At 40.7% G+C, this 124,283-nt stretch overlaps 3 protein-coding genes across 4 annotated transcripts; all 3 read right to left on the bottom strand.

Annotated features, from left to right (window-relative positions):
• Positions 1 to 9,754: 9,754 nt before the first annotated feature.
• IPO8 (importin 8) lies at positions 9,755 to 52,870 on the bottom strand. Its single transcript, XM_088521559.1, has 25 exons — positions 52,539 to 52,870; positions 44,493 to 44,574; positions 42,355 to 42,511; positions 40,789 to 40,947; positions 39,703 to 39,859; positions 38,581 to 38,670; positions 37,703 to 37,797; positions 37,171 to 37,255; positions 34,510 to 34,644; positions 33,642 to 33,741; positions 31,989 to 32,065; positions 30,948 to 31,064; positions 28,684 to 28,773; positions 27,827 to 27,992; positions 27,167 to 27,327; positions 26,630 to 26,755; positions 25,324 to 25,390; positions 24,500 to 24,625; positions 23,922 to 24,019; positions 22,783 to 22,878; positions 21,820 to 22,040; positions 14,356 to 14,561; positions 12,740 to 12,973; positions 11,927 to 12,043; positions 9,755 to 11,238 (listed from the first exon to the last, which is right to left on the bottom strand). The coding sequence occupies exons 1-25, from the start codon at positions 52,620 to 52,622 to the stop codon at positions 11,144 to 11,146; spliced, it is 3,141 nt and encodes a 1,046-aa protein (XP_088377685.1). The 5' UTR covers positions 52,623 to 52,870; the 3' UTR covers positions 9,755 to 11,143.
• Positions 52,871 to 60,350: 7,480 nt separating this feature from the next.
• On the bottom strand, positions 60,351 to 95,165 carry CAPRIN2 (caprin family member 2). 2 transcript variants are annotated; one of them, XM_088521551.1, is made up of 21 exons: positions 95,157 to 95,165; positions 93,822 to 94,081; positions 91,864 to 91,926; positions 88,177 to 88,263; positions 85,718 to 85,956; positions 84,286 to 84,368; positions 82,084 to 82,245; positions 81,545 to 81,588; positions 79,380 to 80,228; positions 78,485 to 78,526; positions 74,392 to 74,523; positions 74,103 to 74,190; positions 73,398 to 73,453; positions 72,676 to 72,786; positions 71,116 to 71,226; positions 70,253 to 70,405; positions 68,295 to 68,478; positions 66,662 to 66,844; positions 65,362 to 65,462; positions 61,964 to 62,030; positions 60,351 to 61,270 (listed from the first exon to the last, which is right to left on the bottom strand). In XM_088521551.1, exons 2-21 carry the CDS (start codon positions 94,065 to 94,067, stop codon positions 60,702 to 60,704), a joined length of 3,570 nt encoding a protein of 1,189 aa, XP_088377677.1. In that variant the 5' UTR covers positions 94,068 to 94,081; positions 95,157 to 95,165; the 3' UTR covers positions 60,351 to 60,701. The 2 variants fall into 2 exon arrangements, with proteins under 2 accessions (XP_088377677.1, XP_010210774.1); XM_010212472.2 differs by lacking the exons at positions 78,485 to 78,526; positions 95,157 to 95,165 and having other exon boundaries at positions 93,822 to 94,101.
• An 18,540-nt stretch (positions 95,166 to 113,705) lies between these two features.
• On the bottom strand, positions 113,706 to 119,761 carry SINHCAF (SIN3-HDAC complex associated factor). The gene is made up of 5 exons (XM_010212473.2): positions 119,618 to 119,761; positions 117,653 to 117,752; positions 116,559 to 116,685; positions 114,936 to 115,086; positions 113,706 to 114,221 (listed from the first exon to the last, which is right to left on the bottom strand). The coding sequence occupies exons 1-5, from the start codon at positions 119,743 to 119,745 to the stop codon at positions 114,059 to 114,061; spliced, it is 669 nt and encodes a 222-aa protein (XP_010210775.1). The 5' UTR covers positions 119,746 to 119,761; the 3' UTR covers positions 113,706 to 114,058.
• Between the last annotated feature and the right edge of the window lie 4,522 nt (positions 119,762 to 124,283).

The following is a 124,283-nucleotide window of genomic DNA, read 5'->3' as shown; positions in this document are numbered from 1 at the left end:
TCCAAGCTCAGATCTTTTCCCCGTCAGAGGTGTTCCCTCTTCTCTTGCATTCAGAGGGAATAACGAGCCACCTGCATCCCTCTGCAAGCAGAAAGGCCCATACACCTGCTGACATGGGAAACGTGGGAAAAACATGAGCCAACACTGCTCATTTTTGTGCTAGTTATCCTTTTGTAGCGCCCCACCAGGGAGCGGCTCCACTGAAGTCAATAGAACGGCCTGCTGTCACTGTGGCCAGATCTGCAGAGAAGCCAGCCCTGTGCATCTGCTCCGAGGAAGGGCACACGGCCACAAGCACGCAGACCCGGGAACGATCACTGCTGAAACACGCTGCTAGGTGCTCACATCCGCTCCAGCCTACAGTCTGATTTTCACCTTTTCAACTGTAGCATTTCTAATAGAGCATTTCTGGCTGCAACCCAGAACTCTCTACTTCAGCTTTTGGACTGCAACGAGGACATGACATACCCTCAGTAATGTTGCTAATGGTGGTTCCAGCAAGCCCTAATCTCCAGGGCTTGAAACTGTGCAGCAGTAGGATGCATGCCTAATGTTCACTGTTTTCCTGCTCATTTCCTTTCAAATGCAAAGGTTAATTCTCCTCTATCAGAAACAGAGCCGCTTCACTCAAGATTATTGCAGTTATCATGCTTTGAACAAGACAAACACCTGCCCTCCTCATCATCCCTGCCCACAGAGCCCAGCCAGGATGCTCTGCAACTGCTCATTACCCGCAGCCACCCATCCTACAGAAAGGGCAGCTGAACTGAAAGACTAGCTAGATAAAGTCCCAAGCAGCTGAAGGACAGGCAGGAGCTCAACAGGAAGCTTTGGCTCTGGACAACACACGTGAAGGGCTTCACCCCATTCAGTTGTTCCTAACCACTTCTTTACACACGTTTGGGTGCTTTGGTGCAGCTGGCAGACTTCCAAGCTGCTCCTGCCGACTGCCTTATCTCAAGGCCCTAGGGCCTTCACAGATTACTTTTCATAGCCCTCACTGATGCACTGGTGACCTGGATGCAGCCTGACAAGCTTCATGAATGTTGTAGAATCATTTACTTGGGTTGGAGCCTCCACAATAAAAGACAAAAAATAAAAGCATGAAAAATGTCACAATGGAGAGTGCAATTTGGGCAACTTACCAGAATGTAGAACAGAAAAAAAAAAAGCTACAGCTCAGAGCTGAGCAAGGCAAGTCTGCCATTTATCTCATCCACACAAAGCAAGTGCATTGAATTACTCCCATGTTTCAAGATCTCTCTTATGCATGAGCGTCAGCAGAAGCGACTGTACATTAGCACCCAGCCAAAGCAAACAGAAAGGGGAGACTTGTCTTCTCTCCTTACTGTCGGTTATGACCCCCCTGCTTCCCTCTCCAGACATCCCACCAGGCTCTATCCACAGCAGCACATTTACTTACCTACCTGACAGCGAGAGTTCCCTTCCCGAAGCTTTCTCCATAGCAGAGAGAAGGAAACAGCCTCTGCCATAGAAGGACAACAGCCTGGGAGGAAGAGCCTCTGACCCAAGCCAGGTGCCCAAAATCAGGTGCTATTTTTTTCCCTCAAATCCCCCATTAGGGCTACACCAGCAAGTGACCACCCTCATCATTAAAGGTCATATACATAATCGGTCTTTTTTTCCACCAGTCTTTAATCAAAAAGGGGATACTATAAAAGTGGAAAGAAAGAGTATTGTAGAAAATTGTATTGTAAAACAGAAACCATTTAGATAAGGATGAAATATTTTCCAGTGCTTTAACATGGCTTTGGAAATTCATCGGATTACAAATTGTTAGTGCCCCTTTAGGCAATCTCCTACAGCAGAATAAATCTTGGACTCAAGCCTCTCATACAAGAGGTGACCTTGGACGAAAGCCACAAAGATGGCAACAAAATAAACTAGCATATGTCCTCTGACATTATGTGTAAGTAGCTGGTGCTTTTTTTATGCAGCAGAACTGGGATTAAAAAGCAACTACAATTCCCTCCTGAAATGTTAAAGAAAATTAACCTTTTTTTTTTCTTCTTTTTTTTTTTTTTTCTACAAGTGGAATAGAGCAAAAATAACATGCTTGAAACTCAGCATTTAGAGTATATGAAATACTGGGTTTTTTTTCTATCATAGTTAACCAAGTAAACATTATGCTTTCTACATCTTCCCCAACCTGCTATACAGTTACAAAATCTTATTCAATCACTGAAACAAATTCATGAATTGTCCTAAACAACTCACACACAAAAGTTTAAGGTCTGTTTCAAAATATTTTATATAATAGTCCATCTACAAGAGGGTACAGAATAGTAAGAAAATTCCATAATTGATATTCTATGTTCTGTGGTGCTACCTATAAAATCTGGCATCGTTGTGCATTTCTTGCTAGTTCAGTATTTCAGAACCACCAACAGTGGCAACCCCCAATAGGAATGTGTATGAGAGGAGAAAGAGGAATCCAGAATCATAATCAAGAGAGAATATTTCTGCCTTTACAAAGAGCAAAAGCTGAAGAGCTGAGGAGATTCCCCCCCACCCTGAAAGACGCTGCATCCTAGAGCTAATAGATAGGAAAGGGAAAGGGTAACAGCATCTTACCAGCGCAGATGGGAGATAAATACAAGCAATCTCCTCCACCCTTCTGTAATCAGCAGCAAGGCGTGATTTGTAACCACTAACAGCTGCTACTTCAGTCACCCACTGGCTGTCGGTTTTCAGTGTATTAGAAGTATCAATCGTTCAGGGATAGAAAACCCCATTCCCAGCAACGACGAGGAAACAACCACAAGAAGCAAGGTAGCTTGAGAATATGCAGAATTCTCATTTATTGAAAGAACAGCCTTTGGCAACTCAGGAAGCTCCACTAGTTCCTCCAGCCTGGTGGATCAAACAGTCCTGGGTTCTGAAATCAGCTGGACTTAAGAGACAGGAAGAGCAGAGTGGGGAAATATTAGCAACCACTTTACCTCGTTCTACATGGAAATTTACTTTTGTAAAATCAGTTATCCTTTTGATTAAGAAAACTATTGGATAAGTGTTATGTAACTGAACATCAGAAATAATACTCTTTCTTGGAGCGATTCCCATGTTTGCATGCAGTGAAATTAATGCTTGGAGAAGTTCTTGTCCGTGGACTCTCGTTTGACCAGGAGATATTTTTGCCCACAATAACACACACAGATCGGTCAGGATTTCTCCAACACAATAATATCAGTTGAGCTAGTCTAGCTGCAAACCCTGAGTTTCTATTCAGCAGAAGTCAACAGTCACGATCCTTGTTGTGCTGAGGAACCAGACGTCATTTAATCTTGCTTAGTGCCGATGGATTCCCAAGTGGTCCTCAAACAGGAGCGAACGGCGGTGGCTGGTCCTGCTCAGGACACACTCGGGTCCATCGTGGTGTCCCGTGATGGCTCCTGTTGCAGTTTGGCTCTGCCCCTGCAGCCTGCAGAGAGGCGCTCCGAGCACGAGCTCCTCGTGACACGGGGTTTGCTTTCCCCGCGCACGCGTAGCCCTTCCAGCGCGCAGCCACAGCTGCCGCTAAAGCAAAACCAGCCATGCCACAGGCGTGGGCAAAGCCCCACGTATCGCTGCAGCCCTTCAAATCCATCGTGGGACTCGCACAACAACCGGCCGGTGCAGAAGGAGGCGCGAGGCAAGGCATGCCGTGCTACGAAGGGCTGCTGGATTTAATAAAACATGGAGACTTTGAAGCCACTGTCATTTATTGCAGTTGCAGCCTCTGCTGTACAAGGTACTGGGAGATAGAAGGCCAACATCTTTAACAATAAACGGGAAAAAATCATTATTCATAAATGGATACGACCTTCCCAGGCTACATATAAATTTTTATCCTGAATTCCACTTATATGATAATGGAGAGTTTTCTGATGCGCACGCAAATCCATGGAGCTTTCGCTTCACCAAATGAAGCAAAAAAATGCTAGGAACTCAAACCGGAGTGACTGAAGTCCCAGAGATTTCATCAAATACATCACTTAAATTAACTATTCTACAGAGCTGATGCCAAGAGAAAGCAAAAACTGATTGTCATGCCTCTTGCTGTAGATTATCTCCCCTCACCTCCTCTTCCCCACCAAATACAAAATTCCCTTTTAAAGGGTTTTGGAGTTCCAATTCAGTTTAAGAACTCAACTCTGGCTAGAAGGTGATCAACATCTTGTCAGAGGGCAGAAGGAGGCTTGAGAACAAGATAGCTGCTGCTGCTGCCAAACACACCCTCTCTACGGAGCCTGTTAGGACTGGCAGCCACAAGCCGCGGCTTCCCAGCCGACCCGGCGCGCTGCTCCCTGCGGAGGGGCTCTGCGCTCCGAGGCTGCCCGCGCGCGCGGAGGTCGCAGCGCAGGCGCTGCTCCCTGCGGAGGGGCTCTGCGCTCCGAGGCTGCCCGCGCGCGCGGAGGTCGCAGCGCAGGCCCTGCTCCACGCGACTGGCTTCGCCTCCGGGCCTGCGGGGCGCCCACCGCCCGGGTCACGCGGCCCAGACGCGTCTCTTGGCCGCAGGGCTCTTCGCACCACGCAGCCCACGCAGGGCGAAATTAACCAGTGTCACCGCTAGACTGATGAAAATCGCAGCTCCGCAGAGGAGCTCGCTGTTACTGAGCAATTTCTGAGCTGCAGTATGTTCTGACAGAACCTCTCTGGAGGGTGTTAACAGTGATCCGCACCAGAACCAAGTAGATTTCTTGGGTGAAATCCTGGCTCGGTTAAAGCCAATGGCAAAACTCCCAAGCCCTCAACAGAGCCAGGATTTTAATCTCTCGTTCCAGCTGCAACCCGCTTCCATAGCTTTGGGCAAACACCTCTAACCTACCTCCCCCGCTCTAAAAACCGGCTGCTAACCAACCCCTGCCGCTAACCAACCAGTGCTGCTAACCACTCAGTGCTGCTAACCACTCAGTGCTGCTAACCAACCCCTGCCGCTAACCAACCCCTGCCGCTAACCAACCCCTGCCGCTAACCAACCCCTGCTCTTAGCGACAGCGTTCAGGATTTGCGGAAGCACCTGAGCCCTGCACAGAAAAGGAAGGATCAGCAAACGGTGCAGCCCAGCAAAGCGGCTCCTTCTGCAACGCGCGGCCAGGGAAACGCTCCATTGATGGAAACACCACACTCGCTGTTTCAGCAAGATTAATCTCTTGTCCCGCGGAGGCTGCGTAAAACGAGCATTTTTATGAATTCCATGCATGGAGGATTGGTCCAGGCTCTCTTGCAATCCCCCTTCACAAGAGCAGTATCTTAATTATTTTCATTATTTTGGAAAGTTGCATTTGTATGATTGTTTATGGTCGCATGTACTTCATACGTCAGTGATACTCTTTCACAGGCAAATCATGCCCGTGAGTAGCAGTTTTCGCAAGTGTGAGATGAGCAAACGCCCACCACGACACAAATGCACACACTAAACTTTGGGCAACGCACACATTTGTTAGAAATTAATTCTGGTGTGTTCTTGCAAACAAGTTTTATGGCTGTACGAAGAGAGGCTATAAAATGAGGTTGGGATCCTTGGTAGGTGGCACGTTACACACATTTTTTTAAAGAAGTATTCCTCATCCCCTATAAATGCGCAACAGATGTAACATTCAACCTAAGCGATAAGATTTATTACTATTTTTAAAACAAATTCAGCACAGCTTAAAGAGAACACTGTACAGAATTAAGTTAGGAAGAGGTTTCTCTTGTCATCAATGTGTGTTTTGCACTTGTTAAATCCTGCCCTCGGAGCCGACTCCGGGTAGTATTTTGGGTCTCTAGCAAAGGTGATGATGCTGCAATCCCATCTGCGAACACGGCACAGAGCAGTCTCCCTCCAGCCACTGCAGACATGGACCCATTTCTCTCTTAATAAGCGAAAGAAACCTGCATGCCCTTTTTCTGAGCCCAATTATTTCAGGAGATTTATGTTAACCATATAACCAACAGTACATGCAGTTCAAAGCAATTTTCACCCACTGTTTGGCAACTAAGGAGTAAAGCATTACAGCTATGATCAAAGAATGGCGTTACATTTATTATTGTTTTATATTTATTTCTTTACCTCATTAATTTTTGTATATTATCTTGTTTCATATTTTCTTCAGAGGCCACAGTTCTTCTGTTTTCTAAAAAAAAAAAAAAAGAAAGAAAGAAAGCAAAAAAACTGCCTATACATAATTTTCTCCTGTCAAAATACTGTTGTTCTTCCTCTTGTTAGGTTCATTACCAAGATCTCCATGTGTGAAAAGCAGTGAGAGAGGACAGGTGAAATTTTACTAACATGAGTATGTTGAAAATATCACAAAATAAGGGACAGTTCTGTAAAAACATCTTAAATGGTAAACACTCCCGTGAAAAATTGGTACGCCTACACATCATGTGGTAATCTGGCATTTTTGAGGACAAGAAACATGAAAATCCAAACACAACTGGACGTAATATTAAAAACACATTTAAAGGAAACAGTCAACAACTTCACCTGTTAAATCATTGTTTAGATTTTGTACTTTGCTGCATGTTGAGTAATCCAGAGCGGTCCATGGGAGCGGCTCCATGGAGTCCTCTCCGTTGGCCTCAGAAGAGCTGCCACTGTGGGAATTCACTTTGGAGAAGCTGATGCACGTGGAAGTTATCTCCTACCAAGCTGCACACACAGCCAAGCACTGAAAACTGTGACCTTCCGTGCAGCCTCTCGGCACCAGTGTGCAGCTTTCGCTCTGTTCTCCCCAAGGAGGATAACAAGGTTTTCACCTCTCATAACAAGTGTCACGTCCAAGACACTGGCATGTGGATGGATGTATTAAAAGTATCTGACTGCATTTGTAGGGAGCCCTGATTAGATCCACAGGCCAGGGACACTTCTACCTGTCTAGTGCACAAACACTGCTTTGCTACTCTGCTTTTACAATGCAGTTTGCTTACAGCAGCCATAGCAGTTGAGATGTCTAAAACAAGCGACTTGGCCTGTTTCTATGTCCCCTTTATAACACGGCTTGTCTAGAACATTTTCAACTCACTGGCAACGTCCACCTCTCGTGTATCCCATCTGTTTAGGGGAAGACTTGACATACACGAGCAGAGCGCTGTGCTCGCGCATCCGTTCCAGAAGTCAGTAACGGTACCTGCTGTGCGCGTCGCTGCGATGAAGAAAACACGATTCTCTGTCCACCTGCAGACACAGGGCTTCTCGGGCTTGGAAAAGTGTTCTTGTTCAGGGGCAGATCCGTGTGGAGCTGAGCACCAGCCTGCCTAACGCTTTCAAGAGGCTGACGGGGGCATGCAGCACGATTAGCCTGCGTACTCCACTGAAATTGCAAAGATTTTTTTTTTTTTAAATTCTGTAACAACTGTACATGTCAAATGAGAGACTTTGTCCTGTGGATAGACATGCAACAGACAGACTGCATAGCTTTATGACCAAAAGCACTTAAAAATCTTTAAGCTTTATCTTTGCAGATATTTTGAATATCCCCTGGAAGGTGTGATAATATAATGGTTGGCAAAGGGAATGAAGGGAGAGAGAAAAATGGGATGAAGGTATTCTGCACGCAAAGGGTAGTTAATTGTTAGTATTGTCTACAATTCCTTTGGCTCACAAAAGTCTCAAGACAGACTCCTGCTTTATAATGACTAAAAATTTTCTACTGCCCTACTTCCTCTCATCTGTAACACATGGTGGAATCCAGAGATTCGGGCTGCTTGTTCTTCATGGACAAATGGCACGTCCTACAGCAGCTCATACCTCCCTAATAGCCCACAGACACCGTTCCCCCGAACGCAAAGAGTATCACCATGTCATCGTGTCCCTTGGGCTCCCAAAGCACATCCATTTCAATGAGACTCTGCTCTGCGGTCTTGTTTGTTTTGTTTTATACTTTTTCCTTAGCTTGATATTTTCTCCTCTTCCTGGGGGAGCTGCCCATTTTGCACTTATACAAGCGAACCACATACTTCAACTTTGAAAGAAAAAAGAGCAGAAAGAAGCAGCCAAAACATGTGGTGATTCTTATCTTCCTTTAAAGAGTGAGAAAACAGCATGTGAAATTCAACACCCAGGATCAGTTAATTTTATCTGAAAAAGAAACTTATCATGTAAGTTACCATTTGCTATGATTACAGCCTATTTCATCTGTAAAGTCCCCACGATGCCCGTATAAGTTATCTTCACCCTCTGGGAATGTGGGCATGGGACAACATTGCTCACTGATCATCAGCCTTTGTTTTATTTTACAATACATTCATGAGTCTCTATTTCCAACGGCAACTGGACCACGCTTCTTTAGCCCTTGCTGGTATTTTAAATTCACCGATTACCTTGGCTTCAAAGTGAGACAGTAATGCACATTTGTGTTACTCTCCCTTTAATGTAGTACAAAGCTGGACACAACTCAGGAAGAAATCCTTAAAATCCATTACCTATTTATGATCATGTACAAATGGATATTTATCATGTTAAAAGAGAACCATATGTTAAAGAGGAGGCTAGAGCCCAATAAATCTTCTTGGATGAAATTCCTTTCAAAAAAGGCATAAAATTATTAATGTTTGCTTTTGCCAGTAGGAACATTTGCTCATGAATCTCTTGGGAAGGGAAGGGCATTTAACCCTTTTACATGCCACCCCCTCAGACATCTCTGACCTCAACTGTAAAATAAGACAACAAAGATTCCCGACTCCACGCTGATGATTAAACTTCTTGTAAGAAACATCTGGATGAAATTTTCTTGGCAGTTGACTGGAAAAGTATACAAGAAGCAGAAATAGGGAGCAGCCATAGTTCAGCTGAGTGCCACAAAGATGTTGCTGTGCAAAAGCAGATTTTTCCTTGAACACATTAACTCCTAAATATCGGTTTGTGACTTTGCAGGCAACCTCGTTAGCAGAAAAAAAAATCTCTTTTCTACTCTGCATGTCAGAGTAGAGTAGAGTGGGAAAAAGGGCTTTGAAAGAAAACTCACCTGACAGTCTCATTAATAAAAGCCTTAAACAGTTCACCTGTCTAATTCTTAAAATACATTGCCAGGTATGTGAGAAGTTGTCAGTCACCTTTCGTTCCAAAATAGCACTGTGAATGACTTTAGAAATTTTGATTTTCCTAAATTTCACAAATTTCTGAGAAATTCACCACAAACGTGATGTAATGCCTTCCTGCCATTCCACTCGGTACTAAATGAGCAGAAGTGACCAGTGCTTCCCCCGGCCTGACTTTCACAGCAGAGGTGTGTGGCCCTGCTCTCTGCTGCTTGAGCTCCAGAGCCTGCCAGCCCAACACGTCTCTGTGTGTTGTTTGGCTTTGAAAACACAGCCCATGGGCTTCTCACTGACCTCTGTATGTGCAACAGCCCTAGAAGAGGGAAACTGTCACCGCTGCTATTGAATAGCAATGAATTTGAGTGAATACTGAATAAATATCATCAAGGAGAAAGCTACACGAACCAGGCCCATTTGCAGCTACCGTGGGGGGAAAAAAAAAAAAAAAAAAAAAAGGGAGCAGCAGAGAAGAGCAATGAGAGAGTCTGATCCAAAGACTCCAGGTTGTTGCAGGCAGGGAGGAACCTTCTGCTCTGTAAGGAGGGTCCCAGGACACGGGGCAAAGAGAGAGATGCTGTGGCCTTGCCCTGAAGCCAGGGACTGGAGAGCTTCAGATTAATCAGACTGAAACACTATTACTCCAATATGTACATTAAAAATGAGAGCTTCAATGCAGAAGTGGCCCAGCAATTAGCAATTCCTTGCAGTAGTTGAAAATTTGATGGAGGAAAAGGCAGGGCTTTGACTTTTCAGTTGAGGCGCTGCTCCAAAGAAATACTTATCCACATGTGGTTAACATTGCTTGGTAAAAGTATCTAAATCACAGAGAAAGTAACAGATAGACACAAAATCTGGATTAAAAAGTCTACAATTCAAGCTTCAAGGTGCTTGCACTTTCTGATGCACTCTTATTTACTTAGTCTACATCACTGAGATCCCAGTAGATCTAGCAAAGGGGCACCTATCCAAATTAAATTTCTCATGTGCTAAGTTTCTCACTACATGAACATATTCACAAAGGTCCAGTAACTTGAATTCATGAGAAACCAGCCCTCGAGATTTAGAAAAAAAAAATCTGCCAGATAATTAAATTACAGCATGGGACAAAGAGCCAAATGGAATGCAGAGCAGAAATTCAATCACAGAAGTATAAGAGTAAGAAGAAAAAAAGCTCTGGAGCTGTTTTTTCTTCCACCAAGATAAATAAAATACTGTAAATATTCTGTACTACATTGTTCGCACTACCACTGGAATGGTAATGAGCAAATAAAAGCAAAAAAGTTTACAGGAGCCCAAATAAAATCCAATATTCAGTAAAAATAGCAGAGATAAACCATTGCCATGTAGGACGTCTACATGCAAAGGCCACACCACTTCTGCAGGCAGGAGGAAACATCGGTGTAGACTCAGGCCATCAACCTGCCAGGCCATGTGTGCCATTGTAACTCAAGTGAGTTGATTCCATGGCTAGGAGAAATAAATTAAAACCATCATATCAAGGGAAAATCTGCATTTTGTTAAGACACTTTCACAGTGCCAGTGTACACTTTACAGCTACTACAGGTGCTTCCCTCTACACGACCAGTCTGCACCGAATAGAGAGGATGAGATAACACTCTGAACCCAGCAATGTGTGTACAACCAATAAAAAATTAAATTATGTAGTAAAAGGCAGATTACAGGAAAACATGGACCCAAGGCTTACAGTGTATCTAGAAATACCCTTACACTTAAAAAATTATAATGCACTCCAAAATTCATTTGTTCAGGCAATCCACATACAACAGAAGGCACTGTTATCCATATGAATCTATCAATTCTGCACTGCAAAAACCTGAGAAGTGCAACTCAATTAGATGCAATCTGGCCCCCTCCCAGTCATTCAGGTTCCTTGAGGACAAATGTTTCCTTTTCAGTCCATCAAATTATAAAAACAGCACAAGAATTTGTACATTACAGTAGCTGGTTAGAAAGAGCATTCCGGTGAGGGAAGCACACTGCTATATTCCCAGAAACCTTCCACAGCATTAAATTACCCTTCCCTATCACTCAGAGGTCATGATGATTTTAATAAAATGTAACGATGAAACCCTTCGCATTGACCTTTGCGGTTTCTCCTTCAGTTGCCACCGGGATTATTTCCAAAGTTAAATGCTGTGATCAGTCCTTTGTTGTCAAATGTGTAGCCGCTTTGTTGTTCTATTGTCTTAGTCTCTAAAATTCAAAGAAGGGAACAGATATGAAAAACAGTCTGTAGAGAACACTTTTACCAGAGAGAACACAGTTCAGCTAAGAATGGAAAGCTGTCGAATCAAAATTTGATTCCCCCTAAGTGCACTGACAGCAATAAATTATACTCAGATTTTCTTTAAATGCATAAACACATGCATCTCTAGAGCAGAGCTGAGAAATTCATCCATTACAAAATAATTGTATGTGACACTATTCTGCATGCTGCTTGATTAAGCTAGAAGTTATATTCAATGATGCGAGCTTTTTAAACTTCCAAAACCTTGCACCGACTGTGAAGTCAACGTTAGCAGTTGAAAGTTACCAAGCTGTTAGACACACAATGCACAATTATCTATAGTAATCTTCATTAAATATCTAGTTGACAGATAGGTATTGCCTTCATTTGCTCTTCATTTCAAATGTCAGATTGTGCAAAACTAGCTTGGACTCTGTTCAAGCAGCAGCATATGTCATGGAGGAGCCAAATAACTAGAGGCAACAGAAATCTCTCTGGGAAACACACACTTCCAGGCAAGGGATAATAGGGGTACAATTTCCTACTCACACTTCTCAGGACTGCGTGTGACTCACATTAATTAGCACGACGACTCATTAGATGCAGTTGCAACACCCCTGAAACACACAGAGTGGCCCAGGAGAAGTGACTCACCTGCAGCACTCCGCCGGTGTTCTGCTAATGTGTAAATCTCCTGGAGCTGTTTCTTCTGATCCTCGCTCAGCGGGGCTGTCAGCGAATGGTACCAGCCGGCATCTCGCCTCTGCACCGCTGTCAGGACAGGAATGCAGGACAAGTGACAACCAGCTTACATGGCAAGTCCATTTCACAAGAACAAAGTAAAACACACAGAATCCTTAGCTGGTTTAAAAACAAAACATGTACTGGAAAAAAAAAAAAAAAACACGCACAAGATACCAAAACAAAACAAAATCCCCATCTCTTTGTTAGAACAGAATCCCTCTGTAACAGAAGCGATTCATTTCATGGAACTTAATTACATGCTCTGCTTCCTGATATAGAGAATTAACAACGCGGCCATTATTCAAGGACAATGATGAAGTTAATCTTTTAATGTAAGATCCACATCAAAAATAAAAGCAGCATTGTTTGTCAACTGCTTTGGAGAAGAAGAAAATACTTTTCCATTATGATTTTAACATTTAAACAGTGACAAATGTTTCTCTATATAGGATTATCTCTAGTGACTGAGACCCACTTATTTAGGCTGTGGTTGAAAACTTCAGAAAAAGAACATAAAGAGAATTAGTCTCAGGTTCTACCTGCTGTCTGCTTTTTGTGGTACTTGTTAGCCAAACAATTTTACGACTAGCATTAGAACATAAAATCACATTTTTCAGTTTCAACAATCTAAATTATTACTCATAACACGGAAAAAGGTTTTCAAAAACGATGACCACAGGCATCTTCAAACTTGCAGCATTCTGCCAACTAGCAGACACCTACCTAAAAGTGCTTGTGCAAAAAATTGATATTCATCAACACCATTTTCAAGATCAAGAGGTGTGCTGAACCCTTCAAGAGCAGTCTCTTCCAAAGCATCTTCATCCCAGTCGTCGTCGTCATCATCATCATCGTCCTCTTCCTCTCCACCACCACCATCACCGCTGCCTCCACCATGGTTCTCTTGCATCGCCTGGCTCACTTCATTTGTATCCTCCTCATCACTTGCTATTTCTTCTGCAAAAGTATCAACGTATGTTGTAAAATACAGTTTAAAAATTATTAAGAAACAACGACTGATGAACGAACAATGAATGAATGTATATTCTTGATTGAAAAAAGAGACCCTCTGTTAATACCCCTCGCCCTCAGGAGAACTGAAGGAATGACGCTGTTAAAACATTCCCTGTGTTCCAGATCAGCCACACTTCTGTTTCTAGCAAGAACAGGGGGAAGGTGAAACTGCCTCTTTCTTTTTATCATGTGTGCACAGTCATTGCACAGTCACAGAATCCTGAAATTTTGAACAAATTTGTCTACAGTAGTATCCCATCACCGTGCTTTTTGAATGATGAACAAGTAAGGACTTGCACATACTTTACAAATTGACAAAAACTAAAGAGAACACTAAATGGATGCCAAATGTCCTGCCTGTGTAGGCAGCATGTTCCTTTATTAGCTTTACTTTATATCCTGTTTAAAAACAACTCCATCATGCAATTACGAAAATTGCTATTTCTCATTTCCCTCAATCCCAAACTTTGAGTTCTTTCAGTGTAAACATGATGGACAGAAGATGACCATATCTGCAACAAGCAGAGGGACTGAACCACAGCACACAGATTTGAAAATTACTGTGCAGTTTCATACCGTATTCCTATGCATTGAGAAGAATTCAGTAATTCCCTTACAGAACAACCATGTGTGAAATGTTAATGGATTATATTATCTGCTTAAACCCAACCTAGTTTTCAGAGCTCAAACCATCTATTTCTTGCTGCAGGTCAAATAGATTCAAAAGCACCTGCCTGCAAAGCTGTCTAAAATGTACTCCCCCCATCTCCTACTCCCACCTATTCTTTGGACCACGTTTTGCCTGTCAGCCACAGCAATAAGAGGAACATGAATCTACGCAAGGAACCTTCAGTTGCTGAAACCCCAGTTTTCTAATCACCGTGTGCCCCTTGCCTTCTGGACAGGGAAGGATTTCTTTCCAAGTTCACTAAAAGAGGTTTTTAAAATGGTTGGCCACCAGGCACAGTTTCTTTCCAGCAATGAAGAATATGGCCTGTACAGTCGTGGCAAACTCGTGCCACCTACGTGAGAAAGCCCTGGGTGTTGATGAATGCAGCACATTCACAAAACAGCATAGCGGACTTGCAAGTTTTATTGTTACTTTGAAACCAAAGCTCTCCTTTCACAGTATTAGCTATTGCATTGAACTAGAGCTTTTGATTGCATCTGGGGAGGAAGAATCAATTCCTAAGGTGATCTTTCAAACATCCAGTAAGCCTAGCTATTTTCAGCAGACTAATGAGTCTTAGAAATGAACTGCAATTTCTTATCCCCTTCAAATTAAATCCAGACAAAATCCACAATGTGAAAACGGGAGATTTTACCATTATCTTCTGCAACGTGTTTCTCATCTTTAGCATGATCCTCATGTTCTGTGAGTTCTCGTGAGGCACAGACTTGTTTTAAGCCCAGGAAGAGGAGGAGGATGGAAGGGACAATCTGTGCAGCCACAGCATCCACTGCAGGTGGTCGATTCTGCAATTCCATTAGGATGCTCAGTCCTATGATACACATCTTTCTGTCATGCAGCCTAGAAGAACACACATTTGTTAGACAGGAAACAGATTTCTGCTGCATAGATATCCCAGAATCTCAGAATGGTTGAGGTTGGAAGGGACCTCTAGAACTCATCTAGTCCAACCCCCTGCTCCAGCAGGGACACCTAGAGCACGTGGCACAGGGTGGCATCCAGGTGGGTTTGGAAGATCTCCAGAGAAGGAGACTCCACAGGCTCTCTGGGCAGCCTCCAGTTCCAGGGCTCTGTCACCTTCACAGTAAAGAAGAATGTAGAAGAAAAAAGGATTGTTGCTCCACTGCTAAACACTACTTCAGCTAAAAGTCCTGGTACTTGCCATGGCAGAAGACATAGAAAATGTCGTGGAGACCACCGGCCCTAAATCCATATTCTAAGTTACTAAATACATTATTTCTGTTGTTCTAAATGCAATTTTCCCACTGGAAAGTATTCTACCTGATACCAATTACATACCTTTTAAGTTGGCCACATTCCTGGGACATTGCAATTCCCAAATGCAAATTTGTAATGCTAAATAAATACTAACGAATATGTAAAGTATTTTGTCTTTAGTTAAACATTTAATATAGATCATCATTGTTCAATAGGATGGAAAATTAATTTGCCTTGGCTTACATAGGAATGCTGTTGCAAGGACTGAAATTAGAGAAAAGACTATCAGTATAGAGTAACAAGGAGGATGAATGCATGGAACTGGAGTGTGCTGTTACGGGATAGCACAGGCCGTGCTGGACTTAAACACCTTTGTGAGCAGCCCATCAGAACAGGCTGAATTATGCAGTTTGTGACACTACTGTGAGCCACTTGGCTCACGCCAGTGAGAGCAGGGAACAGCGTTCACAGCACCAAGAATAACGGGCAACTCAAATAGGGAACTTGCAAATGAGCAGAGCCCAGGAAAGCCAACAAACTAAGCATAGGCTGATGAAGGGAGAGAATTGCATGAAGCAAGCAGAGTGATTGTTATGTGCTAACAGACACTCTGTTTTTACAAATAGTCTGTGGTCCTACTTTAGGCTACTGCAAACACCAGTGTTCACTCTTCTCTAACTCTGTGGTATTTTACTACCAAGGGCTTGAGAGGAGGTTGTTTTGTTGGAACTATTTGATCGGATACTGACAGTTTCCGTGCAACTCCTCTGCAGAAGAACCAGTTCCGGCAAAAATGGCCCTGCAGAAGGGAAGCAAAGCTCCAGAGCTGCCTGCTAGGCACGCTCTTCTCCCCCTGTACCCATGCAGGCACCAGGGGATCTTAGCAAGTGTCGCATCTATGCCCTACCATGGCACTGCTAGTACAGTTGCAGCAAGGTAGGAGCAGGTAAGCACGGGAGCAGCGGAGCCCACGCAGCATTTTTAAATGTTTGCTACTGGTGGACACTGGCCATCCTCCCGACCTGTGGTAGAGTCGGTATGGAAAGAAGAAGAGACAAGTGGGGAGAGAAGAAACTATCAAGATGTGCATGAGAGCCCACACTCTTACAACTGAAGCAGCAATCAAATTTACAGGAGATTAGATAGCTTAAGCCATCGTTCCAAAAATTAATATAGAAATGCAATTTTAAAACACTTACAATTTCATTACCCAAGATCCCATAAGACACGCTTGCTAAACTATAATATTCAAGATATCAGATATTACATCTTCCTGAACTTCACATGTGCTTAAACAAGGCTCAGGATCTGAACAAATTTCACTGTGCTGCCTACTTCGTTAGTCCTGTTAGGGCTTAGTGAAATGTTTCCATTCTCAGAGTAGCTGACAGTAAGAATAAATTATATAAGACCACGCATAGCGTTGTGGCCACAGAAGTCCTTCCAAGAAAAACAATGTCCCGTGCATTAAAAGATATGCTTTGTCACGCTGGGTTTGACTGCTGCCCTCCATTACATGTATTGAAAACACACCCACCTACACGCGGGCCCTACAAGAGGGTCTTCCATCATTGCTAACTACAATATACAAAAACGTTTCCTCTAAAAGAAAGTGGCAAAGAAAGAGAACATATAAATGAAGGAAACTGAATTGTGGAAATAGTATCTGCTTTCCTCTTTGCTACAGAGTGAAAAGAAATTAATTTTAAATGAATTAAGTCAAAGGAATAAAAGCCCTTAGTCACCACAACTCACCTGAACAGAAATGCATCAACTATTTGCTCACCTGTCCCATGCCAACCCTGGGAAGATAAAAAATCTACCTAAAGGTGATGCTACCTATGAACAGAAAATAACATTTCTGGAGCAGCCCACCCTACTGTAAGGACTGTAAGAACTTGCTCTACCTCCTCTCTCTGCCCAGCGGCTTTATGTGAGTCTTACCAAAGCTCTGTGATCCATGCATAAGATTCCCATCCTGAATTTTCACACTGGGAAGCCATGAAATTTCTTCAAGCCCCAAATGTATAATGAAGCATGAGACTAGTTCCTGTCACTTGGCACTACCTTTTATAATACATTTGAATAACCTATAGGCATATAATGCCAATTCCTAAATGCAATACGGTAAATAGTCACGAAATGGTAGTAATTAGAGGTTTAACTTCATATTAAAGGATAGCAAATGAAAGCAGAAGACTCGGGCACCGCTGTTGGAAGGGTCATCACTAGGAATCAGCTCAAATGGCCAACAAACACAGCATATTTGTCATGCTCCATTTTCAAGCACCTAAACAGAGAAGTTGCAAGAATGCAGACACGCCTTTGGAGTATGTGCATTATCAGAAGGCCCAGCAGGACCACGGAAATCGAGGCCACAAGCCATCTTCAGTGAACCTGAGCCAGGGGGAGACTCGTTTCTTCCACCTGTCAGCACAGGCAAGCAGCAGGACAAGCATCCACCTTGGCAGCAGTTCAGCTGTATCATGTACCAGCAAAGGGACAACAAGCAAAAGAAAAAAAATTATGTAATTGCAAATGATGCCTTCAATCCTTCCATTCCCCTGCTGTCAAATAGCACCATTTCAGCACCCTTCTGTCTGCATGAAGGAGCCTCAATACAATTCCCTTCAGAGCTTGGCTTTCAGGATCCCTACTTACCCACCCAGCCAGCAACGTGGCATAGTCCTCCCCAGCAATCGTGGACTCTGCCTGATCCCTCAGTGGCACATTAAACCTGCAGTGCTGAACACGCAAACGCTGAGGCTCATATGGCCAGGCAATGCACAGCTACCAGGCAAGCTCATTTCTAACAGGCTGCGTGTGGTCCTCATAGTTCACAGGACCTTTTGGACCTAATACGCGTGTTTCAATACCAGAGGAAAAGATCCAAGAATCTTTTGTATTTGAAACTGAGTTGAAAGTATTTCAAAAGGGAAATCACTAAGCCTTGCCTTTACTGGTAAGCTGTGCTCCGTTTATGTGAGGATCAAGTTTCTTTCTATTACACCAGTGCACTTCCTAGACAAACTGCAAATAATTAGCCATTTCCTTCAAGTTACAAACTTGGAACCAGTCTTGCTTTCTTGTATAAGTTTGGGATTTTATACCCAACTCCAAAGAAGGGTAGGATTTCCAACTACTTAAACTCCTATCAAGTAAATCTTCTTACTCAGTGTTTTTTTTCTTTCTTCTTTTTTGTTCAAAACAAAATTTACGTTTTCCTCTCGCCCTAGTTTTCACAGAATAATTTCTAACATAGAATAAATCATGCACAAGTTCTGCCCACAATTCAGACTGTCAAGGAAAAGGTGGAAAGCAAAATGAGGAGTAAATGTCTTTACGAGGGGCTTTCCAGTCCCTTATTTGCCCTTATTCAATTTGAAATAAGTGTAGAAAGGAGAGTTAGAGATAAGTACAGTGTGCTTGGACATACAGAAACATCTGCACATGTGTAACGTCCATGATGACACACTGGATTTCTGCACAGTCTTTTCATGAGTTCTGAGTAGTTCTTGCCTGGTTTATTTCTAACATTCCAAATTTCGAAACATTTTTAAATAGTTTCCATGTTTTGAAAAACATGGAAGAATAGATGCTTATCTTACTGAAATGACTTTATTATTATTACATGCATTATCCACATCTCATGCGTGCAGAAGTTCTGCTAAAGAAATATGGAAATATGCCTGTTAGCTCCAACATGAGAACGTTCAGACCAACAGACAGGACTGTCAACTCTCAGTTCCTCTGTCAGGACAGGAGCTGTGGATACTAGGACTTCACAGAAGTAGAAGAAGGAGAAAATGACACAAGATTCATATGGATAAAGTATATTAAAGAGCTTCTCTTACTGGTAAGTCACAGGTGGCCTGCATGGCTGACAAAGACATCGCATTAAGATTCGCCTACTCCATAAAGTTGGAGGTGGATTTACCTGGCTCTTCTCCAATTTCTCTAGGACCTGCAACTGTGTCAACTGCCCTGAATTTCAGCTTAGAACCATCTCTTTCTGTAAAAAAACCTAACTTCAAAATAAGGCAGCCATGCCTGGTGGTTGGAGAGACAAACAATGGCTCAAAGCAGGGTGCCTGTTAGCACCGATGCAAATAGGAGCTCTGCAGCAGAGGGCCCAAGAAAGGCTATTGGGAAGGCAGATTTCTTTTTCAGCTCGGTCTCCTCCAGCTCATTTGGGCCTCACGCTGTTTGGTTGCTGTTCACATGACAACTTTAAAATGAAATGGGTTTCTAGAAGGAGTCTTTTCCTTCTGAGGGAACCGGAGACAGTCAGTTACATCACATCACAGTTCCCGATAAGCAGTACTATGGCAAAAGCCCTGCACCTCAAAGCTGCACACTGAGCAGATGGCTCTGAATGGGCAGTGATGTTTGGATTTGGGCAGTATCACAGACATTTATTTCACTGCTGGCAGCAGCACATCAAAGAGAGAAATTTTAATCTTTGGCTACCGTTCAGCTGGCAGTCTGAGCAAAATGTGGCATGCTGATCACTGCATTTCCTTTTCATAGACTTGTCAACTTTTGTCTCAGCTCCGAAGAAGGATTTAGTTGAACAGCAGTTGTAGAAAGTGATGCTTTTTCCAAAAGCAACACAAAAAGAACTGAAAGTTAGGCTGCAGCTCATGGGAGTACGTAAGGCTGAAGTCTATTCAAGTCTGCAACAATTTTCCTCTCAGGATTTGACTAGCTTCTCAGTGAATGTTCCAGGATGAACTTTTTATGGCTTTCAATCTCTTTCATTTTCAGAATCCTTTTAAAAAGGAATGACAAGTTTACCACCTATAGGGAATTTGTTCTTTCATATTGTCCCTGTATGCTTTAAGCATTCACATTCAGTAGAAAAGTGACAGCACAAAGACCTGAACTCAAGAACTTTGCTTTAGCCACACAAAATTTGTACACAGAAAACCTTATGCTAAAAAGTCATGCCCGTTTCTAAAGTCACTAGATGCAAAAATATTTTGAAAGTTAATGGTGATAGTACCACAAAGTGTGGAAGAGGCAGAAGTAAGGGTGCCACTTTTCAGGCACTGATGCTTTAAAAGAACTAAGGGTCATCCTTCTAAATAACAACAGATGCATTTATGTTAAGATATAAGGATCTACATTTCCTATGCACAGCAGATAGAAGTGGAAAAAAATTCTGGTGATAATATGAACTGTCCATTTATGTTATAGTGAGAGACAGGATTTTTTCCTCCCGCTTTTTAACAATTTTAGTACATTTAGTTCAAACAAAGAATGTCATGGTAATACCTTCAAATTCAAACACGCATGGGGACCTGTCACAGAGCCTACACACACCAAGGCAGTAATTTTGTTCTACCTTCAAGTGATCCTATTGCTAATAAGATAATTTCTACTGCAAGTCTGCACACTACTTTTCCCTTTATCTTAACTTACTTAGCAGAGGGAAGGGAAGAAAATGCACTTTTACACAGTACATTTGGTACACATTTTTTAAACATTACAAAGGACACGCTGAGAGCAAAATCCAAGTCTACTAGTTGGTCACTGATTAACTGGGAGTCACTGATACGTTATAATTTTAAAGAAACAAAGTAATACTACCATGTACCACACAACCTAAAACCAAGAGGCACTAATGCAGCTCTACCAAGACAGTGTGTAATTCTGCTCAGGAAAGATCAACTCGAATAAGAAGGGGTACAGAGAAAAAGCTATCAAAATGACTGAGGAGTGGCAAAACCACCTTACAAGAGGCCCATGAGGGCCTGTTTGACTTGTTCAGAACTCAGAGAAATGGGACTGCGGCAGTGAAAAGGACGGACAAGGACAAGCTAAAGGCTAAGGTGTGCAGCCTCGGGTCAGGAGCTGCCTCTTTGGGCCCTGTGCTCATGCATGGCATGACTCCCAAACCAGACACTTCACCGAGTTATGTTGGCACATACTCTGCACAGAGAAGGCATGTGCACACATCTGCAGCCAGATGTCATGTCTCCGTAGCTCACAGCAGGAAAAGGAGTCAGCTACACCTGACTCTCTGCCCTGCCTGGAAGTGGCTTGGCAGCTCTCCCAGCCAGGCCTGTCATCCCAGCTGAGGGGCAAGCACCAACAGCTGAGAACTGGCCCCCAGGCCCGCACAGCGCCAAGCTCGTGACAGCCCCGCTCCCCTTCCTCCACTGTACAAATGTTCGGTTGCTGCCTAAGCACATGCTCATTCAGGGCAGGCACAAATGCGGGGTTGGGCTGAGAGCACTTCGTGTTGAGGACTGTGCAAAGCAGTCAATACATCAATGGCAGAAGGATAAATACGCAAAAACTGACATGAACAACTGGCAGAGATTAAAGCCAAAGCGTGGGTTTTGCTTTTCACGGAGGGAAAAATACTTTTAACATTAAACGGAGCAGTTAAAAATACTTCAGAAAATACAAAACACAAAATACGTATACACAATAGTTGAGAAAAAAAGGTTAACGTTTCCCTGAAATCATGCTGGTCAGCTCTGAATACTACTCTCATGCTGGATGATCTCTTGGAGAAGCAGTTAGTTCATAACTAAAAAATGAACCAAGAAATTTAGTCAATTTAGAAATTTCTAACTTCTAAAGAAATTACAAAGAACTAAGAATCCTAATGTACAGTATGCATTGTGCTCTCATGTGCTTCCTTGCAGCACAGGAAATTCAGTGTATAACTCAACAAACAAGGAAAACTCAATACACATGGGTTATCTTTAGCTGCATCACAGCAGTTAGACCTTGCTAGGGCAGGTTACTGGTATTTAGACTAACCTAGAAATGAGAACTCTTGCATCAGGATAACTAGGAATACAAGCCAGAAGTGAACAAATAAATCAAAAACACGGACTTTGAAAAATAAAACCACAATACTTGCCCAAGAAAACAGTCTGTGTCATTCATCCACTGGTTTATGAACTGCGCAGTGATGGGCTCAGGGTTGTGTGGAAATCTGATGTTCTCCAAGGTGTGTAGAAGTAGGTCAGGATTGTAGTAAAGTGCAGCTATGGCAACCTGAAGACACATGGTGCGAAGCTCACTTGTCTTAACTCCTCTTGTTAACCGTTCCAGAACGGCCTCCACGAAGAGTGGGATACACTGGGGGTATAATTGTGAAGGAGAAGGTAACAAGAAAAAAAAAAGACTTTTTTCAGATTATATATCCTGCTAAATTATAGAAAAAAATAAAATACACTTAACTAGAGTTAGATGAAGTTCAGGCATACTCTAAGAACGCATTCTATTAATTTCCTATTCATTTCAATGTTTTAAGCCTTGGATTTCATGCTTATAGATGTGATACGTTAATTTAGACTGTTTTCTAGAATATGAGCTGAATTTAGCCTTAATAAAGAATACACCATCTAAAGTCTGTTCTAAGCAACTCCACAAAACTGTGATTATGGTTCTCCCAGCAATCACAATCTAACCACCCTCTACATAGGAAGTTATTCATTTCCAAGTGTACTGGGGAATTCAAAATATTCAAAATGATCAAGCTCATATTTCTTGGAGAAACAATCTCTGTAATTTGATGTGTACAATTGATTTCTCAACAACAACAGACAACAGTTTTAATGTTTGCTTTGCATAAGAGGGAAAATCCTCTTACAAGGAAGCAGGAAAAGACAAGCCTGCACTTCATAATATATCTTTGCATTCCAGTCATACCCACTAATCTCAAAAAAAAAAAATCTCTTCTTGGTTCACATCTTTCTAGCTGCATTTTTTCCATATTTCTACACTCCCTCAAATTCTCTAATTTCAACTGCTTTGCTCAGGAATGATATCTATATCACTACAAACCAGCAAAAAAGAAAACTTGCTTAATGATTATCACCTGGTCAATACCCCGTCCTTTGCACTGAAGAACAATCACTTCCAGGAGTTTGGCAGCATGACACTCTGCATCTTCTCCTGCATCTCCTGTCAATACCTATAAACCAAATGAAAGCAGTTTATCAGTATTTATCAAAATCAGCTTTGAAAGAAAGTGCTCCTTTACCTCCATACATACATACTGAAAACTCTATCTGGCATCTATATATCCATCCACAATATATTTTGGGACGAATTTAAAAAGATAGGGAATCATCCCTACAGCACACAAACAAGAAGAGATGGTTAAAGGTGAACTTAAAAATTCAGAAGAAATATCTATATCTCTTTAGAAATGTTAGTATCTTTTAAATGCCCTTTATCACCTTTTTTATTTTTAAAGAAATGTCACCTAAAAAGAAGGTTAATATTTACTACATTCTGTTTTCATTTTGCGACTTCAGTTCTAACAGACACTGGCAGATTAACAGTCTGGCAAAGAGAAGTGCTTCTCTAGGCTAATTTCTGATTAAAAACGAGAGGCATGCAATCACTCCATGTACATGTGCAATGTGTGAAACTGAATGCTGCTTCTCTGTTCATTTCAACCCCATGGCCAATGTCAACCAAACCTGACAAAGGAGCAGAATTCTCAAACACATTAAATCCTCATAAAGTTTTCAAAATTAAGCAGGTAGCTAGATGCAGAAGACTCCATAACTTCCCAAATCAGAGAAAAGTTGTAGTGTGGTCTCATACTTTATTACACATGAGAGAGCAAAGTATAGAAGAGAAACATTATAAATGTAGGAAGAACTTGAGGTGAGTTTGCACCTTAGTGAGCAATTAGAGGTACAGAATCCAAGGTAATCAGGCCTCCTGAATTCCTCTGTTTACTGAATTAGCTGCTTGGAGAAGAGAGTCAACATTTGCAACAGCACTGCCACTTTCTTCCACAAATGTTTATGCATATAATTCCTATAAAAGTATGTCACTTGAAGTGTGAAAGTGCTCAGTCTACTTGAAATTCAGTTGAGACAAAACTTCATTTTGTTCTGATATGATCAGCCACCAGCTGACAGTATATTCAGGTCGCTCTATCATCCTGCATGACTGTTAAGTACCACTAATAAGCATAGCAGTAACAACCAGAAGACTTACCTTTTTACACATAGTGTAAATGATTTCTAAATTCTTTGGGTTAGACAGTAAAGTATCTGTGTCAATGGTCACATAATTATGCAACAGAGGCATCATATCTGGGCAGGAAGGAGAACAAAAAAAGAAAATATTATAAGCTAATCCTGAAAACTGCTAGCCAATGAGGCCCTAGTCCCATACTATAATTCATTAGCTCAGATTCCTGGACATGGTTGGGAATTCAACCTTTGCAAGTCTGTGCTACCAAAACTCTTTTTAAGGTGCTCTCTGCAAGATGCTTTTTCAAAATAAGAAACAGAATAGGCCTACATTTAATTAGTGAATTTGCAGTTTTATAATAACTTTGTATATACTAGTTTTCTTTGAGTTCAGGACCTTCTACAGTAACTGAGCAAACTGACAGATTTGAACAAGCTTCTCCCAGCTAAATATGCTCTTGCTATACTCCCACACTAAGCAGATGGTCAGGGCATGATCACTGCAAACCAGAACATTAGATGCAAGTGACCCTTAGAAGGTGGGATTTGGAGATGAATTCCCCAACTGGTGAAACAGCAAGAGAGTAGTAGTAGTCATACCTGCAAAGTATTCAAAGCAATCCTGCTGGAAAACCTCATATAAAACACCTAAGAGCTGCCACATTTGGGGTGAAATCATCTGGCACGTCAAGCTGTATGCCAAGGAGAGAATTTCTTCATAAAACTCTGGAGAGGGGAAACAATTTGAAGTAGGGCACTATAAAGGAGAAATTTTACTCACAAACACCATAGAATCTCAAATGCAAAGCCTCAGTCATATACCAAGCAGAAGCCAACATTTCATAGCTAAATCAATATGTAGAAAATTAATATAAATTGGAAAATATTATTTTAGAGAGGCCTTATGTTGGCTATAACTGCAAAGTTACACACTGTTTTTTATTATAAATGGAAAACTATATTACCACCACACTAAAGATGCTACTTTTTAAACATTTCTTGCACAATACTTGTATTATCTCAACTTTTTTTCCTAAAGGCCTTATCACAAAGTGTGCAGCTCTTTAATACAGGAAACTGATAAAACAGCAATATAATTGTGGAGCATAACCATAAAATAGCAATTTGATTGTAGACTTTGTCCTTTTAACAGAATTAGCCAAAATTATAATTAGAGCTGCATCTTCTACTTTAGATCTGACCTCCAGTAGATAGAACTGACCTGACTAGTGTGAAATAGGAAGTCAGGAGAAACAAATCATAACTGAAAATTATTTTTTTTTCTTGTAAAGAAATTGAAAAAAAAAAAAAAAAGCAGACATGAAATTCTTTCTGGACAAGACAACAGGACAGTTTGCAATAGATGATATATTTTCTGTGCAAGGATGTCTAAAATTTTTCTAAAAATTGGTTCTAGAAGATACCTATAACGTGTTTCTGCAAAACAAGGCCAATGATCTGTAAACAAATGCTCTCCAGCTGTTGAGTTATCTGAAATAAAAATATAAAGCAGTTTAGTAAAAAATCTAGAAAGAGTAATTTGGTCAATATATTTTATTAACTCTGTCTAAGTGAGAAATTCCTCAAAGCAAAACTCTAGCACTCTCTAAATGATGCTGTAGTAATCACAAAAGCATTAGGAAATAAGGTCTTGCTAAAGTAAGTACTCAAGTATTCAATAAGCAGTATTACTTCAGAGATTGTCACAACATTTTAATATTTCTTAGTTAATTCTTATTCTACAGATGCTATTGAAAACTCCCTGCTGCCTTTCCTGGATACAAGGCAAAGGTAACAATAACACTATACTCAAAGCATTTGAGACAAGACCTCCATTCAAAACCTTTGGAGAATGATGGGTAAAAAAAGGAATGAAGGAAGAGAGGTTTTCGTCTTAGGTCCATGGAGAGCTTCCCAGAGCAGGCTCAGCAAGGGGAGTCCATGCAGAAATTAGAATACAACTGCGTTGAGAAAATAATTTGTATTTTAATCAAACTATTCTTAAAATTATAAGCTTCATAAAAAGATTTATTTCAGAGTTGCAATGAAAGTTTCTCATTGTAAATCAAGGAAGCAAAACAAGCTTTAGTATTTTATATCAGCTAAGCTCAAAGTTACTGACTCTGACTCCTTAGTCAGTCACCAAATTCCTCACTACCTCCGTCAAACACGGTGGTACGGGCTGAAAGAATCAGTCTCATTAGGAGCCAGGCAGCAATCCTAATTCAATGCTTTCTTAAGCAGCGAAGGGTCAAAAAGGGTGGGTGCCTTCTCTAGTAGCTTCTCTGAACAGGTGAAATAGGTGATTTATATTGAACCACAACTGGGAGATCCACTGCTACCAATTCTATCCCAGAAACTGCTGGGGAAACAGCAAAATATGAGTCACCATTACCCAAAATTACCCTAATACAATAATGTTCCTCTCTAAAATTTTATTTAAAAGTCTGCTGCAATTGTCCAATGAAAAGTTTACCAGAATCATGGTCACGGATTTTACCCCCAGGAGAGAAATTTCCATCAAAGGTGAAGGTTCAGAAATCACAAACGCAAACTGAGCTTAGAATTCAAATTTGTCAGATATTGTTTCTTACTAACTCACCATCCTACCTACAGTACATAAATATTCTTGCCGGTTCAAGGGATGAAACACATACAAGGAACTTGCCTTTTATCATGAATGAAAGGAAGACAGAGTAGCAGGACGAAACATGTATAAAAAAATCTCACCTCCTTGTGGTCTTCCACAACTGTCAAGATAGTGTCAATTGTGTGCAAGATGCCCATGGCCATAACTGTTTTGTCCTCTACTTCTTCATATTCCTCACTCTGAAGTACTTTACCAAATATTTCAGCCTATGAAAGAAAAGCAACCAACTTGACATTCAGGAGCCAACCTACTCTTCTAATTTATCAGGCAAAACCAAGACAGCAAATGAAAAAGCAGTAACGTCTTATCTGTAACAACTGTCAGTGCTGGAAAGTATGATCTTTACTTTTGAAAGCAGAAGTCTGGCTCCGTTAAGTCACTCATAATGTTAAATAATCAGTTTGGCTCGTTAAAATCAATGACGCAGTATCTCTGAAAAACCTATAGGTTTTAAAGATGCTTTATATTGCAAATATATATATATAATGAACACTATGTATGAAATCTTTATAAGATTCTCTTGAAACAATGGGAATTTCAAAAAAAAAAAATCAAAAATGTTTACCAAGCCAGTCATGTGCTTATGATTGATGTGCTACTCTACTATTGTCTCTTACCAGGTGTTGTGTCATGTCAACAGCGATGGTAGCTACCTCCTGACTGTACTCACAGATCATCTTCTGAATTACATTAGTAAGATCATCATTTTCCGTTTCTCTAACGATGTGCAAGAGCTCTTGCATAACTGGCCTTACATACGGCTTCACATACTCTTTGGCTGAAATGACAATCCAAATGAGGTGAGATGAACTATTCATAAAGGGCAAAGATACAGTACCTCTAAATTACCAGGTGCCTGACTATTCTTGAATAAAATCATCTAATCAAAATTAACGCACAAAAAAAGCAATTATCCAAGGCACTTTTGCAGCCCACAGCTAGTAGACTAACAAAGTAGCTATATAAATTGTACCTTCACCACATCCAACAGTGAAAAACAAAAACAGATTATTATTTACTCTGTAAAATAAAATATACTGAAGTCAGAATTCTGAGATGAACAGAGCAGCAAAAGAGATCCAGCAAATTCTGAGATGAACACAGTAGCAAAGGCAAGTGAAGCTGACTAAACATGACAAAATAGTCAGAAAACTATGTCTTTAAGTGATAGAAATGTTTAAATATATCTGCACCAAATGATAGCAACTACAACACAGAAAAGAAAAAAGAAAGAAAAAGAAATCAGTACATATAATCAATGAATCACTTGATCTTACCTTGCTCCTGGTTGCTTATTAATGTTTGAAGAGCTATTGCAGCTTCTACTTTGACAGGCATTTCCTTATCTTCAATCAGGCTCTTCTTTGCCAGCTCTACTGCATTTCTTAAGTTTAGCTCATTGTGGAATTTCAAAGCACTGAATGAATGAAGAACCCAGCAGGACTGCATGGCAGAAAGAAAAGCAAGTTAGGGGCTGCATTTTTAAGCTAATTTTAAAATGATGCTAACCATCGCTGCTCACATACGTTTTTTGCATTCTAAATTATGGTATACGCATGCAACATCAAGTAATACAGTTTCTGCATTCAAGCCATTCTTTCTTTTCCTTCCCCAAATTCCAATATATTCAGTATGCATAATTGATATTCACAGTTTCAGTCCTTCTAGAGAAAATTTGAAAGGAAATTTAAGAAAATTAACAGCTTAGTGTTATGGGCTGATATGGACATTCAGGAATTTTGCCCAAGCAACACTTTAGCTGGTAGACTCTTTAAAGCTGGTAAACTCTGTAAAAACCCTACCCGTTTTTCACAACTGTCAATAGCTCAAGCTATTGGGAGATATTAATGAAAAACATGCATAAAGAGGCCTTTATAGGTCACCAAACCACCACTGCTCAAATCGTCCAGTCTGATCAAAGTGAACAACGACACAACACAGATTTTCTTTTAACTCCTTTAACTGAAAATTCATTTTTAAAATCAAAACACTGAAAGATTATTGTCCAAGCTAGTTGTTTGAAAGTATACTATGTATTTGGATTGTTTTATGTATTTTAGTAACGTTCAGAAAGAAAAACTACAACAGAAAGAATCCCGGTAAATACTGAAATCGATGTGCTTTGTGAACTTACTCTAGCTCTGAGGTACCCCAGGTTAGACATGAACAACGGAAATACATGATTCTGTAACATCAGCTCCATCTGATCCTTGAATACACTCTTCTGTTGATGTAAATAAAAACAATTTTGGAGACTGTTCATCTTACATACTCCATTTAAGCCGCTGATCTATTTTAACCAACTTGTTATTGGAAAATACAGTGGCTTGTAAACCTACTAAAGGTATTCTCTGCCTTAAGAAGAGCTCTACACCTCATACTCTGAGTGGAAAAAACATTGTAAGGATAGGAAATCAAAAGCCAGACAAGTGAAGAACCTGTATATATAACATTGAAATCTATATTACTGTTTATAACATTGTACCTGGAAAATATATATTTTTTGTAACGCAACTGATTCCAGAAGATTTTTTGCTCTTAAAAATGACTGAGGATCGAGTCTAGTGTTCCGTGTCCTCCTACAAAGAAGTGCATACATAGCTGAAGATAAATAGACCATACTAAACGGTCAGCTAAGTTAATCCCCTTGTGACAGAAACCTCCTTGGCTGGAGAAGGATATTCAGTGAAAACTATTCCTCATTATTCCAAACTTGCCAAATCCCAAGAGTTCACAGAAAGCCAGGACCACCAGCATAGAGACTTGGGACTTTTCTAGCATCTACAGCTCCCATATATGAGGAAGGATGTATGCTGGGCACTGTGTAAACAGCTAAGATAGGAAGAGGGTGAAAGGACACATACAATACAAAATATATCTTAAGTGATCACACTTGTGCTTCACTAATCCATACATCAATTTTTCACACATGCATTTCCAAGCCTTCAAGGAGGCAGATGAAAAAAACTGGGGAGAAAAAAAAACAGTACAGAGAAGCCAAAAGAACATTCTGTTCTGCACACAGGTTAAAGATTTGCATGCATTAAACTGAAGCGTCTATGGAGATGCAGGTGGCTAAATCAGAGTCACAGTGTGCACAGGCTAGTTACAATCTCTATCTCACTCAACTCGTCAAGTCAGAAGACACTTGCAACTCATATATTTTATGCAGAAACAGATCACAGAATTTTTCTGTCTGACAAATCAACAGGAAACTCAGAGTAGAGAGAGGGAGTGTTTGGGAATGACTGCTTTTCTATGAAGCGTATTATAACCTCATGTTTCAAGGCTGCAAATTTCAAATAGTTGCAGTATTCTGGAATAAATCTCCCTTTTTCCTCAGGGCAGCAATAAATGGGTTTAAAAACCCCCTTTCAACATGAAAGGCTCCTCACAACAATGTCTTCCTCTTCACTGTCACACCCCAACAAGAGGGAGGGCATTTACATTCCAATGCAATCTACAAACATTTGCAAAAGATATTCCAGGATTTCACATCAGCTGATGGGCAGGTACATTGGTAAAAAGCTAAATGCTGGTCATACTTTCTATGAATCCTAGCTGACACATTTTGTACAGGAAGAAAACTCACATAAAATATTTTTTGTGTGTATTTCCAAAAGGAAGCCTTCAGCACAAGGCTTGTCATTCTAAAAGTGTCAGCTTTTCAGCATTACTTTTGACATGGAGAGAGAGCACACCTTGGACTCCACACTGTACAAAAGCATAAGGGAAACGGTAAAAAGCATCTTCCACCGCACAAGCATGGATTAAATGCATTCTCAAGCACACAAAACAGAAAAATACGCAACACTGTGAAGATACAGTGATAGAAAGAATGGAGGAAGGACAGAAGCTGTCTGCTCCTTCCACTTTTATTTACAAAACTCTCAACTGGCTGACACAATGAGACTTAGAGCCACATATTGTGCAGCAAGAAGGCTGAAAACTAGACAAAACATTCCTGCAATGTGTTAAGCAAACATTTTCCTTGAACCGAAGAAGCAGCCCACAACAGTGTAAGCTGTTGGGTTTTTTGCTAAAAAATCATAAGCAATGTCACTGACAGAATACATGTTTGTTTTCTTAACACCCTTCCACTTTCCTAGTAAAGCAGAAGAGGACCAAGGGACTGTTCCATAGCAAAAAGAAGAGGAGTTTTGGAGAAACTTGGAAGAAAAATGGGAAGATAATAAATAAATAAATGTTAATAGTGTTAAGGAAACCAACTGTCAAGTTCTTACTATACAGTGCAGTCTCTCTACAGATTTCACAAACGCAACAAAGGGCTAAGAATACTTTATAAGCTACCTTTTGTGGGGGGGAGGGAGTGGAAGGGAATTACACCTGATAACAAGACTTACAAAATAAACCTATTTCACTTCCTTATCCACTTACCTTCAGTAAAATATCAGCTAGGGATCCTATAACATGCAAAGCTCCATCCTTTCTTCTTGGATCAATGTTTGGCTCTGTCAGAATCTGGTAGCAATATGCCATCATTTTTGGTAATACCTAAATACGAGATAGAAAACACAAGATTTCCTTTTGTCAATGAGGAATCTAAACCAAATTATTTCAATAACATAGTTTTAGTTAAAAAGATTCATATGATTTTCATAAGTAGAAATTTTAACTGGTCCAAGTAACTGTGAGGTAATATGTGTAGCACCCTTCCACAGTTAAAATTTAAAAGTTTTTTTTTCAAGCTTTTTAGAAGCTGCTTTTTCAGTATCCAGTATTCGTGTATCTCTGTAGAAATTATGACAGGGAGATCAAAAGGCAAGGACTGTTTTAACAACGGAGAAGTAGAAAGCTCAAAGGCTATTCCACTCGACATAAAGACTAGGCTCTTCTCTGAAAACTCATCAAGAATCAGAGCTCTGTGCTTGCTGTGTATCAAAATGGCATGCAGAAAAAAGTTAGCAGCTTTAGCAAACTGACACACATGTTTCAGGGCTAGGCTGACTTCCCTTTGCACATATCATTGTAAGTATTGAAAGAAATACAGAATAGTTATGTCCTCGTCCACAGAGCAGCTGTATGAAATTGGTTTCGTTCTTGCTAATTTCATTGCTGTCAGCACAAATAGCATTTAAATAGCAAGGATTAGGTTCACTTTTCCCCCTGTTCCAGTTAGGGAAGTTGGGAAGAGCCATGACAGGGAGGCTGTTTGTAAACCTGGGAAACCATCACTACATCTGTTCCAGCTCAGTTTGTATCTGGCAGGTCAACTGCTCCGGTGCAAGAGGAATCCTTTTATTTGTTTGCTTGTTTACATTTTAATTCTGGCAAAATTGTTAGCACTCAGTCAAGAAGGCATCTGACTACCTACTAACAGATAATTCTTTCACAAATGCCTTTCTACAGCATCTTCAAACTTAAGGAAAGACAACATTTAAGGAAACTTGAAACCGTTAGGAAGGATTGGTTCCATACCTCTTTTCTCTTCTTTGCTGCAGTATAAAGGAGATTCTGTGCTGCTGTTGTAGTGGATGCATAATCTTCAAATACATCTAACAAATAATAACAACAGAAAAAGTCTCCTCACTGAATATAACATAACAGAGAGCAGAAAAATTCTGATAAACACTTTTGAGTTTTCTGGGACATCAGAAAATCAGGTCACTGTATGTCTTCAAAACCTTTTATGGATGTTTTCGCTTCATGGTTAGAGTTTGGATTTAAGTTTAGATCACCTGCATGAAGCATTTACTTCTTGCCTTCCTAACCTACTGACCACTTATCATTTTTATATTTTTATTTATTCTTTAGTTCTTTTGAGAGTTATGTATTTAAGGGAGGAAAAAAGTTTTTTTTTTTTATTAAAACCATTATAGGAAGAATAACACTGCATTCCAGTGCCATCTGTATATCAGGCTTGATTTTATTACAATCTTATGGGAAACTCTTCATATGTAAAAAAATATTCTGATCTGGGAGAATCTTAAATTTGCTGAAAGTTGAAGCTTTTTACATCTCTTTTCTTACAAGTAAACTCCTTTCATCATACTGAACTATAATTTGGACCTTGAAAAATAATAATCTGTGCTGCCAAACATATTCTAGCCCAAACATCTCTACACAAATTGAATTAAATGAAAAAGGCAAAGATAATCTCCAAATGTGGCTGAAATTACAGAATATCTTCTCCTAAGATTTTGAAGATAAAATGAATTGAAAAAAGAAGAAAACTATTATACTGAAATTCTTGCTCTAGACACAAAAATACTGAACTTCAATCAAATGTGCTTTTATGTTTTTTATCTTTTTTTACCAATTTAACTCTGTATTTGTCTCAGGTTTACATAGAAATAGAACTGTTTGCATAGAAAGAACTAAATTCAGATACTGAAAATCAGCTATCTGTTTACATCTCAGAGATGAACACTATCTTGTGATTCATTATTTTTCTATAATAGCTCTCTAAGCTTTTAAGATTATTCAATGAATGCCTAAATTCTGTTTTTACATATACTAGTCAAAAATCAACTAACTAAAAATTCCCAAATACTACATGTCTCTGTGCTGCTTGACTTACTGCAATCTTCCAGTTCAATTAGCTGTATTTTCAAGTACCTTCTCTTTTCAATGACAGCAAACCTGTAGTATGAGTAATTCACAATACAGTCCAATGAGGTATTCCCAATTTGGGGGGCAAAATATACTGAAAACAAAGCATTTTTCAATAGTGAAAGAGCAAGTCGGGCCTCTTCTGGTCAAAGAGAATGCTGCAGGAGCTTGTGGACAGCTGGCACATCTGTGGCAAGTTAACAACTCCACACTGCAAAACTGATATTGCCAAGTTAGTTGGCGTGTCCCTTGGGCTGCTTTTGGGACTGAACACGTGCTGTGGAAAAGATACTGTCAGAAGATCACCCTTCTTAAGAGCACTGGCCAAACAGGCAAAGCTCCCTCAGTCTGCCTTCTCTTAAATATTAATGAGTGAGATTTAAGAAACATGTTTTCTCCTCCCATTGTTCATGAACACTGGTGAGGATAGAGAAATTGCAGTGGCAAATGCAGGCATCCCATGACTGGGACCACAGTTACAGTGACAGCAGAAACCGAGTGGTAAGTGCAAACATGTACCAAATTTCATGCGGATATATTCATACGGATCCTCTTGCCAGAGTTCTTCATCCTCATCTTTGTAGCACATCAGGGAGAATATGACATCTTCTGTTATAGTCTAGTATTAGAGAAGTTAAATACATGTCAGCACAAAAAAATCAAATTCCAGTACAGCTTCCCTGCACTTTTTCCCTCCCCGAACTTGTTTTTGAATAGTGCTCTTTTATTTTGGCTAACACAGATAATATTTTAATACACATGCCTTACTTTTGCAGCAGACCAAGGCAGCAGGAAGAATGTAAACTGACTTTAGTACAATTCAGTGCCACCCATAAAATACACCTCAGGACATAGTTCACAATCAGCAGAACACACCAGAAAACAGCAGAACACAATGTCTACATATGAAAGGGTTTCAAAGTTGTTCCCGTTAGTATTCATGGGACAAGGGAGTTTACAACATGACAAAAAGTATAAAAATCACTTTTTACTTGTTCTTGTACATACTAATTACAAAACAAGTGCTTAAAATAGGGTTTCATTTCCTTACATTTCATATTTCTTTGGTCACTCTCTTGCACTACAATCAAGCATGAATTTCTAAACACTAACAATAAATAAAGCAAGCCAATCGTTATGATTTTGTTGCAGATTTCATTAAAAACAACTAGAAGAGAATCTTTATTTCAGTTAACAATATTTGTAATAAATGATAGTAAAAACTAACCACAGTGTAATTTGGAAATGTTATTTTTCCCCAGATTGATTCCTGCATGAGAGATTCATGAAACTGTCTTTAACATATCAAAATCCCTTTTTGTTTGCTTGCTTGTTTTTATGCATCCTGTTGACATGCAGTGTTTACAATAGGGTCTTATGCACTGACCTGTATGTGTGGCTTCATCTGCTTCCATGTTACGGAATGAATGACCCCTTGGTTCAGATAATTTAATGTTTGTTGAAGGACACGTGGAGCAACATAGTCTTTTTGTCTGTATTGGTCTAAGATTTTTAAGAGAACCTAAATAAATAAGAAATTTATATTTTTAGAGGAAAATCACAAATTATGTCTTATGCATCCAGATGCAGTAGACCTGCTCTGTGAATATGCAAGAACAGATGCATTAGTTTTACAGCAAAAGTTCAGTGTTAGCAACCACTGCAATACCTGTGATCCAAATGTTAGAGATCATTTTAAACTTTAAGAATCTGGTACTGCAAGCATTTAACTATGTCTTCACCTTTGCTACTCTAAATAATCCGACAGTGTGATCACTTGCTATTGCAAACGAAGATGCACTTAAACATTCACAGACTTGGCTTACATATGCTTCGGCAAAAATAGGAATAGGTAAGGAAGAGGTATAGGCAGAAAATCTCTAAGTTGGCATGCCTATAGTCTGGCTTCTAAATCATTAATGGTGTCTTTATTCATTTGTAAAGCATAGGCCTCTAAAGAAGATGAATGACTGTGGAAGAACTGAGATAAAAATAGAAGGATGAAGCTAAAAGGGAAACTAGGTTAGCACCTAAATCTGTTAATCAGAAGAGATGCCAAACCCTAAACCCAGCTATTTTTGTAATAATCAGATAGTATTAGCTAGCATGCTACCACAAATCCTATTACACAAGGCTTCTTTATTATAAAGGTTTGCTACAGTAAAAAATACCATAGTGCAAAGTCATTAATCTGCATATAATAAATTATATGTGTGTTAATAAAAACAGAGTATTGGCAAGTACATGAATAACAATAAAGAATAATGTATATCAAAATATTCCAAAGTAACCTATTTTCAGAAGGACAATTCTGCTTGAAAATTCTCCCCAGCACTCTTAATATAAACCTTCCTTTGAACATCACACCTTCCCTGGCATCCTGCATCTTCTCTTGGTCTCTTATACCATACGTTCCCTGCACAGGGATTGTCTGTACCTGCTACAGACTCTAGCACAAGGTCAGCACTCAGCAAGTGATAAATAAGTAAAGAAGCCTTCCTAATGATACTCAGCAGCACTGTAGCTCTGCAGAGAAGTGTAATGAATCAGCATTTAAGAGGCAGAAAGGGAAGAAATGGGCACATCACCCACTCCATTTGTCTTGAAAGCTTAACTACTCCTTTGCTATGTTTCCTAACCCTCTAGCAGAGGTAAATTTTAAGTATTTCAAATTAGTATTGCCCATGGGAATCTATTTCACCACTCAGGAGTTAACCACTGCAAAGATCTTAGGAAAAAAAATAAACTGTTTCCCCTTTCTGCTTATTTCATACTTATAGTCTTACCACAATCATTTCCTTCCTTCTTTAGCTCCTATCATTTACAAATATCCACAGAATGATGTACACTGATGGATAAACTGCTCTTTTTTTTGTCAAAATGGATGTAGAAAAGTAATTTTCATATCATCTTGGTATTCTGAATAGTTCAATTCTGCCTTCAGGTTACAACAGTTTGGAATCCTTCACAGAAGACACTGGAAATATAAACTTGTAAGAAGGTTGCAGATGCCATGTCAGGGACATTTCATCTGGAAGAGCGCTGAGGAGCCACATACCCTGAAAATATAAATTATCCAGAGAGCTGTCACTCAAAAACCAGCATTCCCAGGGGTTTGTTGGAGTTTGCAGACCAAAGAAAATCAAGAGCCCAGAATCACAAGCAGAAAAGATTACTGCCTTCTCCCAGCCTCTTAGGAGCCTGTTACGTAAACATGTTACTTGTAACCCAAAAGAGTCCGGATGCCCAAGAGCACCTCTTGAGCCAAAAACCTGGGAACTAGCGCTCCCAGGCATCCAGGTTATAGCTGGCTGAATGAGAAACAGGAGGAGCTGTGCCACAAATGTCTGAGCTTGGGAGCCGACACTTTCAGGGTTTCCAGCACCCAATTCCTATAGCCATTCCACCAAGTCAGGGAGATGCTGGAAGTCTGGAAGCCCCGGTTCCAGGGGGCTGGGAGCTGAGCTGGCAGAAAAACACAGAAAATTCTGAAAGGAACTGCCTCTCTCCGATGCAATCTTATCAAAACTGAATTGTCTCCACAATACAATGTTTATCACAAACGAGCATTTCCCAACAGAAATAATTTTTCTTGCAAACTGTGAATTTATGCTCTATTTTCACAAAACTTGCTTTCTAGGCTTGTATTAACTTCTGTTGTTGTGCTCAAAACACCTTCTAATCTGCTTCTATCTTCCAGAAATAAAACAGTCAGGCCAGAATCCAGTGTTCCTAGGCTGCTTGCAGCCTAAGTACTTACAAGACGTATAGACACCATATGAAGAACTGCTTTCTAAGCACTCAACATTTTATGAGAATTTACTGCATAGTTTTTTTGAATCATGGAAAATTTGTGTTGTTATATCTCAGTTGAGGATAGCACTAAAGAGTTCTAAAGAACTTCTCAATGATCACAGTGAAAATTTGCCCAACTGTCCAGTTTTGTTTCCTGACTGCACTTAGAGTCAGGATATAGATGAGTGCCCTATTGAAAAATAAGTTTATTCAGAAAAAATAGCAAATTCAGAAACAAATTATTTGTTCTTACCTGTTGTATTCCAACAGCATATGTTTTTAAGAAAAACTCAGAGAATTCAAAATATTCTTTAGTTACATTTCCAGGACTTCCATACCTTTAAAAAGAAGAGAATACAGATATTTACACTGTGAGAAGTCTTGCATGTCAAGAAAATACAGCACTTTCCAATACACAGAGGACACTGAGCAGTCTCCCATCCCCAAGAAATCTTTTTTCACAAATATCCTTTTGGGATTACTTTTCAAATCTTTCTATGCCTTTGGACTTGATAATATGAGCATTTGTAGGGGGTTATAGGAAACAACAACAACAAACCCTGTACTTTTCTTGCAAAGCTAGATCACTGCCAGCTTAGAGAGCCAAACCTTTAAAGTAATTTCTCGTACCAGTGGCTGGGATCAGTGTGAGGCAGAGAAAAGCAGCAGGACTACTTTTTTTTGGTGATGATGAGCTCTTAAATAAACTTAGCTCTAACTGCATTCAAAGTACATTAAAGATTTGCAATCCCAAGATAATTTTTAATCTGTTCATTAGCTCATACCGTTCAAAAAGACGAGCTACAATATGCAATGCCCACTTTTTGCATTTCCACCATACCAGCTCTGGCCTGTCATCTTCATCAATTTGCAAAGTCTCCTATAAACAAATACATTTGTTTTTAATTAATTGTGTGCATGCTTGACAGAAATGTTTCAAATATTCCTTACGTGTGTGGAAACCAATACAAATTCATAGCATTGAGTAAAGCTTTGGTTCTATTAACAATTGTACAACTTTCAGGATTTTTTAATTTCTTATTTGGACAATAGAACTCTGTACGTGCAATACCCATACAATGTCTGTATTTTTGATTTTCAAAATGATGGACCTTGAAAAAACTAAAACTCTCACATATACTTAAATAACATATAGTAGCTTCCACTTTTGCTTAAAAATCAAGCATAATACTATTCCCCCAAAGTTACATACCTATAACATATATTAACACAAAAAAAAATTAAAATGGTGTGAAATATACTTCTAAAACTAAAATCCAAATAATAGGTAATGCTATACAGAAAAACTGAATTACTTTTTTTTTGTTGTTCTTCAAAAAAGTAGAGAAGGGGTGGAGAAAAAGACAGAGATAAATGATGTTTGTGATGAGCTTTTTCTTCTCTTTTTGAGAGAAGATGATTAAAATACTCGGAAACTTCTAAAATATCTAGGATTATCACTGCCTAAGGTATTGAAACCATGACAAGTCTGCATGATATTCCTGCATTTGCATCAGAAACAGCACTAAGAGTCTGAAACTCCTAATTTTAAGAATCTAGAGAGATGGCATCTTAAAAAAGAACACTTAAAAAATCTTCACGCTGACTGGTCTTCCTATCCCAGAACCCAAGTATTAAAAGTCTTTAGGGAAACAAATCTTACAGGAGGCACATTTCTATCAATGACAGTACGGAAGATCTCCATCCACTGAGTCATAGTCTGGTTATTCACCAACTGGAGTGGCAATGCATACTGAAATAAGAAAAGAAAACACAGTCATGAAATACCTTTTTTTCTCTCTGATGCCTCTATAGATGTTTTTAATGTAATTACATCCCTAGGAACACTAGGTTTTCAATTATGTTTCAGTTAATTATGTTTTCAATGATTGATTTCAATACTGCTCTAATTGTATCTTCCTTAGCAAAACTGACAGGAATTTCGGAGCAGACACTATTTCTGGGAGTCCTGGGGCCTGAGAATCTACAAATTCTTTTTGTTTCTTCCCCTTATTCTTAATAGTCTAGCTCACTTTTACGGACCTCAGCAGTGTCACATGGCTTCGGGAAACCAGCAACATTCTACTAAATGGACTTTACTTTGCATGACTAGCTAATAAATTTTATTTCTCTACAAAATCCAAAGCAACACAACAATATGCAGCCAAATGTTTAGAAAATAAAATACAACCTTTGGTTTCCTTTAATCCTTCCCCTATATGAAAACAAATTATTTTAGCTTTCTAATCCTCAGTCAGATCTTTCTGGCTGCTCCTTATACATATGATTTATTCTACTTCTTATTCACTAAGAGTATCACCTTCACCAAACTCATCTCTGTAGAAGGTGACTCAATAAATATTTTCTATACCAAATTTTTGGAAGAGAAATGCCACCTACTGAAGAGCAGCCCTACTTGTCAACTATACTTTAATATGCAGTATTGCCACTTTCAAAGGCTAAACAGTGCAAACTAGGTACTCATATATTTTCTATCAGATTATAAGTGACTGCCAGCTTTAAAAAAATAGGAACAACCCTCCAGCAAGTTCACAGGCAGAATGTGCATAAATACCTAGGTTCTTTAAAAATTTATTCTGGAGGATCACATGACCAGTTTTAGCCCAGAAAATCTATAAAGGTCATCTTTTTATAGAAGGTATTCAGTGCATTTTTTTCCCCATCAGCGCTGGTATTCTTATTCAAACACAACCACGTGGACACTGAAGGGGACTGCTGTTCCCAGCAAAGTAAAATTTTGGTTTCCATGTACACAGATGCCAACCTGAACAAGAGCATAGAAGATTTTTAAGATTTGTTTCTGAAGCAGTACAGAGTAATGGGAGTTATCAGGCAGAAGCTGTATCATCTGCTGCTGAATCCGAGGCAAAAATATCTGCATTGCTGCTATGAGAGGATCTCGTTCCTCTGCTTTCTTGTATCTGAAAGACAACAAAAATACCGGTCAAGGTTTACACAGTGGAAGTTCTAGAGCCTACTCCCCACCAACAATTTAATTACTATACCCTAAAAAATCAATATCCAACACTCACTCAATCACTCTCCCCTCCTCCAACTCCCATCTCACAGTTCACGCAATTTGTGTAAATTCTGTAGCCTATAATAGAGAAATTAAAAACAACAAAAATTACCTCATATAACTGCATCTACTAGAAAGAAGGGTTAATGTTCTTTGCTACTGGAATGTAAGTTCATAGTAGCAGGGACTTGTCATTTGTATCAGTGCCACATCCATACTGGAGGATGAGCAAGTAGGAGTGAACATCTTTTGAAAGGGAAAGACAACTACTTTGTTTTATCAAGATTCTCCCTTTGTCCACTTACACTTCTTTTATACAGTTTTTACATATGTTTTTAACACAGATAACTTTAAAAAAATGAGTGAGTGGGCTCATAAACTTCTGTTAATGTATGCTTAGCAGATGTAGACCATGAGGAAAATGGTATAGATAACAGAATGAAATAGGACTATGTGATGAAGTCAGTACTACATTCATGACATGAAAGTAAAAAGTAATCGGCACTGATACATCCAGCATTTGGAGGACCCTCGAACAAAATAAGTTATAAAATTAAATAAATCTTTCACAGGTATTACAAAATTCAAACCTCAAAAAAAATGTCAGTAATCTTACATAAATTCTTACTGGACTCTTTGCTTTCCCAGATGATATAAAGAAGATGAATAGCCTTAATTTATTTGTAGGAAAGGAAGCATGCGACAGTGAATTATTCCCATTCTCCACCTGAATTCCTTGCAGAACTGATGGTGCTCTTAAGAACTTCATTTGCAGGAATCAGCCAAAACCCAAAGTGCTGACTGATAGTACACAGATACACAGCAACTTACTCATAAGTTTTCACGAGCTGATAGAGGCACAGGAGGCTCCCTAGCCAACTTGCACTGTTCTGAGATTGCAAGTAGTAGCCTATCTTGTCTACCACAGCCGTCCAGTGGCCAGGAAAGTCGTGCTTGATGATAGCTCGGAGGCACATGGTCAGCTGGGCTCTTGGGCAAGAGGGAAACAAAAAAAAGACATTGTAAAGTAAATAAGATTCCAATTCTATTGTTTAACTGATACCAAATACTGGTTTAATGGATAAAATACACATTAGATCACAAGTATCACACATTTTGACAGCACTGAAAGCCTTCTGGGAAATGGTAGAGAAAAAGCATGGGGGAAAAAAGTCCCAGAGGATTTACCTTTAAGGAAGAAACGAATTTCAAATCATTTTAGCTACTTTTTCTCTTTTCTTTAATCTCCACACCTACCAGGCAGTACTTAAAAAAAACTTGCTTATAAAACAAAGCCTTTGGAGATTATGTTTCTTGCTGATTTGATGTCTTTCCCCCCTCTATTCTCACAAAGAGACAGTAAAATATCAGTATCACGGCATGATACTAGTTATAATAAAGTTTCTTGGACATTTTTACCCATGTGGTAAATCTACAGGCTATTACACAGTGTTTACAAATCTCTATTTCATTTAGGGTGATTTTCACAGAGTTTTTAACAATCCTTTCAGATATAGATTGTCCCTGGAATGTCATGACATTTTGAGTATAAGGCTGTGAAAAGATGTCTGGACTAACTTGACAAAAACTTCTCAAACCTCTATCATTGTGGGTTCTTTTGAATGAACTTGAATATTTGCAATTATGATACGATGGTATGGGAAACAACATGCCTTTGCTACATTGTGACCAAAATGACACAAGTTTTCTTATATCGTAGCACAATTTTGGCACAGAGCAACGTCTTTTATTTGGGATTCTAACCATCAAAGTTAGAAAGTGTAAGAAAAGCCAAACTGGAAAAGATGTTTTAGTTCATTCTTGTCCCAATACGGAACCATCTATATTCCATGCATTCATGACAGGTGCCTGCAATCTATTCATGAAGACCTCCAGTCTGTAAATCTTAACTATTCCCCCAATAAAAGGAGAGCAGCATTTCTTCATTTTTCTAACATCTTAAAAACATGAATGCTAAGTGTATTTAAAAAAACTGGGAATACATCTGTAAACTGAGAAGAGTATTACTAGGGAAAAAACAAAAACAGATCTTAGACAGTATTTCTCCAAATGGATAAATTCTGCATTACAGATAGTCCTCTATCTGCTGTCAATCAACGAAATAGACAGGAAATCACTAGAGAAAGTTTTAGAAGCTCATTTAATCTGCCCATAAAATGATAAAACACATCAGTGCTCTTAGTCGGGATAATGTATTTCTGAAAAATAATTGCATATGAATATTTTAAAAACGATTATTACTATAATTATTATTATATTTCAAAAACCAGTACACGCTTTATCTCTCAAGAAACTAAGATTCTCACACCAAGTATTTCTAGATCAGTAGGTCTGAAGTCCTGACCTTTAGTCATATTTCTGTATAACACAACATACCTCACAAGGTCAGGAGAACGAATTATTCCTTCTACAATGTTATCACGAATCTGCTGGCGATCATTTTCATGAATGTTGAATGGAAATACTGCTTCTCCAGGAGGTGGTTCACGGTCTGGCCAGTACTGTGTCACCATGTTCTTTAGGTAAATGGCAGCTAAGTATAAGCATCATGGAAATAATAATTTCAATTTAATTCTACAAAATCTCCACAATACTCTGTGCTTAACATGTAGTACAACTGAAAGTAGAAAAATGAAAAGAAAAGATGACTGGAAACCACTATAAGTTAACAATTATAAGCACTAGCACAATTAAGTCTGATGTCTGTAATTTTTCACCATTACAGTCATCAGACTTAAGTGCCTCATGTTAAATAGAATAAGGCAGTACTTCTGTCAACTTCTACTAGAGTATATTCTTCATTACAGTAGTCTTGCATATGGACATAATATTTTACCATTCTAGACAAGCAAACAAAAATCTACTTATCTGCATTTTTACTCACCCTCACAACAACTACTCAGGCTTACTAAGTAAAGTTGTGCAAGGCTCATTTAAACAAATCATAGCACACACAGATAGGACATTTGGCTTGGGGAAATGCCCAGTATGAAACTGGCACAGAGCCTACCTTCTATTCAGACAGAAATGTTTGTTGTAAATTCCCTAAGCTTTATCTCAATATTAGGATTTCCCATAATCCTTTAGAATTGTTCCTGACTATCTCACATGCAACACCATGAAAAAATAAAGTTAATCTTCAACTGAAAGCAAGTAGCATTTATGCCTCAAAATACTAAAATGCCTGTAGATGTTTTTCAGCAAACATTGGAAACATGGTGTAAGATATTAAAGGAACGTTCATAAAAAATGTTATTCCTTTCCTCTTCTGGTTGATTACTGACTAGGGACTTAAATATAAATAAGATAACCTTGGATACAATCATTTTTCTTGGTTATGAAAAATTACAGAGTATGAAAACATATGGTTTGTTTGTAAAATAATCTACAGTCGAAAGAGGAAAAATGTTATTTTTCTACGACATGCCAGAATATTCAGACAAAAGCCAAGTCCAGGAAGACTAGCCCAGGATTTTAATTTACTGAGTCCACAGATCATGATGGTATACAGATTCTGGGCTTTTTACAAAATCCCGGTGAAATCTATTGAATTAGAAATTTAAATGTGTTTTTTTATTTTACATCCCCATTGTGTAAAAATACTGAATTATGTTCTATCCTCTTCCTTGTTTTTTTAAAATGAATGATACTAAAAGGAGATTTTTCTTTATTACTTCATCATTTCATTTTTACTATTTTATGAAAATGGCCTTGTGGATTCTGGATTAAGCATCCAACTTGACCCTGGCATGTTTTAACACCACCATTCAAAGTTGGATTCCCTTTGATAACGTACACGCCAGCATGACAAACAGCCTATGTCAGCATGCCTCAACATACGCAGGGGATTAGTAGGATCTGTGCACACAAAACAGAGCTTCTATGGGAAATGGTTTTCCATAGCATAGGAACAGCTGTGAATGAAGCACTGCTCATCTTCTTCCAAAAGCTGAATATTTTCTGTGTCCATAAAAAATGTGTAGAAATAGTTAAAATAGATTATGAGAATTTTGAGTCTGATCCTTCACTCATGTATGCCTTCAGGTTAACTACATCACACATGCAGTTAGTCTTTCTAGAGGTGCTCAGACTATAAGTTTATGATTACTTTTGATGTGGCCTTCCTTCATATCTACTTTTGTGAGCGGACATCAGAAACATGAAGCATACTTGGGTGCCCTTGAAAACTTTGTTTTCATTTTTTTTAAACTTTCTTTTTCCTAGAGAAAAAAAAAAAAGGATTCAAAGAGAGAAACTTATTCGAACAAGAACTACTTAAAAAAAAATCTTCTATTTGTTTTGTCACTGTTCTGAGAAGAAAGGGAAATACCTTTTATAACTTACCCTTATAATATAGGAAAAAAATATGTAGAGAAGTTGCCCTGCCAAATCTTTAAATTTCCATGGTCAGAGCAAATATGAGGTTGCTTACATCAAAGCAATTAAATACTCTGTTGTAAGAGCAAGAGACTTACGTTACATTAACATAAAATGAAACAAGAATTTTAGCTCACCTGCTTGACGTACTGGAAATTCAACTTGATCCGATACTATGATTTGCAGTAGACTTGGAGCAAAATTGATAATTTTGTAGGACTGAAATACACAAAACAGAGCAAATCACTGTATTTAAAGAAGACTGTATTAGCAACAGCTGAATAAGAAACACAAACTAAGAATTTTGCACACTGTTTTTTTGACTTTCCTCATGAAGTATGAAAGGAAGGTTTTGGCGCTTGGATTTCCCAAATCAGCAGCATTCCAAATAACTACATGCAAAAGTAGAGCATATAATGGCATATAGGTGGAAGCAGTAACATGACAAAGCACTCCGATAGAGATTAACCGTAGTAAACATTTAAATAATTCTGACTATGCATAATGGGGAGCACTACATATTTGTCTCTGAATTATTTAACTTAGCCTAAGTAAATCAAATGGATGTTGACTCATTACATCAATATACAATACTCCTTTGTGAAATGGGTTGTGTTTTAATATAAATACTTGAAAATTATTCTAAGTAGGATCTACATAAACCATGTGCTATTCAGCTATTTGTCAATTAACTAGATGTATACTGCATGGTAATAAAAGAAAAAAAAGGCAGGAGGTGGGGGCAGAAATATAGTGGAATAAACATTTTTAATTAAAACCAAGTGTGGACAGCTAACTTTTCAAAACCCACAACTTCCCTGGGAACTGTTCAAACACCTCATCAACTGCACAAGTGAAGAATTTCAAAGAGCAAGCCCCGCTCAACAAACTTCTGAGCGAAGTAGCCAGGTTTGAAAGATGTGAAAATCTCATAGTCTTGCACTGCTGTCATTCAACAGGGATCCTCCAATGTGAAGAATTGATGATTCAGCACGGTGCAGTTACTGCTAAGCCTTGGCAACATCAGTAGTTACTACCAGGTCAGACCTTTCATCATTTAGATCCATGAGCTTGATGTTCGAAGACAGATGTTTCTTGGGGGCTAGATGACAGAAACTTTCTTTATTTCACCTTTTACAGTATTTCTTTTCAATCAGATTATGTCTGGCAGCTCTTCAGTTATTTCCAGAGCTGCAACTGACAGAATGCTATAACCCTTCTTAATGTCATCCAAAAGCTGTGAAATAGAAATATGTTCTTCTCTTTGCATGCCCAATTCCTTGATCTAGCATTTTCATAGGGAAGTAATATCACATAGCTTTCATGAAGCAGGAGTGGCAGATCAAAAGCACCCTCTCCTGCAATTCCCTTCTCATTAAAAATGAGTTGGTCTCACTGCTAAAATAAAACAAAACTTTTAACTGAAAGCACAAAATCTCCATTTATCTATTGAGGCACTGAAATACCAGCTTCAAAATCAAATGGTTGAAGCATACTGGATTGCAAAGACCACGTTTTAATCGAGTATACTGGAGTCCGAAGACTCACCCTCAATCTTTACGGGGCAAAATCTCTACAGTCTTGGCACGTTTGAGCCCAAGGCTCTGAGATGCACCCTAGCAGGCACTACCACTCCATGCAGCTTCCAGAGATTTAAGGAAAGTGCTGTCCCTTTTCTTCAAAATGATGTCAACATGCTGTTCTTAGACCCAATCTGCACACAGCTTTTACTGCTGTAATTGCATTAATTATGAATGCAACTTTTTTTTCTTTCTTCTGCAATAAACCTACCAGTATCGCATTCACAGTGAACACAGTGCCAGCAGTGCAAATTATTCCTCTTTCTCTATGCAAACACCTTTTACTGAATCTACATTAAAGCCACAGCTACTCCAGGGTGCTTTATTGCTACCACTTGTGCTGGCACAGGACTGCTAGCCCTGAATTCTTTCCAGGATATACACACATATGGTTATTTGGCCTGCACAGTGCATCATCTCAGCAGGGGCCTGCTGTGACAAAAGACACATCACACAGAAGATGAGCAGCATCTCAGAGGAGGGCTGCGGAACAGAATGGATCTGAAACACCAGCATCCCAAGCAAGACTGCATGAGCATGCTATTGAGTTCCCACCAAATCCTTCTATCCCTTCTATCCCTATCTTTACTTTTACATTACGATTTTTAACAATGCCCTAGTTTCCTCATCCATCCTATAGCTCACAATTTCACAAAATACTATTATTAGGAACACAAAAATTGCCAAGATCAGAGTTTGTGTGCCCTTTTCAGAATCAGGACACCTGATGCTCTCATATTTGTGAAGCTGGGGTAGCACAACGCTCACTTCTGCAGCACCAACCCAGGCAGGAAAACTCCCCACTGCTTGCAATTTTCAGAACAGAGGACTTTTCAAAAAGCTGCGTGCAGCAACATTTTTCCCATAGCAGCACATTCTCACTGAGTTAGTTGTCTTGCTAATTGTCAACTTGGGATTTATCCTTCCCCTCCCTTGCTCGAAACCGTTTAACAGGCACCTGCGCAGCAGCAGCTACAGCTGTAGGTACCCTATAAGCAGGTGCAGAACAACTTTCAGTTGGGCATCGTGTAAGTAGGAAAGACAATAAAGAGATCTCAGAGCTGGACCAAGGCAGTTATTTGCATTTCTATAGCTGCACATGACGACATACATAGCATTTACAAATGAGAACAGGAGCATCACTGGTCCCACGAGGATAAGGCAGAAAGCTGCCATTTCCAAGAGCTGTTCACAGGAGCCACAGTGAGGCACCACATGGCTGAAAAAGATCTTCAGCCCAACGCCAGCAGCACCCAGTTTATCCAGCAGCACCCTGCTTTGCATGAGCTGCTGAACAAGGCCATTTGTCTCGCCTTTAGATTTTAACCATTTGGTAAAACTTTCTACGAATGTTCTGATCAGTGGGGGCATGTTTGTTTTGAAGGAAAAGACAAAAAAAAGATGTGAAAAATAAACTCTAAAAAACAATTTTTTAAAGAACAGCAGTTATTTTAAAGCTGTGTGAAGCACATACCAAATACTCTTGTATGAATCACAGATGAAAGCAGTTATATTTTAAAAAATAGCATTTAATTTCCATGGGAACTAAGAGAAAGGGGCACAGCAATGTCTGAAAGTAGCAGGTAAGCTGGAAGAGGCACATGGATAAGCACACTGGGTATAGTTAAAGCAACGCCCGAGGAAATGCCTGTGTCCCCAGGTGTCCTGTCCCATCGTGTTCACTGCCTCAGGATATACACACTGGGGCTCTATGTCTCCCTGCATTCTGCTTGTCCTTTTGCCTTTGGACTAACATGCTTCTCTTCTACTCCTCAGCATCACAGGTGCACTCTTCAGATCTCATCTTTTTGCGCCTATTTTCTCTTCTATTTGATCTCGCATACAACAGATGCCATCCAAGAAAGCCTCAGATGGGTCACTGAAAAACAGCAAGACGAACACTATTATGTGTAAAGGGCACAAGGAGAGATAAGCAAGAAAAATGATAAAAAATGGATCAAACGGCTCCTCAAATGGATGCCAAATTGCCACTACAGCAAATACTTTTTCAAAGACAACATGTCGATGTGGCTCTCAAGATATCATTCATTACATACTACTAAATTTATTTCACTGTTATTCTTGCATCTTGCCCATTGCAGTACCAAAAGCCTAAAGCTAGCAGATATTCAGTAGCCACATTTGTCAGTCATGTTCCCACTGTCACAATAGCAGCCACTGGGGCTGACCGCAGAATGGCACAGGAGGGTGCTTCTTCCTCTGCTGAGTAACAGCAACAAAAAGGGAGTCTTCTATCCAGTTCTGCAAGCCACGTCAAGACCATCTTTCTCTGTCAGCAGTGAACATCTTCTTTTTAACTTCTGAATCCAATATGGCACTTAAAAAAAATGGCTTTTCAGCTCTTGAACTGAAAAAATCAAAGCACTGCATTTTTGTTCATAAAGATAAATGCACAGGGAAAAGAATGTAACCTGAATATCTAGCCAATTAACTGCTTGAAAAGATTATTTTAAGGCTTTCATGTATTTGAGTTGAATGTTCTGCTATCTGTTTTACGAAGCCTTATTTTCTGCTTGCTGAAAATATGTTACTTATAAACTCAGCCTTTTTAAATTTGGGAATATTTTTGCAGCTGCTAATAGAATTCCCTCTTGTTTTTAACATTAGCAACCACAGACAGGTTGTTAAAATAAGCTAGCACTTCAGAAGACACTTCCTTCTTTCCTTGCCTACACACAAACCATTTTCTTTTCGGGGAGGAACAGGGGGAACCACGCAGCATTTCCACACACAATGAAGATAAAGATGCATAAGATACTTATCGAGCTTCCTCCCTCCGCGTGTTCTGCTTCCAAACTCCTCCAATCTCAGATAAACTCTGCTTTTCACCAAATTTCTAAAATGCAAGTCAGTCTCCTCATTAGATTTGTCTCAAGTGGGAATCTGAGATTCCTTCCTCTTGATAATATGAAACATTTATTAACTTTACTACAGTGGCCTTAAGATCTCTGACTACTACGATACTCAGCTCAGCAAAGATGTGGAACAAGTTGAAGGATGTCTAATTTCATTCTGGATTCTTCTGTGTTTGGGCAATCTCATAACATTTTCTTTTCTCCCAGCACTGCCTATCAGTTTCTGTCAAAGCAACTTCTTCTCAATGTTAGCACAAATATCTGTATTTCTGCCATTGTGTTCACACTGTCTCCTTCATCACAGGCCAAAGAGATGTATGAGAGCAGGCTGAGCAAGAGAAGATTAACATACAAAAACTGTAACGGTAATCCTATCTGAACTGGAATTAGTCAGAGAAGACTTCGTATGTCCATATACTTAGACAAAAACCTTCCACTATATTCCAAGAACTGATGCACAGAAGCCGCATTTAACAAAAAAAAAAAAGCCTTTTAAGCAACAAAAAAAAACCTTAAGTCCATAAGTCAGACCAAAGAAGAGTTTGAGCCTAGAAAAAATATCAAAGGTTTTATAGGCAAGGAGGTGTATCAAAATCCGGTATCTTTCTTTAACATGATAATTGAATGATCGAGGAAGTACAGCGTGATTGATCAATATGTTCCTATACTGCAGACCAACTATATTGGGACAGAACAGGAAAAAAAAGAAAGAAAGGGAGATGGAAAGATGCGTAGATTTAGAAAAACAACAGGCTAACAGGGACATGACAGTGGTCATGTGAGAGAGATTACTGATCTGACAGGAAAGTACTAGTGAAGTTTATCAAGATTCATATTTCAGATCAATCCCATACTTGCACCTGTGTTTAGGTCATTGAGAGAAGTGACGTTGTCTAATGACACAAAAGCTGCAGGCACCACTAGCAGGGAAAGATTTGAAAAATCCTGCCAAGAACTGGGTCATCTTTAGAGCTAGAGCAAGAGAAATGGAATGGAATAATAAGACAAAGTACAAGCTCATACACCTGAGGGCTAATAGGTATTCCAGGTAAAAGCTAGAGGTTTGTTAGTGAGGAACATCCACAGCAAAATGGATGTAGAGATATTGGGAGATAACAGATATATAGACCTTCAACATGAAGAACATACATGCTAAAAACACATTTATCAAATGAGGCATCAGTGGCGTTGAACATGAGGCTACCTAGAATGCTATGGCCATTAAAGGACCAGATTTGCACAATAATGACTAATTCAAAGGGAAACACGTGCACAGCAGGGCTGTGATATCATATAATTAGATTTTATAAATCCAATTTTATGTTACAGCAAAGGGCACATAGTTTATTGAAGCTAGGAAGATACAGGCTGGTTGGGTCCAGTTTACTGAGCTAATATGTTAGAGTGGACATCAAGGACCAAAGAAACCTCTTCTAGGTAAGAGGTACAATTGGCACAAATAGACATGAATGGGCCACAAATTAATTTAATTTGGAAAATGACGATCATTTCTAACTAAAGGAGAAAGAAAGTTCACAAACAATCTTCCAGTAAAAATAACACAGGTGAACAAGAGCAATTTTTAAATTGAATCTTCACTCCATTTCTGAATGCAGTGGGATGATAACCCAGAGGATAAACAGCAACTTCATCAGTTTAGTTGGTGCATAAACATACAGAATAGAACAACCGCTATTTTCAGACATGCTGGTGACTTTTAGAGGTAGGGATGTTTTCACTCTAACTCCATTCAGTGGAGTTCAACACTGCAACCTTATTAGGGAGTCAAGACTAGTGCAAGAGCAACACTAAAGGACTCTCTATTTTGGTTCGAGCAATGAGCTGTCTACACAGAGATGAGTACCAGGAGGTTCTCTACAGTGTGGGGGATCCAGGCACAAACTGGATTTAAAGCTGAAAGCAAGTGCACCCTGCATATGGACAAACACAGCTTCACCTCAACACTCTTCACTACGTACCACAAGCAGCATCACTTTAGCTACTCAATAGAATAAGGTGACTCTCCGTTTGTTTGGACAAGCCTTGTACTACCCCTTCAAGCTCTGATTTTTTTCCTTTTATTTTTTGTTTGTTTACTTGTTTTGTTTAGGACAATGTAAAAGTTCGAACAGCGTCTGGATTCCAGTAACTGCAGGAACAGCTACATGTCAACGCTATCATGAGATACGGAAAAGCCTGACACATTGCTTTGAAGTTTTTCTTCAAAAACACTAGAAGACTGCAAGATGCTAAGGGCCCGCATTAGCGACCTTCCTCGCAAAAAGTTTTGTTCCACTCCTCACAAATCCGCATAAAATCCAACACTGCATACTGATGCATTGTTATCACTCAGATATATCACACTCCCCCTAGTAACAGAAAGCACCTACAACAATAGCTATGTCTTAATTTCAAGACATCTTTTATGATCATTAGAGAACCAAAAATGCATCAACTATTTTAAATAAAAACCTCCATTTCAAGCTGTTCTCAATAAACATGCTTGTAATCCTGAACCTAAACCCTGGATTTTCCACAAGGATGGCATTATCCACTATGTGGCTTTAGAATATTGTAGGTATTGTGATCTCAAAACTCTTCCAAACTTTTCTGGAGCTTTATGATATTTATTTGCGATGGTAAAGTGACAACATTAGGAGTGCAACCCAGCAATCTGGACAGCTGCTGCTTTGTTCTGAGCCTGCCAAACACGCGACAGTTTATTGTTGTAGCTTTGGTCCTGTGCAACAGGCTGCTGACAGATTAATTTATTTTTAATTCCCCCCTCAATTCCTAATGCTAAAAATAAATACTGATTTTTTTTTTGTAATGAGACTTTTTAAAAGTAACTATGCCAAATACAGAAAAAAAAAAAAAAAGAGGTTTGCACGTTCATCCAGTTATTCCCTAGGGCATTCTAAATGCCCAACACTTAAATCCATCCATTTAGCCAAGCTAAAGGAAGGATTAGCCAGAGGCAATTCACAGGGAGTCTTAAAGTTGCCTGTGAATTGAAAATTAAGCTAGGGTAGCAAATCTGAAGTAGCACTAACTCAGTCCCTGAGTAATAGAGCGAGTCCAGACCAATCTGTTAACACATCAGTAAAGTCCAAAAATCAAAGTTTTTGTTTGTTTGTGGGTTTCTTGTTTGGTTGGTTTGGGTTTTTTTTTCTCCCTAATATGGTCTATCACCCATTGCATGCAATTGTCAGCGCTAAGGCATTATTGATGCTGTGAAAGGGAACTTGTTACTCTCGAGACTGCGGCCACTGTCTTGATGGGGCGCTAACACTGCGGTACCAGCCGCGGGACCTTGTGATGTGTCACCCAAAGGGAAAAAAAAAGGGGGGGGGGGGGAGGAAGGACGGGAAAAAGGGAAGGAGATGGAAAAAAAAAAAAAAAAGCCCGCGTATCTCGGCGGCACCTCACGATCTGACACAGCAGACCCGCGGCTCTGGGACCTGCCCCGCAGAGCCGCTGACAGCCAGCGCGGCGCGGGGCAGTTAACGGCTTTAACGGCCGCTCCCGGCTGCGCGGGGCAGCGAACGGCTCCAACGGCCGCTCCCTCCCCGCCCCCCACGCGCGCGCGGGCGGGGGGTCGCCGCCCGCCCCTGCGGCCGGGCCGGGCAGCCCCGTTGCCGCCCGGGCGGCCCCGGCGCGGCGCGGAGCGGGGTGGGGGCAGGGCCTGGCGCCGCGCGCCGGCCCCGGATGCCGGGCGGCCGCTCACCTGGTTGAGCTCGTTCTCGGCTGCGATGCGCAGCTTGGGGTCTATGGTGCCCTTGAGCGCCTGGATGATCCTGTTGGGATCCATCGCGCCCCGCTGCCGCCCCGCGCCTGCCTCGCCGGGAGGCGGCGGCGGCAGAGGAGGAGGAAGAGGAGCCGCCGCTGCCCCCCCGTGCCACAATCACAGGCTCCCGTTCCCCACCCCCCCGCTCGTGCTCCACGGCCATTCACCGGTTTGCGACAGCCGGCTATCGGGAAGCGGGCACTGCTTTACGGCCGCGGCGCCGCCTTTTGGCTGCCAAGCGCCCTCGGCGACTGGAGGGCGCCATGTTGTCGTACGGAAAATATATATATATATATATATATATATATAAACCGCAAACGCGGTCTCTGCGGAGGCGTTTCTGCACTCCTTTACCCTCCGTCAGTGTATCCACACTGTGCTAAAAACAAAAGGAAACCGTCTTTTTTTTTCCCTGCTCACTGTGTACCTGTGCTACACGGGTGGCTAAAGCACACAACTTCGCAGGATGTTATTTCAAAATGCGTTTCGTTGCTGCTCAGTTAAGAAGGCAGTAACCTGGAGCAGCAGTGCTTCCCGCAGCCTGAGCTGTCCTGAAGAATATCCCTCACAGCCGTGAGCACGCACCTCATTTTTCCCTACCACTTCCTCTGCGGATTGGAGCTTGAACAAGGTGGACGATGTTTGCCGAAAACATCCTTACTGCAGCCGAAAAACCTCAGCACCTAAATTACAAGAAAAGAGTTAAAACACCTTAGTGCTATAATTATTTCCGATAGAAGGTTTTGTTCCACAACAAGTAGATTCGCCTAAGTTCAAGCAACAATCTCGCTGTAAAAATGCATTGCACCTACCCAGTATTCACAGACTGTGCGCTCCCTTGGGGTTTTCTTCACATTTTGAAGTGGCACAGAAAACTGGTTATGCCAAAAACTTCACTTTTCTGTTCTCCCTTAGTGCAGCTCTTAGAACATGCTGCAAGAAATAGTCATGGGTGTTTCACAGGTATTTATCTTTTCCCATTTCTTCTTAGAAGCAGGGAGAGCATCATCAGTAAATCTTGAAATGATACCAAGGAAAAAACAGCATGAGTGTAAAATGCATGTATTGCAAACTAGTTCTTTGTCATTTTGCTATTTTTGGCTTAAGCAAAGGTTAGCAAATAAAACAAGACCACTGCAGTGAAAAACACCCACTTTAAATATCTTGATTCATTTATCAGACTAAAAACAACTAATTATTTTAAGTTATTTTTAATGTTATATCTATACTTCCAAAATCAGCATGTTAAGATAGTTTAAAAGCACTTTTGTTTAATTCTCTTTCTATGTATAAACCTGTGGTACAAGAAATCAAACATGATAAAATTTATTCCTTAATTTTGTGGAGATGGTAACCTTAAACTTATTAATATAATAGAGAATATGCCCAAAGGCTTTTTAAAATCTTTTTTTTTAATATTTTGCAGATTTTTCTTGGGCTTAGAATTCACATTAAAAGTACACCTTTTAAATACACCACATTCAACACCAAAGATTTTACTTTTAAGACTCATTATTTTTGCGTGCACACAGCAAACCCAAAGCCAATGTCAATAAGTCTCTAGAGCGTCACATCCAGTTCAATTATTCTTATTATTTCCTTTTTAATATATTATCAGTTTTAGAGTTGTGGATAGCGTTATTGCAAGTGTTTTAATCTATCTTTGCAGTGTTTTTGATGTGTGTCTGATATATCTCTGGAAAACATGAAGAGACAGACATGAGACACTATAATACTCTAATAAGGATATGTTCAGCCCTTAATGGAAAGATTTTTAACATCAAAAACTTCAGAATGAAAGTATTAACTTCAAATCAAAACCTCACATGCTTTTTTTTTCTTTTTTTTCTTTTTTTCCTTCCTTTTTTTTTTGGGGGGGGGGAGATTTTGGCTTTATTTACTTAAAAAGCAACAGGCCTGGAACAAATTAGAATGTCTTTTTTTAAAAAATCATATTTTGCTGGTCTGAAAAATTAAGAAGTCTGAGGTCAGAATCTCTACAGATTTCTCTGGCAACTAGTAGATCTATTTCTGCCTAATGTGGCTGCTGAGGTAAGACTCAACATGAAAGGAGCAAGGAAGTTAGAAGAAACCAAGAATAAAATCCAAGTTGCATGGGCATACAATTGTGAGGGAAAGAAAAAGATGAGAATAAAAAAGAGGGGGGATATAAGGGAGCCCAAGGATTTAAAAAACCTCCAAAATTGTTCAGAAGAGCAAATATGGAATTACAGGATGCTCCGGTAAGGGTGAAAAGGGCTTTGCCTTAGTAAGCACAGCAGAACTGTGTGCAGAAGGGAACTGGAGTCACCCAGATGGAAGAACAAAGATGGAAGGAAGGAGACCTGTAATCCTCTTTAGGAAGTACAGATTAGGTTACAAGCAAGTGGTTAGCTAGGCAAAGACTGAGGTGGCCAAGGAGCTAAGGCTAGGACCATCTATCTGGTCCCAACTATACAGGTATATGCAAAGCAGCAGTCATTCTAGGACAGGTTGAAGGATAGTAAGCAGAAACTCCTAACTTCAATTACCATTCCAGATCCTACAGAGAAAGGAGTATTAGATACCCAAATTTCAGCATTCCCCTATTGTCGGTAACTGTATACAACCTCACAAGAAAAAAAATCTTTTAGTGTTTGTCCATACAAAAGATCTGCTAACTATCACCACTGGTGGCTCACCACCAAGCCCAAGCATGCTTTGTGGCCACATGATTGCCTCCTGAATTCATGGAGTGAATTACAGGCCACAACAGCAGGTATCATTGAAACATCAGGTATGGAATGCATTTATGCAGTTCTCTTCTTTAAACCTCTGAGGAAAGTGAACTGCATTGAAGTGGTTAAAGCAATTACAAATCTGGAATTTCCTGAAGCTAGGATTTATTATCACTATGCACATAAATTGATTCAGTGCAACTGCATGAATGCTGTTGGCTTGTTTGTTTTTGCCTGAGCCAGAGAGTTCTAGTTCAATGCAAGCCATGACATAAAGCCAAACTGAAGAGAATGTTCCTCACCTTTAGAAAGATTAAATTTTTATCGCTGCTACCTAGCACGGAGATGCAGAGCTGTAATGTTGAGTGTAATTAATAATTAACTTTTTGCCACTGTCAATGAGATCCAAAATGCTTTAAGTCAGACTAGAAATTCTTCTACCTTAATCTCCCTCTTCCTATGTTCCTCATGTACATGTGAGACTGAAGAGTAGGACCACAGTTACACCACTTCTGCTAGTGGTGTAGGTTAGGCAAATCAAGGGTCAGTATCCAGTCCCAGCAAGAGCCTGGCAGGCCTTAAGAGGACTAGGCACAGGTCAAGTAGGACCTCCACTTTCCAAGTACTCTGCCAGCCTCTATTTTTTTCAGACAAGTAAGATTTTTTAATTTCTTTTCCAAATATTTTCTGTCTCCCCTTAGATCCTGATAGCTTAGGGAGCAAAGTTCCAAGGCTACACAGCAGACAGTAACAGACACCAACCTCACATCTCACATCCAGACTTTGGAATGTTTAACTGCAGCCTTCATCCCGCTTTCGAAAATCAGTAAATATTCTGTAATTGTTCCTGTGTCAGATGCCCTCAGCATCCAGGTTTGTCCAGGTAACGATACTGAACATGGCTGCATGAGAATGACTACCGCACCTTTAGTTTCCAGTTGCTTACGTTTGGGTATGTTGCACATAATCCTTAGGAGTTGATGGACTAAGCACGAACGTCCTCGAGTCGGTGAAATACAGGTACTTTCGGCAATTTAAAATGCAGAGCTACTGCAAGAGTTCTACCCTTGTCTCTAAGAACGGCAATTTTTACTAGTATTAGTATCACGGCTTTAAAGAACTGTCATGCTATCCAGCCAAGCGAGTTCCTTTAGGTAAAGCATCCTCTTGTAAATTGTACCTAAAAAAAAAGATTCTCTTGGAAAAATGATCCTTTGCATAATGTACTCGAACCTAAAAATAATCCTCTGTGTTCAATATAGGGTTGTTTGCTGCACTGAAGTGAACAAATCACAGAAAGCAATATCCTCTGTACTTCTGTACTTAGCACAAAGCCTTCATTCCAATTAACTACAGTACTTATTAATTGAACACCTAAACAGCCCAAAGTACAGTGAACTAGTATTTTCCAGCCAAATCAGTATTTCACAATAGATTTTTTCCAAATACAACAAAACCCAGAGACCTCCAGACAGCAGATAAAAATTTATAAGCTTTTCCTCTTTAATGGTATTGTTTATAGTTGGAAGAAAGATCATGCAAAAATAAGTTAATCAGAGACTTGTCAACAAGTGCTTAGATAAAATTAGGTCATTTTTATCTTGTTACAGTACATCACAAGACCATTTCTGAAATTAGAATACAAAATTCTCCATGTAACTCTAGTACTCACTTTCTTCAAGAGACATGTATAAATTTGACACAGAGCTAGCCAGGATGATCTGCAGCAGGCATATGCCAGACCTACAGATGCAAAGCTTTGATTAGAGTCAGAATTCAGAAGCAGCCTTCCCTACTGGTCATTTTGACAGAGCAGCTATAGATGTTTTCTACTAGGCAAGGAGAGAAGGGTAAATGAACTGAACGGCTACAGCAAAACCGTGAAGTCCTCTGTGGGCACAGTCTAGCGCATGGGATGGGGGTTTCCTTAGTGGCACTAAGTTAGTCATGAGAGTTTTGGTAGGTCATTTGTAGCTCACACCTCCACGGCCTGGGAAAAAGGAAGAGGGGGAGAAAAAAAGTCATAAAACCTCTAGTATGTAGAAAGCTGTAAGAAACCCTTCTATTTTAGAGTGATTCCAGTATTTCACTAAAAAAGGAAACATAGACATTCACTAAATCCAAATCAAAGCCTTGTGGTAGTTCCTTATCTTGAATACTGCAGACTATCCAATTAAACTGGATAGAATTTAGATTGTATCAGATTTCCATAATAAAGATGGCAATAGGAAATGAGCAGTATTGAGATACCACTTTGTAGGTTTTTATCTGATCTGATTATTGCCCTGCCACAGTTAAGCCATGTTACTAGCACAACAATTCAAGGAAGCTGACTAAAAGACTAGAAGAAAAAGTATTTCTGGACAATATTTACATAAAGTTCACAACACACCCAATGCTACTTTAAGTATTTCCAAATTTTGAAACTCACCTTTCAAAATGCTGTTAAATCCTTCTCCCAGAACAGAAAATGGATCTATGCTTTTAGTCTGGAGATACTCAGGTGACTGAAACCATGACAGTTGAAAATAATGGAATATTCCAGAGTACTTTGAGGAGCTTTCAAGTATGTACTTGGAACCTAAAGAGTCAGGGTAAATGCATGACTTCCATTATGTGGCACTACATGAAATCATAATATGTTATATTTTTATGTATTTTGGACATCAGGATACCAATTCTTTATCAGTAGATTTTGGTCAGATATTGAACTGGAAAACCGATTAGTGTTTTCTTTGGTAATGTCAAGTTCTTTAAACAAAGAGCATAGTAAAGAGAAATAGTTCCAGCTAAGGAAGCATAAAAATTCTGTAGTGTAAAATTGATCTTTTCAGCTGAAAGACAACAGATTCAAGTTGTATAGATTTTTTTAAAATGGCAAATATAGTAGAAAAAACAAGAGTTTTATTTTTAAGGTAGCTGGTACTGTAGCTTACTCGCCTGCACAGTTATTGAAGATTTACACGATTTACAGTCAAGCTTGCTCAAGGCATGATGCAACAACTACATTTGTTTCATATCTTCATTCGTCTTGTTGCTAGAGTGTACTCCTTTTGGGAATTTAAATGACCATCTTATACAAATGGACAAACCAGCTTTTTGAATCCAAGATATTTTCCCTATCTTAAAAGAGGCAAGGTAGAGACACACAAGAGCTTTGCTAGATACATCAGTGAGAAATAAGATTAAGTCAAACAAATGATCCCTGTATGGGTCAACAGTCATCAGCAGTTTGGTCAGCAGCTGTCAAGACTGATTAAACTGAAGCAGCACAAAGCAACCTGCAAGTCCTATAGAAACATAGTAACCATGTTAAAGACTGCCCAAGGCCAAGCTTATTAAAGTTTAAAGGTAGAGGTAGTCACTCTCAATTTAAGAAATCCAAAATACTGACACTGGAATGATAAAAGTCATACTAAATGAAAACTGGAGCACACACAGTTGTAAGTGTAAGGGACAGCCTGGTTAGGCATAATATAGCTCACTTGTTGACTAGTGCCTATGCAGATAGCATAGGAGCAAAATAACCAGGTAGTCATCAGTACTTTAAAGTAGATACACATCTGCAACTTGATTTTGAGCAATGCAAGCTGAGCTTCTTTATCTCATCACTGCACTAGCCTTGCACTTAGTATGAGAATCTACCACATCCCTCTATTAATGAGGAGGGAGAGTTGACCTGAAACCTAGGAAAAAGCTTAGGAAAAGACCCTAATTCAGTACTGAATATACTCCAACTCTTGTTTTTTTTTTTATCATCAGTATTTGAAGTCAAAATTAGCATCTTCAAAAATATAAAGTATAGGTTTAATAAATAATGGTTAAATCTCAACCTTTCCTGTGGAGTGGCAAAGGTCCAGGCCCCAAAAGTTTTATCCCAAGCTTCCCATGTCAGAGCTTGCCAAAGGAATCAAAACATGCTTTCAGTGTGATCAACCTCCAAAAAAAGCATCACTGTAAAATCTAAGCTTGGAATAAAAATCAAGAGCTTAATGCCAGTATCTTTAGGAAGTCATGCCAGTAAACCTGCTTTGACATCTGTATGGTAAACAAGGGTAAATTGTTTCAAGTTGTGAAATGTGGGGCATGTTTCCTACCAAGGAGGAGGAGCTTTAATTCCTTGTCACTTTTAGAAGTAGCTAAGCTGCTTTTAACTGTGAGTGGTTCTAGTTTATCTTTGGACATACTGGTCAGACCTTTACCTCAGTAAGCTCTAAGTGTACAGTAATCCTAGCGCAGTGATACATAGCCCTTACACTGGTTAAGTTTTAAGGATAGACAGAGGTAGTGATCTACTGACCTCTTACCACTTCACACACCTTTTAAGCACTGTAAAGCTTTATAAAAAGACAGCTTAAACAAGTACATTCATGGTAAGAACATCTCAGTTATATGGACAGAAAGGTCATGAGATCGCTAAAGACCGATCATAGCCTCTAAGAAAAGGATTTCATGAACACAAATGCTACAGAGTGCAGAAGCACTTGAGCAGAGGCCTTCAACTGCACCTCCATAGTTCTCAGCAGTTGTAATCAGGTTGTAACAACTTGCATGGCTTCTGCTCCTCCATAAGGTTTCATGACATGTGGTTCACAAAAGTCAGTTTTACTAGTGAAATATGTATATAGGAATACTCTAGGGCTTGCTCACACTGTAACTAGTTGGAAGTTTAAGAATTTCAAGTTACACAACTGAAGAGAAATCAACATGATAAATCTAACTCTTGATTAAGTTTCACAGGATGTATATTTAAAATTGGTACTCTTAATGAAGTGTATAGAGTATCCCTAATTTCTTGACTAGCAGATAAAAATGAAGCAGATATTTCTTTCTTCATCAAAATGAATTCAACTTACTTGAAAGCTACAAACAAGAACCAAACAGCAGCCTCACTTCAATTATACCATTTACCCTAAAGTATTGAAACTTATGACTAGGTGCTATAAGGAAATGCATGCATGTCCCACAACAGGAGTTAACTCAGTTTCTTTTGAAATATTATTTTGCAAATAAAGACAACTAGCAAGATTAATACTAAAATGCATATTAACTTGTTTTATTGAGGCACAACAAGGCATTGTGAATAGCCCATACTTGAGGCAATCAATAGTGTAGTAAGCTGGACATTAATACAGTTTAGGGTAAGTGCAAACAATATACATTCACAGCTTTACTAGCAAGGCTACATCACAACTGATAAAGTGCCAAATTAGTGCTGATTCAGTACCCCAACTCCATGATTTCACCTTGCACAACAGAACCATCATTTCCCCCAATAATGGAACCACTTATCTTCTATAAAGTCAGTAGTAAGTGCAAAGCTAGTCCCACCCCCCCCTCCACCAAGGTGTTTGGAGCAGCTTTTTTGTAAACATTGCACTGGATTTCAGTCCTGATAAAGGAGGTATCCCGAAAAGGTAGAATATTTCCAGCTACTTCCATAGATGGCTCCCCGGTGCAGACGCAACCAGATCTGGTCTCCCTGAAACAGCTGCAGGACTGCATGGTTACTGGCTGTTTCGTGATCAGGAGCCCCATCGTTTGCGTATGCTGACACTAGGACCTCTTCATTCTTCATGAGATTCACATACAGGGGAACGTTTACAGCCAGCTTCAGCATGTGGAAGATGAAGACATAAGTACCATTCACTGGACAATTGAACCTACCAAGCTGGATATCGAAAGTTTCTCCAAGGTTGTTCAACAGCAGATCAAACACAATAGGCTGGTCTAGAGTCCCAGGGGCCAAGTTAGATGTTCTAGCAGCAGAGAAGGCAACTCTCATCTGCTGGGGGAGGGGATAGACGTGCACAGGTAGGATGGTGGCAGCTTGGCTTGTCACAGGCATATCCACAGGAGTGATGCTGCGGGAGTCTCCCTGGCCAGAGTCTCCACTGTTAAAGGTCTCATTGTCTCGTTCTGGGCTGCTCACTTGAGAGGAATCACTCCACCCTGCTGTTAGAGATCAGCAGCAATGGTAAATAAGTCTTGTAATAAAAGGATAACCTTAAATCTGCACGCCTATTGAGATAAACAGCAGCTATACAAGGACTGCTTTATGGTCTTGTGGCTGCAGTAAGCTGTCAAAGAAAGTCTGAGAACAAGATTTTGAAGACAATTTACCTTCACAGCACTTGCATTCAAGCAAGAGAGACCATAGTTTGACCAATGACTTCATACATATATGACAGGACAAAACAGTAGCTAGCAACAGTATTTGCTGCTTGCATATATGGCTATAAAAAGTATGTGCTAACTTCTAGCTCGACAAGAAAACAGTCATTTCTGAAGACCAAATAATTACACATGACTGGTCCTTTGAAAAGAAGCCAAAAGCAACATTGGCAATGCCCTATATGTACTTCCTAGCCAGTTTATTCCTGACAAACTCAGGAAGGTACCATTTGTCAGAGAACTAACCTGGAAATCACCAGACTAAGAATAGTGAAGTCAAATTCACTTCTATGATACACTGACACTTTAAGAACAGTCCTCAAACGTGTACCTTGCTCAGTTCACTCTGTATTAAGCTTGAGGTGTTTGGTAGCTGTGATACTACACTGTTCTTGTTACTGTACTAATAGAACTTCAGCATCTGCTGCCCCCAAGCAGAGAGCTGAGCAACTGGGAAGCTGATGTTAACCTTACCTCTGGAATTTGCTCGAGGACCACTGGTTATTCCACCTCGCTTATAGCACTGCTGGTAATTAACATCCTAGAACAAAATATTAACAGATAGCTATGAGCAAATTGCAAACAAATGGTTACCAAATAAACAGTATGTTCTCATTCAAACCCTTAAATAGAAGATGATTAAGTTGAGAATTAGGATGTTAAGCATTTATTTACAGAAAACACTTTACAACTACTCATGATATTGAAGAGCTATCCAGACCCTGGCAGGATCACATCAGTTTAATTGTTCCCTCAGTTCAGCTGTTTTAACATTGCCTTAAATCCCAGGCCTTTTCAAGTTATTATTTTATATAGAAGAATACACTTCAAGATCCTCATCCAGCAGGAAGTAGGCTCTTACCATCTAGCTCTCCCTTTTGCATTATACACACAATTCAAAAGCTTACAGATTAGCCTGAACCTAGAGCCAGGTGTTTAAGTCACCAGCAGAAAGAAGTTTGAACACCCTATAAAAACAGCCCCAACAGAAGCACATTACACTTTGATAAACCCAGCAAGGCAGAAGCTTGAAAACATCAATTTGAAAGATATAGACAGCCAAGACTATGAAATATCTACTACTGCTTCTCAGAACTTGTTACTGCACTTCACAGTACCTTCCTCCCAAAAGGGCACAACTTCATAGATGTGATAGAGCAAGGTCATTCTCAGGACTCTCCCCAGATTAGGTTTTACAAGCTAATACTGGACATTACGAATCATGCAAGTCTGTTGTAAATAACTCTTAAGTTAGCTAATGTTCCCTATGAAACATGCTATATAACTATTCTCATACTGCAGGAAAAGATTTATTCAAGGTGACTTGTCTGCACTGCATTGAAGGGCTTTTCTGGAAACATAATGAAATGTGAGCAAGTATGTAAGCTCCTGTTACAGAATGCTGCATCTTTTCAGCAATAAAGGGAAATGCATTGCACAAATACAGCCCCCTTACCTCTTAAGGTCTAGCACATACCTTTTTAAACAAACAAAAAGATTAGCCAGGATCCCACTAAAGGCTAGCACAACCACAACAGTAGTCCTTTTCTTTTGTAAACTACGAGTACTAATCAACATTAGAAGCACTGTAACATTTTAAGCACAAGTCTCAAAGTGTGGATTTCTACCCAAGTGTAATGAATACTAGAAGTTTAGTGTTCAAACCAATGCAAAAAAGTCTATTCCATCTGCTTAGGTGAAGAGCAAAGACTAGCACATAAGCAGATTCCCACATTTAGAAGAATGAGGGTATGAGAGCACATGGTTAGGAAATTGCCGATCATCCTGCAGTCGGCCAGGGCGTTAGAGTTTCAGCAGGGTTAGGCCCAACAGGCTTTGGTTTGTAACAAAGCACCTGTTGGATGAATGAGAAATTACTGGAACAGATCTAACAGGCTGCCGAAGGGAAAAAACCACGCATGCAAAACTTGTGTTTAAATATTATAAGTTGCGCATCTCATCTAAAGTCTATCTTTAAGGAAAACTTTAAATAGCCAAAACAGCATAATTCTGGTCCAAATCTAGTTGATTCAGCAATAACAATCTACACAAGTAAAACAGAAGTTCAACAGTAGAGGTCAGGAAGACACATCTATTCAAGCAAATTTATCATACATCATACTAAAACTAAGAGTTAACCTGAACAGTTGAAATTTCAGCACTTTTTAAAAATGCACTTCACAGGTTAAGGTAACAAATAGCTTAATAGCTATTCTGATCTACATGAGTAATACACCTTGCAAGACTAATTCATCCAATAGCAACAGAATTACCTTAAAATAGTTTATAGTAGTCCAGAGATTTCCATCTCAAAAGAAAAAAAAAAAAAAAAACACCTGTGTGCCATTCAAAGGTGGAAGCAAAATTCCACATCATCTATACCAAGCAGCAAATCTATTCTTAACAAGTAAGTAGGTTTGATGGGTATATTAGGACTACCATAAACTCTCCGTATTCAGTCCTCTTGACAGTATCTTGGCAACTCAGGCCCAGTCATGCACATTATCAGCACAGCTCAACAGAAGTCCACAGTATTACCATTTGATGCAAAATATCCATTTATTGTCAGAAGCACTAAGTCCCAGTATACACTAGCCAATTAATAGTTTGTCACTGATGCATGGTGTGCAACGCTGATATAGCAGGACGCTGCAAGAGTCCACAAGCCCAGCATCTTCTATAAGTCATCCAAGCAACTCAAAACACTGTAGAGAACTAGTCTAAAATGTTAACAAACTGAAGAGACAAGCTGCATCTGTAGAGCAGATGCATCTGCAGGAGCACAACTAGATATAAGACCTATTCCAAAGATGAGATCCATCAAGGAAAGGGGCTTAGGACTCAAATCTATAAGCAGCAGTTGGAGCAGTGAACTCTGCCACCTCAGAATGCCACAGTTTGAGGCAAGCAAGAATATTCCTTAGGAACTCAAAGGAAGTTCCTGCAGGACTTGATATGTGTTATATGACCAAAGTATTATTGCCAGCCACTTCACTGATGCAACACCATCATTTCACTGTTTCCTGCAGGTACTACAGAACCAAAGTAGGAACCCAGTCTCCCATAGGGAAAAAACACCATATTTGTCAGGAATGAAAATTACCGCCTCAAGTGTTTTGCAAGAGCTCATGAAATTGAGGCCTACAGCTTTTCAAGGACTTGATACTGAAGGTACAGACTTTAGCTTTGCCTTTTGCCATAACCACTTTTAGAATCCCATAAATTCTAAACTACAGAGGATATCATGATATCACATTGGCTTCTTCCAGTTCTTCTCTTCTCATACCCAACTACACCTTCACCCCTTTGAAGCCAAAACATCACCAAAGATTTGCTGGCATAGCCTAAACTCCTATCAGGTAGCTCAGGGTAAGCCAGATAAGCATTATAGGTTTGCTTCAACCCCTGTAATGCCCATTGCTGAGACATTGCCTGTTAACTGATGGGAAATAGCAGTTTAAGCTCTCTTGTTTTAGCTTTTCTTGGAGAAAGATGCACACACATTGCAGAGAAGTATAAAAATCCCATTTAAATGACACCTAAGACTTAGCCAAGGCTTTATGCACAGGAATACATTAAACCACTGAATTCCACTTTCACTATTCAAAAGGTAGTTCAGCAGCTAAGGGGTAGTTATTGAAATACACAAGCAGCAGCAATCAGGTTTAAGTGGTCTTAGATATGACCAATTCAGGAATTAAGCCATATCAGTCACAGTTCTTTCTGCACTAAACTCATTTACCTATTCCAACCAGCTTTTACACTGCTCTTATCTTGCCATCTCTGACAAGATTCCTTAACTTGACTCTCAGCATCTTCTGTACCGTGTTTGTTAAAAAGCCTACCCAAAACAATGTTCCCATTGTACTTACCCTCTGAGAATATGGCATTCCAGGATAGTCTCTACCAGGGAACTGCAGCTGGCCATAATTGCCATTAGTTATTGAAGGTGAGCCTCTGTAAGCATCAAAGCCTGTTCAAATAAAGTAGAATATTTAATATTTTTGAATGATCTAGTTTAGAAGTACAGAACAACCATAACTGTCATCCTGGCAGTTATCTATGTTATGTAGCTCCATATTTATTCCTTCTTTCAGAATTTAAAAACAGGGCCCATCACTACTATAAAGAGTGTGTTTCACTCTGGTGGCTACCCAGAACTATCCACTTGGCATACATTAGAGTTAAAGAATTAGAAGTATTAACATTGAATCTTAACAGTTGCCTGTTTGGTATTAATGGAATATTCCAGAGCAGCTGAAACTTTCCAGATGCAGAAAGAATGGTTTTGACAGAATTAATACATCATCTGGCTATTACAGATGCTTATGTATAGGTGCTTAGGTACCACCATATTCATCCTTTTTACTAGATGTCTACCAAACTGGATCTGAAAGCAACTTTGTACAATTAACTAAAATCTTAACTGCTGATAAATTAGGACTACATAAGCTTCTAGGGGTATATATTCCTAGAAGACATTAAGCAGTGCCAGCCTAATAACAGAAACTACCTCTGCAGGTGCACTGCAGTGGAGTAGGCTGCAGTTAAACAGATAAGGTAATATCTGCTGAAATCAATATCTACTGAAGCTTTCCTATCAGCTAAAACAGCAACTGATTTACCACAACCAAGCATTACTTCTCTTGAAGCTCTTCAGTTGTTATTAATCCTGAAAGGCTCTCAGTTACTAGGAATCTCTTCCCGCATCCCCATTTCTGCCACTACTATTAAAGCCACTAGTGCTGAACAAAGAACATCTTCCTTCAGAAAGAAGCAGACACATGGAAAGGAAATACCTGCCCAGAATTTAGTGAGTCAAGATAAAGGCCAGGAGAAAGGGCAGAAAGGATAAGGAGTTGAGAAGAGCAAACAGATTAACAAGCAAAACAGTCTATATAATTGTGATTTATCAGCCTATCCATGAAAAAATCTGTTTTCGTAACTCAAAGGGTTATGAAGTTGCTCCATCTGTTAATCTCTATACTTTCTGTTTGCGGTTATGAATAAATTAACACAAAGCCCACAAAGGAAAGGCCTTTTCATGTATTAATACAAGAAATAAGGAAACCATATAGAAAGTCTAAATTCAATACCATGTTGTGTTAAGGTATGTCCTATTGTTACTACATTAGAATTTTCTTTCAAGATAGTAGTAAATAAAGCACATACCTTTGTATCCACCAGGGGAACGATAGGAATTGGCCAGTGATCTTCCACCTCTGGCAGACCCTCTAACAGACCCACGACTGTTAAGGTAAGGCTGAGGCGGTCTGGGAATAACATTAGTCTGTGCTGGATAAAAGGCAAGGCTACCATTGCTAACAGGAACAGCTCCATCAGGTTGGTAACTAACTGCTCAAAACAGAAAAGCACAAATTTAGAGTTTATTAAACTGTAGTATATTACTACACCTAGAAGTTAAAGCAGCATTAGGAATGTAAACTGGATAAAGCTGCTCTGAATTTCCCATTCTTAAGCCTGTCATACTCCCCTCTTTGCTTTGTAGATTTGAATGATCCTTACAAAGTGCACTAGAGGCTAAAGAATTTCAGCTGCCACTGAGTCCTTAACATATCTAACAAGCTTTAGTTGCTTAGTTCAAAGCAACTTGTTACAGTATCAAGAAAATAGTAAAGCTAGAATAAAATGAAGCAAGCTTTGGTGAGAAATTCACTGAGAAGCAGTACTGCTCTACCAACAAGATCTGAATGTTTTATTTCATGATCTAGATCTTGATCTTAGATCAAGATCCTTCATCACAAGGAAACAAACTCAGGAGTAATGACCAAACAGCTACCAAAAGCTAGATACAAATTTAGCCCACTCTAAGGGCATATTCCTCCAACAGGTGACTAAGCCATTCAATCTTAATTAAGAGATGCAGCAGCATTCAAAATTGCTTTCCACTCCAGTTGGTTATGTGGTTAGGTCTGAAGAGACATTGTAACCATAAATGCTCTCAGTGTCAGGCTTTATACCAATTCAGAAGCTTAAAAAATCCCAAAGGACAACTAAAGTCCTTTCTGAGATTTAAGCAGAACTACTGCACAACATGATTAAGTCATGGAGATTTTTGTTTAGAAGCTGTAGAAGGCTACTGATCACATCCAGGAGTCTGATGAAGAGGAGCATTAAGATAAACCAGCCCTGCTGGGCTGCTATACTTGTTCTTTGGTACTCTTACTCTTGGAAGATCTCATCAACTTCATACAATATCAACTCACTGGCAAGGTAATTACTATTAAGCAACCTTTACAAGAGAAGCAGAGTATACTGGAACTGACTGGATGCCTTCATGCATTCAGATTCCTGTTTCTCATTTTTCACCCTGGAATCTGTTTCAGACAGACTCAGAAGTCATTGTCAACTACACAAACTCCCCCAGTATCAATATCTGAAATGACAAGCAGGTCTGGTTGTGTTGAATAGTGTAGTTCAGTTCCAAAGTGAGTATTTCATCAACTCTTCAATTTCAAAGTTGTTTGGCTTGAATAAATGTCACTGCATGCTTTCCCCCATGCTCCTGGAAACTGACCTGTATTGGGTAACACAGGCAATCCTGTCTGTACAGCTGATATAGAAGTTGTCATTTATTCAAGTTCACATACCATACTGTCAACTAGGTTGTGGCATGGTCTAACTCTAATGTTAACAGACATTGCTTAAGCAAGTCAGGAATTAAGAATTTCACTGAATTAGAGGAACCACCATAAACTCATGCCATAAGTCAATGAATTAAATAAGGTCATTCAGGTTATAGGATTATTAAATGCTGTTGGAAATACACACAAGAATTTCTCACCTGAAGATAGAGATTCTTGTGAAAGAGATGTCTGTTCTGCAACATGAGAAGACTGCAGCTGGCACTGAGGAGGAGTCTGCGTACTTGCTGTAGAGAAACTCTGATTATATCCTGCAGAATATGAAGAATCCTCTTTAATTTCCTGGTCTTTACGTGGAGGCAGCGGTGCATTCACTTTGAATACCTACAAGAGAAAAATGCTTAACATTGCCAGCTGGAGTCTATCTACAGCTAATACTTATGTTCTGGTTTAAATGCATATGCCTAGAGCAGTTTCTAGAAGACCACCTGTTTCTTAAGATGAACAGAGAACTAGAAAGGGAGGTTTACACTGCATCAATAGTCTTAAAAGTTTATTCATAGTTAATTAACCCAATACCCTAGAGATGTATGTTGGCTGATCATAGCCTCCATAGTCCATCAACAGAAAAGCTACTTGGTAAAAAGTTTTGCTTCCATGCTAAAGCCACTTACATGCTCAATGACTACCTGTCCTACTGCTTTTTATCTAAAGCTAGGACAACTTGTACTGAGATTATATGAGGTTTGGGAAGAAGGTTGGTCTCTATCCATGTATTGGATGCTAGCCTAACTCTGCCATCCACTGAGACATCCTCACCAACAAGTGCAGAAATTAACATGTAATAGTTTGTTTAGAAAAATCACTCTGCCATAAGACTGAAGAATACAGTAGAATCAGGCTGGTATTAGCCACATGTGCACTATTTGTAGCAAGATTTGTATTTAGATCATGACATGCTTATCTGATAAAGCAGGTCCCCAGAAATGCTCTGGTTTCCTTGAATACAGGATGCTGCTCCAGAAACATTATAGAACAAATGACTTAAGCCAGGCATATTTTTAGTCTAGCCTTGTTAGCTAAAGATGCTACAGCACTTAATGGTCTTTGGTATATGCATGCCTAAACACCACAAGGAACACAAACCTCAAGCTGTGACTTAATTAGCATTTAGTTTCTTCTAACTAGTTATTCTAGTAATGACTTTAAAAAATGGATGCAACTTAGAAGAAACTCCCCAACGCTAGTAGTCTTATGCAGAAAGTGTATCCAAATTGCATGCCTGAGGGGAGATCTCCATAGCTATTGTCTTTCTGTAGTTGTAGGAAGAGTAGAAGCATCACGAATAGCTATTTATTACTGACTACTAAATTAGATGAAGTTCTAGACATACATAACAGCTTTTCAAAATATAGAAATTTTAGCTAGAAGAGCCACACACACACCCCCACTCCACCCCCAGGATAGGAAAGGGGGCCATGAACAGCTACTATATGGAGACTCATTCCAACAAGGTCAGAAAGGGCTTGTACCTCAAATTGCTAGATGGCAGGAAAACAGTAGTAATAGTGAATGCCCTGAAGACATACTGATATATGCAAAATGCTGTAGACTTTGTAAAGTCTTCCCTAGAGCTCTACTACTGACTGCTTTATTAGCCAGGATAATGACTTGGATGCTTGCTTATAAAAGACATGCTTCCTATGATTCCAGTAGGATACAAGTGATTTAAACTGCAACAAGATGAGTACAGGCTATAGAAAGCTTTACAGCACTAGAGACATAGAAGAACTTAAGGATCCCACATTTCTCTGAAGTCTATTACTTGATGTTTACATACAAGTACAGCAAATTACCTTGAAGCATACCTACACATTGATTTACTCTGCATCTGACTTCTGCCTGTTAATTCCTTGAGGATACTAAATTATCTTAATATTAGGCATTGAACTAGCCAGGGACCAAAGGAGAATCTCTGTTCTCTGCAATGAGCTGTTCTAAGTTCTGAAGGCAAAAGAGAAACAAAGTACTAAATTGTTTTGATATTAACATCAAAATGACTTAAGTTCTGTACCATATTATGGACAGTCAACATCTAAGTATTAAGACTAAATTATGGACATGCTTATGAATCATTTGTGTCAAGTCACATACTTACAGTCTGCATGGCCTGAAAGGGAGCTGCTGTTATTGTGACAGAGCTGCTACTTGCTGGAGGAGACTGAAAAGTTTGCCCTGATGGTACTGGTGACATGGAGGTGCTTGAAGTAGGCAATGGTGACTGTGGCTCACTTGAGAGGGGAACTGGTGCCTGAGGGAAGAACAAAAAATTGTAATAAAAGGTCACCTGATAGTTATCAGGCAGCAACAGAAGCAGTTAATTTGCTCTAAAGCCTGGACTGTCCAAAGTCAGCAGTTTCTACAGGATGACATTTGGACATAGCAGAGCTACAAAATAGCTTTTGCTTACAGTTTCAAATCTTGCTGTGCATCCTCAGCAATCAGTAATTCTATTGCAGTCTCTGCTGATTAAGTGAAATGTGCCTATGCACTGCTATACATACCACTCACTAATAATTTCACCATAGACACATTAGGGTATTTTCCCCACAACTAATGAACTATGGAGTGCTTTATCCAATTTGTTAGAAGACAATTCATTCTAGGTAAGAAGTGACTTCTGCCTCTTTCTAAAGAAACTCATGACTGCTTTCGGAGTTTTTTGTTTTTCTTCCCTCCAATTTATTAAGTTACAGCTCAGACTAGAAGAGCTCAGTCTTCCAAACACAATATTAACCTGCATTAAGGTTTATCTATGCAAGTGGCAAAAAAAAAAAAATAAGTGTTTGTCTCAGGTATAAGCATATTGCAGGAACCACAGTCCTAAAGAACCAGTATAGATCTCTGTACAATTTAACAACCAATATTATAATAGTAATAGTACAATATCAACTCTACTTGTATTACTCTATCCCGCCATATCATTAATACCTGGCCTGCAAGTTCCTGGGGATGGCTCACCTGGGCAATTTCAATCTTTTTGGGCATCAAGGGCTCAGACATACGAGAGCTTGTCTGATACAGTGGCTGGGAAGTATATTTCTCCGTCTCCTGAGGAAGTGATGTTGGTGCCTGAAAGAAGCCATACATATGCTAGCTGTTACATGAAGCATTGCAGAAAGCCCAGTTCTACTAAGGCTATAACATTACTAGTCTATGACTTGGAGCAGGTAGATTTTTCAGAGATCAAAGCAAACACGGTAGGTTCCAAGAATGCCAGTCAGTTTGGCTAAATGCTTCAAGTAATTGGCTTTAGATTATCTTTCCTACAATACAAGTTTTACAATTGGCCTTTTGAAATCAGATATTCTAATAACTTGAGTGACTCAAGCAGTTTAGTGAAGTCTGACACACTGCCTCACTGATTTAAATCAAAACATGCCCAATATTAAGCTTCTGACAAGTTTAACAAGGTTTCAGAGAGACCTAAATAGGCAATCTCTGCAAAATCTAGATGTTGTTCAACTGGCACCTATAATGGTGGTTTTGCAGAGTTGCTTATATACTTAGAAACCTTAGATAAGCCTTAGGGCTAAAGACTACCAACCTTGTTCTTACCATCACATGGTATTTCAGGCAGACCTGCCTTTACATACTGGGAGGGGGCAGTGTCAGCCTGGAATGCATCCCTTTAGGTCTGTGCAATCTTCCTGCTGCTTGTGGAAGAGTAAGCTATCACACCTAAAAAACTAAGCCACCAGAGAGGGACCAGGCACAAGAAACCTGAATTCCAATATTAAACTGGTAAAAACTGGCATTTAATCAAGAGTCCTATACTACAGCACAGCAAAGTTGAACCCCCACTGACACATTAAGTTTGAAATGATGGAAACTGTCAAGAACTATGTCAAAAAGTAGCGACATAGCATGGTCTTGACAAGTGTAGAGTTGGCTACATGTAGGATTTACTCCTACTCCTTAATATATTGTACAGCCTACTGAGCGTACACACTAACAAAAAACACCAGAAAAATGCATGAACATTTCCTACACAGGACTAGAAATTCTAGTGGGGAAGACCACACTGCTTTCCTGAACATATTTAGCAAGAGTTCTTCAGTCAAACAGTTCTGTCATAGCATAAATTGAAACGGTATCTTCAGCTGTAAAGAAATGCATGCCAGCTGCAGTGTTTCTTTAGCTCAGACTGCTTGAGAGCAGTCTTACACAGCTTAGACAAAATTAATCTTACGACAGTATAAAATACACGCCTCTATGTTGTCATTAGAGGGGATGTTTTGTGCTAACCAAATCAAGCATGTGTGTTCCTCGGGGTACATGTCAACACCACTTTCCACCCTGCAACTTTCATCCCACAGCCTTCCTATTTCACAACCCTCATGTGCTACAGAAGTGCATGAGTGCAACAATTCACCTATTCTGAATCATTATAGGACATACTGTCACTTCTGCTCTGACCTGTGCATTGTCCCAGTATGGTTTAGGGGATGTCTCAGTACAACATTCAGTTTGGGATGGCCATCTCAAACCTGAGTGCCAGCAAACTACAGGCAATTTTACCTGCGGTGTCTGTGGTGTTGCCAAATCTTCGGTTTCAGAGCCGGACAGTGTATGATCAGCAGATGCTAGGGAAGTATTTGAGCCATGCAAAGCCACAGGAGAAGCAGCAGCCTTAGAAGAGAAACCTGAGATAAGACTTTTTGAAATACTGTCTGGAATATCTCCTTGAGACTTGCACTTCAAGTAAGTGAGCAGAGTCTGCAAGTCAGAATGACAAGCTGTGTGTTTTTGCCGGTCTTCACATTTCTTAGGAATTCTTATCACTGGCAAGTAAACCTATTCAAAAGCCAGTGTAGTAAGACATGAGCATCCTTAAACAGCTGTGGCTGAAAGTGAACCTTAAGTTTGAGATTTAAGCTAAAGTGAAACATGAGCAAAATTTAAGTGGGGTGTGCAAAGCAGCACCTTTCCCTGCACATCAACATTAGCTATGACTTGACTACACAGGTTAAATATTAAGACTACTTCAGAACATCTCCATACTGTTTTGCTTCAAGAATTTTGAAAGTTTACTACCTATGAAAAATTACTCATGAAAAAATGCCATCAACATCAAATCAACATCTGAACGATCTTACACTTGCAAGCTACCAAAATTCAAATTATGTTGAAAGATTAATAAGAAGAGACAGTTGAGAAACTAAATCTGTTCCAGTGAGTAATTTCCAATAATTCTCAGGCTACCACTTGACCTCTTCAGGAGAGCCTTAATGTTTACTTACTTGGAGTGGCTGTTGAAGAAAATCACTTTGACTTGGCAGTTTTTGTTCTTTTGAAGCTATAAAAGAATAATCAATTAGCCAAGCTACAAAACATTTGCTCTTAAGTTCAAAAAACTATCTATAATTTCAACATGAACTTTTTGAAAACAAGGATGTATACTATCTTTGGTCTATGCAATGGAGGTGTTCATGCTTTATTCAGCATCATTAAATGTATACATTTGAAAATCAGCTCTTCAAAAAGTGGTAGTTGAGTGACAATTAAGGTAGATACTTTCTAAATAAAACAAGGAGCAACTGAACACTTAACTGGTTATGTCTATTTTACAGCTTTATTAAGTCCTACATGAGCAGTTTCATAGAAAATTTGAACTAGGTAACTGCACTTCATCCTGAGCTCATTTCTTGAGCTACATCTATTTATGCTACATCTGGACATTTGTTACTCGAGCATGGCATGGCCATTCTGCACCTGGGTATCTCAGGTCCATATGCCAGGGGTTATATAAAAACTACATTTCCAGACAAATGAATCAACTTAGACTGTCACCAGCAGGTGAGAGTGTCTTAAGCCATTCTATATCAGACATCAGTATTGCTTATTAAACAAACTGCTTTCCCCCTCTGGCCTAGTACTCTACAGCCCAAGCCAAACTAGGTATTCTCAAAAGCTTACATACAGTTAATACTTATGTTATTACCTACCTACAGGACTACTTGCTGGAGTAACTGAAGCTTGTTGAGATGAACCAATGGCACTTGGTGAAGCTTTATCAAAATCCAGAAGGGACTCCTTAAAAGGAAAAGGATCATCAGCTGGGGAAAATATTAAATTCCAGATACAGATTAAACCTCCTAATTTGAAAAGATGCTATTAAGTACAGGTAGATGCATTTATTCCCTGTGCACAGTGCATGTGTGCTCTCTCAGCACATTTTTTTCTGGTAGGTGTCAAAGATTTGTGCTGTTACATAAGTGGGGAAGTGACACATACTTGCATGAAGTTATAAGTCCCTTGTATCTGAGTCATCAGATCTTGAAGCTTTTCCCTTCTTAGTACTGGATCTTTTGGAAGAGTGGAAGTAGAGCAAAATTCTGCAGCTGGCTGATGCACGGGTTTAGGCACCTAACAATACAAAAACAGTATTAAAAAATACTGGAAGACAGACAAGCTGCATTATCCAACACAGTCCCAGAGCAGGTTAGAGATGTCTGACACCACAAAGAATTTTGTGCACTTACTGACATTTTCCAAATCAAGCTTTCACTTCATAAACAGCTTACTTGGGCCACAACTAGAAACAACCACAGAATTAACTCATTTTATTTTTCCTAATAACCAAGTACCCTAAGGCAGTAAGTTTTCTGCATTTAGTGCTGAATTAAGCACATCCATTCAAAGAAACCCACATTTAAGTTGAGGGCCAGGACAAAACTTAAAGCTGTACTACCCAAGGTTTAATACATGCTTCTTCCCTGCAGGCCCTGAGCTAGTAAGTACAGATTTATTATTATTATTACTACTACGATGGCATTTCCAGAGTTTGAGGAAAGCACACCTAGGATATATTGCAGGCAAGTTACCTAGCATTTCATTCAAGTGCTTGCATTTAGGAGCCAGATACCCTGAATGCACCAGCTCCTCCAAGAAATTACATTAAAGTTTGAGATTTGTCATACCTACAGCTGTGCCCCTCATGTCAGCCTATTGTGTTCACAAGTACAGGCTTCTCTGAATACTTCAGGTGGTCCTTAAGAGCTCATCTCAACTGATTCTCACTTAGTAAGGACAAAATTTCAGAGAACAAGCAGAAAGTCAAGATAGGCTCCTTAAAGAAGCCCTGTTACTTGCAGAGTGACAATAACAAACTGCTTTCTAAATAGTCTTAACATGTATTGAGTAAACTGGGGGGAAGCAGACTTTTTTTAAAAAACTACAACTTAGATGATTCTGTAAAGGCTCATTGCTCTTCTGCTTGTCTCTGCAGCTAGAGGCAAATCAGAAACCCAAGAGCTGCATTATACGATCAGCTGGCCCAAGTGCTGATGCTCACAGGAACAGGTCCTCACACCATGTGGAAAGCAGAGGCACACTGATCCAATAGGAGGTTGTGACTTTAAAACACCGTACTAAGTCACTACAAAATATGGCAAAAGGCTATACATGTCATAGCATTCTGACTATCAAGCTAGATTCCAAGCAAGTTGAAATGCTCTAGCTGGCCAGTTTTAGGCTAACAAGCTCAGAAATGCATCACTCCTGCATTTCTTCAACAGTTATCTGAAACTAGTTGCTGGCATTTGCAGAAATTCCTCTAACATGCACAGGAGGCTGGGAAGGTTTAGGGAATTTCAAAGCATAATCTGGGTACATGCATTAACTCTGAATAAGACCACTTCCAATGTGGCATACATGATAACTACATGTTGAGCTGTGAGAAATTTGGCTCTTTTATTCTAGAGCAAGGGTAATACAAAGCTACACCAAGTATATCCTTTTAATTAGGATTTCTTATCACAGGAGTTTTTTTTACTGACTGTACACAAGTTTATCTTGCTGCAAAGCTTCCTAGAGTAACAAGCAGCAACTAAAGCCTTTAGGGATCCAAACCCAGGACAGAAGTAATATTCTTATTTAATCATAATTTCCTCAGTTAATTATGAGTTAAGTGAATAACAAGTCCATCACTTCAGTAGCCCTCCCTTGTAAACACAAATAATCTGAAAACACTAGTCATCATAAGCCTATTATGCAACCTACTTGATAACAAAGGGTAGTGAAGAAAGATTTAAGTTACCACACACATTCTGCAGTTGGAACTGCTAGCAGAAGAAGCTTGTGCATGTACTATTTTGTTATAGTCATCTCCTTCCCCGGGTACCCTTGGCATTGTGCTGTACACCATTATGCTCATAGCTCTATCCTAACTGGAAAAGGCATCGAGGCTTGTGTGTACCATGCTAGGGCATTAAGCCTGCACTGAAACACTGAGACACACCCTCAAGTGAAGCTTGCTTTGATTGCTTCATACATTAAAGTAAACCAAGCAGAAGTAGCTATAGCACCTTGCCAAATACAAATGTCATTTTGCTACTTCTTCAGCTTAGATGTAACAAACTTAAATTTAAGATAAGCACAAGATAGAGTATGTATAAAAAAGCATTAGTAAGTTGATGAGTACTTCAGGTTTTGTGCCTTCATGCTTTGAAGGAATACATCAAATTCTTCAGAGGTTCTAAACTGAAGTTTCTCTGGCCTATGATCAGATGCTTCAGAAAGTAGTTAGAGACTGGCAGCAGATTCCTTCGTAGAGCTCAGTTGCCTGGTTATCTAGCTCACATTAGATTTAGGTTTGCTGATATCCTGTTTAGCACAAATGCTTCTTGAAGCACTCAAGTTAGTTTTACACTGCACTCTTGCAAGTTCAGTTTTCACCAACTTATTCTTACAATTTAGACCTTGAACTTCCACTTTATGCATTCAGCAAGGGGTATTATTTACATACAGCACATAATAGCTGGGAGTCTCAACTACTTTTCTTTTTTCTCTGGAATATCTGTGTTTTTACTTCTACTGATTAGTAGAAATAAACAAGGCTGGTCAGTGTGCCTTGACCAGTTTTAGAATTTTACTTAGTAAAATTCTAAGTGTTAGATATATATTTTTTTTCAGATACTGAAGGCCTATTCATACATGCCAAACCTCTTCCAACATACACAGCAGCTATCTTGCATGTTAGTAATGCTCCAGTCTAAAACCCACCCTCGCCAGGTTAGTTGGCTGTAGCATGAGATGAGCTCAGGAGGTGACAACTGAGTTGGAATAACAACAGTCAGCACTGTCATGTAGTTAAAACCACCAATCTTCACTTTTACTCAGAGCAATATTCACAGCAGGTGGGGATTAGATAGCCCAATAATAGCAAAGTTTCTCTGTGAAATCAAAACTGAGAAAGCTACAAATTCAGCCACAGCCACATTTGCTTGTCCAAGGCTGCACAAATTAAACATACAGTTAACAGAACTGTGCATCAACTCACTGTTTTCATAGGCCCAACTTAAGTACTGGGCCTTACAGTACACTTAGCTAAATGAGCTTCTTTCGAGACATACTAGAACTGGAAGTTCATTAAGAGATGTCTTGAAAAATTAAGATTTATTCCAGGTAATAAAGGAAAGGCTTGGTGACAGCTCCACAGCACCAAATGGACATGAGCCTTCATCTACCATACCTAGACCCATGCCAAGGTCAGTTTAGAGGTTCTCCCAGGGAGCCAAATGAAGACAGCTACAGAACTTCACTGCCTTCTCTTGACTTGGTTCATGTGAAAGAAGTTTCATGATCCCTCCTAAAGTCAAAGGCTATTAATTATATTTCATATATAGACATATATGCACAGCTCATAATAGAAACTACCCTAGCATTACCCAAAATGGTTTCAAGAAAGCAGTTGTAAGAACTAGCAAGGTTGACAAATACACTACTTAATCTTTAAGTACACTTTTTACATTATAATCTCTCAAAAGCTCCTAAGAAAGATAGCCAGCCAATGTTTGATGTTTTCTGTTCAAGTACATCTCCCCAGGTAGGTCATTTCTGGAGTACTTAGAAAACATGCTGAATTTACTCCATTCTGCTAGGCAACCTTTAAGCAACTTCAGAGTCCAACATTTGATTTAGTTTGATCTGGCTGACTTGCACACATGCGCATGACTATGAAGACTCCCGGGCAGCTTGCAAGTTTCTCCAACTGACAGTAACCCCTTTTCTCCTTGCTGAAAGGCTTTGTTCACCACTTAAGCCATCCATCTTTCCATCCTATGGAAAATAGGAGGCCCATCTCATTAGGAAGTAGCCTGTAATCAAGCTTTATAAATGACCTGAACACCAGAAACTCAAAGTAGGGGCAGGCATAGTTAGGCACCCAACTGGGCGCAGAGTTGCTTAGGGTGAAAGAACCAGGTTTTGCACCAGTGCCACCACCACCAGTAGACACAAGAGTCTAGTCAACTTCAGGCAGAGGTAAAAATAGTCAAGCTGAAACACCTTACTCCCATTTTGTTACCCAGTGCTACATGTTACCCACTCTTTTTATGTCCTGTTCAATCTTCTGTTTGCGCTCCCGCTTCTAGGTACAAGAATATCCGTTTTTCAGTTATATCACATTTACTGACAAGCTTTATGCTTAACCATTTATTATGAATAATATGGAATTTATTGATCTGTTTTCTTACAGAAACAAGATCATGGTGCTCACAGTTCTCATTGTATGCGAGTTCAACTCCCCTAACTCTTGTGTAAATGCTGCTCCTGAGGACATATCTGAACTCTGCTTTGCTTACCATCTTCATGGCATCAGAGTTGCAGCTACCAAGTACAGACAGCTCCCCTTTGCATTTCTTCTGCTTTCCTAACTGTCTGTTCATCTGTAAGCCCTGCAATAGCTACATTTTACATCTCTAAAACATTGCTATTGTTACAATATACCGGATAGCACTATGGCTTATGCATTCATCTGGAAATACATATTTAAGCCCCTTTTACATTGCTGTTGCTTGATCTAGATGTTAGATATCTCTAGAATTAGCAGCTGTTTTAATCAAAAGCCTAAAAAAATTACTGAAGTGCTATTTGTATGCAGTCAGACAAAATATTTGATCCCTGGATGAGTCATACCTGCTTTGTAGTGATGACACTAGACAGAACCAATAGTTGGGATGAGCTAAGTTCATTCTTCTCTGCCTTATGCATAAAGCAGTTATTCAAGGCTCAAAAGAAGTAATACTGCATGATGTATGTGGCAGCAGGAACTGTCTTGCTGTTCAAACTTAATTCAGTTCTGGCAGTTAAGCTTTATTTCCCCAAAGCAAGAGTGAAATGGAGGTCTAAGTATAGGCCTACAAAATGCACCTTAAAGCTTTAGTCAAATACACTAGTGCCAAAAAAACTTACAACAGATAATACTACATATGCCAACTCACTTCTTTGGGTTCCATATCAAACTTCTTTGGCCCCATCTGCTCCTTTGGCCCAACACTTGCAGGTCCCCAGGACTTCGGAGGATTCTGTAATGGCTGGGATGTCACTTGCTGCTGCTGCCTGTCAGCTGCTTCCCAAGCCTCTTGGGTCTGCTGCTTCTTTTGTTCAGGCTCCTCCCTAACACGGGCAGCCCAAGCCTTCACAGGCTCCTGCCTCTTTTGCTCTGGCTCTTCCCTAACATGCACATTCCAGGATTTCACTGGCTCTTGCTTCTTTTGTTCTGGTTCCTCTCTAGTTTGGTTTACCCACGGTTTTGGCGATTCCTGCTTTTTTTCTGGCTCTTCCTTAACCTTGGGTGACCAAGGTTTTGGAGGTTCCTGCTTTCTGGGTTCCTGTTCTTCCTTAACTTTTGCTACCCATGCCTTAGGCGACTCCTGTTTCTTCTGTTCCTGCTCTTCCCTCACCTTAGCTACCCAAGGTCTGGGTGATTCCTGGTTCTCTCGAACACGTGCTACCCAGGCTTTTGGAGTTTCTTGCTTCTTCTGTTCTTCCTCTTCAACACGAGCCTCCCAGGGCTTTGTAGACTCATGTTTTGGTTCCTCCTCTTTAACACGGGTTTCCCAAGGCTTTGGAGACTCTGGTCTTTTTAGTTCCTGCTGCCTAACACGAGATTCCCAAGGCTTTAAGGTCTCTTGTTTCTGCTTCTGCTCCTGTTCTTCAATATCAACAAGCATTTCCCAGGACTTCGGAGGGTCTTGCTTTCTAGCACTCTCAGCTTCCCAAGATTTGGGCTCTTCTGGCTTCTTCTTGACAGAGTACTCTGCTTCAGGCAAATAACGCCTGTTGAGAAACTATATAGACCAAAGAAACTTAATGGCTCCCAAGAAAACATTTTGCTGCTACAATTCAGGTCAGTTAAGATAGGTCACCCAGCTACTGAAAGCTCCTGCCCAAAAGCAGAACCTAGACAGTTTAATCACTGGCCATAGAAACTATGTAGGCAGCCATGGCTTTGACTAGACTGTAGACACCAATTATATTTTCTTGGCATGCCAGAGAAGTATGAATGAGTCTTGAACAGCAAGAGTGAAACATGCTAGAGCTGACTGGACCTGTGATCATTTTTCTCTAACTGATGGTCATAGGCTGTGCCATATGAAGTCCAGTTGCATTTTGTGAAGGTAATTCTTATCTTCAATAACATTTACAGAGCTTTATTACTGTATTAGCAGCTGTTCTGATAAAGTAGCATCACTTCTCCCAGCAGCTCCAGTTGTTTGGAATTCCAGTAACCAAATACAGCCAGCCCTTCTTATTCTTAATAGGAGTTTGAAAACTCAAGTTACCAGATCTGAATTAGTAGAACTGGATCAAACTCCAGCCTGCTTATTCTCATGAAGTTTAGGAGAACTTGAAAGTTTGAGTTTGCTCTTTATGACAAAAGAGTAAATATCTAAATTGTAGGCTGTACAAGGCCTACTGGCTGTGATTTTTCTGACAAGTCACCAGAAAAAAAACTCAAGTCATATGTTACAGTAGATTGCAAAAGCCTGTTCTAAAATACTCCCTCTAGTGGGATATCTGAGAAATAAGAATTCAGCATTAAGCATCAGCACATCTACTTCCTAAAGGATACCCCTCCTCCCTTTAGGTCTAAGCCTAGTAACTTTGGATATTGCCAGTTGAATCTTGTGTACATCAACTCAAGAGTTTGAAGGACTGTTTAAACAGGTCTTGTGCACACAAGATTCTATCTAGGGAGCTCTACTTTTCTGACAAATCAGAAAGATCTACATCTTTCTCAACTCTGCCAATATTAGGTCTATTACAACAAGTTCAGCTTTTAGAGACAGCCTTAGTAAATTTTTCCTCTATACTGTAGTACATTAAGTATGTTCATGTAAGTGCTGATGATTTATTTTTCTGACATGCTCCAGCACAGTGAAGTATTACTCTTTCACATCATAATTCCTCCCGATTTACCCACATACCTCAGAAATCATAGATTTGGGGTTAGAAACAGAAATGCAACCAGATCTTTAATACTTCCTATGTGTGGTAACAAACTGTTGCTCAGACTCCCCTTTGAAGTTTAGGTACTACAGAAGTGCAGATAAATTTCTGATAGGTAACAATGCTAAAGGAAAGGAGTTAGTGAGTTGCTTACCTCTTGCGGCTGTATTTCAGACTTCATAAGCTCCATAAGGGATTCTAGAGAAAGGATGTTAATTTGTTTCAACTGAGCAACTGTAAAGATGCAAATTAAACATAGTACCAAGTCTCCAATTCAATTAAAATAGTAATACTAGCTGCTAAACCAGATATTCTCAAAGCTCAGCTTGTCATTCAAAATGAAATGATTAGACAAGCTTTGTTAGACTAGGTTTTTACACTTGATTTCTGGAATTAGAAATATTCAAGTATCCACAATTCATTATTGCAATATATAATACTTATATCAGGCATTTCTCACAGCTTCAACAGAGGTTTAGTCAAAAAGCACAAACCCATCCTATTACTATCAGCAGTGAGACTGTTTTCTATTATATTAGTCAGAATAGGGTTGCAAGCCTTCCAGGTTTTGGTTACTGTATTGCAAGTGAGCTATAGCAGAGGATTAGATTTAGCAAGAAGCTACGCAAAGTCAATGCTCAATTCAAGCTTATCCCAACATTAAACAGAAATTGAACCCTAAAAATATTCCACCTGGTTCTTTGACAGACTCTCCTTTTGACATCTGCCTTGTCCTCTCAGATTTTCGATTTACTTCTTCCAATTCTTTTACTGGCACAGTGGTGCGAGGAGTCGGAATACTTTCAAAGTAACCAGAGTCTAGCAGTTTGGATAACAGGTCCTTCATGTGTTTATCTGAAGAGTAAAAAACCCATTAATTTAAGATATGAAAACTTCCAAATAAGCATTCAGATTACAGGTCTGACTCCTTATCCCTTTGGATAGGATCTTCCTACTTCAACTTCAAGTTCTCAGGTCTTCAGCAGTCGAATGTTTTAGCAAAGGAAATTGTCAGACTGGTTCATATATTACAGCAAAGGGCATCTTTGCAATGAAGAGGTAAGATTGCAGTTTGTACTTAAAAGCACGCATTAGGTATTAGCAACACAAGACTAAGTTGTTTAGAACTTCCTTCCACTTCCTTAAAAAGGGATTTATCAGCTGTACATTGTACAGACTAGTGCAGGCAAAGCTAGCCAAAGCTGTTAAGGAACTGCTCTGCAGATCTCTTAATAGTAGAGCAGCATGTTAGGCAAAGAAATTAAGAAGGAACAAGGACTGCAAAAACAGGCAGGGGAAAAGATGACATCCTAGACCAAGTTTAACCCTCTGAAGTTTTACTAAAACATCATGTAGAGTGGACACATACAAAGAAGCTTCACCGAGTATTCCTTAATATGAAGATTATGTAGTTTCCTCTTAATGTAAAGGGGGATAGCAGCTGTGAGTACAGAGTAAGACCTCAAGAGTAGTAATACTAGCTACTGTATCAGAGGGGGCTAGAGACAGGGCAGTTGAGACCAGTATGTATATCCAACAGTGAAAGAGCAATCCGTCACAACAGCAGTAATTAAATGAACAAGAAAACTTGTAGCAGCCTCAAAATCTAGGTGCCTTCCAAGGCAATGAAGGCTAGTAAGAAACCCAAGAAAACATAGTGGCTTCTAGCTGGCTCTCAACAGGAAGACAATCACTGCAAGTAGAAGGGAGACACTGGCAAAATCATCCCAGGAGTAGTTCAGATGTTAGCCAGGAAAAAAAAAGAGAAAGGAGAGACACACGAAAACAGAGCCCAAGATAGAGGCAACTGTTTGTACATGTCAACAAAAATAAGACAAAAGCCACCAGCTTGTAGCTTGACAAGGCCAGCTTGCACTTTGTCTATAGCAGTGCAAAAAGAGCAATGTTAACATTGGCTTGTCAGTTTGACTATCCATATGTGGAAGCTGGATAGGGCACATTAGTGCTCTGGGTTAACAGTTTCAACAATGTTATTGTCAGCAACAAATGACAGATTACTACCACATAGCCTCTACAAGACTAGAATAAACAGTACAAGCAAAGTCTGCTTGCAATGGGAAAGACAGCCCAACCAGAGTAAGCAGTTTCTACACTGAAAAGATCTAAACAGGAAGGAAAAGCTCTTGAAGCTAGAGTGAAAATATATTCTCTGGGGATGTCAGTTTACAAGCAGGGCTTTTAATTAAAGAAATCAGAGGCAAGAAAATGTGACAAGTCCTACAAATTTGAACATGCTTGGATAACAAAGACATTTCCAACAGATCAAACCAAGACTGCACTTTGGACTATTACAGCTCACAGAAAGTGCAATTAATACCTCTACCATCATGGTGGCATCTTAGCACTCTGGACAGATACTGGGTAAGAACCTGGAATGCCTACAAGATGAGAAAGTCTTCAGTGCCAGGGACCCTAGCTCTGAGGTCGCTGAAGCTTTGTAATGCACTCAAGTGTACTGAACTACTAAGTATTTCATGAAAACCTTGTTCCAAACTTAATATATTTGCAGAGATAGCCAAAAGCTTTCCCCTCCTGCTTCTGCAACCTACTCATGCATTAGTTTTTGAATTACTGCCATAATTACTCCTGGAAGGATCTAGGCACATGCATGAGAGCTGTTGGCACATTCCTACCAACAAAAAGTGTATCCCTTTCTAAGGCAGAGACCATTACAGCAAAATAGTTACTGCATCTGTACTTAAGGTAGAATTTAGAACAAACAGCTGCTCAACTTTGGAGAGCTGAGTTATACATGACATTTTGAAGTGCTCAATCTAGCAGACTTCTATATCTATGTTAATTTTTTAATGTGTTAAAATAGCATTCACGCTTCAAGTTTTAGAATAAAGTTCCATTTTTCTAAATAATACTTACATGTAGTTCCAACCACAGGTTTCTCACTGCCTTCTAGAAGGTCCCAGAAGTAAAGAGATGATTGTTCCATCTGGTCTTCAACACTAAATCAAATGAGAATTTCACCACATAGAATCATAGCTGAGATTTCTAGTTTTGTAGTATTCCACCACCTCTCTTTTTTTTTTTTTAGATATTGTTTAACTTCCAGCCTTCCAGATTAAGACAATGTGCCTGCAAAGTGATTCCTGACTCCTTTAACCCCTATGAAAAAGGATTCATCTACACTTCTGTAGAACTTGAGTATGATCTAATCTGGCAAGTGTAAATTCTTCTACTGATAATTAAGATAAACAGAGCCTAATGAGGCCGTAAGGCTGACTTCATTCCAAGACAGGAAGACAGCTGTAGCAGATAACCACTTTAGGGAACAGGTACACACAGGGGCTACCATCAACAGCTCCTGTTATTCTGCTGCTTGTTGAGAAACTTTGACATAGGTTCATCACCACTGATATACATTATGAATTTAAATTTTATCATGATGCACTTCATGACCCAAAGGGCATTGTGGATTACACTTTTGATGAAAGTGTAATTGGAATTTTAAGCTAAAAACAGCTCTTTTACTGAGATGAGAAACAGACATTCAGTATCCATTAGTAAGCAGCTCTCCCTTAGTGTTAACTAAGAGCAAAGATTAAGCAAAATGAGCGCATTAGCAATATTAAGTTTAGGAACATAAATCATGCTTGAGTGTGAAAAGACACTTGTCCATAAGATGTCTTAGCTTGCAACTTAATGACAGACTTTTCCTTTTTAAAATTGAATTCTTACTGCACTTATAAAACAGACTAGTCCTACAAAACTTATAAGGGGTAATATTATGAGCATGATACCAAGTAAATGCTTAGCACACACTGTCTCTTGAGACAACCTGTTGGTGACACTGAGTGACATTTAGAGCTAAGGTATCACAACCCTACTCAGTCAAATTCCTTGAATTGCTTTGAAGATGAGTATAACCACCTCCACACAGATACTTCATATTTGTTCATAAACAAATACATCTGTATCATCAGATTAACAGGAAACAGTTCTGTGTTTATTACAGTTAATTTCACAGACAGTGGAGAGCTCAGTGAAACAGCATGCCACCAGCTTTCCTGCTTCATGGTGGCATTAGACCAATTCTTTCCAGAAAAAGACATAGTATTTCAGGGCTTGTGTCTCTACCTTGTACAACTAGGGTCATAATTACTCTGAGCCTTGCAGAGAGTCTGTGGTATGATGTATTCCTGCTACATTCCCAATCTCAGACAGCTGAGAACACTAAAACAGAATTTTAATTAGCGTCCTAAAACTTAATATTTCAAGATATGGTACTGTCAAATAGAGGACAAGCACTGTTGAGTGTAGCATACCAATTAGACAAAGATAACTTTGAACATACCTCAAGTTCTCATTTCTTTCTGGACATGTCAGTTTTGCAAATCTTATGAGGTAGTCTAGTTCTTTAGAAGGCAAGTATATTGCACCATTCACACCACCTTTGAAATCCTTCTGGACATGCTCTTGTGTGAAGTTCTGCAGCACATACTGAACTTGAAGTATCGTACGCAGCTTTTTCTTCTCTGCCTCAAGCTTCAATAGACTCTCTCTTCGTTGAGCCTTTCTCTGGGCTTTCAGCAGCTGTTTTAACACACACATTCAACAATCAAACAATGGCCAAGTAATATTGACCATCCTACATTGATTAAAAATAGCTATTCACCTGGGGAAAGTTACAGAAGTTCCCAATTCTGTCTTGAGATATCCAAGACCTTCGATGTTCCTCCCCTAGCTGAGCTCCTGTACCTGCACTCAACTCCATCTAATGCAGCTTTAGTCAGCCTGAAAGCTGGAGGTTTCACTTGCCTTTACTAGGCCTTTAAGGCATTTAGATCTTGATTCTAGATAGCACTGATCCCTAGCTGCTTTGTTCTAGCTCCTTTCACAAAAAACAGAACTGATAAGTTACTACTAACACGAAGTGATCACCTAGGCTTTGAACATGCTGTTTAGTGATACAGAAGTCTTCAGCTGCCTTCTCACTTCAGTTTGAAGGATGTACTGGAATTCTACAATACTCCCTTCTTTCTGTTGGCACAAGACTGAACCACTTCGTTAAATAAGTGACAAGAGAAGTCTGAACACAGATAATAGCTCCCAGATTTGGCAAGAGGTTTTGTATCACATTAATATAACTATGCAGCAGAAACTACTCTAACAACTTCAGAACTTAAAATGTCTCAGTATGGGGCATTGTTTCATAGCAAGATCTGAAAATTCACAGCTTTTCAGAACATACTGCAAAGAACATTAGGGGCAATTCTCGCATACCCATGTATTTGCCATATTGGCTATTGAACTCACATTGGTAAAAGTGGGGCCAAAGTGTTTTAGCTTTAATTTATAGCCCAAGTTCAAGAACAAGCATGAACTGGTAGAAATTAATGCTAGGTTTGTTTAGTAAACATGTACAGAAAAAACAAGGCCACAATATTGTTTAATTTATGAGCAGCTGCATATGAAAACAGTGTGAAGGAATCCAGTATTTTTAACATTCATACAACATACACAATATTTTATACTTGACATACAGTAACAAAGAGAACCCAAAGCAACAACATGGCTGAAAAGATTCTGCTTATGTGGTGCAATAAACCTCAAAGCAGTACCTGTAATTAGTATTACACACAAAGCCTCTGTAAACAAAATTGTTTGCATCTCAGCCAACACTGAAGAGCCATTTGCCAGCCCTTCGGACTTCTAGAAGTGGGAGAGAAGCAATGCCAGAGCAGTGACTAATCATGTTTAGGATCCCCAGCACTAGCTCAGATCAGATCTTCAAGGACAGCATTTGCTTAATAACCAGGAGATCAGTTTCTTCAATAAATAAAATGTTGCTTGTATAAAAACACTGCATACAGTGCTTTAAACCCTGAATAAAGCCCAATAAAGCTGTATATCTATAATCTACTGTAATTAGAGACAGACAGCCATAGAAAAGTAATTACCAGCAAACTCCTCACATTTTGGTGAAGTGTTGCTGAGAAATGTATTCTTTAAAGAAGCCAAAGTGACTTACTGTTAATCCCAGCACTACCGCTTGCTGAAAAGGGATCATTAAAAGAATCTGGAAGAGACCTCAGCAGGTCATTTAGCACAGCCTCCAGACCAAAGCAGGGCTGGCACTGACTCCCCAACTAGCCATGTTCTGGGATGCTTTCAAGATCTGCCTACATACAGCTTAAATTCCACAGCTTCTCTAAGCTGCCTCTCCCATGCTTAATTATCCTCAGAATAGTTATCCTACCTAGTTTGAACCAGTTTAAAATTTATGGCCATTCTCCTGTCATCTACCCTGGCCTAGCTCTATCCCCTCAATAATCTTTGAGATTTGAAGGCTAACATTACATCTTCTGGCAAACCTTTGCTTATCCACACTTCAGAAGCCAAGTGCCTCCAGGCTCTCTGTGGATGTTTTGGTAGGACATCATCCTGATGTCCAGCACTGGGCTAAGCAAAGTTTATCTACATCTTACACTGGAAGACCAAAATATACTGACCTGGAGTCACTAGCAAACACAGTCAAGTTCTGATGACTTTAGTTTTATATACCTGCATAAGAACTTGTACCTATCACAGAGGCCAGCAATAAACCAAGCTGTCATTCTCTACTGTAATTACTACTCCAAACAGTTTAAACTCATTCTTTCCCTGAGATCCAAGATAGAAACTTCCACATATTTTGCCCACTACTATATGAACACAAGCATTAGAAGAGCACAATCATTTTAAGGAGGGTAAGTTTACCCCACAAACATTGGTTATCTTGTAACAATACAGGGAGCATCATTTTATACTTACATCCTGGCTAAGGCCTGAAAAAGTCTTCTGAAGCTCCTTGGCAAATTCTAAGTTGTGTACTACTTCTTCATATTTCTCCACTGCCTCCTACAAAAGAGGAAGCAGGAATAAAACATAACAGGTTCAATTGTAAGACCATGCTATTTTATAGTTTCAAACAACTAGTTTTCAGACAGATTTTATTCTATTCTAGATTAAGTACCAGTTACAGTTTACATAAGTCATTCATGGTTGCTCAAGATTCAGTACAAAGCCAGCTGCACAAATAACCTAGTATCTAACCTGGATTAGACTCTCTAGGCAGAATCTCCTACAACACTTAGTATATTATTGTCAAAAGAGTTAAGCCTACATATCAGTTAATTTCTTTCCCCTCAGCCCCCCCACCCTTTTGTTTCCAAAGGCTTCAGCATCAACAGTAAAGGAGCTATTTAGTCAGGCACTGATATGCAGGCTTGGAAGAAATACAGGAGAAATGCAATTTCAGCACAGAATGTTCACTTACAGCTAAGCATCAGAGTGCTTTCGGGTAACTAATTTCTACGAACTTTAGAAAGCAGGTCAGGCAGAAATGAGTCATTCTGAGTTTTGCTTCCACAAATGAAGCAATGCATTCTATCTTCTTCATTAAGAGCTTTAACATTTTATTCTCCAATCTTTAAAAAAAAAAAACTAGATTCTTAAAAGCATTTCAATACATTTTTTTTAAAATCTCCCTTTCCCCTCTAAGTCTGTTCATTTTATGTCTCCTTCATAGCTCTGAAGATGCAAAATGCTATAAAACAGATACGATTTGAAGGTATGTGCAACATAAGACATGCCTAGGTAGTAACAAGTTAAATAGTTTCAGATTCACACACATTTTCCACTTCTAGTATAGTTTAAGAGTTAAGAAATTTTTAGGTCTATTTAACAAAACCATTTTAACAAAAGAATGAATATTAATGTTAATGCATATGTTTCAGTACTGCAGTGCAAGTTTAATCTACTGTCCTGATAACACCAAGAACATCCAAATTGACCATCTATTTTTCTTACATAATTGGAAAACAAGTTAGATTTGCTCTGCAGTCTCAATCTGCTTGTTCAGTTACTTTTTTGCTACTTGTAATATACTACACATCTCTAAACTTGAATGTTACTAACAAGTAAGTAACAAGTTTTCGTAAAGCATTCCGTTTAGTTTTAAGTTCTCCTCACACAACTTACCATGCAATTTTAAAGAACTAATGAGCAAGTTCACTTAGTACTTTGGAGAACTTGGCTTTTAAGATTCAGTTGTGTGTCAGATGTGTGGACACTATCAAGAGTTAACAGTAAGTTATTAGGTAGATTGTAATAATTTTACCCTTGACCCTACAGGCTCCAGGGTAAAGCTAAACACCTTAAAACATCAAAAATCAAAAATCCCATCATCACTGTTGAGAGAAGCTACAAGTCAACCCACAGGAAAGCATTGTCATGCAGTCAATACTAATATTTATCAACAAAATGACTCAGTGATAACACTGAAAGCCTGCTCACCTTGCAAAACAACTTAAATATTGACAGGGAAAGGATATTTAACTTGCTGTTGCTCATCTTTGATTTTTTTATTCCCTAACACAAGGTTAGCACACCCAGTTAATTCTACAGGTGTTCATCATAAGCAGTTTAGCTCAAGACCCTGGTGAAACAAGTTGATCTGATGTGTACTTCTCTCCCTTTATGAGAGGCAATAAAGATTACATGAAGTTATCATTGGAGATGGAACTCTGACAAAGCATTACATGCAACTAAGCTTTGCATTAGACAAGCTATTAAATTCTGCTCTAGCTTCAAACACTACAGCCAGCTATCTGTACCCACATTAAGAAGGTGCGTCTGAAAGACATACAAATGCAGTGTTCCCGTATCTTAACTGCTGAAAGGGTAAGTTAGTATTAGTTGACTGCTGAAAACTATTGTAGAAGTACCTATCAAAGGCAATAATTTGAACAACTTGTCCACCATTGTCACTTTAACAAAACTGAATCTTATTTGCCATTTTAGAAGTTTGAGATATTCTAGAAACTGAATTCAAACCCTTAAATCAACCTCAGCTTGCAAGACTGAAAGCCAGTAACTGAGACAGCACACAACTTCCAAAGCTGTAGGTAAATGTCTGCAGCAGCAACCTGCAGACTTTCACTCCCCCTTTAGTCTCCCACTTATTTTTATTTCATTTCCACTGGATAGTCTGAAGGGTCTACTAAAGATATTTGGAGTAGCTTTCAAACTTCCACAAGGCTTCTAGGGGAAGTAGACTGTTCAATAGTGTCATTCCATTAGTGACAGATAAAAAGTGTTGTTTGTAATACCTAGCATCTAATCCCAGCAGACTTGAGTCTATACATTCCCACATTTAGTCGGAAGCCTTTGGGGGAACTAAAAGGTCACGCACTCTGTTTCAAAACATCACATTTTATTTATTCTACTTCCATACTTACAAAGGCAAAGCAACTTACCCTGTTTGGTTCTAAAGTATTAAATAATCATTCACTTCAATATCTACTCTGCTTCCAAGCTATAATTTCCCCTATTACCCCATTTTTGACTAGCTTTCATTTACAAAGAACTCAGTAAGAGAACACTATGTGTTCTCTCATACTGCCACCCACTGAAATAAATGTTTCATTGACTTCTAGCTTTAGAGTTCATCTGCAGTATTAGTACTCACTCAAGTATCAGTGCTCCTTATCACATGATTCATCTTTAAGGCATCCATGAAGTACATTAAAAGACAACTAAGATAACCAAAGTGATAAACCACAGGCCTCATTTAAACTCTTTGGATTATGCAAAATAAAGTTACATAGATATGCTAAAAAATTTAATTGTCATATTATAGTTTGTTCTACAGTCCATTTTAGTCCAAGCTGGGGGAGGGAAGAGGAAAAATAGTGCTTTAGTACCTATTCAGTACCATTTCTGAAGCAGGTATAATCTAGCTTTACGAAGCCTACCACATCTGCTGAGTAGCAATATTACATTGTGGCATTCCAAGTTACAGCTACCATAGGTACAAAAAGGGCATATTATTCTGACAGCATCTAAGAGTAGTAGCTACTCTCAGCCATCTAAAGGCAGCGCTGGAAGGACACAGAAATCCCAAGGGCACCTCATAGCTAAATTACTGTATTAGGGAAGCCTTTAGGTCCTGTACAGTCTAGGCTGGAGTCTCCCACTCTACCAACAGAAAGTGCTGATGGATCCTACTTTAACAGCTACCCATAACAGACAGCATTGCACAGCTAGCAAGGCAGGACATTAAAACACCTCTTGCTGAAGAAAAGAGAATTTGCTACTTTGAGTCTTGAGGGTTGTGTTTACGTATTGCAGTGCCATGCAGATAAACTGCATATGGACATTTCATCAACAAATATGGGTGTGGGAGCACTGGGGCTGGAAGTCCACAGAGCAAGGATGAACAAGACCTTTTACTACTTCATTAAATATGAAGGTTAAAGCAGGAGACAAAGCCTGCATGCACTCACTGTTCAGCTCAACTAACAATAAATTATCCATTTGTTTTGTGAACAATACTGCTGGAAGTCTGAAGCCATGGTTTCTGGGAAGATTTACCAGCATCCCCTTCAGCAACCTGTCTTGACATGCCTGAAGGTCTCAAGTCCATCCCTTCTCCCATGTCAAGCAGTTCAAGCTTACCAATTGGTCTTGATTGAGAGCTTCTCCCTTCTTGAGGCGATCTTTGTAGTCTTCCAATTTGAGCTGGAAAAAAATCCAAAGGCAATTTGTTACACTGATTTCTCTCTAATGTAGAGAACTGGGCACAGGGAGTGAAGTTAAATACTCTTTTGTGTATTTTTGGTAGATTTGCAGGCCGTAGCAGAAGAGAAATTTTATTGTCTCCTCTTACTTTCAGAGGACAGGAACATTGCCAGCTCAAAGGCATGGTAATACTTTGTTTGAGACTCAAGGCTGCCTGCTTCCCTTTAGACCTTTGATCTTCCATTCCTTACTTTCTGCCTTTCTCTCATTTAAAGACAATGCTAGTATATTGACCGTGGATCTTTAACAGCTTCAAAAGTTTCCAGCACTATCCTTGAATAATCCTACTTAACTTTTCACAACATCCTTGCAAAAAGTGCAGCTTCAGTTATGTCAGAATTTCATTCTTTAATTTAGGGGGAAAAAGACTTATTTTAATATATTGAAACAGTCTTTAAAAGCTGAAATGACCCATGCAAAATTAAGCTGTTAAATTCCAAATTTCTTTATATACACAGGAAAAGGAACAGGGAATTCACTGCTATGAAGTCATATACTAGTTTGTATCTACCCATACAGAACCCTGTTTCTAATCTAGCACCAACACAAGGCTAGGACTAGGAATACCCTGCAAGTATCCAGCAAGTCCCAACACTTCTCATTTTCTTGTGAGGCTACACTCTTGCACATAAGAGAATCAGAAATACTACAGAAATTCACAAGGATAAGCTTCCTTCAATATCATTAGCACAGAGTAGCTTAATCACACAAAGAAAGTAAGTTTATCTGACATTATTCAAAAGTAGTTATGTATGCCTGCCATTTGGATGGGAGTCATCAGCAAGACAGCCCTTCTTACATGAGAATTACAATCATCCCTCCTAGATCCAAAAACAAAGTCTCACCTAGTCTCTCCTTTCACTTTAAGGAAAATCAATGGTTTTTCTGACATTTACTAGAATCCACAACATACTGAAGCGGTTTCTTCATTTAAATGCTTCTCCTATACTAGAAATGATAGCACCATGATTTCCTTAGTTTTTACCAAAAATAACATGAAAAACATGCATAGTCCTAACTTTCAGTCACCTGGGATGTACCAAAGTTTTTGGAACGCAAATGCCTCACCAGCTATAGCCACAGTATTTTACGTGCGTAATTATTTTCCTTTTTCCCCCCTCTAATACTATCCTCTCTCCTCACCAAAATCATCTTTAAGCTAAGTCTGAGTTAGAGCTTTTATATTCAAACCTCCCAATCCTTTCTAGGGAGATTGGTCTCTAAAAAAGAAAAGCCAAAAATTCTATGTGAAGTGAAAGGCAATGCTTTGCTTAGTTAATCCAGTTTAGCATTTGCATGGGTCAGAATAAACACTGTTCCTTATCCGCAGTTTTAGATTTCTCTCTACATCCTGATGAGATGCATGCAGTCAATAAAAATATGAAGATTGACAAGACTATAAGTCATTGCCAAGTCAGGTCTAAACTAGCTCTGATCTAATGCAGTCTAAAGTAATACCCTGATCTTAATGAAAAGATGTCAGCTTTGCTAACTACCAGAAGTACACTGCAAAACCAGCAAAGAACTGAGTTACAGAGAACTATTTAGGTATATTCCCAATTTCTTGAAACCATAACACTATCCCAGTGCCAAATGCAAACAGTCTGTTTCAGAAGTTTACAAAACTTGTTTGCTTTACACTTGCTCTAAAAGATAACCCAAACAGCACAAAAAGCCAGTAGCAAGCCTGAACTGCAGCCTGTGCTCAGGTCTTCATATACATTCTAAAAGACTATTTTTCAAGAAGCTATGTAGCTTCATCAAGCACATTTTCATTAAACATTAATTTCACAAAGGACAAGTTAAGCACACCAAAGCAAAGAACAATCAGTTACCTTCTTTTTCTCAATGTTCCTGATCTTGTGTTTGAGGCAGATAAGCCCATTATCAATGTAAGTCTCATACGCCTGGGAAGGAGAGGCTGCCGAATTCAGAGCAGACTGCAGGGGGCTAGAGGGAGGCTGGCTCTCCCCGGCCGGGTTCACCTGCTGCTTGGCCGCCTTCATGCTCTTGTCCTCCCCCTCCTCTGAGCGGCCTGAAGGCGAAGGGCGACGGAAAGGGGCTTGGGAAAGCTGCACCATTGAAATGGAGAGAGCTGCAAAGAAACTGCTGGCGTTTAGTTGGCAGGCTTCGTTTGAGGTTACTCCTTCTCTTAATACATATGAGGAAGGACAGGACATGCTGCCATGGAACAGAGACGGAGGAAAAATTCAGAGCTTTCACTCTTTTGCCCTCCACCTTCCAAAAAAATATCTATAGCAAAAAAAACGTGAAGCAAGAGTCTAACTTTGCATTGTTTAAGCCTCCCCACCCACCCAGACACCAGAAAACCTCTATGTCAGCAGAATCAGCCAGCACAGGGGATGATTCGAGAAACCCAAGTGTCCATATAAAACTAGGCTCATTTCCTGCACGCATCACCCACAGGGGGAGAAAAACTGCAAGCAAGCAACTGCAGACCTGCCGCCGGCCTCACACCCTGCCTTGGGGAGCCGCGAGCTGCAGGGCCCCATTTACACTTTCCTCCCCCCCACACACACTCACTCACTCCATTAGTTTTATCCCTTCGTGACCTTAGCAGCAACCTGAGCATGAAGGTAAGACAAAATAAATTCACTTCGGAAGTGAAGATGGGAAAAAAATGCTTATTAAGGCAAACTGCAGCTGCCGGTTTGGTTCCAAGAGCATCACCCTCCCCAGGGCGGCAGCCTTCACCTCCACGCCAGGCTTCGGAGGGCAAAAGATTTAACCTTGAGCACAGGTTGGTTAAAAAAAAAAGCAAAAAAAAAAAAAAAAGCAGTAGATGCAACTATCATAGCCACCTCCCAACTACCTAAAACGACTCCCCCCTCCCCCCCGCCCTTCCCTCCTCCCTCTTCTCAATCCACGCAATGACACTACATTTCTGCCTGCCCTCCAGCCACGCAGGCCCGTAGCGCGCATTATCCACCTCACGGCGGGGATAAGCGGGAGGATAAGGGGGAGGAAACAACTTAAAAACACAAGACAAATAAACCGACATCCGCCTTTTCCCCGGGCCAGCCCCTCAGCCCGCCGCCCGCCCGCCGGCGAGGAGGCGGCTCCAGCCACTCCAGCATCGTTCACCTCGGCCGCCGCCGCCTCTGCCGCAGCGGCCCCGTAACGGCCGGCCCGGCCCGGCCCGCGCTCACCTCGGTGCCCGCACGCGCTCGGCCCCCCCCACCACCCGCCCCCCGCCTTTTGTAGTGGCCGCGGCGCGCGGGGCGGGGCCTGCCGCCGAGCTCGCCGCCGGACAGCCAATGGGAGTGCCGCCCCGCCGGCAGGCCCCGCCCCGTCGCGCGCGCCCCGCGCGGGGGCCGTTACGCGGGCGCCGGGACCGTTACCGCGCGCGGGGGAGGGGGCGGCGCGGCGTGTGCTGCGTCGCCCCTCAAGGTGACCGGGAGCCTCCGCCGCTGGGATTTGGGAGCTGCCGTGGCCCAGGTGCCCTAGGATGCGGGATTTCCTGCAGGAGCTTCCTGGGAGCCCCAGGCAGCAGCAGGTGCAGGGCAGGTGGGCCTAAGTCTCCAGGCCGCGCTCCGTGTCACCTCGGTGGAAGTCGATCCAGCTGCTGAGCTGCTTCACTGGCACCTCTGGGTGGCCACAGGAAACCTCAGGCATTTTCGTTCATGCCATTTCATTCATTTAAGCCTAGAGGAGGGTTCTGCCACTCTGTGGCAGAGCCCCTTGAGGAGATTTCCAAGGCTGGGTCTTTTTTTGTGTAATAAAAGATGTCTATGTCCCCTAAAAATGCAAGCACTTCGTGTAAGCACTTAATAGCGAGTAATGTGTTTAAAACCACTTGCAAAGCTCGAACCTTAGATTTACTCACCTTCTTAGGGTGCTACCCACAGCAATAAACATTACAGAATATTTTTGCTCTTACAGAAGATCCCGTGCATGCTCGGCTTCCTGCCCTTGACTTCAACAGGACCTGTCATAGTATCTGACAAAGTAAGGCTCGCTTATCTTTCCACTATCAAAAACTTATGCTGAAAGTTTTTCAAATAGATCTCTGTTCTTTGTGTGTTTTTGTACAAAGCTAGAATTGATGGGCTAGATCCTTTCAAAGTAATTATAAAATGAATGATTAATTAATGCATATATTAATAACAAGTCATAATTAATGTTCAGGCACCTGGGACTCTTCTAGAAATCATAATTACGCCTGACAAACTACATTATGGTGCATTTTTACAATTAGGAAATTGTACAAAAGAGGAAAAAGATGAAAGGAGGATTCATAAGAACCCAAATGATATTTAAACCCAAAGGATAATTGACTTTGATTATGAAAACAATAGAGAACACCTATTTGAGACTGACTGTATATTTGGAGTGTTTATGTGTAGCCTCTACACTAACTTGAACAGTATTAATAATGCTGCAAGGTGAAGCACTTCAAAATCAGAAAATGCCAGAATAAGGAGCTGCCTAAATTAATTAGTTTAGCTCTGTTTTGCAGATCCACCATGATACCATCTTTAAGTAGATGATTATGGGTTATTTTTGCCACACAGTCCTAAACTCTTTCAGTAGTCCCAGCTCAGGAATGTGTGTGTTTTATTCCAGGATCTGAAGAGGATTGCTCTCTCACATGAGTTAGAGGAATATTAGTCTAATGTTAGTTATTATTCTCAGAGGAACACTAGCCTGAGCTGCAGGCAGGGTCCTGGAAGAAGCGGAGGGATTAGGAAGCATGTTGCTGCAGGCTGTGCTCTGCTGCAAGGCGTTTTCCCTGTACACACTGGGGCTCGCTGCCTGCTCCTCAGAAGCAGAGGCCAGAGAGTCTGGTTGAAGGACGCTTCGCTCAGTGTCCAGAATGACACAAGGTGTCCCACAGCATGATTTCTAACCACCTTTTGCAAATGTTTCTTAAAGATCCAGTTCCTGTGTCCCAGTGTCTTTCCTCAGCTTGCTCCAGTTCCTCTTTTATTCTCCATGTTCTCCTCAGGACCTTCTTCTTCTACCTCCATGCTCAATCCTGCCCACCAGACCAGTTCACATTCCTGCTTTTCTTGTGCTGCCACTCTCGGGCAGTCCCCTGCCAGTTTCCTCTTCTCCTTCAGTCCTAAACTCACCATAATTCTGGATTCCTTTGGCTGCTTTCCATTTCCTTCACTTCATATTTTGTCTGTCTTCTGCATTTGAATCAGATATTTTGGGTTTTTTGTTCAGTTATTTCCCAGGGGAAGAGCAAAGGGAGACGTAACGATAAGCAGCAATAGTTACTGTGCCTGAGAACAGCTGTTACAAGCTTGGTCCAGTTTTGCCCATGTAGCTTCAGGCCAAAAGGGGTGTATTCAGTTAAAATCTATGTTAACACATACAAAATCTGCAAAGGAATGGAGTTGTGCTCACTGGCAGAAGCATCTTTGGAGAATTTAAAAGCTCAGCTGAAAGAACTGCCCGTGGAATATGTGCCAGCTGACTACCTAAAAGCTGATTTTCTTGGAGACAGGAGCAGGCATGTTGTACAAAAGCAGGTACTCAACAAAGCTGAAGTTCCTGTTCCCAGGATTTGGGTTACTGGAGTTTCAGGAAAATAGTGAAAGTGCAAAAACAACCCAAGGAGCTGTTTTTTGCCTCAGTCTCATTCTTGAAACCTAGTGGGGGCAAACACCAAGATTGGAAGATTTCATTTTGAACTGAAACATCTGTTAAAGTTAAATAAATAAATAAATAGATAGAACACCTGGGAAGTACAGGCAACCTTAACAATAAGAGGGACCAGCTGAGAAGAAGAAAAAATTTGCTCTGGTCCAAGCAGTACAAACAGCAACACCTGCTACTGTTTCTCTGTGCTTACTCAGAACTTATTCAAGCCTCAGCTGCAAAAGATGAATCATTGCAGAATAGGCATTCACACGAGGTTTCTTCTTTTGTGTGTGTGAAAGAAAAAAAGAAAAGAAAAAAATACCCAAGAAACCATGCTCATTTCCAATGGTGAGATTAAAGAGAACATTTGCCCATACACACTTTGTAATAAGGACTGGTAAATGAAAGTGGGTATGTCATTTATGTCCGAAACAGAAATATGTTTTATTTACAATATGAAAAAAAAGTTTGCGTGCTTATAAGCTTTTGAAAGTTGCAGCTCACATGTGTGTGTGTTAGTGCTTTGGTAGCTAAACTGTCTCCAGCATTTACGTGTGGAGAACATTAAGTCTCCAAGGCTTTGAGTGACTTTCGCAGTCTGGTGTAAGGTCCACCTTCCTCTTCAGAATACGGACTGTCCTCCCGTGTTTCTGTGTTTCTACTGCTGGGCATATGAGCAAGAGCCTCAAATGATGCAGAGGAGGTAAGAATTAGAGGACGTCAGGGAAACACTAGAAATTTGATGCAAAAATACTGTTAAAATATTAGCAACCTTGCAAAATTAGCCGCTTAAAAGCTAGAGTGTAGTGGAAATAACATTTCCTGTACAGACAATACTAAATCGAGTCATTTTATGTCTATCTGTTAGCATTTTGATAAATCATTTAAATATATTTAAAGCACTATTTTTCTCCTTAAATCCCTCCCTCTCTCCTCTTTTGTTCTGTGCCCAGGATGGACGTGCCCCAAGAACAAAACTGGATCACGCACTAAGGCAGTTTTCGTGTGCAGGGCTTGTACCTGATTTTTGCAGAATTTAAACTTATGGTGAATGAGCAAGATAACTGCAGGAAAAGCCAAAGTGATTTCATGGTCAATGGAAGCGAGCACTGACTTTTAAACTAGATTTATTCCTACCTCTGCTACAAACTTCCTACATAATGTATAGGCAAATCACTGCCCTAGAAGTTCACGTGGATATAATCTTCATCTCTTGCATGGCCTAGGATTGGCTGCAGTTTTCCTGAACATTCACAGCTTCAACTAACACGAACAGGAGAGATGCTCTAAGCATAATATAGGCCCTCGTACGCAAAATACGCTGGAGAAGGAGGTATTAAGTGTCTCATATTCTGCACTCAGAGTTAGTAACATCTGTGACAATTTCTCAATATTTTGACTTTTACTTATTGAAAAGGGGGATATTCCCCTCTCCACTTTTCACACATATGCTGGTGTTAAAAAAAAAAATAGATACCTCTGTGAACTAAATATGAAATATTGTAGAGCCAAAGAGCATGTAGAAGAGTAACTATATTTCAGGTTAGGAGCAGAGTGGAACAGAATGCCATAAATAAGGAAGTGGGTCATACCATGGACAGTAAATACTAAAATATTTAATAGCCACTCATTTGGTATGCACTATCCAGCCTATGTATTGTTCAAGTCCTACAGAAATACACCATGTTATTAACCTCATAATAAGACTTTATCATTTCTATAGATAGCCACATTTAGGAGCTGAACTGTGAGGAATCTTGATTCTGGTGTTGTCTTAATTTCTCAATGCTTCAGCTGGAAGCAATAATGTTCGAGTAAAATAAAGACAGGAAGTTAAATGGAAGTTAAATGCGTGAGTAAATGCTTGGTTTATTTCCTCACATAAAACTAACTGTTCTTTTTTTTAACATACCTTTATTATTTAGTTTTGTTAGTCTACAAAAATATTTTATTCCTAAATATAGTGGAGAGTTCTGTGACTGAAAGAGTTTAATATGGATACTAGCTTTAAGGCTGCACATATTCACAGTTCTGCATAGGGCCTGACTAAATGATCCTCCCAGCAATTCATTCCCCTGGCAGACTCCAGATAGTCCTTTGCTTCTCTGCTTCCCAAGAAATAACCATAAATTGCTAAGTCTCTTGGCAGTCTTCCCCCTCACAACATTTCTCTGCATCATTTTTCACCAATGTGAAAGACAAAAATGGAAGACCCCAGAGTACAGGGTGAAGAAGGGTGGCCTGTTAGTGCCATCTCTATCCTCTAGTGCTTTATAACAGCCTCAAATCTCTGTTGCTGGTGCCCTGTTCTCAAATTACTCCTCCGTCGCCTGGGGAAAGCCCAGTTCGACAGGGCCTTTTTTTCCCTGTGTAATTTCTCCCCGATCGAGCTCCTTTGCAGCAGCAAGATCCTGTAGCCACTTCACCTCAGAATTTCCCTTGTGCTTCTCTGTTCTTGCCTTGTTTGACTGAATAATAAAAAAAAGTTCATAAATCAGCATATTTAAAAAAATAGATACAGATATGTATCAGAAATAATGCTTACAGTTTATAACAGCTTAAATCATCCCAACAATTTCATAAAACTCTTATCAGAAAATGAGCACAATATGTTTATCTGGGGAACCTGAGAAATTGTGTCTTGATGTTTTTTTCTCTGCTGTTAAAATCAAGTAAATGTGGGATATTGTTTTAGTCACCTGCCTCACCTAACTCCTGTTTTCATCTCCTCAAAGTAGTTATTACAAACAGTAGTTCAAATGCTCCCTCTTAAAACACCTGCATAGAAACTAATCTGTTTTTTGTTTGGTTGTTTTTTTTCTCTCTCTCATTAATCAGCCATGCCAAAAAAACCCACACACTCTCAGGGCAACAGTTTGATCAAGTACTCTGCATTTTAAAGCTGGAGCTGGCAATATGAATGCAGCCAGTCACACAGGTACCAGCACATGGCAGCTGGCACCACAGGGAGCATAAAATATGCTTGATCCTGCAGGTTGTTTTTCCGGTCCCTAATTAAACATGCCTATAAAGCCCTGCTTAACTGCATGCTTTTGAGTAATTCCACTGACTTCATAAGACAATCTATATACTCTGTGGATTTAGTTTTTGTGATAAATTCATATAGAAAAGCATCCTTGTTTGAAGTCGTTTTTCCTGCTCACAATAAATGTGATTTTAACAGGACTGTTCATATTAATGAGAAGTAGTAAATGTTCTGTCCGGATAAAAATCTTGACAGCTTCCCCAGCATAGTGTCTGTGGGCTAATGGAAAGGGACATGAAAGGCCTTTTCCTTAAAGTGTTTATGAATAACTGCTTACTCTCTGTATTATTCATGTAATTCAGATGCATATGTATTACTAGGTTCTAAAAGTTATGAACACTGCTCAGTGCAGTGATCCTGATTAACAGCAACAAAAAAAAAAAGGAATACAAAAGCCCTGGTGTTTCTGCAGCACTTTGAACATGTGAACATGCAGGGATGTACTGTTACAAAAACAAGCAAACAGAGCTATGAATAATGTTGTCAGAAGACACTTGCCTATTATATTGCTATTATATTGCCTATCCATGATATTGTTTCTCTTGTTCTTATACTGCCAACCATTTAGTAGTCGCAGCTCTGCCTTTTTCTTTGCTTGTGACAAAGTTTATTTTCCTGTGTAGGTCAAGTTCATGTTACAGGAAGCTCCCTAAACCAGAGCTACACTAAGCTAGGTAGACGTATCTGCTCTCTGCAGAGAAACAGAATACAGACACCACACTGCTGGCTTTGATTTTATAAAGATATTTGTGGCCGTATTAAATGCCAGCATAGTTTATAACTATTTTTTTATTTGTCTTGCTTCGTTGTCTTTTGAGCTACGTCTCAGCCTGTCTTACCTAACAGCTGCTTTTCTTTTCAAGTGACATAGAGCATCCACAGACCAGACACATTCTCAAGCAGAAAACCGCCCCGCTAAGAGCAGTACGATGCCGCTCAGCTCCTCTTCTGTTCTTTCACCTCTTGTTTGATGTAGCCGAGGCCACAACACACCAGACCTTGATGATTACAAATGTTCCTTCAGGTGGAACCTAAATTAGTAGCATAATTCACCTCCGTTCTCTTTGACAGAACGTGAATAAAATGTTTTTCTGAGGCTTTCTTTTCCCCCACAAACAAGCATTTCACACTGCTAATGAATACATAATTTTATATATATGTATTAAAAATATATATATAAAATAATTATTTACTCTGAAATTCTATATGTAGATTTCATATCACTGAAAAAATAATACATTAAAACATTTCTAACTTTATTTTTTCAGATTTAGCTGATGTTACTGTTAAAGTGAGGAACACTATTTAAGCCCACATGCTCAGCTGAGCATAACTTTTCATGGGAATGTACCTTGAATATTGGTCTCAAGAACCAAAAAAAAAAAGCAAAATAGCATATTTGGATTAGATGCCTTCTCAGCCCTGCAAGCAGCCTGCCCCTCTGAGCGGAAGGGACAGCACACAGAATCATGTTGATGTTGCAGAAAACTGTGAAGCAAACTGTCAAATTGCTGTAAGCATCGCCATGTGTGGACACAGCAGCCTGCTTGAAGGGCTAAGTGTGATACATCAGGCCCCTGCCCTGTTTCCTGAAACAAGAACTGAAACTCAAATATAAGCTAGATTCTGATAACATTTTCCATAATTGCATTTAAACTTTCAGGTTGTATTCACCACAAGGATCTGAAACGAAGTCACTACTATTTTACATTTACACTGCTAATATTCAGGAGAGGAACATGCACTTGAGTGTGTGTGCACTTGTCTACCATTTGCCTGGTAGACTGAGAAGTACGACTGAGTGTCTTCATAAATGTGTTTTACGTGATTACTATGTTGCCAAGCCAGCAAAGCACCCAATTCAAGTGAACAAGAAATTCAATTGACTTCAATCTAATTTTAAACATGCTTAGGTACCTCACTAGTTAATTTCTAGGTTTCTTTAGACATTTTTAACATACATTGCAGAGCCAGTGAGTGGTTTTTAAGCTCAGCTTAATCTTTATCTTTGTTCTGATTGCATAGACAGAGTTTAGGTAATTTTACCCATCACCTTTTGCGGGAATCTGACAGTTGTTCAGCAGTTCCCAAACCGGGAGAGAACACTGCGGGGATAAACAGCAACCTAAGGAGGGAGGACAGTCAAGCTGCTTCCTTCTCTAAATCATCCGTTGACTAGTTCCATCGATGCCTTCCTCTTGCCATCCTCCAAGCAGCCCGTGGGCCCTCTATGGGCTAACGCCTACGTTTTTCATTGATGCTGCTGTGGTTGGTGCCCGGGTGTAAGCGCTTCCCTTCCCCATTAGGAACAGGCAGGGAGTCCCCGTGGGACGCGCCGCGCCGGGAAGGGGCCTGGAGCGCGTTATCCCACGCGCGCCGCAGCAATGACCTCCTTGCGACGCTGCTGGAATAACGTGTGAAATGAATTAAGTGGAAGCGACTTTGTCATTTTGCATGTGGTAATGGAGAGTTTAAAAGCAACGCTTTAAGAAATTACGAAGCTGATTGAAATGATTATACATTTATTTTCTGCCTCATACATCAATAAGAGTTGTGACAGTGTTTTCTAAATAGATAATACAGAACAGTGAACTAACACACATGCTTCAGGACTGCGCGATTTGAAAATGTCTTACTTTGTTGCATCGTCATGAGGCCTATTACTTGCACATTTAATTTCCTTTAAACACTTTTAGCCCAGTGAATGACGGTAATTACTAAATGAATATACTGAAGACTGAATCATTTTTTATTTCTATCTAGATCTTAGGGCAGGTATAAATGATGATGAATGTGTTTATTAAAAAGCCAAGCCTGTTTTATTTATTCTGCTGGGCTTCAACTAATTTGAAAATTTAAATGAATTTACAGCTTACAACAGTAAAGCTGTAAGAGACAGATTGCTGAAAACAGCAATCTCATTTTATCTTGTGTTGTGATTATAAAAGGGCTGTGATAAAAAGCATCCTGCAGTGGTCAGATAATACCGGTATCATATATGGGTCTATAGCCTGATCCATCCTCTAAATAGTTACTCGGCTATGATGTGTTTCCTGATTCAAGTCCTAAATTTGGTATGTTTAGGGCTGTTTTTGTTATAACAAATAAAATACCAGGGAAGATGCAGCAGAAGTCTTAATCAGTTTGTGAGTTTGTGTCCAACTCGCTCACCTTTGTGTCCATCAGGACCCCCACCTCCTTTTCTGCAAAGTCGCTCTCCAGCCAGGTGGCTGCTAGTGCATGGGGTTAACTCCTCCCAGCTGCAGGACCCTGCACTTCTCCTTGCTGAACTCTATGAGCCCAACATAACACAATAGATGTCAGCCCGTTTCTCCAGCCCGTCAAGATCCCTCTGACTGGCAGCACAGCTTCCTGTGTGCCAGGCACTTCCTCCCTGCTCTGTATCACCTACAAACGTGCCGAGGGTGCCCTCGGCCCCGTTAGCCAGCCCATTAATGAGGATGTCGAACAGTACTTGAGCCAGTATCAATCCCTGAGGGAGATATCCCCGAGCCAACACTTCCTCAGCTTGTCTATGAGGATGCTATGGAAGACCACGTCAAAACCCTTACTGAAGTCAAAATGGTAACATCTACTGCTCTCTCCTCATCCACAAAGCCAGTCATCTCACTGTGGAAGGCTGCTAGCTCCACCAAGCACACTTGCCCCCTCGTCGAGTCACGTTGGCTGCTCACGATGGCCTTCTCGTCCTTCATATGCCTGGAAGTAATTCTTTCCAAGGTTATTTACTCCACCTTCCAGGGACTGAGGTAATGCTGACCCATCTGTAGTCACCCAGATCCTCCTCATTGCCCTTGAAGGCAGAGGTGACATTTGCTTTCCTCCAGCCCTCAGGAACCTCTCCCAGTTGCTATGGCCTTTCAAAGATCATTGAGAGAGGCCTCGCAACAGCATAGCGCAGCTGGGGGCATCCTGTCAAGTCCCAGGAACTTGCCCGTGCCCAGGTTGCTTAAATACTCCCTATTATATATTTTTATATCCTATCCTAGCCCTTGAATCACATATATTGTCAGATAACTTGCACAGACCCAAAAGAAGATGCAATCAAGGGAAGAAAACGTCTTGTGAGGAATCGATAAAGCTGCTCAGAAGTTTGAAGGGGGGTTTACCCAGGGCCCTACTATGTACGCATGTATAGAACTTACACTGCTGCTGTTTTGCAACAGTGGACCTTAGAGATAGTAAATCAGCATTACATGTACATTTACAGCCATGTTAAAGCCCATTTATGTTGTCAACAACACAGGGTACTGTGAGGTTAGTGTAAACAGAAATCAGAGAGTTGTATCTTCCTAAAATTTTCGATTAGTTACATATACTTAAGTGATGGGAAAATAAGAAGCACATACGAGCAATTTTCACCTGTTTCCATTTAATCAAAGAAGGGGTGAGACCATACATTTTGAACTCTCTTTTTGCAAAGTCTGACCAATAATTTGGTGGGAACGACAAACCACTCCAAACACACAGGCAGGCAATAAGTTACCCAGTTTAAAACCACATCTCTATTCTCATTTCTGAATATAGGGCTGGGAGGGAATTCCTGGGTCACTGAGTCAAGTCCCCTGCCACCACAGGCAAGCAGAATACGTAATCCCATACATAAACACTCATCTTTTATTTTGGCCAACTCACACGTACATAATCTCCAAGCTATGAAACAAAGAGAAAACTACCTTTTTGCAGATATCACCGCTTTAGCCTAGCTCTTACCCAAGGGATACAGGAAACAATAAAGAACTTGCATGTAAAGAGGAAGACTTGACTTTCATGATTTTATATTTGAAAGTTAAACCTAGTCTAACTATATACCAGACTGCCAGAAGCATCTTCCCTCCCTTCTGAAGTCCCCTGCAGAAATCTCAGCCCCATAGCGTCTCCCTTGCCCCTCAAAGCCTGCAAAAGCCGAATTGTACTTCGGTGCTCAGGTATGCCATCGCTCTTGTTTAGTTTCTTTGTTTTCTTTTTCCCTTCAGGGAATCCACACAGGACACTGCTGTCAGAAATTCCCTACAGGGAAGGAGCCGGGAGAGGCCGGAGACCCTCTCGGTGTCGGGCCGGTTGCTCTCGGCGCGGCCGGCGGCCTCTCGAGGGGCCCGTGCTGGTGCCGCGCGGTCGCCCTGCTGCTCGCAGGCCTCCCCTCCAGGGCCCAGGGCCCGCCGCAGCACAGCGCAGCGCGGAGCCGCGTTCACACAGGCAGGAACAGCACCCGCCGCTTCGTTTGTGAAAAGGATCCGCGGCGACGGGCTCTTCACCCACCCGCCTTCAAAACAGGAGAAAGTGCCTGCCCAGCAGACAGCCTGTGTCACACAGAAAGCCCCATAATACCAGCGAGGCCAGGCTCCTCCGTCCTGTCTGCTGACACGGAAATCTTTTGCCTTCCGAAAGCAAAATCAACAACTGATAGTGACTGGATGTGAACGCGACTGAAAGACAGTTAAACGTCCATGCATTTCCCAGCTCTCCTTTTATTCCCCACTCCCATTTATCTCTGTGGTCTCTCAAGCCTTTCCTAAAAGCCACATCTGCAGCTGTGAACTGCATTATATTAGTGCCATCTCTTACATTCAGAAAACTCATCTGCTTCACATCAAGAAACCCTCCTCTCTTGCGCTTCTTCTGTAAGAGCCATGTCTCCTCAGTCTGCCTTTACTGAAACCCATTTGGACACTGTCTGTTCTTCTTTTTCTGTGTGGCCTTTATCTTGCACATTCAACTTACGTCAGGACTCTCATCTTCTCCCCAAATGGTAAAGCACTGATCATAAAAAGACATTACGATTAGTTATCATCCATACCTCAAAAGCATGCCTGGATCAGAACCACTGGGATAGATGCAAGTGACAGAAACATTACTAGAGGTGGAGAAAAATCAAGAAGATAGAAAAATACAAAAGAAGCAATGTCTAAACCAAGAAGATGATGTTAATGGAACTAGTATGCAATATGATTACATTTTATTCAGCTTCTCTTTCCAGAGTACCTTGACCTCTGTTTATGACTGCTTTAAAATTTAAGTATTAGAAATTATGCATTTTTTTAGCATTAGATATTACGGGAAAAGCAACAAAGTTTCCTAAATTCCTGATTTATTTCATTCCAGCACAAAGGAGGACACTGCACCACACGCACACTATACTAGGGCTGCCCTGCTCATGCCCCTGGAGCTGCATCAGCGGGAGGGCTCTCCGTGGATGCGGCTGGTCCACGCGTGGTGGGTGACGCTGCTTCATGCCGCACAGCGATACCTCCTCCTTCCCTGCAACGCACTTCTGTGGCACAGGGAGCTTCATCATCAGAAAGAGAAGAGGCGGCTGCATTCACTGCTAATTACTTACATGGAATTAATGAGCTCCCCAGGAACGAGCCCTCTGCCACCTTCCCAAGGTAGCCTTTCTGTAAAGGGCTCGCAGCAGTTTGCTCTCTGATTCCTCTTGCCATTAAAGCGATCCCTGCTAGAAGGCATTAATAACTGATCTATGATGTTTCACCTGGACTCAGTCCACTCCACCGTTGTAATTACCTGCTCATTTTGTATCAAAACTCTGCTCTACTTACTACCATGTTATGGCAATTCAGGTGTAACCCATGGCCTAATAAGCTAATAAGCAGCAGCACATAGCTGTGAAATCTCCTTGGAGAGGAACAAATGTTAGTGATTCGTCTAGCTAGGGCATGTCCAAGAATCAGCTGCAAAATTCACAGCCATCTAAGTTGCATCCGTTCTCATATGAAAGAACAGGGCTTCTGTTGACTCTACTGACAAGCTCTGTTTGCTTGAGCAGGATTTAGCTCTTGATCCTTAGTGGCCTCTACAAGAGATACATGCCATGCATGCCTCCACGTCCAACGTTTTTGCTCTGTGAAGATAAAAAATGATAAAAAAAAAATCATCCTTAGTTCCTTTGCTATACAATCTGAAGATGATCATAATTCCCGTCCTTTTAAGATATCGCAAATAGCCCCTATACGAGTTTTTGAGGGAGGCAAACAAAAGACCCTGCCCCCAAACACTGAGCTCCAGCTATGAACGTGCGCGCAAACCCCAGCTCGGCAACGCGTTTTCACCTAGCTGCAAACGCTCTTCTCTTCGTATCAGCGCACTTGTCTCAGGGCTGCTCAATGGAGTCTTTGTGCTAGCTCTGTGCCGCCTGCTATCCCACCTTCATGTTCTTTCCCTACTAAAGAGGCTTTCTGAACATCTCCAAAGCAAAGAGCGGCTGTGTATACTCCACACCCATCAGGTGTGTTCAGCTCCTTATTCAAGGAAAGAAAAATTTAAGATATCAAATACATTGCTGTTTCATTTGTATTTAATTTGAAAACCTATAGAGTGTTCACATTACAAATAATTTTACTCAAAACTACCCTGTATTTTAAAGTACAGAGACCATAAAAAATGCAATTCTAATCAGAATAAATGGGAGGATTTTCAGGACTCTGCTTTAAGCAAAAACTTGATTGACTGAAGTGCTGATAGTCTTAGACCTTAAGTACCTACTATCAGCAAGGAGGTAAATTTTATGACTGTTTTACAATTTGAAAATAAGAATTTATGTGAAAACACTCGAGAGGTCCTTAATGAAAATGTTGCTACAAGGCACTGCTGTAATAATATTAATATTTCTGTGTTCTAAGTTTTAACCTGCCCTCCCAGTTAGGGCAAAGATGCCCAGGTTTGCTACAGCAAGCTTCAGATGATGACTCACCAAAATAATGAAGTTGTTATTATTTTATAATCATGTCTCCTGTCCTCCAACCTTGGAAAAAAATAAGTGTTTCACACTTTTATGCCTTTTATTTAAGATCTCGTACACAGTAAGAGTTTGATTGCGGCAAGGGGAGGAGTGCTAGAGTGCCCCCAGCCTCTTCCACAACTTGCCTACAGGCAAGTGGCCATGCTCCAACTTGTGCCCTGTACAGGGTAACCAACCGCCTGGCAGAGGTACCAGCCCTAGCAGAGTCATGCAGACAGGTGGGAGTGCAAAAATTAGAGAACTCAGGTCTACAGGAGAGGGAATTGTGGGGCCTGGCAGTGTGGGCATGAGAAATATTGCTTGGAGAGTTTCAACGCTGATGGAGCCAGTTAATTCCCTGCAAACACAATTCCCTGATTGTCACCAAGCACAACCTCCTCTACGGACTAAGAGCCCTAGTGCGTGGGGATGGGAGGGCTGAGGGACAGCAGGCAGCGCGAGGCAGCCAGAGCGAGCTCTGGAAGGCCCAGCAGCTCGGGGTCTGCTCACCACCACACCAAGCACCTGAGCACAGATTAGGCAGGGATGCAACGCTGAGCCCGACTCAGTGTCCTGTGGTGTCCGCAATCATGCTGGCTTAAGCACGACCTGTCCTTGACCTGCATGGGGCACTGTCTGAAATCCAAGTGCTTTCTGCTCTGTCTTCTTCCGACTTTAAGCACAGCGAGTGGCTCTTCTCCACAGGTAAGAAGCAGCTGAAATGGGTTAAGTGCTTGGCTGGGACATGCCGACCCGGCAGAGGAAGAGCTGCCTGTACCAACGAGACACTCGGCATCTCTGCTTTTCAGGGTTGGGCACGTCACCTTCCCAGCACATCCCCCTTAATCTAGCCAGCAAGATCAAGCAGCACGGACTGGCTTTCTGTAACTCCCAAGCCTCTCTCTCATCAGTGATTTTCCAGGTTGTCTCCAAACCACTATCAGGCGGTCAAAGCCCCACAATCACAAAATGCTGCTTGGTCACAAGCCTGGGTTTTGCCCAGGCAAAAGGATTTTCATTTCTTTTCTCAGCAATGCTTCACTGAGACTGAAAATAACTAAATACTCATATCCAGAGCGCATCTCAGCATCCAAACCTGCTCCTCACGCCGCCTTGCTCATTTTGCAGCTTGCGGAGGTGAAAAGATGGGAGATAAGAGCGGGGTGATTTATTCTCGTGTTTTATGAGTCGGAATCCCGGCCTGCTGGCCCCGCAAGTGGAATATGCAGTGCTGAATATTGATAAGTGACTCAGCCATCGCCACAGCACGACGAGCAGGAGCGTCGCGACCGAGGCGGCGGCGTGAGGAGGTCGCTGCTGCCTCCGCAGTCAGCGGGCTGTTTCCACGCACGGCAGACGCGGGGCCCGCTCCCTCCAGGTCACCCGCTGAAAATCACCGATTTCCGCTTCTCGCCCCAAAGGGGCCGCGCTGGCCCGCAGGGCGGCGGCGGCGCCCCCTGGTGGCCGCGGGGCGGCGCCGCGCGAGGGGCGGCCGCGCTCGCCCGTTTCCATGGCAGCGCCCGGGCCTGGCGCAGCGCGGGCGCGCGGGGCCCCTCGTAACGCGGCTAGGGCACATGCCCGCCATATATAAATACCTATTCAAATATATATATTCATATATACTTACATTTTCAGCCTTTGGAATAATAGGGTTTTACACACCGCTTTGTTTCTCAGAATATTTTACTTCCTCTTTAGGCCCAGTTGCGTAACTTCTTGCAGCACTCATATAACCCATCCAAACACGTACTTTTCCAGGGAGAAGTACAAGGGAAAATATGGGAAAAAAAGTATGGGAAAGTCCCTTTGCCCAGGGAGCAAATTGTATCAGCTGGACCGATAAAGGCTAATTCCATACCTGATGCCAATTGAAAAGGGACAGATACCTTAACACCTTCTTAAGCCGCACACAGAGATAGGTTTTTGGAAATGCTTACTGCATTTCCAGGTGAGCTTCCCTCTCCTTCACTCTTTTCTCCTCTAAATGACATTAAGCGAAGTGTTTATGCTACATCAGACTGGAAGTACTGCAACTGTTTAGCGGATGGCAATGGATAGCACCATATGCCACAGGCTCTATGGGGTCTAAGGCACCGCATACAAATCAGAGTAAAATTAGCTGCCACACATTACAGTACAAAAACAAACAAATCTCTTTTACTGACAAAACAGAGAGATGAACTCAGGCTTCAGAAATCTACAATCTATTCCTGTCTATTGGTGAGTCCCAGAGAAGTCACCTAAGCAGCAGAACAAACCTCCTTTCTCATGTCTTCGAAGTTGATACAAAGCTGCCTTACAAATACTATTTCAACACTATCAGCGTCACATTACTGTTTTAGTAGGCATCACACTTATTGTCACAGCTGACTCAAGTGACACACAGTGCTCTACCCAGAAATTTGCACCCTAGCCTCATTGCACATTGCCCTAAGATGGCCAGTCCCATCTCCTCATAGGCACACCTTTCATGTCCACAGCTGTACTCCTCCACTAAACCCCCTGCCTCATGTAGAAAGCACTTTGCCCATCGAGAACAGCCCTGGGGTTACCCAGACAGCATCTGCAGCCACAGAAGTGAAGCCAGACTAAAGAGAAAGTTACATGAAAGGGGGTAGAAGCTACAAAGAAAGTCACACTTAAGTTAGATGATGCAAAGAATCTTCTGGCGCACCAACTCACCATGCAAAGATTCTTTTGGTGCACGTACTCACCTCCTGTGACACTAAGCCAAGTGAACTAAATTATGCCCCAAATAGTTTTAAGCACCTACAGCAGATAATATGAATATGCCCAAGAGACCCTGTTGTACTAAAAATCACATGCCACTAAATCTTGCAGTCTATGAAGGGCTTTCACTGAGGTGACTTTGTTACCAACCTTGGGCTACCATCCCACTCAATTTATAGGAAAGCATCAGTATTGCAGCAGGAATAAATCAAGTGTCACTCCACTGAAGTTCAGCACAGCATCTCACAACAAACTATCATGCTAAGGTTGGCAACACTTCCTCCGCTGTCAGGGAATAGCCTGTCTTCTAAACTCAGTGACTTGCTGCCATCTTCTGACAGAAGCCCCTGATCCCACCAGTCTGCTGGGGCTTATCCAGCTAACTATACCTGTCACAGAAAGAAACACTCCAGGCTCCAGCTTCAGCACAGGCGTACCATCCTTGTCCATCAACTTGACTGGATCTGGAGAGCAGTGTTTCCAGATGCTTGCGAAGCACCCGATTTCTAACAGTTACAGCCTCTACTGAATGGCGAGCTAGACAGACAGCTAGTGAGAGAGACCACTAGAAACTCCAGATTTCCTTGTTGCCCATTTCAAGTTGAGAAACACCTTTTAGGCATATGCTGGGCCAAGGGTAAGCTTTGCATTTCTGCCATAAGAAGGCTAGCTGTCACAGTGAGCAACATAACCTTCCCTTGCCCTGCTCCTCCTTTTTTTTTTTTTTCCAAATAATAGATATCTTTCTTCACATAAGTCTTAAACTTTTGTTCAAATAGAAACATGGATCACCTGAGCTGGTTCAAACACTTTGTCAAATTAATGGGATAGAAATGAAATAAACAGAAGAGAAAATGTTTATTTTCTAAATAAGTCTAAATTTATTACCCTAGTAAAAAAGTTTGGATTACAAGTGTCCGAACAGTATAAAAGTACAAAACAGGTTCCATAGATTTCTAATACATTAATACAAAGTGCATGACTACATACAGTTCATCTTGCATTACTACCAGGAATGGAAGAGGTGGGAGGGAGTAGGGGAAGCAGTTGGCAGTTGAAACCTAGCAATAAATAAATAAATACAGAAGAGATGATCCATATCAGAGCACATCCTACCACCAGTACTGCAGCCTTAGGTGCACAGAATTGTTGTTGCTGGAAACACAAATTCAAACAGAAACAGCTAGGACTTGCCCAAGCCCTTATTAGACACGACCAACCTATTAAAGCAGGTACACAAGCAAGTATCCATTTATTTGGTTGCAGATGAAAGAGTTTAGAAAAAGCAAAACAGCACTATGAAGCTGTAAGGCTGTGATGAGTCAAAGCTCTGTTTCCCCTGATGTTCTCTTCAGGGTTGAGTTTTCCACTAGAAGGAAAAAGAGCTTTGGGGGTGGAGGCTCCTCTTAACCTGCATCTTTCCCTACCCATATTTTTATTTGCTAACTATTCCCATTCCAGGAAGTGAGATTACATGGAAATCCAGTCCTAAGCCCTACCCACCGAAATATTATGCTGACAACTCACACAAAAAAAGAAAGCTTGTAGCAGTCCATTGCAGAGTATCCCAGAAGAGCAGTTAAAAAAAAAAAAAAAAAAAAAAAAAAACACCCCAAACCACAAACAAACAAAAAAAGCGGAATTTCCAGAGTACACAAACCTTCATAAAAGGAACACGAAGCACTTGGGAACTAGACCTGCAGCACACTCTCCATGAAAGCTGCTTTTACCCTAAGGGCAAAGCTGAGTATGAAGAAGTGTCACAATGGTTTGCACACAAGTTTGATGGGGAATGTGTGTAGGATATGCCATCTTTTGCAAGCAAAGCTGCCTCTACTCAGTACAGCACCATTCTCGGCAGAACTCTTCATAATTTGCAGCAAGTCCAGTATTCACAAAATTATCGATCCGCTGGTTAACAAAAAACACAGATGCACTGCAGAGGGGAAAGGCCGCAAAAAGGCAATTTTGAATCCAGACCCCAAGCTAGGACCAAGTTACAACCCTGGAGCAGAATCTGTCAGCCTCAACGCCAGCAAGAAGTCTTTTTTCGCAGTCACATTCCAGCTGTGTTGGGCCAACAAATACCAGTTACTCCTTTTGGCCCCCAACTACACCTAACTTGGCCTAGCCTGGTTGTTGTCTTGGTCCACTTCTACTCACCAGTCAGTTACCACAGGAGGTCTAGGGTACCTGCTGCTGGGCTAAAAAGAAGTCGCCTCCCATTTCACTAAGTTCAGTTCCTCAGTAAATCTCCTCCTCCGCTAAGGCAGCCAGGTCTCCTGCCCCTTCTTGAGCGGATTTTACATGGGCAGCCTTCTCATGTAACTATACTTACACTAGGGATGTCTGCAGTTGCCAGTCAGTGTCATGTAGGAGGGATGCAATATTTGTCTGTCTTACAGTGTCAGTAGTATAGGGTGAGATCTCCACACCTTTAAAAAAATAAAGATTTATTTAACTAGAGAGGTGACTTATAACCTTTCTATGTATTAATTCATCTTATTGACTCATATGTCTAAATGAAATATTTTCTTGGGGATTTAAGGAAGGTTATCAACCAAAATGCCTGACAATCACTGCTTCTCTCAATACAAAAACATAAACTACATATACTTTAATATACAAAACGCCATCCTCAAATTCATTTGTGAAGAGAGTGGAAGAGGGAAAAATATTAGAGGGACAACCTTGCAGCAGCATTCAGCTTTGCTAAGTGTTCCATAGCATCTTAAATATTATGTACAGTCTTTCAGAAAGGATACAAACTGGCTTCAGAGTTTGTGGAAGTGTAGCAGTAAAACCCAAAACAGTCCTAGGGAATAGTCTTTTGGCAGCATAGCAGGTGTCCGAAGTGAACAGTCACTTTCTAGTATTTTTCCAGAGAATGAAAGGATCTGTATAACCTTCTGCAGCTCTCCAAGAAGTCACCACTCCTCTTGGGTAGAGATTGATGGAGATTGTGATCCCTCTTGTTCTGGCTTCTCGGCGGCAGACTTTTTATTGCTACAGCAAGGTTTGAAGAGATGAGTGTCTATGAGGACTTCCCCAAAACGGCCTTTGTAAATAATCCCACAGCAAACCTTTTGCCTGGAGGAAACAGCAGGGACAGAGAGGTTTGAGAGTTTAGAATATACAAAGGTTACAGAAAGGTAAAAATCTGTATGATGGATGCATTATTTTGTCGATCACAAACACTCTGGGAGGTTAGGACAGGAGGAAAAAAGCCACTCAGAAAACACATCTGTCTAAATCCACAAGATTTACTTGAAATAAATCTATGCCTACGCAGGACTAATTCCTCCTATTTGTCATCACAGGGCAGTTTCACATACATGACTGAGTGGAACACTTGTAAAAACTGTTTGAGAGAGCACACCAAAGTCACAATTTCAACACACCAATTGGCTAAACAAGGGATAACTCTGTCAGTGTGGAGCAAAAGATAACAAACTGATCAGCTCTGAAAATCTTGTGGTTTTCCTCTCACTTTTTCGGACTACCCTCACAGGTCAGTTCAAACGTTATGTTTTGCTGCCAGGCTGAGAGCACTTGGGTATTTGATAACACATCTACAAAGCACAGTTTTAAGATAAATGATGATGATCAAGAACATTACCTATCACTCCCAAAGCACAATCTTTTTTTCCAAAAAGAGGTGGATACTTAGTTTAATAATCAGTGGCTTAAATAACATCCCTAGCATAAATTAAGTTCAGCAGCACCTTGAAAATTCCTGAGGAAGTGGGATCAAGCACTGTGCAAACAAGGCAGATTGTATTCTGTGCCATCAGCACTTTTTACCTTTTCCAGTACGTGAGATCTAAGAAGGAGAAGACGGGTGTTCTGCTGGACCCAGCACTCATCTCCGTGTCAGAGCCATCATCAGACTGGTTACTGTAGCAGGGAGACTGAGCTGGGGAGGCACTTGAGGTGGTACTGTGGGCATCAGAATCTGCAGGGAGGGAAGCACAAATGCAGGAATCAGGACATACATCTAACTAGTTAGTCATCCTCCTCCTCACTCAAAAAGGGGGTTGGCATTTGGACTAGGACCGGAAAGGAAGGCTTTTCATTGGGGAGGGGGGGGGGAAGCAGGCAGTAACAACATCCCCATTTTGACTTTCCCCTGCCAGTTTCAAGAGATCCCTGGAAGCAGCTCAGGTGGCGGCGTTCAGGAGACAGGCCTGAGCCAGAGGGGCATCCTCATACCCAAAGGACTGGGAAGGAGTTCAGATCCCGACTCCAGTTCCTCTTCTCAAAGGCACCTTGTGCAGGTCACACACTGGACAAAACCCTAGTCCCTCTATGAAATCCCTGCAACACTGCTGCAGATGACCCTGACCTGTACTTTAGACCCATCCCCATCTCCTTTCCTACCTGTCCCATTAAAACCTTGCCAAGCTCTTCTCATTAGTGATTATTCCTCATGCACTGCATTAGGCAGCACTACATTTTTTGCTGAATCAAGACTGTGAGCTACAAACTCGGTGCAGAGTTGCACAGTGCAGGGACTGCTAGCCTCCCTTTCAGTTTTTATCCCTAGCAGATACGGTAACACAATTAAAAAGGATTAATTGCAGCGTGCTGGATGAAGAGACACAAGCTCTCCCGGTCAGGGCCATTTGCAAATTCTCTCAGGTGAGTTTGTGCTCAGTACTGCAAATGCTTTTTCACACTAAAGAAGCCTTTAGTTTTACGGGATCTGCTTCATATTCATTTCCTTCAGGCCAGGTAGGACAGCTGGAAGAGGGGACTAAGCAGCAGTTAGAGGTTGGAAGGCTTGGCTCTAGAGGAGAAAAGCGAAAATGCGGACACGTGTAGAACATGACTGGCAGGTGGCCTTCCTGGGAAGCTATGACTCCAAGGGAAGAAATCACCAAGACTGGCAAGACAGGTGTAAGGAAACTGATCCAGAGGAAACACTAAAATTTTAAGACAAAAAAAGCAATCTAGGCTAAATAGAAGCTTAAGTTGAGAAAAGGTACCAGTCAGTCTTTCAGTGACAGCAGTAGTGGTGTCTTCTTGAGAAGAAACAGCTGAAAAGCCCCTTTGTACGTCAGCAAGACCAGGAAGAACTACTTCAGCTCGAGCTGCAGCGAGGATTTCACCCAAGCGCTTTCCCCAAGGGGCTGCTCAGGAGCAGGACTCCCGCCGTGCCTGCCTGCTCCCAGCAGCCAGGCTGCCCTCCGGGACCTGCCCTCGCCACTGCCCAGCCCAACACAGCCCATCTCCGCGGCCACCGGCTCTTCCTCTTCACCACCCTCTCCCCGGGCCAGCAGGGGATGAAAGGCTGCCCAAACACAGAGCATCTAAACCTATGAGAACACAACTGAATCTAGGCAGTAATTCAGCTTGGCCCGTTTACAACAAGCTATTCCAGGGGAGGCCAAAGTTCATTGCCAAAATCTCTTTGGATCAACTTACTGTGCCGCTTGAATTCCTTTTGCAGTTTGCTGATTTGATTGCTCTTTATTCTACTTCCAGAGAGAGTTTTCATTTTCTTTGGTTTCAGTGTTGTTTTCAGACTGGGTCCAGCTCTGGCATCTACCACCTACAACACAGAAAACCTGTATCTAACACTTCTGATTCATGCTCAGACACTGCACTAGTCAAGGGACTTGAAGTGATTTAGTTGAAGGGGTTCAAGACCAGATCAGTTAAACCGAGGTGCTTCTGTGCATTAACACTGTGTTTCATTTAAATCTGGTTCCTAAGAGGCTGAGTCAAAAGGAAGAGAAAGGAAACTAGTTTTAAAAGCACATTCAGTTAAATTTCTTCCTTCTTCCAAATCGGATAGACTCACTGTAGTGGACAACCATTAGACACACACATGAAAACATCTACCCAACACTTCCCCCCTACCCTCCCACTAAAAATCAACATGCATTTCAACTTTGAAAAAAAGCTAGAGCTAGTAATGACCATAGCTCTGGCTCCTGTTATCATCAAGGTCTCCTGACAAAAGATTATAACATACCCAAAGAACCCTGATAATCTTCCCAGCCTCAGGCCCAAAATGAATTAGATGCATCAAAGCAGAATATGAGAGTGGAGATGGCGGTGAGTTATTAGTCATTTTAATTATCTGACTAAACCAAATTGATTTATATGTTGCTTGAGCAAGTCACCTTGCTTGTTCAAGCTATTAAAAACGAAAAAGAAAAGGGAGAACCACCAATTTTTGGACAGAGGCCAAATCAGGTATGTTTGAGTGACATAAGAGAGCTCTGGACAAAAATATGAGCTTGTGAAAACAAGGAATTACAAGGTAAGTCTGTGACTCCATGCAAGGCTTGCAAGATCACAAGTTGAACATAAAGCAGATGAAGACAGGTGGTAGGAGCCACGCAACAAAGTATTCTGGGCACATTTTAGGGCTGCTCTACGTGTGTCAAGGAATGAAGGGAATAGCAAACCCGAAAACTATGTTAGTGCTCCCTTCTCTAGTGGAACGGACTGTGCCACAGAAAATGAGTTACCTGAGGGATAGGGAAGAAACAGCCAAATAACCAACTCACGTGATTCCAGTTCTTTTTGGATCCTGCTGGCAGTTTTTTCCATCTTTTCACCAAAAGCACACACGCATTGCAAATATCTCCTGAGCGGGCCTCATGGAGCCTGGAAAAAAAAAAAAAAGAAAAAGAAAAATATATATGTATATTTGTTAACAGTTAGTTCCTTAAAGCAAGTAACAAAACCTGAAGGGTTGAAGGGGGAGAAGTTCAAGGCTTCTTTATTCCAGACGTGACCATCTGGGCTGCTCCAACAGTGCCATTTAAATAACGAGCTCTCACTTTCAGAAAACACTCTTTTACTGAGATAAAGAGAGTCAGGAGAGTCTACAGAAGGGCATTACAAAGACCAGCTCCATCCCTCCAGTTATTTTTTGAAACCACAGGCCTAGTGAGCTGGTTGGTTTGACTGAGGACAGAAGAGGAATAATCATATTCCTTGAAAGCACATTTGAGAACGAACCTTGGAGATCTGACAAAAACTTTTTCAGCTCTTAACCTTCTTGCACAGAGCTTCGGGAATGAGTAACCAACACCACCTAACACACTCCCGCATACTTGTAGGAGAAAAGTTTAGCAACAACAGTCTCCGCAATGACAGCAGTTCGGTTCTCTTCTAATAAGCTTTCTTCAAAACTGATTCCTACACCTAACCCTCACTAAAAGAGTCATAAATACTGCAGGATTTTTCAGTCATTTAAATGGGAGGACTTTGCAGCATGTATAGACAAAAGGGACAGGCTCAGATAAGCCAGTGTTTGCTCAGTGTTAAGACTACATTTTTACCTTAGCAAGCATATTTGAGACAGCACAAAACCAAAAGCCCTGCTATACTGCAAGCTTCTGTACTGTAGTTTATATAAAAAGGCAATGGGCCTTTACAGAGTCTTTCTACTGCCAAGGATAGCAGTCAAAACACATGCCAGGGAAAAGTCACCAGCACCAGATTTATGTACAAAAACCCCACATGGTTAATAAATACAAAAGACTATAAAACCATACATCAAAGTAATATTTCAAGATAAAGGGAAAGAGAGAAATAAGGAAGAGATTTACAAACACTGCAAAGTTTTACATATGTGAAGTTAAGCACTCAAGTCAGCAGCAGAACCTATATGCATATGTATTTCTAATATGATGCATGTAAGTTCCAGATGGCTGGGAGATTCTCGGGAGAGTAATTCCAACAAAATTAGGGTATAAAGCAGCATAAGAGTGACAGCTTTGACGGGTTCCTAGGGAAAATACTTGAGTAGAAATCTACAGCATAAATACGAGAAATTACCCGAGACAAATTTCAAAAACAAACAGAAGTAAAAACTTTTAAGGTGTTACAGGAATTTACTTGCTTGAAGATTTCATGACAAACTTAGATATAATTTCAAAGTCTTCAGACAGTAGCTCCAAAAAGCTGAAAGGTCATAGTAGCTGGTGCAAGAAATAATATTGAGAGAGATCTGCTAAAGATGTTTCCAAGCAGCACTCTTTGCAACATTACCTAATTGGAAAGCTACTAACTTAGCACTGGCTTTCTATCACAATGTTTGCCATCAGAAATTAGCATATATCGATATCTCCTTTTTAAGCTAAGGCCCTAATACCTGAACAAAATAACAGCTTTGCATAAAATCCCCTCAAATTGCTAAACATAACCCACTGAGTGTTGTCCATCTCTCCAGAACCTTCAAAGCTACAGAAAACCTCCATGGTTCTGCCCTGCTTTGCATCTGGGGCCGGGATTTACACTTCTTAAGGAACAGGTGCAGCAATACAGGTGCAGCAATAAACCAGCAGCCAAATAGTATAAAATGCAACAAGAGGGTACCAAGTCCCTCCTGGCCTGGCCTGCAGTGGGAGACCTGGAGGAGGCTGAAACCAGCACTCCTTGTCCCCTACCCAGGCCAGTCTCAGGTCCAAAGCTTAGAGGTGGATGCTATGGCTGACCACAGTATTGATTCGAGAGAATCTTACCCAAAACAGTTCTGGAAATCCTTCTCGTAGCGCTTGCTGTCAGTGAAACGAGAACTGGAAGACTTTGCTCTGCAAATACAGCAGCCCTCTATACTCCGGTACATCTTCGGTTTGTGGAAGCCAAACATCTTTTCCTCCCTGCTGTAGCCTGTGAAAACAAGCGAGAACTGGTATTACTTATCGCTTTTAGATACTGAAAGAAAAACCTGTGCAACTCACCAGGCATTCCAAGATTAGTTTACAATTCAGGATTGGAAACTGCAAGATTAGGTCTTAGTTCTACCCTGCCTCGCCTTACAAGAACAAATGCACCTAAAATAGACTTTTTCTTATTAAGAAAAAAAAAAAAAGAAAGAAAATCAACAACATAACAGCTGGAATATCCAGCAACGTGCAGCAGGACTCGTGACAAGGTCATTTACGGCACCCTCCTACTCTCAGGGCTCATCTACAGCAGCGCAATCCAGAGGCAGCTGCCCTGGCTAACGGCAGTCACACACCTGCAGCAAAACAGGAGGCAGCAGGAGCTGCAGGAGCCGGGACCACGCGGTCCCTGTGGGAAGCCTCCCCGGGAAGCTCTGCTGAAGGCGGATGGGAGCTGCAGGAGCCGGGACCACGCTGTCCCTGTGGGAAGCCTCCCCGGGAAGCTCCGCTGAAGGCAGATGCGCCGCAGCCCCGGGCTGTGGGGCAGAGGCACCTGAGGAGCCGCGCAGGGCGGAGCGGCTCCGCGGGCAGCGTGGGAGCGGGAGCGCTCCCGGCCGGCCCGTCTGGGTGAGCACCCAGCCGCATCCCCGCGCTGCGCCGTGTCGTGTCAGCACAGGCTCCAGGCTCGGCGCTCGCCCGCCCGCCCTGCCCGCCCTGCTGTGCTGGGAAGGACACCCAGCGCGCGGCTGGAGACGGGCTCGGGGAGCGGAGCACCACCAGGCCCAACGCCGGCAAGAGGGTCGTCCCTGCTCGCCCGCCAGCTCCACCAACTCGGCTAGCGTGAGCCAAACCTGCGCTCCGAGAGATTCGCCTCTCCTGCTCCTCCCAGAGCGCTTCCACAAGGAGCAGAGCGGGTGCTTTCCTGGCTCCGGGCCTGGACACAAGGCAAGTTTTTACAGGCAAGGCAGAACTTCTAGCTTTTATGTCATAACAGATGCAGGGACCGTTCCAAGAAGGGTTCTTCTCTTTTAAGCAGTGTTGCAAGGTTTACTTAAACAACCCACTGCAGGGAACGAACAGCCACCTTGACTGCTGGGGATCCGCATCAGCCTGCAGCTCCACGAGAACAGGTTTTTCACCCCTGAGAAATTCTGATTCTAAAAACTAGTAGACAGAGCTATGCAAGCAGGTCAAGATTTCCTCCTTTCCCTTAAAGGCCAACTCATTCTTGCAGACACTAGCAAAAAAAACAACAACAACAACAACAACAAAACCCACTACTCTCCTACTCTCCACAAAAAACCAAACACACCAACACACTCTCAGAAAATTTAGTTCAGCTCAGGCAGGATTTTCAGGAGCTTGGCAAATGATGAAGATGCTGTCAAGTCCAGAGAGCAGGAACTCTTGGTCACTCTCAGCACAAGAGACTGCCAGGGGACCTCGGGTTTCTGGTGAAGGTTTGAGGCATAGGGGTCTTGTCCCCAAACCTTCACCAGCAGGAGGGCAAGTGATGAAGTTCTGATTTCTACCAGATGGACAGAGGATGCTAATTTGAAGTCTACAATACGTAACACTGAGCCTTGTCACATCATTACAATAGTAATTTGGAATTTAAACTGAGGTGAGATTGGAAAGATGCTTCCATAAAACAGCCATGAGCAGCACCTTGCTTACTACTACGGATTTCACGTGGGAAAGGATGCTGTACGTTCCTGCAGGACCAAGGCAAGAGCCAAGATGCTGCCTTGGCCTAGTCACAGCCCTCTGCAAAAAGCCAAAATCACGCCCAGCATCAGCCCTCTCCCCCCTCCAAATACCAGAACAAGGCAGCACTGCAAAGCGAAAGCACAGTGCTCACAGGTCCCAAAGAAAAACAAAGTATTGAAAACCTTACAGAATATTGTTGGTCAATACTCCCGCACAAAACCCTTTACAGAACCCATATCCAGCTGAAAATACATTTCAGTCTAGCATGCAGCAGGGGCAAGTGGCCACTGCTCTCTTCTGCTTGAATATCTTTTCATGACTTCTGCTTGAGTATCTTAACCAAATCTCGAGTATGTCAACCGAAGAACCTGCCCACACAGCCTAATCTCATTTGCCTCGACTGCGAAGTGTCTAGGCAGACATGCGGAGCACATTTTCTGTCTTAGCACCCAGCGTGCCTCTTCAAAAGAGAGGTCTCTTGAGGATGTTGCATTTAACAAGCCTTTGGAGATCCGACCACGTGTCCACCTGGGAATTGCCAGCTACCTAACAGTTATTTTAGATTTTGTTTATGATTACTCAAGTTTGTTTATGATTACCCGGTGTTAAGTCTGTGGTCTGTTCTTCAGAAAAATCAGGGACTAACTATGTTCATGAGCAAGGCAAACCTTAAGCAGCAAGAAGAACAGTTTGATTTACTTTCTAATCCAGTCTCAGAAAGCGGAATGCTGATGAGATGATCTCCATCACCAGCTGGTATTTATACCATAGGAGAACAAGATGCGTGTTTTACAATTTGTGCTTCCACAAGGCCTGGCATCAGACGTGGATAATCTGAAAATATTTTGTCTTGCATCATTGCTGCCATTCTCACAGAAGCCGCCTTTCAACGCAGCCTTTCAATAGAAGGGAAACTAGTGCCATCTGTTTCCCACTTGATGAATGGTCAGCAACGGTATTACCATATATCATTCCTGAATGGGGAAGAGCTGGTAGCAAAACCGCAAGTAAAACAGATTTCTGACAACTGCACCAAACTGCAGTTATAAATGGAAGGCGTCAGTCCAGTTACGCATTTAATCTTAAACAGTTGTCATTTAACCATTATGTACTTAATATTATGTCAGCTGGAGCGCTTAATAGCCAACGTGAACTGCATTTGAGTCTACAAGTAATCAGCACTGCAAAGCTTAAAGCAGTTTGTCTCCCCTTCCCTCCTAAACTGTAATTACGTGTATAATGCTAGTGTTGCTGTTGACACTATTCTACAGACCTAAGTGTACTTAAAAACAGCATATGACTGGGCTCTTCGAAAGGTTTAATTTAGAAGTTTTCTAACTTCAATTTCAATTTAGCAACAGGGAGTTCGATTGTCAGCTACCAAAATGCACTAGTGTCTCTATGGTGTTTAGGTCTGGGCTGTGGAAATCTAACCATGTGCATGGGGCACATTAAAAGAAAATAAATAAAGTGTCAGGTAGGATGTTCCCCCACATAAGTTAAAGGACTACAACTTTTTTTTTTTTTTTGCCGGTTTTAAACTTGTTACTTGACTATGTACGTCTTTCAAACAAGAAGCTGTACAGAAGTGAAAGGAATCGCTCATCAGCAGGGAATCAGAGGTGCATTTGCCACTGTGTAAAGTGGAACGACTGGCAGGAAGGAATTCCCAAATCGGGGAGAGGATGAGTTATCCTTCCTGGTCTGAGAAGTGCAGGAAGAGCTGCTATTGCCCTGCATCCCGCTCTGGCGGCTTGAATGGACTCCCAAAGACGACTACAGAACAACTTTTCTCCATCCTCTCACTTGTGAGAAAGAGCATCAAAAGTCCTTTAAAAAAGGAAAAAAAAAAAAAAAAAAAAAAACAAGCAGAGGGCAGTAAACAAGGAGAGGAAGAGAAAAACCCTGCTCGTGCATTTGAGAGAGGCTGGTGCAAGGCAGGAGGCATCACACGTGAGAGTTGCTCAGCGCTTTCGTCACCTGTCACAACTCAAACTTGGGATTCATTTCTGTTTGCAAAATTTAATTTGACTGTCTAAAGCAAAAAGAGGAATTGCTTCAAACGCTTGTTAGATTTTCATGTTAGGGAAGAACTTCTGAACTCTCTAGATTTTTAAAATAATGAAGTCACCTCCACTTGCCTTTCCAGATTCTTTCCGATCACCCAAGAACGAACAAATTTCACAGCAGAAAGGAAGGCATTCCTTGAAGACAGGAACATCTCCTTTTGTAACTAACAACAACAAAAAAAACCCACCCAGCCACTCAAAAAGAACATGCTAAACTGTTTCCTGGGACACTGAAACAGGAGAAACACCCCTTGGGGTTGCAAGGCAGCAGGGGGACAGCAACTCATCTGCTTAACACCTCCCTCGCTACCCATATCCTCCTTCTGAGGCTGGATCTCCCTCACTTTGGGCATGCCAAACCTCCAGGGAATTGCCCGGGAGAGCGGGACAACTCCTGACTTGATTCCTCATTCTCCCTACAAAATGCCCTTGGCACAGCCGCTCTGACGCAGAGTTACAACAAGGATCCAGCCTGTGTATGTCAGTGAGGCCAGCTCTTGTCAGACAAAACTCACAACACTGATCTCTACAGCATTTCCCTGGTACTAAAACTTCCAAGTATCACTTTATTTTTATTTTTTGAAGATAGATACATACATGCTATAGCTTCTAGATCTGCAAGCACACGTGCACACACATGAGAAATGCTTCTAGAGCTGTGTAGGGTGCCAGGAGTTGAGCTGTCAAGCTAATAAATTCCTGGGCCTGTCCTCTGCTCAAGTGAGCCGCAATACAACTGTGTA

This window comes from Tinamus guttatus, unplaced genomic scaffold, assembly GCF_059628265.1.
Source record: "Tinamus guttatus ecotype Peru unplaced genomic scaffold, ASM5962826v1 Tinamus_guttatus_pri_ptg000125l, whole genome shotgun sequence".
Taxonomy (NCBI): domain Eukaryota; kingdom Metazoa; phylum Chordata; class Aves; order Tinamiformes; family Tinamidae; genus Tinamus; species Tinamus guttatus.
Note: the sequence above shows the minus strand (reverse complement) of the source record. Positions and strands in the feature narration are given on the sequence as shown.

Bases quoted from the DNA above. Each gene is read 5' to 3' on its own strand.
- IPO8 (XM_088521559.1), bottom strand. From the start codon at position 52,622: ATGGATCCCAACAGGATCATCCAGGCGCTCAAGGGCACCATAGACCCC. The intron at 42,512-44,492 runs GTGAGCTAAAAT...GCTTATACTTAG, and splicing joins ATTTCCAGTACGTCAAGCAG to CTGCCATTTACCTAAAGAAC. The intron at 37,798-38,580 runs GTAAGATTTGTT...ATTTGTTTATAG, and splicing joins TTGATAGAAATGTGCCTCCT to GAGACTTTGCAAATTGATGA.
- CAPRIN2 (XM_088521551.1), bottom strand. From the start codon at position 94,067: ATGGTGCAGCTTTCCCAAGCCCCTTTCCGTCGCCCTTCGCCTTCAGGC. The intron at 84,369-85,717 runs GTATGTTCAAAG...CATTTGATTTAG, and splicing joins GAAAGAAATGAGAACTTGAG to TGTTGAAGACCAGATGGAAC. The intron at 74,524-78,484 runs GTGGGTAACATG...TTGTATTGTTAG, and splicing joins TTGAACAGGACATAAAAAGA to GTGCCTAAACCCGTGCATCA.
- SINHCAF (XM_010212473.2), bottom strand. From the start codon at position 119,745: ATGTTTGGCTTCCACAAACCGAAGATGTACCGGAGTATAGAGGGCTGC. The intron at 117,753-119,617 runs GTAAGATTCTCT...TTTTTTTTCCAG, and splicing joins GATTTCCAGAACTGTTTTGG to GCTCCATGAGGCCCGCTCAG. The intron at 116,686-117,652 runs GTGAGTTGGTTA...TCTGTGTTGTAG, and splicing joins CCAAAAAGAACTGGAATCAC to GTGGTAGATGCCAGAGCTGG.